Consider the following 144,179-nt stretch of genomic DNA (forward strand, 5'->3'; position numbering starts at 1 on the left):
GGAGCTCTGTTGTTCACAATAACAGAAACTCCTCCTGATGCCCTGTCAACATTTGGAGAGCAGGTGTTAAACAGGGAGTAGTTTTTAAATGTGATATTGTCTGTATCTTTCAAGAAGGTTTCTTGAAGGCATAGTACCGCAGGATCATGTTCGTTTAAAAGCAGGAGAATATCATTGTAATTTGCTTTAAGTCCTCGACAATTCCATTGTATGATAGTGTTTTTCATTATAAATTTAAATTAAAGATTGTGGAGCTAGGTTAGACCTTTCGCAGACGGAATTTGTTTTGTTATTTCTCTGGAGGAAGTACGGGGGTGAATTTTTTGTTTGTAGGTCTGGAGTTCCCTTGTGCGCATGGAGCAGATTCTTCTGCATCCATGCTCTCGATGTCTCCAAACCTGTTATAAAGTTTGATGGGGTCATCTGACCCCTTTTGTTGCCTGTTTCCGTGAGATTTTTTATTCTTTGGTGATTTAGGTTGTTGGGTATTATTAAATGTAGTCTGAGTAGATGCCGTGTTTTTCTGTGCTTGGTAATGGGGGGTGTTTGAATTTGGTGTTGAATCGGGTGCTTCTGTTTGTGTTTGAGCGTCCTTCGTTGTTTTAGGATTGCTCTTCACTACAGTGGAGAAGGATGGGCCAGGATGGGCTGTTTTTGCCTGTACAATTTTTCTGGCTTCTGGATAGGGAATATTATTTGTGTATTTTACCCTCTGAATTTCCTTCTCCTGTTTCCAGGTATCGCAATCCTTGGAATTTGCGTGGTGCTCTTTTCCGCAGTTGACACAATGCGGAGTTGCTCTACAATCAGATTCCTGATGAGCATTGTCTCCGCATCGGCCACATATTTGGCTCTTGGAGCAGCGGTCTTCGTGATGGCCGTATTTTTGACACTTATAACACCGAAGGGGGTTGGGAATGTAAATCTCTACTTTTACTTGCAAAAAGCCAACTTTCACCACTTTGGGTACAGTTGGCCTGTTGAAGGTGAGTACAATGGTGTTGGTGTCCTGCAGATTGTTATTACGTTTAATACGTATTCGTCGGACTGCAGTGACACCTTCATCTTTCATTCCTTCGATGATGTCAGCGTCGGTGACTCCAGCCAAATCACGGCAGCGAATCACGCCTTTGGACGTATTCAGTGTGGTGTGAGCGAATGAGGTTACTGGGATATCAAAGAACGTTTTCATTTTCCTGATATTGTCTGATTGACCTCGTCGCTCACACTCAATAAGAAGACAACCCGATTTCAACTTTTTAACACTTTTAGGTGTGCCAATCGATCCTGTGATAGTCTTTTCAATGACAAATGGAGATAGTGCGGCAAGCGGTTTCGTGGCATCTTTTGACTGTATGACCATGAAGCGTGGAAATGACTCCACACTACATGGTTCATCGTCAGACTCTGATAAGGGTTTCGATCTTTTATTTTGATTTTTTTTGGAATTATCCATGATGGCTAGATTAAAAATTCAGCACCCGTGCTCCCCACCCACCAAGGAGCCCAACAAGGGGACACTTTTCAAGTGTCAGGGATACACAGATGCCATACTCAGTTGATAAAATTACCTTTGAATGACCCTGAAGTCGCCAATTTCTAAGGTCGGTAAAATTACCCCCCGATTGACCCGTTAAGCCACCGCCTTCTAAGACTTGGAAAAGGGAAATATAAAGGAAAAGAATATAGGGGCAACGGTGGTATCAAGAGAGATACAAGGAGAGAGAGAAAGAAGGTGAGAAAGTTAATAAAGACCTCCTAGGGCTCGGCGTGACCAGCCGATTTGTCGGAACCGGGCCCATCCCGACCACCCGTCTAAGAGAAGTAGAGGCCAAAGTAGTGTATTGCAGGGAACTGCTCAACTACCAGGATCCTTTCCTCCCCCGACACGGGACGCAACCCACGGCAAACAGGTTGCCTCTACTTAGTCGCCTTTTACGACACGTAGTGAGGCACGTCGGGCCAATTCTACAACCCCGGACCCGCAGGGGGATTTGGTGATTTAGGTTGTTGGGTATTGCTGAATGTAGTTTGTGTAGATGCCGTGTTTCTCTGTGATTGGTAATGAGGGGTGTTTGAGCTTGGTGTTGAATCGGGTGCTTCTGTTTGTGTTTGAGCGTCCTTCGTTGTTTTAGGATTGCTCTTCACTACAGTGGAGAAGGATGGGCCAGGATGGGCTGTTTTCGCCTGTACAAGTTTTCTGGCTTCTGGATAGGGAATATTATTTGTGTATTTTACCCTCTGAATTTCCTTCTCCTGTTTCCAGGTATCGCAATCCTTGGAATTTGCGTGGTACTCTTTTCCACAGTTGACACAATGCGGAGTTGCTCTACAGTCAGCTTCCTGATGAGAATTTTCTCCGCATCGGCCACATATTTGAGTTTTAGAGCAGCGGTCTTCGTGATGGCCGTATTTTTGACATTTGTAACATCGAAGGGGGTTTGGAATGTAGACGTCAACCTTCACTTGCAAGAAGCCAACTTTGACCACTTTGGGTACAGTTGGCTTGTTGAAGGTGAGTACAATGGTGTTGGTGTCCTGCAGGTTATTATTACGTTTGATACGTATTCGACGGACTGCAGTGACACCTTCATTTTTCATTCCTTCGATGATATCCGCGTCGGTAACTCCAGCCAAGTCACGACAGCGAATCACGCCTTTGGACGTATTCAGTGTGGTGTGAGCGAATGAGGTCACTGGAATATCGAAGAAAGGTTTTATTTTCCCGATATTGTCTGACTGACCTCGTCGCTCACATTCCACGAGAAGGCAACCCGATTTCATTTTTTTGACGCTCTTTGGCGTACCAATCAAAGCTGTAATTGTTTTCTCAATCACAAACGGAGAGAGTGAAGCAAGGGATTTTGCGGCATCTTTAGATTGTATTACCATGAAGCGTGGAAATGTGTCCACACTACATGGTTCGTCGTCCGAGTCAGATAAAGTTTTGGTACGTTTATTTTGATTTTTTTTGGAAATATCCATTTTGACTAGATTAAAAATTCAGCACCCGTGCTCCCCACCCACCAAGGAGCCCAACAAGGGGACACTTTTCAAGTGTCAGGGATACACAGATGCCATACTATGTTGATAAAATTACCTTTGATTGACCCTGAAGTCGCCAATTTCTAAGGTCGGTAAAATTACCCCCCGATTGACCCGTTAAGCCACCGCCTTCTAGGAAGTCTTCTAAGACTTGGAAAAGGGAAAGATAAAGGAAGAGAATTTAGGGGCAACGGTGGTATCAAGAGAGATACAAGGAGACAGATAAAGAAGGTGAGAGAGTAAATAAAGACTTCCTAGGGCTCGGCGTGACCAGCCGATTTGTCGGAACCGGGCCCATTCCGACCACCCGTCTAAGAGAAGTAGAGGCCAAAGTAGTGTGTTGCAGGGAAAGCCTCTGCTCAACTACCAGGATCCTTTCCTCCTCCGACACGGGACGCAACCCACGGCAAACAGGTTGCCTCTACTTAGTCGCCTTTTACGACACGTTTGGTTTGAAACGCCAATAATTTTACAGAGTTAGGGACCTCCTGGTGACAATCTGATTATAAACTGATAAATACTATTAATACTTTTTTTTTCCTTTTAGCCACACTTTTTTGTTATTAAAGTCGGTAAATTACTTTACAAACGGTAGTGCTTGCGAAGTGTTATTGCCACAGCCCAAAGACACATAAACACAATGCATAATCATGTGGAATGCCACGTCTATCTTGCTTTGTTCGTCCTTGTTATACTTCTAGTGAATTATTTACACGTGGTGATTATATCATTTGCGTATTATTTGCTGCACTTTTTTCATTGTGTGCGGTAGTTCATACTCAGCAGTTGTTTCGTCATTAGATTTTGTAGTTCTTACTTGATTATATGCGGTGGTTTTGTCATCTGATGCATTAGAGTGGCTATTATTTGTGGTGATTTTCTTAATATAGGCAGTGCTTTCTTAATTATATTTGGTACATGTTCCCCTATATTCTGTACATCTTATTTTATGTCTTTATATGCGGTATCTGCATCTCTGCCTTCTGTGGTTTGATTAGTATATGTTCAGTTTGTCATACGGTTTTCAAATGACGATGATGATGGTCGGAAACATCGTGAATCAACCGAATGTTATCGATATAAGATCATCTCATACGGCTCATAGAATTTCGACAGATTCAGTCGCTTGGGCGCTTCAGTTCTATTTGAAGATTTGTAAGAAATCCAAAAGCGTAGACTCTAAATGTGTGTGCCACAACAAGTATTACAAGAGCAACGCAAACGTTAGGCCTTGGGCCGCTCCAGGAACTATTTTTAAAGCAACGAATTCTTGGTATATTGTTCTTAGACTAATACCGCATTAGCTAGTGCAGGGGACTAAGCATCTAAATTCATTAGATTATAGCATTTTATTTCAAACTGTCTGATGGTCTAAAACATATGTGTCAAACTCAAGGCCCGCGGGCCACATCAGGCCCGGCGTACAATTATATCAGGCCCGACAGGTCTTGACCGGCGTACAATTATATCCGGCCCGAGAGAGAATTTTAGGCAAAAATATTTTTTAATGGCCCTGCGATATAAAGTGCAAATCAAATTCCCTAATTAGCAGCCTTACCGAACGATAGGCTACCTGAGAGCGTTCTCGTTTCGATCAGAATAAGCGAAAATAAAAGTTGTGTAGTGAGTGGATGTTCGTCGTTACAGTAACCTAGCAACGTTCAGTTGCTTGTTTTGGATTGGCGCATAAGAAATGAAAGTAGTGTAGTGCCCGGATATTACATCACCTTTTCCCGCTACGGCTAACGTGATATCAATCAAGTGTCTGTCGGTAGATGCACAATCTTTTTTTAAAATCAAAGCTAGCCTTAAAATGGCCAAGAGAAAAGTTGATTCTGAAAACAGAGCCTTTCAAAGCCGCTGGGAGGCTGAATATATGTTTACTGATATTGGCGGTAAACCTGTGTGTCTAATTTGTGGAGATAATGTGGCTGTGATCAAGGAACATAATCTGAGACGGCACTACGAGACTAAACATCAAGGCATGTTAAAAAGCCTGAATTCAGAGCAGAAGCTACAGAAGGTAGAAGAAATGAAGAGGAATCTAACATCACAGCAGACGTTTTTCACCAAAGCAAAATCACAAACTGAAGCTGCTGTGAAAGCAAGTTTTATTGTGGCGGAGGAGATCGCAAAATCAGGCCGACCATTTACATAAGGAGAGTTTCTGAAGCGCTGCATGATGAAAGTGCGTGACGTCTTGTGTTCAGACAAAAAGCAGATGTTTGTAAATGTAAGCCTTAGCAGAAATACGGTTGCTGGTCGGGTTTGTGAGATGGCCACTGATGTGAAAACACAGCTGATCGAAAAAGGCAAAGACTTTGTTGCATTCTCCCTTGCTGTCGATGAAAGAAATGACGCGACTGACACTGCACAGCTCGCCATCTTCATCCGTGGAGTGGACTCCAGTTTGAATGTTACAGAAGAAATATTGGACATGAAATCCATGCATGGGACAACGACAGGAAAAGACATTTTTGACAACGTATGTCAAAGTTTAACCAACATGAACCTGCCTTGGGACAAACTTGTTGGACTTACAACAGATGGAGCACCGGCGATGTGCGGCGAAAAAGGTGGACTAGTTGGAAGGATGCGGTTAAAGATGCAGGAGAACTGTACTGGTGAATTGATAGGATATCACTGCATCATACACCAAGGATCGCTGTGTGGTAAAGTCCTCAACATGGAAGGTGTAATGAGCACTGTAACACAAACCGTCAACTTTATCAGAGCCAAAGGTTTAAATCACCGCCAATTTCAGTCTTTTTTGTAGGAAATAGACTCAGAGTTCGGCGACATGCCTTATCATACAGAGGTGCGGTGGCTAAGTCGGGGAAAAGTTCTTAGTAGATTTTTCCAGCTGATCGAGGAAATCTGTCAATTCACGGACAGCAAAGGAAAAGACTCCACAGTTTTTCGGGATAAAAAGTGGAAATGTGAGTTGGCGTTTCTGTCTGACATAACCACTCATCTCAACGACTTGAACCTGCAGCTCCAGGGACGGGACCACTTGATCACTGATATGCATGATGCAGTGAAGGCATTTCAAGTGAAGCTGCGCTTATGGGAGACACAAATGCACCAATGCAACTTGTCTCAATTTTCTTGTTGCCAAGCAATGTTGAACCAAGTCAACGCTATGGTGTTTCCCAATGCACACTTTGCTGAAAAACTTCGCTTACTTCGCGCCGAGTTCGCACGGCGCTTTAGTGACTCTGAAGCACAGAAAAGTAATTTCGAGCTGTTTCGTAACCCATTTGCCATAGACGTGGAAACTGCACCTGTAAATTTGCAGATGGAGCTAATAGAGCTGCAGTGTAATGGGACACTAAAGGCAAAGTAGGACACTGTGGGGCCTGCACAGTTCACTCGTTTCATTCCTGAAGAGATGCCCCAGCTTCGTCTACATGCGGATCGAACCTTGAGCATGTTTGGTAGCACATATCTGTGTGAGCAGCTCTTTTCTGTGATGAAGATTAACAAAACATCACACAGGAGTCGTCTCACTGATGAACACTTGCAGTCCATCATGAGAATCTCAATGACACAGAACATTACTCCCAACATAAACGAACTTGTAGCCAAGAAAAGATGCCAAACATCCAGCTCTGACAAATTGGCATAAGAGCGAAAATGGGTATGCCAATGATTTTTTTATTATTAAAACTTTTTTCTGTTTTAATTTATATTAATGTTTAAAAAAAGGGTTTAATTTTCCGCTTATTGAATGTTTATCCTGTTCGGCCCGCAACCTTACGTGTGATTTGAGTTTTGGCCCGCTGAGCGATTGAGTTTGACACCCCTGGTCTAAAACAAGTGAATTTAGATTCTTACGTTAGAACTCAAGTGGATAAAAGCTTTAATAAAAATTTGAAACAATACGCTACCGAAAGGATTTTTGTGATGAGGGGTGAATGGGTCTTGTTGGGCACTGGAAATGAAGCAATATTGACCATCAGGGGCCATCCAAACCCAGGAATAGGGATCACGTGACTTGTTTAACCACTGGAAGATAGTTTTAAGGTGTACGAATATACGGGTAGTATATTTAGCTAGCATAATTTTTACATTTTTCTTCTTTTTTCCTTCCGGTCCTTTGAATTGTTCCCGTTTCGTTGCACTATTATTCCTCATAATTGTAAGGATCATTTTCTTGCTCGCACCCTGGAAAGAAAACGTTGAAATGAATTTTCTTTTGTACATAACGATCGTCTAAATTTGAAAAGACAATGACAAAAGCATTTATTATGGATCATTCTCTTTGTAACTGGTTCGATACGGATCTTAGACTAGTTCCGTCTTTTAACGTAACGAAGTTTGTAATGTAAACATGAAGGTCATCGGAGGGCGCACAATCGACAAGTTTATGCGCCAAAACATGAACGAAGTACGCTTAAGAAGCCACGATATTGTAATTCTCCAACTTAGGGACAACTATGTAAACGTAGATATATCACCAGAGGCAACTGCACATAAGATGGTCGCATTGGCTACGCTTTCACATAAGAAATATTAGGTTCAACAGATTGTTCTGTCAGCTTTTGCCTAGATTCCGGGCAACATCAAGTTGGGGTCGCGGTAATACTAAACCATAATGAAGCAACCGATAAAAACTATAAAGATATATGTACTGTCACTTAGCAAAGGAGGTCAATAATATTTTGCGATCTGATGTGTCTGCTTGTCCCAAATTAATAGCTAATTTGCCTTTGATAGGCCTTAGGTCAGGGGGAAATTTCGGTCAGATGGCATTCATTTGTCCCCTAAAGGACAGTGGCTCCTTTATAAGTCACTTAGGGGAGCTCTTCTCAATTCATGTTTGAAAGAACGCCCACAAATGGAGATATCAGGCCATGTCCCGTACTTGATCCTTTTGTGACTTGTTTCTGGCAAGCCACTCTGGTCTACATAATATGGGTTCCCCGTAATAGTTTGGTGTCATCCCCCAACAACTTTAATGATCATATACCAAGATATCATTTTTCTAAATTATTACTTATTTCACAGTGAGTATTTTATGACTGGCTTCCCGAAAGATGTTCCAATGTCTTATCTGCTCACTTTGGGAGATAATCGGCCTGGGACCGTACCTGTTCTAGTTTTCATTTCCACTTTTGTATCAGCCTGTTGGCCTGATAACAGGTCCGGTTGCATACCAGACCGCCACCTTCTATACATATGCCATTTTGCTAAGATGGATTAGATCAGTTGATCACCAAAATCAGCAGCATGGAGCTGGAGCAACACATGCATATAGAGTTGACCAAGCTACCGTTGACCGGATAACAACAGGTGGTACAGCAGATTACGCCAGTCATCACCGCTCAAGTGGACAGAAAGCTGGACCACATGTTGGAGATGCTGCATGAGACCACTCGTACCATGTCGCAGGAAATGAAGCAATCTGCCTCCTCCAGCGCCCTAACAGAAAGCAATGTTGAACAGTCAGTCGGGGGAAGCATTGCACAGGCTATCTCAGCTTTAACTGGACTCTCTCATACAGGTATAGGTACTCTGCGTGATTTATTAACACCTATTATTACTTTAGATACACACAGTCAATCCACCTACGTAAGCACTTCAATTTATATAACTGCCTCTATAACTGATAACATTAATCAGCAGATTTGGACTGGGACGTACATATATTTCGCAAACTCTCCTTTCGACATCCATGGACAATACATATATATTACAGTGCAATATCACATCAAACGTCTGAATTTAACCTAGTCCCCATAGCCAAGAAGTCCCCGCTCTCGATCAGTCAGTGATTGACAGGATGAAACAGATATGCTACAATAATATGCATGAAATCCCCCAGGTTGAGCACAGTGCTATCTCACCACATGGTAATCGTCATGAAGTTGTCCGAGCGCAGAGCTCATTGGAGCAGTTTCGTCGCATAATAGAGAGGGGAGAGACAAAGTGGCATTCCACCCACCTTGAACTTTACAATGCGATCTGTTATGGACAGTATTGGTGACAGGACGGCCACCAGCACTGCCCCATTACCATCCTCAGTCTCAAAATCGAATCCCCTCGAAAGGGGCCTGCTTTAACCACAGGGGGTCGCAGTGTTCTGCAGGGCTAGCATGTATTTCCAACATAATTGTTTCAATTGCTTGGAAGCTCATCCCTTCACCAAATGCAAACTGCCCATTCAAATTGTTGCAAAATATATCCCCCAAAACAAGCTAGTCCTGACAGCGTGCAGTCCTTTCGTGGTGGCTACAAACCTATTCAGTCCCAAGGACCTACAGCAAACTCTCTACAAAACAGCCAGCAAGGGAAAGGGGTCCTGCTAAAACAGGAAGCGTCCTACTGCTATAAATGAAACGGTACTACAATGCCAAGATACGAATTTCGATACATGGATTTACATTTAGATTGAATGTGGGGCACGATGGTTCACTGTCCCATATTCGAACGCATAATCTTAAATCCGCCATACAAAATCCACAGATTATGCAAGACAAACTAGACAAAGAACTTGATGCTGGCAGGTTTGCGGGGACTTTCAAGAACCACCCTTTCTCACTATTTCAAATATCACCCCTTTGCTTGGTTCCAAAGAAAACACCTGCTACGTTTCGCATGATTCACCCGGGACATGAATATAACGCGATATACAAATCTATATGTAATGTAGGTATGAATGATGTACCTGATATTTATCCAGATTATGATGAAAAATGACTTGAAGGTGGAGTTATAAAAGTGTAACTAAGAACTCCCGATATCCCTTTGTGTGCTAACGTAATTGAAAACCGCAAGAAATGGTAATGACGTTCTGAACATCTAATAGCATCCGATTTCCATCGCCCTAACTGACGAATCTATCAGACAAGCCCTGCGCCGCAGCTGCTCCGATTCTAAAGCCACGACTCTTAAAGCATTTTGGATCAAATCTGCAGAACTGCATAGAAAGTTTGAGCTGTGCATTGAATTCTGCCAGAGTTATAGGTGTGTTTGAAAGATACATAAATATTGGGCCTGCATCCGTGCCTCGCCTATGCAAGTATAACTATCTCAAAGGGACCAGAATTAGTGGATTATCATCAGACTTGCATGCTAGACGTTGTTAGTGTTGTTCTTTTAGGGCTGAACCCCATTTTTCAGCACAAGAGGGTCTATACATGGCGGCCAGATTGATTGATTGATTGTTTTTTTTTTAACGGCGCATCAGCACTCTTAGGCTATTTAGCGCCAAACAAAGTGTTACTTGTATAATCTTTTAAAACTTATAAAAGGTTCTACATCGACCAGCGATATAAAAGAACAAATGGTTGAAATTAAAAACGGTAAGATGGTAACGGTGCAAAATAAAGCTTCCCGATCAACGGGAGATGTAAAAAAGATGAATATGTATTAAAATGGGACGGAATGTATATTGCATAAAACTGCACAAGGTGATAGCATAAAAGTCAGAGTTTAGAGTAAATATTTACGGCTTTCAAGAACTCGATAATACGAGTTATGTTTATATTATCAAAAAGTTCTTTCATATCATGCACAACGTAATAACGATCGCGCGTAGGTTGTAGGTCAAAGCACTCTATCATAAAGTGCTTGACAGTGAATGGTTCATTGCAAGAAACGCACTCTGGTGGGTCTTCACCTTTTAGTATGTGGGTGTGGGCGATATAAGTATGACCAATTCGGATTCTTGCAATGACTACCTCCTCCCTACGAATGGTTCTGTAGGAAGGAGTCCATTCTCCTAGAGTTGGTTTGATTGCATGAAGTTTGTTATTTACAGCATCATTCCATGATGCCTGCCACTTCTGACGTAAGAACTTTCTGATACAAGGTTTAAAATCTGTATATGGTATTTTAAAATCAGATGGTTCTTGAGAAAGGGCCATTTTAGCAGCGCGATCTGCTTTTTCGTTACCTTTAATACCAATGTGGCTAGGTAACCAACAGTATATTATATTGTGGGAGACACTCAGCTCGGTATTTTTTACGAGTATGTTTTTCAATAATGGGTTCTCCAGTTTTCTATTGTGTAGTGACTGAAGTACTGATAGCGAGTCGGAGAAGATGATACAGTTTGAAATACGATTCTTTTCTATATGTTGCAGAGCAAGGTCTATTGCTCTGATTTCGGCTGTAAAAATTGATGCTCCATTTGGTAAGCGAACTTGCGTTGTGTGATTTCCACAAACAAAGGCTGCAGCAGCCTTTTCCTCATCCTTTGATCCATCAGTGTAAATTCTCGTGTAGTTTTTAAATTCGGTGAGAAGTTCATGGCAAGAGTTGTGGAAGATAGAAGGGTTTGTTTCGGATTTTTTTCCATCGTGTAGCGTAAAACGTACTTTTGGTTGTTTAATTAGCCAGGGTGGTGTTTCGGAGATGGATGTTTTCTGAATTTTTGAAAGATCTATATTTGTAGTGTCAAGGCTGGATGATATTCTAATGCCAAAGGAAGGTATGGCGTTTGGTTTATTTTCGTATAAAGTTTTGTATTTGGGTTGAAAAACAGCCGAAAAAGCAGGATTCAGAGGGTTTGATTTTAATTTGAGAGCATACTGTGCTGAAAGCATTTCTCTACGATGCGATAACGGTGGTTCATTCGCCTCAGCTAGAAGGCTTTCACACGGGGATGTTTTAAATGCTCCCAGAGCCAGTCTTATTCCCTGATGATGAATTGGATCAAGCATTTTAAGATACGATTTTCTGGCAGAACCATACACAACGCAACCATAGTCTAGTTTGGAGCGAATAAACGTTCTATATAAATTCAGGATGACTTTTCTATCAGCACCCCAGTCAGTGTGTGCTACTACTTTAAGTAGGTCAAGTGCTTTTAAGCATTTGGCTTTCAAGTTTTTTAGGTATGGAATAAAGGTCAGTTTTCTGTCAAAGATAATACCCAAAAATTTTGTTTCCTCAACAACTGGAATAGGTGTTCCGTCCAGCGTGAGTTTAGGTTCATCGTGGTGTCGTCGTAATTGACAGAAATGCATACATACCGTTTTTGATTTCGAGAATTTGAAACCGTTCGTACTAGCCCAATTTTGAATCTTGTTGATATTTTGCTGTAGTTGTCTTTCAATTGTATGCATGTGCTTTGACCGATAACATATGAGAAAATCATCAACATATAGTGAGCAATCCACACCAGGAGTCAAACACTTGGTGATGTTATTAATTTTGATATTGAAAAGTGTCACAGATAAAATACTGCCCTGGGGCACACCCGTCTCTTGCTCGTGCAAATCTGAGAGAGTAGAGCCCACTCGTACCTTGAATTCTCTGTCGGAGAGGAAGTTGGATATGAAAGAGGGCAGACGGCCTTTTAGACCTAGATCGTGCAGGTCTTTTAGTATCCCGTACTTCCATGTTGTGTCATAGGCCTTTTCTAAATCAAAGAAAACCGCTACTAAATGTTCTTTCTTGATAAATGCATCACGAATGAATGTTTCTAGTCTAACCAGATGATCGTTGGTGCTCCGTCCATAACGAAAGCCACTTTGGAAAGGAGATATTAAATTGTTAGTTTCCAGGTACCATACAAGCCGAGAATTGATCATTCGTTCCATTGTTTTGCACATGCAGCTTGTGAGTGCAATAGGTCGATAGTTGGTAGGATCTTCACTATCTTTACCGGGTTTGGGAACTGGTATTACTGTTGCTTCTTTCCATATTTTAGGTAGGTTACCAGTAATCCATAAATCATTGAAGAGTTTTAAAAGAGATGTTAAAGATGATTCTGGAAGATGTTTTAAAAACTGGTAATGTATTTTGTCAGGCCCAGCGGAAGTATCATGGGCCTTGTCTAAAGCCTCCATAAGTTCTGATAGTGAAAACAGCTGGTTGTAGCTTTCCGAGTTGTTGGATGTGAATTTTAAACGTGACTTTTCTTTTTGAGTTTTCAATTTTTGGAAGGCTTCGGAATAATTAGATGATGACGAATTTTTAGAGAATGTATCAGCAAGAACATTTGCTATGTCACGTTTTGAGCTAAGATTGTTATTGTTCACTTTTAGATGTCGGAAAGAATTGTGTTTTCTCTTTCCGTTTATTTTTCGGATCGTGTCCCAAACTTTCTTAATTGAGGAACGAGAGTTTAAAGAGTAAACATATTTCATCCATGATGCTCGTTTACTTTCTTTGATTGTGCGGCGAGCTTTGGCCCGGAGAATACGATATTTACTTAAATTCTCGGGCGTCGGATGATTGTTAAATTTTTTCAAGGCTTCTCGGCGTTGCCGTATGGCTTCCTTACATTCCTTAGTGAGCCAAGGTTTTAGGGTTCTTTTACAGTTTGCTGAGGACTTGGGGATAGATTCTTCTGCAATGTCGGTTAAAATAGATGTAAAATGCTGAATGGGGTCGTTAACATTGAAAACTGTATCCTCATTCAGCCTGGTTTTACAGAGTGTTTCGAATTTGGCCCAGTCGGCCTTCTTTAAATTCCATTGTGGAATTACTTCATCAATTGTAGAGTTATGATTTACAAGGGAGACTGGGAAGTGATCGCTGCTGTGAAGGTCATCAGCGACCTTCCATTCATAGTCCAAAAGCAGCGAAGGAGAACAAATTGTCAAATCGATGCATGTGTATGTACCCGTGCCTGGGTGTAAATATGTAGGTGTTTTGGAGTTATATAAACACAGATCATGTCTAGAAATAAAGTCTTCAACTTTGTGACCCCTGTCACTTATATGATTTGATCCCCATAAAATGTTATGGGCATTAAAATCCCCGAGTAAAACAAAGGGTGCGGGAAGCTGTTGAACAAGATTGTCGAGTTCGTTTGGTATTAGGTTAGTGTTTGGTGGTAAGTAAATAGAGCAAAATGTAATCACTCGATGTAGGGTGACGCTTACAGCAATGGCTTCTTGTTGTTGTTGTTGTTTTGAGGCTTAACGCCATTTTTCAGCACACGATAGGCTATACATGGCGGCCAGTATTAATGGTGGAGGAAGAACCCGGGAAAACCCCGGAAAGAACCACCGACCCACGAGAAGCTACTGGCAAGCTTTCTCACATACCCAGATTGGCTGAATCCTAGACTCGAACCGCCGCAGACAGAGGTGAGATGGCAGTGATCCGTAACGGAGAGCGCTTTAGACCACTGGGCCACTAGCAATGGCTTGTAAACTGGTGTTTAAATGAATGAAGCTATGAGGCGCTCTGTTGTTCACAATAACAGAGACTCCTCCTGAGGCTCTATCAACATTTGGAGAGTAGTTGTTAAAGAGGGAGTAGTTTTTAAGTGTGATGTTATCCGTATTTTTTAAAAATGTTTCTTGAATGCGTAGTACCGCAGGATCATGTTCGTTTAAAACGTTTAAAAGCAGGAGAATATCATTGTAATTTGCTTTAAGTCCTCGACAATTCCATTGTATGATAGTGTTTTTCATTATAAATTTAAATTAAAGCTTGAAAAGCTAGGTTAGACATTTCGCAGAGGAAATTTGTTTGGTTATTTGTCTGGAGGAAGTACGGGGGTGAATTTTTTGTTGTTAGGTCTGGAGCTACCTTGAGGACATGGAGCAGATTCTTTAGCATGCAAGTCCTCCAAGTCTCCAAACCTGGTATAGAGTTTGATGGGGTCATCTGACCCATTTTGTTGTCTGTTTCCGTGAAACTTTTTTTGACTTTTCGGTGATTGGATATTGAATGTAGTTTGTGTAGATGCCGTGTTTTTCTATGATTGGTAATGAGGGATGTTTGAGCTTCGTGTTGAATCGGGCGTTTCTGATTGTGTTTGAGCGTCCTTCGTTGTTCTAGGATTGTTTTTCACTACGGTGGAGAAGGATGGGCCAGAATGGGCTGTTTTTGCCTGTGCAAGTTTTCTGGCTTCTGGATAGGGAATATTATTTGTGTATTTTACCCTCTGAATTTCTTTCTCCTGTTTCCAGGTATCGCAATCCTTAGAATTTGCGTGGTGCTCTTTTCCACAGTTGACACAATGCGGAGTAGCTTTACAATCAGATTCCTGATGAGCATTGTCTCCGCATCGAACACATATTTGGCTCTTGGAGCAGCGGTCTTCATGGTGGCCGTATTTTTGACACTTATAACACCGAAGGGGGTTGGGAATGTAAACCTCTACCTTTACTTGCAAAAAGCCAACTTTTACCACGATGGGTACAGTTGGCCTGTTGAAGGTGAGTACAATGGTGTTGGTGTCCTGCAGATTGTTATTACGTTTAATACGTATTCGTCGGACTGCAGTGACACCTTCACCTTTCATTCCTTCGATGATATCAGCGTCGGTGACTCCAGCCAAGTCACGACAGCGAATCACGCCTTTGGACGTATTCAGTGTGGTGTGAGCGAATGAGGTCACTGGAATATCGAAGAAAGATTTTATTTTCTTGATATTGTCCGTCTGACCTCGTCGCTCACATTCCACGAGAAAGCAACCCGATTTCATTTTTTTGACGCTCTTTGGCGCACCAATCAATCCTGTAATTGTTTTCTCTATCACAAACGGAGAGAGTGAAGCAAGGGATTTTGCGGCATCTTTAGATTGTATTACCATGAGGCGTGGAAATGAGTCTACACTACATGGATCGTCGTCCGAGTCAGATAAAGTTTTCGTACATTTATTTTGATTTTTTTTGGAAATATCCATTTTGGCTAGATTAAAAATTCAGCACCCGTGCTCCTCGCCCACCAAGGGGACACTTCAAGTGTCAGGGATACACAGATGCCATACTCAGTTGATAAAATTACCTTTGATTGACCCTGAAGTCGCCAATTTCTAAGGTCGGTAAAATTACCGCCCGATTGACCCGTTAAGCCACCTCCTTCTAGGAAGTCTTCTAAGACTTGTTAAAGGGAAAGATAAAGGAATAGAATATAGGAGCAACGGTAGTATCAAGAGAGATACAAGGAGACATATAAAGAAGGTGAGAGAGTAAATAAAGACTTCCTAGGGCTCGGCGTGACCAGCCGATTTGTCGGAACCGGGCCCATCCCGACCACCCGTCTAAGAGAAGTAGAGGCCAAAGTAGTGTATTGCATGGAAAGCCTCTGCTCAACTACCAGGATCCTTTCCTCCCCCGACACGGTACGCAACCCACGGCAAACAGGTTGCCTCTACTTAGTCGCCTTTTACGACACGTAGAGAGGCACGTCGGGCCAATTCTACAACCCCGGACCCGCAGGGGGAGTTTTCAGTAAGAACAATAGTACGAACAATATCACGGAAAAGAACACTGAATGCCATTACACCGGTTATCCGTGTCTAAAAGGTTATTTTTAGAAACTGACATCACTGCGTGAGGTTTCACAACGGTAAAAGGTACAAGCGCCATTGCCGACCAGGTATCAGTAACTCATATGGGACACCAAAACCACTCCTTCATAAAATCACTATCAAATAACGATAATTCAGTCGGCTTTCGAGTCCCGCAAATGGCTGTAGATGCCAATAAGAGACCCAAATCCAAACTCGGATTTTATTCTACCCGCATTAGGTCTCTGTCGAACTCTCTAAGAAAACGGAGAGAGAAGAAAGAAAAAAAACTAGCATCATTTACAAAACGCTGATCGAGTTGTATGAAAAGTGTTAATATCGTCCCATTGCTGAAGTGGCAGTTTAATCGGTATGGACCGAAATGATTGAGCTGCTATAGCGCCTTTATTTTCAGATTGTACTTTATATCCCCATAGATTATATCCCAGATAATTCGTGCTTCTCCAATGTAAACCCACTCTACGTCCGTCTAACAACCACAAATAATGTAATAATTTACGATTCTTACAGAAAGGTGTTTACATTATGAAACTACCCACCATAATTTTGTAAAGCTTTGCTACAAGTATAACCGACAGAGCTCGAACCGCATAGTCTTGATTTTAACGATTTAACAGACATGACAGGTATGAAAACAAACCCAAGATATATATATATATATATATATATATATATATATATATATATATATATATATATATATATATATATATGTTGTTGTTGTAGGGTTTAACGCCATTTTTCAGCACACGATAGGCTATACATGGCGGCCAGTATTACTGGTGGAGGAAGAACCCGGGAAAACCCCAGAAAGAACCACCGACCCACGAGAAGCTACTGGCAAGCTTTCTCACATACCCACATTGAGTGAATCTCTAAATCTCTAAATACTGGCAAGCTTTCACACATACCCACATTGGCTGAATCCCTGAATCTCTAAATGAACCGTAAATAACTACAATAGAGATAACCTGCAGTTTTCCACTTACTTCATTACATGTAAAATTTCCATTTTCTTAAGTTCTGCTTTTAAGGCATTACGAAGAGCAAATGGGATTTTTTTGCATGCTTCAACAGCTGTTTCTGCTTGCTCTCTGAGCTAGATATTAAAAATACTTGGTAAACCTCCAGGACCTTGAAACAAACTTAATATTCTTAAAACGGAAAAGTAAATTTCAATTAAATTTCGAACATTTCCTCCACGGTAAGTACCAGTTATACTTATTTCATTACTTCCACAGATAGTCTGACATAACTGTTCATTAGAATAAATTTTGGTTATATACGAGAAGTCATGGCCTCTTAGTTGACCTCTTACAGAGATTTACATTGAATCGTATGATTTTATTTTAATGTTGCTTCATTGTAATCTCGGTCCAGTTAACAAAAGGATATCAGTTCAATAAGAAAGCATCATGTCAAAGTGAGCAATTTAAGGAAAGTTGAGAAAGAAATAGTACGATAAAAATTTCAGTAGTCATCTTTAAAATGAATATACATTCAAAATATGTTCATGAATATATTTAGCAATTTTATTACAACAATGTATTAACCTGAATTGAAAAGAAATGCAACAGGCATGCAATAAATATTTGACACGAGTTATTATGGACCTTCCCATTAAATAATTAAATAGTCCATCAGGCAAGAAAAGGAATATATTTTTACAAATATGTTGCACGAAGAAAATTATAGTTTCAGAGGAATGAAATCAACATGATGTGGAAAAATGTACCTTTATCGTTGTGCTTCTACGTAGAATACAATATTTACATTCAACTCTCCACTCAGTTTTTCTGTAATCCTTTTGTATAATTCCTAAAGAAAATATTTTAATCAGATTTGAAAGGCGTATGTTACGACTACATAGTCTGAAACTAAGTTACATAAAGAAATAAGCCCAACAAATTTTGTAAAACATAAAAACAAATTGAATTATCTAAGTTATAAACTGAATTATTAACAGAAGCTTAACAATATTATGAAATAAATCCAAAATAACTCAAACAATGCTATATCACAAGTCCAAAAGAATAGAGTGTTCCGAATTAATTACAGGTTTTGGCGGTGATAATATATATCATTTAATATGATGAAATGTTTACAGGCTTGATGTATCACACTGGCATTAGCCAATACTGCTTTAAATGAAATTCACAATAATCCCAAATGTTGCTTTAGCCCAGTCCGCCTATGAACACTTTGTAATTCCAATAAAAAATCCAAACAACGTCCTTGCTGCATGTCGTAGGGCGGCGAAGGAGTAGAGGCACCCGTGGGTAGCGAACCGTGACGCAGAATAAAAGGGATAGAACACACTATTTCCGCCTGTACTTCTTCGAGACGGGTGGTTGGGTGGGCCCGGTCTCGATAAATCGGCTGAACACATCGAGTCCTTGGAGGTTTTACTTTACCTTTCACTTTGTCTCTATATTTTGTTCTTTGTTTATCTCTTCACACCACCTCTGCTCCAACAATGTATTTATTTTGTTTTCATTTTCCTTCTCTCAAAAGACTTCTTAGAAGGCGCTGGCTGAACGGGTCTACGGATAGGTATCTTTACCTAATTTATATACCAACTGTGTATCTTTAACACGAAAAAGTGTCCCTTTTTAGGACTCCGTGGTGGGTGAGCATGTGTCATTAATAAACAATAAAAGATAATGGAGAATTTAAAAAGTGCACTGAAGAGAGCCAAACCTAATCGGATTCTCAAGACAACTTAGCGTGGAGTCGTTTCCACACTTCAAGGACATTGCATCAAACGACACTGCAAGACCGCTTGCCACAGTATCACCGTTTATAGTCGAAAAGGCTATACTTGGTCTAGTCGGCACAACGAAGAGTGTAAAAAAAAAAAAAAAAATAAAGGAGACCAGAAACCAATGGAAATGTAGAATAATAATAAAAGTACTATAGCAGAAAACCTTATTCTAAAGTATCATCTGCGACCGTAATGCCAATATTTAAATATTGGCCTATCTTCTAGGAGCTGAATTTCCGTGACCTCGTATGCAAAATTTCCGCGCCTATTCGGTTACTTTCGGGATGTGACGTCATAGTAGCGACTCCAGCAGCACAAGTGGAAGTTGCCAGAGTAAAAGACAATACCGTTTTGCGTTGCTTACGTGTGTAATAGAACATTAAGCAAAGCATGTGGACATAAAATAAAAAATAAAATCTTTTCCGAAAGATAAAGGAATAATGAAAGAATGGGTACATTATTACAAACGAGTCGATTTCAAAGCAACACCATATAGCACTATGTGCTTGTTACATTTCTCAAACGAATGTTACGAGAGGGATCATGAAAAAATGGCAGCTCAAAGATACGCAAATGCTAGGCCTAGACTAAAAGTTGGCGCTGTTCCAGACATACCTTAGGACATTTTAAATCCTGGGAAAAGTGTTAAACCTGTGAGTTACGAAAATAGGCAGAAGGACGAGTAAGTGACCACAAAATGCAACAATCAGTCCACATATCTTTTATCTAAAACAGCAGTGATAAAAACAAATCTGATAGCCCGAAACCCTGGGCCCCTTCTGGTTCTAGTTCCGGCTCATCCTGTATTCAAAGTGAGATGCCCGTCAGGCTTGTCGAAACAAAAATTGTTTGTCTGAGGAAACTTTGATCGCGCTGGTGAAATGAGTAAATGTATTTTCAAGATGTTGACACACATGCCTTAACACGGCACAATCTAAATCAAATCACCACTGTCTAGGTGAAATTTAGATTTGATTTTAATCAAATGGAAGGTTTGCTAAAAAATAAGATTCTAAACCTGTTGTGTTTAGAGAAAACACAATTTTCAGTAATCTTATAAAAACAATTTTTTTATTAAAAAAAATGCATTGTATACATGTAGTATGCATACACGGTAATCTGTAATAATTGGAACTGATATAAAACTATTCCTTTGGCAGTTTAAAAAGCAGCGATTAAAAGAAAAGAGGTCAAAGTTTCACATTAACTGTCTGACAATAGAACTGGGGGGACTATTGACATACACACACCCTTGCCCCAATCTGCGACCGCCCATTTGACGTGCCTTTTCTCCCTGTGATACGCCTTATTATTCCCCCATGACAAGCCCCTTTTGCATTTTCTGGTCAGTTCTGGCTAAATTGCAAAATAGCTAAAGTTTTGATTTAAGTACCCAAACAATAAAGCCGTTGTGACTAATTAACATAATCCTTATCCTTGCATTGATCTAGTGAAAAGGACTGCCCTTCGGACATACTTCAACGTAACTATGTTCGACAGTGTGTATATGTGTAAGCAGCAGCAGTTGATTACCAAATAAACAATGCCTATTTTGTTGTTACTTACGATACCGTGGACTTCATTTTAACAGTTCAAATCTGCAGTCACAAGTTACCGTACATGTGGCAACTGTTTTTCTCAAGTCTTATGCCCCACCTTATTTCCTTAGGTTTAAGTCTTAATGCATGTAACACTGTTTGCTGAATAAAATATTTATTCAGAATTAGTTCTTTAGGGCCACATATACTGCGTGGTATATTTTGTTTTATTCCTTGCAATCTAATCATGGTAATTAAACTTTTCATATACGGTAGAGGAATGTCAGGTGTTAACTGGCCGAGTTTCTTTGGCGGAATCCCCCTGCGGGTCCGGGGTTGTAGAATTGGCCCGACGTGCCTCGCTACGTGTCGTAAAAGGCGACTAAGTAGAGGCAACCTGTTTGCCGTGGGTTGCGTCCCGTGTCGGAGGAGGAAAGGATCCTGGTAGTTGAGCAGAGGCTTTCCATGCAATACACTACTTTGACCTCTGCTTCTCTTAGACGGGTGGTCGGGATGGGCCCGGTTCCGACAAATCGGCTGGTCACGCCGAGCCCTAGGAAGTCTTTATTTACTCTCTCACCTTCTTTATCTGTCTCCTTGTGTCTCTCTTGATACCACCGTTGCCCCTATATTCTATTCCTTTATCTTTCCCTTTTCCAAGTCTTAGAAGGCTTCCTAGAAGGCGGTGGCTTAACGGGTCAATGGGGGGGGGGGGGTAATTTTACCGACCTTAGAAATTGGCGACTTCAGGGTCAGTTAAAGGTAATTTTATCAACATAGTATGGCATCTGTGTATCCCTGGCACTTGAAAAGTGTCCCCTTGTTGGACTCCTTGGTGGGTGGGGAGCACGGGTGCTGAAGTTTTATTCAAGCCAAGATGGAGAATCAAAAAAATCAAAACAAACGAACCAAAACTGGAACTGATTCAGATGATGAACCATGTTGTGTGGAATTCTTTCCTCGCTTCATGGTCATCCAAGCAAAAGACGAAACGAAATCCCTAGCCGCACTATCGCCATTTATAGTCGAAAAGACTATACTTGGATTAGTCGGCAAACCCAAAAGCGTTAAAAAGCTAAGATCAGGTGGTCTGCTTGTGGAGTGCGAACGTAAAGCACATACTGAGAACATCCAAAAAATTAAGATAATTCATGATATTCCAGTAACTTGTTTCGCACACACATCACTTAATACATCAAAAGGCGTCATTCGTTGCCATGACCTAGCTGGAGTCGGCGACAAAGAAATCGTCGAGGGCATGAAAAATGAAGGTGTCATTGCAGTCCGTAGAATTCGTATCAAACGAAACAACAATCTGCAGGACACCAACACCATTATTCTCACCTTTAACAAACCAACGGTACCTAAAGTTGTCAAAGTTGGCTTCCTACAAGTTAAGGTTGAGATATACATACCCAATACCCTCCGATGCTACAAATGTCAAAAATACGGTTATCATGAAGACCGATGCTCCAGAAGCCAAATATGTGGCCGATGTGGAGACCCCTCTCACCGGGAATCCGAGTGTAAAACCAGTCCACATTGCGTAAACTGCGGCAAGGAACACCATGCTAATTCAAAAGAATGTGACACATGGAAACAGGAGAAGGAAATCCAGAGGGTTAAATACACGTCCAACATCCCCTATCCAGAGGCTAGGAAGCTTGTACAAACTAGAAAATCACTTCCAGGCCCATCCTTCTCAACAGTAGTGAAAAGCAGCCAAAAAGCAACCAAAGACGCCCAAACTCAAACAAACCAACCTGAATATCATTCCGACTCAAACATCCCGCACTACAAACCCCAGAAAAATTCAACATCGACGCAAACAACATTCGAAAATACTCCACCATCAAGATCACCAAACAGTTAGAAAAGGTTGCAAACAAATAGGCAGCAAAAGGGGTCTGATGACCCCATAAAGCTGCACAATAGGTTTGGAGACTTAGAGGATATGGATGCAGAAGAATCTGCTCCATGTCCTCAAGGTGGCTCCAGACCTAACAACAAAAAATACACCCCCGTACTTACTCCAGAGAAATAACCAAACAGATTGCCTCCGCGAAAGATCTAACTTAGCTCCAGAATCTTTAACATAAAGTTGTAATGAAGAACACCATCTTACAATGGAACTGTAGAGGACTTAAAGCCAACTACCATGATATTCTTCTGCTTTTAAACGAACATGATCCTGCTGTACTGTGTCTTCAGGAAACATTTTTAAAAAATACGGATAACATCACACTTAAAAACTACTCCCTGTTTAACAACTACTCAAATAATGTTGACAGGGCCTCAGGAGGAGTCTCTGTTATTGTGAACAACAGATCCCTCATAGCGTCATCCCTCTAAACACAAATTTACAAGCCATTGCTGTGAGCGTCACTCTGCATCGGGTAATTACCTTTTGTTCTATCTACATACCTGCAAACACCAACCTAGTAACAAATGAATTAGACAACCTTGTTCAACAACTCTCAGCACCCTTTGTTCTACTCGGGGATTTTAATGCCCATAACATTTTATGGGGTTCAAATCACATAAGTGACAGAGGTCACAAAATAGACGACTTCATTTCCAGACACGATTTGTGTCTATATAATACCAAATCACCGACATATTTACACCCAGGAACAGGTACATGCACGTGTATTGATTTGACAATTTGTACCCCATCGCTGCTTTTGGACTATGAATGGAAGGTCGCTGATGACCTTCACAGCAGTGATCACTTTCCAATCTCTCTTAACAATACCAACGTTACAATTGACGAAGCAGTTCCACATTGGAATTTAAAGAAGGCCGACTGGGCCAAATTTGAAACACTTTGTACAACTAGACTTAACAGGGATACTGTCTTAATCGACATTGCAGAAGAATCCATTCCCAAGTCCTCACCAAAGGGTAAAAAACTCTCAAAACCATGGTTCACAAAAGAATGTAAAGAGGCCATTAGACAACGCCGAGAAGCACTGAAAAATTTTAATAATCGTCCAACGCCCGAAAATTTAACTAAGTACCGTATTGTTCGGGCCAATGCCCGCCGCACGATTAAATAAAGTAAAAGAACGTCATGGAAAAAATATGTTTCAACTCTAAACTCTCGTTCCTCTATAAAGAAAGTTTGGGACACGATCCGCAAAATAAATGGAAATAGGAAATACAATTCCTTTCGACATCTCAAAGTAAACAACAAGACAATCAATTCCAAACATGACATTGTTAACATACTTGCTGATAGCTTCTCAAAAAATTCCTCGCCCTCTAATTACTCAGAAGCATTCAGAAGATTAAAAACTCACAAAGAAAAGACACGGTTGAAATTCACATCGAATAACTCAGAAAGTTATAATCAACCGTTTACACTGTATGAGCTGAAGGAATCTCTGAATAAGGCCCACGATGCATCCACTGGGCCTGACGAAATACATTACCAGTTTTTGAAACACCTCCCAGAACCTTCATTAACAGCTCTTCTGGAAATTTTCAACAATTTATGGATTATTGGTAATGTACCTAAAATCTGGAAAGAGGCAACAGTAATACCAGTTCCCAAACCCGGTAAAGATAGCGCAGATCCTAACAGCTATCAACCAATTGCACTCACAAGTTGCGTGTGCAAAACAATGGAACTAATGATCAATTCTCGGCTTGTCTGGTACTTGGAAACTAATAATTTAATATCTCCTTTCCAAAGTGGCTTTCGATATGGCCGGAGCACCAACAATCATCTGATTAGACTATAAACATTTATTCGAGATGCATTTATCAAGAAAGAACACTTAGTAGCGGTTTTCTTTGATTTAGAAAAGGTCTATGACACGACATGGAAGTACGGGATACTAAATGACCTGCACGATCTAGGTCTAAAAGGCCGTCTGCCCTCTTTCATGTCCAACTTTCTCTCAGACAGAGAATTCAAGGTACGAGTGGGCTCTACTCTCTCAGATCTGCACGAGCAAGAGATGGGTGTGCCCCAGGGCAGTATTTTATCTGGTACACTTTTCAATATCAAAATTAATAGCATCACCAAGTGCTTGACTCCTGGTGTGGATTGCTCGCTATATGTTGATGATTTTCTCATATGTTATCGATTGAAGCACATGCATACAATTGAAAGACAACTTCAGCAAAATATAAACAAGATTCAAAATTGGGCCAGTGCAAACGGTTTCAAATTCTCGAAGTCCAAAACAGTATTGCATGCATTTCTGTCAGTTACGAAGACATCACGATGAACCTCACCTCACGCTGGACAGAACACCTATTCCAGTTGTTGAGGAAGCAAAATTTTTAGGCATTATCTTTGACAGAAAACTGACTTTTATTCCACACCTAAAGAACTTGAAAGCTAAATGCTCAAAAGCATTTGACCTACTTAAAGTAGTAGCGCACACTGACTGGGGTGCTGATAGAAAAGTCATACTCAATTTATATAGAACGTTTATACGGTCGAAACTGGACTATGGTTGCGTTGTGTATGGTTCAGCCAGAAAATCATATTGAAAATGCTTGATCCAATTCATCATCAGGGAATAAGACTGGCTCTGGGAGCATTTAAAACATCCCCTTGTGAAAGCCTACTAGCTGAAGCGAACGAACCACCATTATCGCACCGTAGAGAAATGCTTTCCGTACAGTATGCTCTCAAATTAAAATCAAACCCTCTGAATCCTGCTTTTTCGGCTGTTTTTCAACCCAAATACAAAACCTTGTACGAAAATAAACCAAATGGCATACCCTCCTTTGGCATTAGAATATCATCCAGCCTTGACAGTACAAAAATTGATCTTTCTAACATCCAGAAAACGTCCATCTCTGAAACACCACCCTGGCTACTTAAACAACCAAAAGTACTTTTTACGCTACACGATGGAAAAAAATCGGAGACAAACCCTTCCGTCTTCCACAGCTGTTATCAAGAACTCCTCACCGAATTTAAAAGCTATACCAGAATTTACACTGATGGATCAAAGGATGAGGAAAAGGCTGCTGCAGCCTTTGTTTATGGAAATCACACAACGCAAGTTCGCTTACCAAATGGAACATCGATTTTTTCAGCCGAAATCAGAGCAATAGACCTTGCTCTGCAACATATAACAAGCAAACGTATTTTAAAAAGTATTATCTTCTTTGACTCACTATCAGTACTTCAGTCACTACAAAATAGAAAACTGGAGAATCCATTATTGGAAAACATACTCGTCAAAAATACCGAGATGAGTGTCTCCCACGATATAATATATTGCTGGTTACCTAGCCATATTGGTATTAAAGGTAACGAAAAAGCAGATCGCGCTGCTAAAATGGCCCTTACTCAAGAACCATCTGATTTTAAAATACCGTATACTGATTTTAAACCTTGTATCAGAAAGTTCTTTCGTCAGAAGTGGCAGGCATCATGGAATGATGCTGTAAATAACAAACTTCATGCAATCAAGCCAACTCTAGGAGAATGGACTCCTTCCTACAGAATCATTCGTAGGGAGGAGATAGTCATTGCAAGAATCCGAACTTGTCATACTTACATCACCCACTCCCACATACTAAAAGGTGAAGACTCACCAGAGTGCGTTTCTTGCAATGAACCATTCACATTCAAACAATTTATGATAGAGTGTTTTGACCTGCAACCTACGCGCGATCGTTATTACATTGTGCATGACATGAAAGAACTTTTTAATACTATAAACATCACTCGTATTTTAGATTTCCTTATAGCAGTAAATATTTACTCAAAACTCTGACTTTTATGCTATCACCTTGTGCAGTTTTATGCAATATATGTGCCGTCCCATTTTAATACCTTTTCATCCTTTTTCATTAACATGGAACATTTACATCTCCCGTTGATCGGGAAGCTTTATTTTGCACCGTTACCATCTTACCGTTTTTAATTTCAACCAATTCTTCTTTGATATCGCTGGTCGATATAGGACATTTATAATTTTTTAAAAAGTATACAAATTACATTTTGTTTGGCGCTAAATAACCTAACAGTGCTGATGCGCCGTTAAAAAATCAATCAATCAATCAATCAATCAATCAATCTTTGGCGGAAATGGAGATGCAGAGAAAATTTAAAAGTGATCATTCATTTAACCTAATTGGTAACAATTTTATTCTTTTAATTATTTTTTTTTACTTAGGTCACCAGCCCGGGGCATGTGCCTAACAAATTTCTTTTAGCACTTACCAGTCCAGTACATAAACTATTATATCAGACTGCAGATTTAACTTTTGAATGTGCAACCCAAATGTAGTCGCCTCCTGTCTGCCTCGCTCGCCAATGTTTATGTTTGTATTCGAGTACTGGCTTGAATAGCGTCACGGTACCACGTGATCTGTCGCTCATCAAAACTCGGAAAAACTCGGCATTTTACGGAATCTTGGTATCTTCCACGCAATATAATCACTACCCGCTTACAATATTTAATTTATAAACATTGCAGTCGAATTAAAATCTGTAGAGAATTACATACGTAAAAAGAAAATTTTCATTTCTAGTCTCCTTTAAAATCGGTAGCTTGCTTGTGGAATCTACACAAAGAGGGCAGACTGATAACACTGAAACAACTCAAGATGTTCTCTGATGATCTAGTAACCTCGTTTGCACCCACATCACTAAATTTGTCAGTGTTATTCGTTGTCGTGACTTGGTTGGGGTCTGCAACACAGAAATAGTCAAAGGGATGAAAAAAGCAAGGTATCACTGCCGTCCGAAGGACTCGCATAAAACGTAACTGCAATTTACAGGACTCCAACACCATTATAATCACTTTAAACACGCCAACAATACCTAATTATTATATACTCATTTTTTTCCCTGTTAACTTTACATTGTCAGATACGTTCAATATTCCCCGATACTGAACGCGCGCTACAATACACATCTAGCATTCACGTGAATAAAGGAACTACTTTCTATCGTAAACAAACAACGACGCAGACGCCAGCAGTTTTGATTTGTAAACAAATCATATACACTCGCGTAAGAGGCTCTTTACGTTGTGGTTGTTTAAATTTGTTTCTGAATGAACTAAAACATATTTCGTGGGATGCAAAAAAAACCCCAGCTGTTCTGGCACATTCAGCATTGATACAATGTTACGGATTTAGGCTAGCTACATTATACAAAAGACAGAAGATTAGGTCCTTACAAATAACATACAAGTGACAAGGCATATACTGTCTTCTGTATCTAGTGATAAGAATGGCAAAATAAAATATACTTACAGTTTTACATCTTGAATTTCCTCAAAATGTTTTTTCTTAATTCTGCAATCCGAATTACATGAGCCATGTCATAGGTTTTCAATCTGGATTACACATTTCGAAAGTGTGATGTAATTTCGATGATAAGTGCAATTGCATCCTCCTTACTGCACTCAAAATGAAATAAGCATTAAGTTCCATAGCGTCTTTTTGATAATTGTAATTGAAAGACTTCAAATTTTCCCACATTATGATTTCAAACATTCAATGACAGAGACAGAAACACATTTGCAGACGTAAAGACGCTTCTCCCGCGACACTTCAATCCAATGTATTTCATGTATAATTTGCACAGATGAATCCAGTCCAAAATCACAAACTTTCGTCGAATCGAAACAAAATACCAAAATATATTCATTCCAGATCAAATGGAACAGTTGTTGCAATGCGCATTCATTCACAATATGACAGCAAATTTCAATTTTAACTAGACACGCTATTTTCTTTCGAAAGATATGTCGAGCGCGCGACTAAGTTCATATTTATCTGGGCTGGGCCCCGAGTGGCCGAGTGGTCTAAAGCGCTCTCCGTTACGGATCACTGCCATCTCACCTCTGTCTGCGTGGGTTTGAGTCTCGGATTCGGCCAATGTGGGTATGGGACAAAGCTTGCCAGTAGCTTCTCGAGGGTCGGTGGTTCTTTCTGGGAATTTCCCAGGATCTTCCTCTACCATTAATACTGGCCGCCATGTATAGCCTATCGTGTGCTGAAAAATGGCGTTAAACAACAACAACAACAACATTTATCTGGGCGGAGTTATATGCGCATTAATAATGATGTCATTGTGTAATGACAAATCTGCGATTGTGTATTTAGTTTGGAATACGGCATTCATTCATTTACGTTGTTTGTTGTAGTGGATTTTGTTCACATAATTAAACCTTAGGTAGAATTTTAAAAAAAATGAGCATATAATTAAAAGGTTGCTGCATTTGTATGGGAAAATATGAACTCGTTTTGTCGGAAGGATATATTGCGCTCACAAGTTCGTGCAGTATTCCATCCCAAAACTCGTTCATACTTTCCCATACAAATGCAGTAACCTTCAAAAATTGTTACAAGTTAAGGTGTTCAATGTTTCAAATGTCAGAGGTACGGACATCGTGAAGTCGGAAGCTCCAAAACCTAGCCGATGCTGATACCTTCCTCATGAGGAATCCCAATGAAAGCAACTCCATACTGCGTCAACTGCAGAAAGGAGCTCCACGCCAGTTCCAATGACTGAAACATTTAAACTGGAGAAGGAAATAAAAAGGGTAATATACAGATCCAATATCCCCTTTCCAAAGGCTATAGAGATTGTTAAAGCTATAACCTCTTTACCTGACCCAGCCTTCTGAACTGTAGAGTAGACCAGTATGAAAACAACGAAAGACGCATAAGTACGTCTGATCCAGCCTTCTGAACTGTAGATTAGACCAGTACGAAAACAACGAAAGACGCACGAATATGCCTGATCCAGCCGCAAGCTCAAACACTAACACACCACACTATAAGCCAAGAAAAACACTGTCTCCACAACTACATCTTGCAATAATCACCAGATACCAAATCACCAAACAAAACGAAACAGAACTCAACGGGCAGAACAAAGGACCCGATGACCCTGTCAAGGTGCATAATTAGTTTTGGCGACTTTGATGACATGGATTCAGCAGAAACTGGTCCATGTAATCAATGCGGCTCCAGACCTACGAACAAAAAATCTATCCCCGTATTTCCTTCTGATAAATAAGCATATACATTTCCTCCACGAAAGGTCTAATCTAATTACCACACCATCACTACTTTTATTTCATAATGAAGAAACCCGTCATACAATGGAATTACTGAGGACTTGAAACTAACTACAATGAAATTCTTCTGCTTTTACGTGAACATGATTTTGCAGTGGTATGTCTGCAGGAAACCTTTCTAATGGTTACTGACAATATCACACTGAAAAACTACCCCTTTCTAACACATACTCGAAAAATGTTGGCAGGGCTTGAGGAGGAGCTTCCGATGTTGTGAACAATAGGGTTCCTCGGAATGTCATTCCTTTACAAACCATTGATGTAAGCTTCAATATAGATCGAGTGATTACTTTTTTTTCCATCTATATTCCATCAAATACTAACTTGCTATCACATAAATTAGGCAACCTCGTTCAACAGCTGCCCGCCCCATTTGTTTTACTCGGAGATTTCAATGCCGATGGGGATCAAACTACATAAGCGACATGTTAGTAGAGTCTGCATGAAGCAACAACTGCGCTCATGAAACTGCCACAAACAGTGAACGATAATGCATTCATTTTTAGCACACTGTATATCAGGAGTTGTCTTTCTTGATTTTGGTATCATGATAAAAATGATTTTTATCCATAAAAATAAGACCATTTTCATTGTATTCTCTTAAAATAAAGTGTTTTGATGACTAATTAGTGCCACTCTATAGCACTTAGTGCCTCTTAGCGGTATATACCAGGATCGCTGAAACAGTGAACACACGAAGGAAGAAAATAAAAAAGCGTTTGAGTACCCTCTAATATTATCCATGAGAATAATTTCAGCATGGCGGCTATGGAAGAAATGTTCGGAAGCGATGCTGAAAGCGACGGTAAATAAGTTGTAAACGAAGGTTTGATTTCCTGTATGAAGAACAATTATCTTTGTATCCGTTCATTTGCATTAAGGTTCATTTTAAAGCTACATATATATGATTGTTCTTAAAGCTGGGACAAGTTCATTGTGTCATGTGTTTTCGCGGCTCGTGTGCGATACATGCCTTTATTTTTAAGTTGTTCTATATGGTGTTTAACAGTTTGGCAGTAATATGCAAGTCATACAGGTCGTGTAGACGTGTGATACTGGCTATTTCAGCTACATGTCTCCTTTTGAGTGCACATAACTAAGTTTAAATGGCATGTATCTAGACCAATATGTAGTCCTACATGGTAAGATGTATCGTATTTGTTTTGGTAGCACCACAGGGGCTCGTTACAAAGAAAATCAAGGAATAGGGGTTCTAACCTGTAATACGTTTTCTTTGTAACGAGCGCCTGTGGGTAGCACCAAGACATAAATAACATAAAATAGTCATGCATTGTAAAACTAGACCAACAAATAGTTCTCCACCTTTTTTCCCTCACATGCTGGTGATGGAGACCAGCAATACCTTGACACTATTTGTGCTGCAGTTTTTAGAAGCTCATTCAAGGTTTTTGCACATGATATAAGGACACGTCAAAATGCAGTGCTGAAAGAAGAAAAAATTTGAGTCACAGGGCCAGGGCTGGTGACTTAAAAACAATGACAAGCCCAGACTGAAATTCTACAAGCCTGGACTCCAATGTCCATATGTCCAAATTTTCCCCTTTTAATACAATTTGTCACAGAAACAGTGCAATTGCTACAATTCAAATATAAATTTGATAGGGGGTTTGAAGGCAGTGCAGGTATCATTAGTGTTCATCATTTCACTCACTATGAGACTGGATGGTCCTGGTGTTCAAATGTCTCGGCTGGATTCTTCAAGTTGAACGAATCCTGGTCAGAACCAATTAGACGCATGTCAGTATGTTGTTTGCAGTATGTGCAATTAATTAATTGCTTCTCCCCGACCTTATTTTTTTTAGTTTTGTTCATGAAGTAAAACTCTGTTGACCAGTTCTGAAATTTATTTTTGTTGGGCTTGGATGATACTGTTGATAGCTAATTACCACATAAATCAACTTAAAAAATGAATCACACTTGAACACTGTTCTGACAGTTGAAATGACCATGCTTTGTATTTCATATGTGTAGTAAAATCCAACTTAAAGAAACATTGCTCCTGTTCAAAAACTTCTCCAAAACCTATAATACATATGGCTTAAACATTTTCGTTCAAAGCAATTATACATAATGACTTGTTTGCCTACACACATCTAGCATATCCTTGATTGACCTCTGTTGGGCTGTTCAATGTCTTGTGCTTACCTGTGTAAGTAGCACAATGGATTCACCCACCGCAGTCTTCAGACACTTCTCATTTGCTATTGTCAGTGAATTAAGTAATATATGAAATGGTTGTTTATACCTTTTAAATACATGTACTGCTATTTCAACTTCCCAAAGGATAGTTTTACATCAGCTGCAATTATGACTGTTTACCAATTATATATTTTACATGTAACGGGCATATAATGTTGTTCATGCTGTTGTGGGGTTTAACACCATTTATCAGCACACAATAGGCTATGCATGGCGGCCAGTATTAATGGTGGAGGAAGAACCCGGGAAGAACCAACGACCCACGAGAAGCTACTGACAAGCTTTTTCACATACCCACATTGGCCGAATCATAGACTCGAACCCACGCATACAGAGGTGAGATGGCAGTGATCCGTAATGGAGAGTGTTTTAGACCACTCGGCCACTCAGGGCCCCGTCATATAATGAAAGTGGTGGTGTTTTTTTTTTCTTTCTTTGAAGATTACTGAAAATTGTTTTTTCAAAGCATGACCATCTCTAGGGGTTTGGGAGTACAAAATTCATGTTTTCTAGCATGACATGCTGTGTTACAATTTGATTAACATTAGATCTATCTCCATTTCATGTAGGACAGTTGTGATCTGATTTTAACCAGATTGCACCATGTTTGGCCAGTATGTCAACATCTTGAAAATACATTTCTCTATTAAATCAGACAAATTTGATTATTTTTATTTTTGACAAGCCTGATGAACATCTCTTTTAGAATAATCTGAAATTGAACCCTGGACATCGGGTTATTAGACTTTTTGCACTGAAATGAAACAGTTGGGTCTAAAGGTGTAGAAATTAGACATTCCTTCTATCTCTTTATTATTATTATTATTATTATCATTATTATTATTATTATTATTATTATTATTATTTGAATATGTAATATATTGAACCGAACATACATTAAATATATTTAAATTTTTTCAATCTTTTTATTAATTTAGCATATTTAAAGATCTTTTTACAAGTTTTTTGTTCAGTCTTATTTATAAGAAAGATCTCTCTTTTTCTTCTAAATAAAAAGACAGTGAATAATTTCATACTGTATAGTTTTCCGTGGATTTATTTTTTTAAACATGATATAGGAGGTTTATGTCATAGTAACCATGTTTTTATATTGCCTTTGCCATCTCAAAGATCTCATTTTTGTCCATTTCCTGCTTTTTGAATGGTAACAAAAACCAATATGTGGACTGCAGACCTGGCTTGAACGGCTAACAATCACTCCAGGCCCATAAACTTGAGGCAAATATGGTTCCATAAATTGGACATTTTCATTGTGTTTTCTTTTATTTGAATTGTTATCTGTATTTAAATTATATTTTGTTGAGAGGCACCAAGTGGTCAAAGGCGCTTGTCTTATCCAAACACAGGGATGGTCCTGGCTTTTAAAAAGCTGTCGCCAAAAAAAACGCCAACCTCAATATTTTGTCGCCAATTTTCAAAACGTGTTGCCAAAACAAGTAGTGTACATTTTATCAAGTGTTAATTTAGTCTATTAATGTAGCAGGCAATGAAAATTACAAAAGATGGGTTAGTTAATACTCTAATTACAACAAGCATTAACAAAATGTTACAAAGTGTTACATGAAGATCCGTCGCTATTTTAGGGCTGCCCACTTGTTGAATGTAGTTTCAAAGTCTAATTTTTCACATTTGTACATGCTGATTCTCATTAAATTCTCGAGAGATGAGATGCAGAGTTTATTTCTGATGTCAGTTTTATGAGGTTCATCTTACTGAATCCACGTTCACAGTCTACAGTGCTGACAGGTGACACCAGTAGTCTCTCAGCAGCCCCCACCCCCCATGGCTAGCTTCACAAAGCTTGTAGTGAATTGCGTCCTAAATCCCAAGAATGATCACTGAATGCTGTATAAATTTTCTCGACAAGCAAAATTGGATCTCCATTCCCACGAATGAAACTTACACGAGTCAACACCTGGCAATATTGGACCGTATATATAAGCATAAATTCACACCAAATTTAGGGATTCTTTCACTTCTGTATTTTGAGAAATAAATAATTATTATTAATTATGCAAAACTGTTTTTTTTTTTTTTTTTTTGCTATTTCTTGTTGCGGAGTTTAAGTCTCTGCAGCCGTAACACAGAGTGATGGCAAAAGGAAAAGATCAATGAGTAAAATGCTGCACTGGCGACAGATATAATTGTGATTGAAATTTTTTCCATTTGCTTTGTATTTATACGCAGTAGTCGGTACTTCAAAGGTTATCAGTTTTCTATGAAGGTTCAGCAAAACTATTGTATTGGTATACGTAAAAAAAAAAACAAAAAAAAAAAAAAACAACAGAAGGATTAGCCATTCAATTAATTGTATCTGTTCTATTCGCATCTTCAGAAGTCTGTCAGTTGTAGGTATAGTTCGGTAGCATGATTGACTGTATCACAGCATACAGTACTCAGCCCAGATGTCAGCATAAGCAGATTATGATGTAACAATGCACTGTAAAGATGGGGTTGTCAATACGAACAAAGGATCGTTTGTGTAACAGATTGATTCCAATGCATTGCTTAGTCAAGTTTGTGGCTTCCTTTCATTCTCCCTTTTAATTTATCCAGTCCAAATCCATGATTGTATGTACAAATTAAATAACCAAAAAGTCTGTCGCCAAAAAAATCGCCAGATGGGGTATTTTTGTCGCCAATAAGGAAAAAAAATCACAATTTGCGACATTGGCGAAGCCAAGGACGATCCCTGCAAACAGTATATCTCCTTATCTGCTTGACTTCAGGTTTCTGCTTGACCAGTATGGGTAAGTGAAAAAGTTTCATGTTGGTCTTTGCTTCTTCTGACGTCATCCTGGGTTCCTCTTACACCAAATTATGCTGTTTAACAAATTATACTGTGCTGAAAAATAGTGTTGAACCCCATAAAACCTAACCAAAAACCAAATCTCATTTTGTCAAAAAAATGTTTTAATTAGTACTTAGAGTCACTGTCAGTGAACACTGGTGATCCAGTTGATAGCGTCATGGTATCAAAGATGGGCATGAAGTTAGGAAGATCAAAGATGCGTACTAAATGTACCCGTCTGAATTCCCTAGGAAAGAGACTTGTCTAGTAACTAGATGCCAGTCAATAATCTTGTAATACTTGGATCTTCATTATTAATGTGTGATAGGTCCAGTCTTTTCCAGTTTAAAGAGTGATGATAAATAGGCTTAGCACTTGGACTTCATGAAGTGCATCATCGATTTTGTAGTACTAGGATAGTCTCTCTTAATGTGCCATAGGCCATAGGTCCAGTTATCTTCAGTTTAAAGAGTGCTTAATACCTCAGGCCTATGGGACTTGGAAATTCATCAAAGCTATATAGTGCTTAATGCCTCGGGCCTATGGGACTTGGAAATTTATCAAAGCTATATAGTGCTTAATACCTTGGGCCTATGGGACCGAAATTCATCAAAGCTTTATAGTGCTTAATACCTCAGGCCTGTGGGACTTGGAAATTCATCAAAGCTATATAGTGCTTAATACCTTGGGCCTATGGGACCGAAATTCATCAAAGCTTTATAGTGCTTAATGCCTCGGGCCTATGGGACTTGGAAATTCATCAAAGCTTTATAGTGCTTAATACCTCAGGCCTGTGGGACTTGGAAATTCATCAAAGCTATATAGTGCTTAATGCCTCGGGCCTATGGGACTTGGAAATTTATCAAAGCTATTTAGTGCTTAATACCTTGGGCCTATGGGACCGAAATTCATCAAAGCTTTATAGTGCTTAATACCTCAGGCCTGTGGGACTTGGAAATTCATCAAAGCTATATAGTGCTTAATACCTTGGGCCTATGGGACTGAAATTCATCAAAGCTTTATAGTGCTTAATGCCTCGGGCCTATGGGACTTGGAAATTCATCAAAGCTATATAGTGCTTAATACCTTGGGCCTATGGGACCGAAATTCATCAAAAGCTTTATAGTGCTTAATACCTCAGGCCTGTGGGACTTGGAAATTCATCAAAGCTATATAGTGCTTAATACCTTGGGCCTATGGGACCGAAATTCATCAAAGCTTTATAGTGCTTAATACCTCGGGCCTATGGGACTTGGAAATTCATCAGAGCTATATAGTGCTTAATACCTCGGGCCTATGGGACTTGGAAATTCATCAGAGCTATATAGTGCTTAATGCCTCGGGCCTGTGTCACTTTGAAATTCATCAAAGCTATATTATAATAGTGCTTAATACCTCAGGTCTATATGACTTTGAAATTCATCAGATCTGTATAGTGCTCATGTGAAAAACTACACGTTCAGCTATAATTAACAGTCCTTGTGCTGACTTGCCACTTTTTAATTCTCATCTGTATGGCAAGAAAGTAAAATAAACAGTTGCATTGCAAGTTGTAAGGCAGAAGTAGTGGATGAATGCTGACTAATTGAATGCTGCCTTTAAGGCAGAAGTTGTGAATAAATGCTGAATATGCAAACTAATTGTACTGCAACTGTTTTAAAGGTGCAGAATTTTCAGGACAATAAATTGTACTTTTCTACCTTTTGTTTTCACCATCCTTCATATGCCATTTTCATTTTACTATATATATTAATGTTATCCAATTTTTTGTCTGACTACTAAAGGTGAGTATGTTCTGTTGTTTCAAAGCTATTTGTACCAAATCAGTATCAGAATTTCTTGCCAGAACTTTGTTTCTTAATTTACAGATAAGGAGGAAGGTGAAGATGGGTCAGAAGGAGAAGCTCAAAGTAACAGAGGATCAGGTAATGAAGCTGTTGGTTTTGATGTTATGTAGGTTTCAAATGTTTTAGATGCTATCAAATCTCATGCATCCTGTGACCATCCATTTTGATCTAAGAATATGGGCTACTGAACCACTTAGACATGATATTTTAATGATACTGAACCACTTAGATGATATTTTAGAGCTATTGAACCACTTAGATATTTTAGAACTGTTGAACCACTTAGATGATATTTTAGGGCTACTGAACCACTTAGATGATATTTTAGGGCTACTGAACCACTTAAATGATAATTTAGGGCTACTGAACCACAAAGATATTTTAGAGCTACTGAACCACATAGATAGTTTAGAGCTATTGAACCACTTAGATGATATTTTAGGGCTACTGAACCACATAGATGATATTTTAGGGCTGCTGAACCACTTAGGTGATATTTTAGGGCTGCTGAACCACTTAGATGATATTTTAGGGCTGCTGAACCACTTAGATGATATTTTAGGGCTACTGAACCACTTAGATGATATTTTACAGCTATTGAACCACTTAGATGATATTTTAGGGCTACTGAGCCACTTAGATGATATTTTAGTGCTACTGAACCACTTATTTTTAGAGCTGTTGAACCACTTTGATATTTTAGAGCTACTGAACCACATAGTTTAGAGCTGTTGAACCACTTAGATGATATTTTAGGGCTACTGAACCACTTAGATGATATTTTAGGGCTACTGAGCCACTTAGATGATATTTTAGGGCTACTGAACCACTTAGATGATATTTTAGTGCTGCTAAACCACTTAGATATTTTAGAGCTATTGAACCACTTTAGATATTTTAGAGCTATTGAACCACTTAGATATTTTAGAGCTATTGAACCACTTAGATATTTTAGTGCTACTGAACCACTTAGATGATATTTTAGGGCTACTGAACCACTTAGATGATATTTTAGGGCTACTGAACCACTTAGATGATATTTTAGGAATACTGAACCAGTTAGATGATATTTTAGAGCTATTGAACCACTTATATAGTTTAGAGCTATTGAACCACTTAGATATTTTAGAGCTGTTGAACGACTTAGATGATATTTTAGGGCTACTGAACCTCTTAGATGATATTTTAGAGCTATTGAACCACTTAGATACTTTAGAACTATTGAACCACTTAAATAGTTTAGAGCTGTTAAACCACTTAGATGATATTTTAGGGCTACTGAACCACTTAGATGATATTTTAGGGCTTCTGAACCACTTAGATATTTTAGAGCTATTGAACCACTTAGATAGTTTAGAGCTGTTGAACCACTTAGATGATATTTTAGGGCTACTGAACCACTTAGATGATATTTTAGGGCTACTGAACCACTTAGATATTTTAGAGCTATTGAACCACTTAGATATTATAGAACTATTGAACCAGTTAGATGATATTTTAGGGCTACTGAACCACTTAGATGATATTATAGGGCTACTGAACCACTTAAATGATATTTAGGGCCATTGAACCACTTAGATATTTTAGAGCTATTGAACCACTTAGATGATATTTTAGGGCTTTCTGTTTTCAGTAGGATTTTAACAATTTATTTTCAGAATGTCAAAACTTCTTATTGCAAATCAAGAAATTGTCTGGATTGGTCAATAAGTTTGAAATGTATCCTTGATAATAGTGAATTATGACAACGCAAATAGATCAGATTAATGGGTTCTTGTACAATCAAATATCCACGAGGTACTTGCAGTGTAAATGTATATAAAAAATATCCTTGCTGGGCCTAACTGGATTTTTCAAGATCTATTTGATAGCTGCCATTGATAACACGACATACAAGATTGACTGCAATCATTGATGTTATATTAACAATACCTGGTGAAATATGACGACCTCCACCATATGCGTCATTCCTTACTTGAGAATAATTGCTGGTGTGGCTATTTTTCTCCATACATCAAAGATTTTAGTAAAGTTTTCATTGATAAGATCAATGACTGTTTTCTTTAGTTTTTTGCTGTTAAATACAGGTAGTATAAAATTTGGTAAATGTATTTCAGTTATTCTATAATGTTTGATAAACAGTTGTTTTGATGTTATCAGTTTAGAGTATCAAATACCTAATGGACCTATATGACTAATATTTTCATCACCACTAGCGACTACTATTTCAATAATAATTTTTTTAATAGATTTGAGATCTGGTTCAACTTGGTTTAGATGTTTCGTCATTATAATACTGAGATTGAAAAGAAAACAGATTTTGTAGATCTCTAAGTTATTTAGATTGTTTAAACTTAATACTTCTGGGAAAAGTTCTGTCAATATATCTTTCGTCGATGATAGATTTTTTTCCTTCATCATCAAAGTTATATACAGTCCTTCTTAATTTAGGAAGTCTCATGCCATCAGACGCAATAAAATAGTCCTCCTCACTATGAGATTTCCAAAGATAATTTTGATATTCTGGAAGTTTTATGAATATTTTTTTGTTCATGGAGAATTCATTGCGTTGTGGTTCTAATGGTTCTTGATATTCTGGCGGAATTTCTGGCCATCCTAATACGGTTCTTGTTGATGATTGATATATATCTATAGCATAATCGAAAGAGTTTATTTCTGTCATGGCTGATAATGTTGGTTCGTGAACCGTAATATCGATTTTGGATTCTTTTCCCGTGACAAATTTATATCTGCACTGAAATTCGTTATTGATTTGTTCAATTTGATAATTACCTGTGGGAATACAACAACTTGCCAATCAGGGGTTCCATCTGGTTTATTTTTATTTGCAAATGCCAATGAATTATTTGCTTGCAACCCAATGAATGAATTTTATCTAATATTTGGCCAACTGTGATATACTCGTAATTGTGCTAGTGCTATTTCTTTCACTTGAATTGCAGTTGGAAAGTTAACACTAAATTCAGGATTGGTTGAGCTTGCTGATATCATCATTTTTTAAGAGGTGTATTAGCAACGATCTGTTGTAGTAATTCGTTTGATGTTGACATTATTTATAACCCCTGATTTTAAATCCCGATTTTCTAAATCGGACTTAGATTCTGACATAGTTATTGCCTTGTAAATCTTAATCATTTCAGTATCTGATATTATTCCATCACTAAGTCCTGATGATATCAATGAAGATAATTTAGAGTATGCTGCTGTTGCTGTGTGCAACTTTATTGTATACTCGTGCAATTTTTTATTTGTACATGTAGATTTTTTTTCTCTCGATGATATTAAGAACACCAGCAATTGACCTATCGCCAGTTGTCAATCATTTTGCTCGATTGACCAATCAGCGAGCGCTATTATACACACCTCCAGGCACTGTTTACGCCCACCATTTTCCTCTGACAAGTTGCTTCTGTCGATATCAACTCAGCTATTGTATATCAATAGTTTTTTTCAGTTCTTCATTTGAATACTTCCAGATAATAAATATATCATCAAAAAATCTGAACCAAAGAGATGGATTAAACATTTTGTTTTGAATAGGATCCTTTTCTAATTCCCCCATGAAAGGAGCCATATTAATACCCATTATCTGTATGTAATTCTTATTATTAAATTGAAAATAATTATTTTCCAAGATAAGTTTTTATTATTTTACAAATATCTTCACTAGATAATGTGCTATTATTAGGATTGTAATCAAGAAAATATTTGCACGCTTCAATACCATCTGCATGCGGAATGTTGGTATATAGTGATGTTACATCTAATGATATCAGAATTGAAATTATCAGATAGATGTGGAATAGACTTCGACTTTTTAATAAAAGTAGTTGTATCTTTAATGTATGAAGGAAGTGATTTTGTTAAAGGTTGTAAAACACTATCAATAAGTTTGGATAGGTTTTCAGTATATGAATTACAACCTGATATAATAGGTTGTCCTGGAAAATTTAAAGGTAAATTATGGTCAGGATTTTTATGAGTTTTGGGTAATATGTAGAACTGATTTTACGTATGTTAAGAGGGATAGTATCAAATTCCTCATATATTGAATTATTATTTTTGAGGTGTACGTATGTTAAGAGGGAAATTATCAAATTCCTCACATTCAGAATTATCATTTTTAGCGATCTCATTAATACATGTTGAATTTTTTAATTTAATTTCTAATTGACATTCAACTTCTTTAACATAATCATCTTGATTCACAATAATAATAGTGTTTGACTTATCCTTTTTAATCACTATATTGTCATCACTCATTAGATTATATACCGACTTAATTTCGTACTTATAAATATTACTATGATATTGTTTTAATTTAGTTAAAATTTCTATTGTGATCGCGTATATAATATATATATATATATATATATATATATATATATATATATATATATATATATATATATATATATATATATATATATATATATATATATATATATATGAATCATGTAAAAGATGACTTAATTCTGTTATAAAAAAGTTATTTGGGTGACAAGTTTTGGGATGACTTCTCCAACCACTCTGGGACGACTTCTCCAGATACGTGGGGGCGAGATCTCTGCATACTGATGTAACTTTGAGAAGTGCAAGCGATGGATGAATACTCTCTCTTTCTGTTTCTGTCTCAGTGTTGTTTCATATGGCAAATATTTCTCACCAATATTGTCTGGTATATCTTTTAATGTTGTCATGCCCGCCATTTTCGTAGAATGTTTGTCAGAGGTTAAGAGGTTGTCAGGTCACGTGTTCGGTAGGCGGAGCGATCTACCTTCTGGCGTACGGTCAAATGTTGTTGCAGCTGAAACATAAATTGTTATAATTAATGGTGATGTTATTGTTGATCGCAATACACCGGTTTCAGTGACAACAGCAGATGCCGAATACACAATTATGTCAACGACAACTGCATGTCTGAGATATTTATTTACTTTTACTGTATACTTGTCAACAACATTTTTCAGCTTGGTTTGACAATCAAATGCTTACCATATATACTCTTGTAAAAGACAAATAATTTAGGAAATATTAAAGGCCTGGAAGGAGGACATCAGCTTATCCGAGGGTCAGTGTCTAATGTGTAAACTTGACAGTTTTTAGATCCTTTTATTGACTACTGTAACAGCTGTAAATCTTGGGACAAGAAACAGTAATTTTTTCCGTGTCCTAAGACATAGGCATGTAAAAAAATAACTTTCGGTAACCCGACATTTATTAAACTTTTATAAAGTACTATGATTGGTTTTGTTATCATGTTGCCAGTGCATATTTTCTTATTTCTCCAAGACGAAATTAAAAGGTATATACAGACTTCATAATTCGCGGACCGGTTGGGTTTACATTAGAGACCAGGCTGAACTCTAATGTACAGTACTTACACTGTGCAAAGTGTGCATAGCATCACTTAAATCCTTATTTATTCCCAAACATATTAGATGCAGATTTTGCTTTATTCATTGTTTCGACCGAACTGCATTCTTCCAGATAACATTTCAGCTAGTCTTTAATAGCTGTTTCATTTACGAGTTACTCATTTTCAATGACATTAGCGATCCTACAAATTGAGGTAATATTTTTAAAAAGAGTTTGCATGTTTAATTGTACAAGGCACATAATCAGCAGAGATTATGTGAGGAAGCACATCATTTGAAAAAAACATGTAGAGGTTGAGAAAATTAAGAATTCACAGATTTCAGCTCTGGAATATTTTAAGCCATTGGTGGAAGACCTGCAAGCTACCAATGCTGAAGCATTATTTGTGAGTTTTCTTGTTGAACACAATTTACCTTTATCAGCTGGAGACCATGCTAAACATTTGTTCCAACAAATATTCCTGGACTCAAAGATCACTTCCAAATTTTCCTGTGGAAGAACGAAAAGTGCTGCAACTCCTGTGCATTCCTCACAGCAAAGTGACAGTGAAAAGTATATTTTCTCTAGTGAGGAAAAATAAGACATACTTTAGGGCCTCCTCAGGTGCAGAAAATTTGTCAGCAATTTTAGTCACCAAGATCGACCAGCAGGCAAGAAGCCTGAACGATCAAGGAATTGAGGAAGTTCAAGTCTGCTACAGGATCATGTCTAGATAAATAACCACAAGAACAAGTGAATTTTATGGATACCATAATAAATAGAAATGCAGATATATTTCTGCATATATATAATGTTTTTGTTTGACATTGCGATCTTGATATAGTGTAGTATTGACGATCAGAGTGGATGGAGTTATATTGTCATTGTATTTTTCACTAATGTCCAATTCACTAATTTGTATCCCTATTTTCACTAATTGCGAGCCTGGACAGTTGGATGCTATATAAAATTACTGGCATCCACAATGAAATTTTTGTCATTTCCATGAAGTGCCATTGTTGCAGGATCATCAACTACTTCAGCATGCCAGATAGCATCATCATCCGTGGATTTTCTTAAGAGAACAACTGCATGTTTTGCCCCCAAGATAACCTTTCTAACATTTCTGCAGGAACCAAAGATGTGACAGTGAATACACCTAAATCTTCCCTGAGCATCAATTTTGATTTTAACATGTTGCGAATCCCATAATAAAATTTGCATTTACCAAGAATAAACTTTCAACATTAGCATTGTCGGCCATAGCAGTAACCTTTTTGAGGTGCTGAAAAGTAAAGCTGTACCGATGTCACTTTTTGCAGATTATGCCAATACCTCATATAGCCGATTATTAAAATTGCCGATACCTCATATAGCCGATTATTAAAATTGCCAATACTGATTATGAGACCGATTATTTCAAGAAGCCGCCTGTTCTGCAGTTAGTGAAAGCACTAGCATTTGATTGACAAGTAAACCATGCCCTATTTTTGTTATAACTAACAATGTCTAAAATGGGTGCAGATTTATGTTAATAGTTAAAATGTGGTCTCAAGCTACCATACATGTGATAACTATTTCCCACATTTTATATCCCACCTTATTTCTTATTGTTAACTCATATATGCAAATAAAACTCTTTACTAAATAACATATTTTTTCCTTTCCGAATTAGTTTTTTTGGGGGGGCACATATGCTCTGTGATATGTTTCTTCATTCCTTCTCTTAATTTAATGATGGTAATCAATGCTTATATATGCGGTACAGTAATGCCAGGTCAAGTTTACTCATGTAAGTTTCATTGGTGGGAATGGAGATCATAATTTGCTTGTCAAGAAAAAAATTACAGCATTCAGTGATCATTCCTGGGATTTAGGAAGTAGTTTTCATTGCCTATTACATTAATAGTCTTGGAAAAATATTCACTACTTATTCTGGCGATATTTTTTGAAAATTGGCAACAAAATATTGAGATTGGCAAATTTTTTGGCGACTACTTTTTAAAAGCCAGTACCATCCCTGTAATATGTATGCTGGAACTTCAATGGCCACACAAGACCTCAGTGGCTGGTTTGCTGCTGTGATTGTAATGAGTGCATGCATGGTATTGATAATTTGTTGTGAGCAGACAATCAGCGGTAGTTTACAGCAAGCGTGTTAAAAAGTAATTACTTTTAGGAATATACTGTCTTTCAATTAAACCCAAAATCAGATGTTTATTCCTTAATTTCCACTATTTAATTCTGATTTAAAATTCAAGCCATGTCAAGATCAATGTTATGATTAAATATATATTTTGGAAATTTGTTTACATCGGCACCGATACCGATTATACTGATTGTTCCAATAATTGGTCCGATTAGGAGTATGGCTGATTAATTCGGTTGTTGTTGTGGGGTTTAACGCCATTTTTCAGCACACGGTAGGCCATATATGGCGGCCAGTATTAATGGTGGAGGAAGAAACCGGGAAAACCCCGGAAAGAACCACCGACCCACGAGAAGCTACTGGCATGCTTTCTCACATATCTACATTGGCTGAATCTGAGACTCGAACCGGCGCAGACAGAGGTGAGATGGCAGTGATCCGTAACGGCGAACGCTTTAGACCACTCGGTAATTTGGTACAGCTTTACTGAAAAGTTTACGGTCTGCCATCAGCGTGATCAACAGTATCTTTTGCAAACATCATTGACAGACCAGTAGACCATAAATAATCATCACTGTATTGGAATAACCCCAATATCATTGCAACATCAACATCATAATGACAATCCTCAATTTCCTGACCATCAATAATATATCATGCACTGTTAAATAATGCCATAATTCTGTTATCAACAAACCCACCCTGCACATCACCATATGAATGACCATCTGTTTTTACAAGTCTACCCTGAACTTTCCTCAGCGGGTAAGAAATATCTGCTTGTATCCTGAACTTCAAGTTCGATTCTTCCACGCTGATTTGGCTCTCATGCATCTTAAGAATAATATTGATAATCGTGCATAAACTCATCTTTGAGAACTGGCGCATCTGTCAAATGCTGGATCAGATATAGGTTTGAACATTCTATTATAATTGATATAGTCTAACACGAAGATCACATCCTGCTATTAAACTTGCAGTTATATATTTTTCTTTTTCTGATAGTGGGACACCAACCAACTCTGCTAGTTTTTTATTTGCAGCTTGATTTATTATTTTACTAACATTTGCAGGCATCACTTCAGTGCTGGGTAATTTTACTGGCTGCGGTTTTTATCGTATTAATCATGCTAGTCTATCCTTGATTGCTGAGAATGCTTTACCTGCAACATCACCAACAGCACCAATACATTTATCATGAACAACGTCAATAGCTTTCATTCCCAGTTGCTTTGCAATTGGTATTGCTTTTGGGGCTATCCTTCTGAATAGACCCTGAACAACATCACCAAGTCCATCTCCATAGATTGCTTCATATGTTGGTAATCGTGAATTTATCACCCTGACCATGATCGGTCCATGTTGAGTATTATGTATGGTCATCTTATTTTCTTGTCATTGTACTTAATTGCATACCCTCAATTACTGTGATTATCATCAACGATTTCATCAATGAGGGACCGATAAACATTAATGTCCATTGTACCACCTGTAAATAATCATTGACAAGTATCAGCTGCTTCATTATTGATTTCTGGGGAATTATTACTGGCTTGTTTTCCGGCAATCAGAATTTCTAGTCTTTCAACATCTGCAAGGATGTTATTTAGACATGGAGTAAAAGACCACTTCCTCCAGTAACAAGACCACTCCCAGTGGCACTGGGGCCAGGCAGTATTTCTCTTCTTTCTCCCATAACCCTCATCGCATCTTCCATTACTTCTAATTCTTCTTCTTCCTCACTTGTTATTTTGACTGCTTTTTTCTTACCTGTTTTTGAAGCTTTTTGCTCTTGCTTTTTCAAATTGCTGCTTCATTTCTTCTTCTCTTTGTCTCCTTTCTTGTTTTGTTTGTTCAGTATTTTCATTTACTGCCTGGCTAAAAATGTTAAACCATCTAAAATCTTCATCAGATTTGATTTGTCGAATATCAGTAGCAATACGATATATATCCCTAACCCAGTCGCCATATTTCAGAGTATCAGCATAGTCAGATTTTACATACTTATCTCTGGTAAGATATCCAAATGTGGCAATATTAATTAATTGGGTTTGGTCCTTGATAGCAGCAGTACTTTTAGGCGTAACTTTATTATATTGGTTCTGGTTTTTGGCGGTTTGGGTTGTGGTTGAACTTCAGGTTTTGGTTGAGGAGGTTGTTGGGGTGGTGGTTGAGCTGCTTGAAGATGGCCAACAATATCAACAGGTAATGTCTCCAGAGCTTTTTGAGCCACCTCAGTAGCTGTAACAATTTTCGTTGTTGGTTCAACAATTAGTTTAAATACCTGTTCTGTACCTTCTGCAAATTCCACCTCAGACTACTGACACACTTGTAATTTTTGTCTGACAGAATCACGGACTGGAATATATTTTTTTATTGTCTCTAATTGCTCTTGAGCTAGTCTGTGCAAGATTGTCACGGAATTGTGTACGAGTTTTATCAATATGTATATGTGATCAAAAATGTACTCGTGTTTCGTTGCCGCATACAGTGTCACCCGAGGGTGGTATATTTTTTTGGCTCTAGTTATTTTGAAATACTGAGTGAAACTCAACCCATGCTGCATGTGCAAATTGCCTGCAGCGAAAACCTAAGTACCTAGCTGCGCATATCTGTCACAGCTAGTATACATATAGAGCAAATTCTCTATAAACGAATTACATTACGACGAGTCTTGTCAGGAAGCTTACCTCTTTACAGGAGCAAATCTCCAGCTGTAGAGGTAATGAAATTTAAGTATTCTTTATTACTATTTGTTTTATATGACAGAATTGTTTCATACTTTAGATGTTTTAGAATTTATTCTAAATTCTACAGAGAATCAATACCTAGGTTATACAACGCCATATTAGAAATACTATAGTCTGGTTCGAGTTAGCTATTTGTTGTAACTGAACAGACAAATTGAATTTAATTATATGCTGCATGCATTGAACGATTAATGTAATGGATAACGAATTCATGTGCGTGCATGGGCAACATATATCAATGCAGAAGTACTTAACCGTGTCATATGAACTACACGGTTTAGTTGTTATAATTTTAGCTGACTTATATATGGTTTGGTGATGTGGAGTCACAAAACTCTGTGTGGTTTCTTGTGACGTGTACGCTGTGTCTAGTGACATTGGTTCGGAAGAGTGTACTGATGTTCTCGATGCGAGGGACCAAGGCTTCGTGACCATTGGGTCTGTGTTAAATGTGAGGGCTGTCAAGGGATCCTTCAACAGACTGAGAGGGGCGGACCATGCGTGGGCACTTCTCTGACCACTGACTAGAGCGAGTGGAACCGGAAATACATCTTGGACATCAAGTGGACGCCACAATAGTTATATTTATTGTATTCCATGTTGTTATTTTCACTATTGCTGTCTGAGCAAATTTACATGCATTCCCATTTCAATATCGTTATATGAAAGATAAATTCATAATTATATGCATTCCCATTTCAATATCGTTATATGAGCGATAGATTCATAAATTTATACATATCCCTATATCCCTTGGTGTTTAATAAGACCTTGTTTATATTGGGGTGTAGATCATATACCTTTATTTTGTTGATTGGTGATAGGACTTAATTCACGTTTGTAAGAAATTCCATTCGTTAAATTCATGTTTGAGTTTTCTAGTTGAGTTACTTGTTGTTGATAGTTCTGTTAGGAACTTTATAATTTTCCTTATCTTTTTTGTTATAATGGTGTCAGATTTGTTAATATTTAATTTGCATTTATAAATAAACATCTTATTAACGCAGTTGCTTTGGGTGTATTCACTAATCCAGTCCCAACCCGGCTTCATCTTGTGACATAGATTCCATTATTGATATAATAAGGATTTAATTACACACATACTACAGCGGCAGAGAGGGTGCGACCAAACATGAGCGTCCAAAAGGTAAACAAAACACACATACAAATTTGAAAACACAAGCGACAAAGATAAAGTAACAAAATGAGCTAACCCAATTGGAGAAAATCTCAGTTGGTTAGAGGCTTTGGTTTGATGCTATTGACCTTGTATTTTCTTTTTTTTGTGTGAAGTTTTATTTTCAAAGAAGACTTGCTCCAAAATTGGTCTGTTCACCCTCTGTGCTGCTACATCACAGTGACAGTTTTATGACAAGTACAGATTGTGTTTTCTGTCTAAAACTCTTGGCATATGGAATTTAATTCACAGTGTAAACTCTTAGACCAAACAAAATGTGTGTGTTTCCTATTACACTGGTTTTAAAATTAGGGTAGGTAGGTAGGTTTTTTAACTTTTCGTAACATTGATTATATTCTAATGATTAGAATATATATTGTGCTAAGCACTTCAAGTACTGGACAAAACCGGCTCAATTAGATGCTCAAATCAGTTATGGGAATTTGTTTGAAAACAAATTTTAAAAATTTTACTTTAGGGAAAAAAGTTCTTGTGTTGGCTTTAAAAAAAACAGGGATGATTGGCTGACCAGAAAGACACATTCCATTTGCCTTATCAGTTGTGAGACAGCTGGTTCATTACATTAAGTGGCCAACTTTACACATCTGGATCACAGCCTATTAGAATACTCTTAGTGATTGGTTAGCTGGTCTTATCTGCACTTTTAACACAGTACTGTTTATATCATGTAGAGGAAAGATGAGCTGGTGCCTTTCTCAAGGATATACTTAGCTGACAAGGGTTGACTGTAACCTGTGAATTATGAGTCAGACCTTGGCTAGCCTTTTAATTACTGACTTGCATAAGATCAGTGACCAGTCTAATAATGACATGGGCAGTTAACCTCTGATGTTACAGATCTGGAAACAATATGGAAAAATTGCCATTGGCATTAGTATTACCGTATGTATTCACTTATATGTCGAGTCAAACTACAGACAACAAAGATTCTAATCTGCCATTATTATGTTGTTTGTTCTACTGATTACTCTTAACAAGCTGCATAGAATCAGATATGCCAACACATTATGCGACAGCAGATCTGGGTCTGTACATTTTGCAGTTGGACTTGACTTAAAAGTGAGTATATAAGGTCCTTGTCAGTCAAAATACCTTAAACACCTATGTGGTTATGGTTTTATTAATATTGCTATCATGAGAGAAAAATGAAGGAAATACCCTATATCAGTGATATTGCGGCCAGGCATTATGTGAAATTGAGATCAGGCAGTAGAAGACAGATGGTTTAGAAACTTAGCCTAACTTTGGAACAGATGATAACTGTTGACAGTTTTATCAGATTTTTTCTTTTTCTTTTTGATAACTATGCTTTAATTTGCCTATACTAAAATTTTTTACTATTTATCGTCTTCCACCATTTTCCCTCCATGCAGTTGATTTCTGATGTAAGTACCTATGGCAACCAAAATAATAGGGCTCTGCAGCCTATAATTCAAGTAGGTTGCCTTTTGGCTACTAAAGTTTGAAAGATACTTGTATTGTTGTTCTGAACTTGAGTCTTTTTTCAGCCAATTTTTGATGACAGAGTTTATTTAACCCTACATGATTGGACTTTAAACTGATATCTGGCACTCAAATGCTATCCCTCATTTCATGAAAAAAAGACAAAAGAAACCCCTTCATTGAACAAATTTTTTGTTGTTTTGGGTTTTAAGGCCATTTCTCAGCACAAGATAGGCTACACATAACAACCAGTATAACTAGTGGTGGTAGAACCCAGGTAAAACCCATTGACCTCCAGGAAGCTACTGGCAAGCTTTCTCACCTATCCTATTGGTCGAGCCAGAGGCTTAACCCAGGTGGACAGGCGATAGTGATTGGTAAAGGTGAGCCGTGCAGCTACCCTGGGCCCCAAATACCAATGGTGTCACATTCACTGAGCATTTGCATTAGTCCTTTGTATTTATGTGCTTTGTTTGGTCCCAGCTCTTAGATCTTGTTTCAGTCTGAGTGCATTAAAGAGTCTTAATGGATCTTTAGTATGCACTAAAATTGTTTGGCAAGGGGAATAATAATAATAATAATAATGAGGACTTTGTATAGTGCCTAATTGTTAGAAGCTCTAAGCGCTTTACAACATTAGACAACACCTATAAGATAAAAAACATAATGATATGATTACAAAAACAAACACCATGAAATTAGAAAACATTAAAAAACATGCTGAGAATATTTAAGGTAGGAAACATTATTCAGTCTTTAAGTTTGTTCTTGCAGTCAAAATAAGTGAGTTTTGAGAGCCCTCTTGAATGTGATCACTGTGTCTTTGTGTCTAAGTTCAGTGGGCAATTCATTCCACGTTGTTGGGACCTGTTATGCAAAAAGAACGCTGTCCATATGACTTTGTTTTCATAGTGGGAATAATGAGTATACGATTGTCAGAAGTGGAGCGTAAGTATCTGGTTGGTGTGTACACATGGGGGAGGTCGAATAGGTATGTTGGACTAGAGTCCGACAGTGAAACGTAGCACATAGGACAAATTTTGTGTTTGATTCTGGATCGAATGGATAGCCAGTGTAGGTTACAGAGCAGCGGGAGGTGTGCTCTGATCGTGGTACTCTAAGTATAATCCAAGCAGCTGTGTTTTGAACTTTTTGAAGTTTCTTGAGTTGATATTGAGATGAACCAGACATATATACCATATATACTCACTTATACACTAACTACAGGCAGATATAGATTCAGCTCTGCTATAACATAATGCACTGGCAGATCTTGGTCAGTGCAGTTTTTTAGGTGGAATCAATAAAACAAATGACATAGACCCTTATCTGCTATTACATTTTGCAGTGTATATTGTTTACTGTTGGATTCAACTTATTGTTGTTGTTATGGTGTTTAACACCATTTTTCAGCACAAGATAGGCTATGCATAGCGGCCAGTATAAATGGTGGAGGAAGAACCTGGGAAAACCCCGGAAAGAACCACCTACCAACAAGAAGCTACTGGCAAGCTTTCTCACATACCCACATTGGCTTAGCCTTAGACTCAAACCCATGAAGGGGTGAGATGGCAGCGATCTGTAACAGTGAGTGCTTTAGACCACTTGGCCACTTGGGGCTTCCTATCCGACTTGTAGGTGAGTACATACAGTATCTGTCATATGGAATCAAATGGATGCACTCCGTGCAAATATCTTGGACCTCAGGTTAGAAATAGAATAATCAACACGCTAATCACTGAAAGCAGAGTTTTGTTTTTTTTTAATCTTCCTCTAATTTATTTGTAGTTGTACTCAAATGTCTTCATTTCTTTGTTTCAAAATTGCAGCCATTCTCCAGATTTTGATAGTAGCACAACTAATAAAAAATGTCCTTCACATTGATTGTTGTGGTTGTTCATTTTGTTGCAACATATCCTGTGGAAAAATATTTAGAATGTTTTTTTAAAGACGTTATCAAAGCTAAAATTTCAGATGTTAACCATTGACAGCTTGATAATTTCACTTGTTTCCTGTTTTCAGATGAAGAGGGTGAGGGTTCAGCTCACAGTAGATCTGGAAGCCCTGTGGGCAGAAGTGGCTCTGGCAGTCCACAAAGTGGCTCCCCTGGCTCTGCCCATAGTGGTAGTGGGTCTCGGAGTCGATCAGGTAGTCCAGCTGGGAGTGCTGGCAGTAGGTCTCATTCAGAAAGTCCAGTTAGTAGAAGAAGCAGGTAAACATATTAAAGTGTGTTTGAATGGTCAGAATATGATGTAAATATTTGAGACTAACGCAGCCTAAGGCTGGCATATTGGTGCAGAAATTGTCAGATTTACCTCTTATGAGTAGCCACATAATGGTTTCATTTCTGGCAATTATTGCCATCAGTTTTTATCATAATAACACAAACGGTCTGCTCAAAAGCACAGTATTGTTCAGCTCAAGTTGTTGTGACATACAGATGCCAGATTGTAAAATGGTATGTTAGCCACTGTGGTTTCTGTCTCTCAGATTAAAAACGTAGATAGGCTACCAGACTAATTAAATAAAAAGGTTGATCATGTGGCGTATTTACTTCCTTTGTAAACAGTGAGAATCTTGTGTAGTAACTTGACAAATTACCAGTAAAGAAATAAGTTGTTGCAGAAGTACAAAATGTTCTCAGATAATTTCAGTTTCGATCAAAATGTGAAACAGTTGAACTAAATGAAAGAAGGAGAGTCTCTTGGTGCCTACTGAGAAATTTATTGTCAGAAAGATTCAAATAAACATTATGCATTCAACTGCAGTCTGGGAAAACAAAATCAGCAAAGAATCTGATTTTACTGACAAGGTAGTTTTGCACCATGATTGATTATTATTAATAGTTAATTGAATAACATTGATATTTTTTATCTCATTAAGTTCATGAACTTATAATATTCGATTTGATTTTTAAATGAAAATATTAAATATTTTAAAAATTGGTTACATCTTTCATACTTTAAAATTAATGTAGTTATTATTCACAATTGTGTGAACCTGCTCTAGAAAGGCCACCCTTCTGATAAGGCCACTTTCCTACTTCAGAAGGGGTGAACCACTGTATCAAGATTCAGTGTTTCTAGTCCAGTTAGTGGGAGAAGCAGTCAAATAGTCAAAGTTTAATATAACATAGAGTCCATTACAAAACATTTTTGAGAGACTATTTTGACCACCAAACAATACCATGGTTTAAGGTCTTAAGAATTAGTCTGTTTTATTAGACTTGTGTGTGTGTATGCATATGTGTGTCTGCATTTCATGTCAGCTGAGAAAAATGTCTAATGTGTCTTCACATCAATAACACAAATTTTGTATGTCCATTTTGTAGCCATAAACCTGCTCTTGTTTTGACCACCTAATCAGTGCAATCCAGTGTCAGGTGCATAGTCTTCACTGATTTAGGATTCAGAGTGAATTAACAGAGCAAGAAATTGACTTTACTTGCAGTAGTTTGAATGTTTTCATATGGAAATTAAAAACCTTAAAATGTGTATGAAATTATTATTAAGGTTACATTGTTTAATTCTCGGAAGGTGTTTTTTTTGTTCATGTCCCATAATGAGTCTTATTGTTTTTGTTTTACATTTTATAGAATGCTGTGTCTCAAATAAATTTTTATTTCATATGTGAGGTGACAGAGAAACCCTGTTGGTAGCATTGCTTCTTTTTCAACACTATCTACAGAGTTGATCTTAGATCAGTTAAATCTGTATTACATTCAGAAATGTCTTGGAATATTCAGTTTCTGATGTTTTGCAGGTCTGGCAGTCCAGTAGGCAGTGAAGCTGGTTCCCCAGCCAGTCCAGCAGGGAGTGATGGTAGTAGGCACAAATCCCCAACTCCCACTCGAAGCAGGTCCCCAACTCCCACTCGAAGCAGGTCCCCAACTCCTGCTAGAAGCAGGTCTGTAGATACTATTTAATAGCTAGGCGAACAAGTTCATTCAGAGTAATCGGAAAAATTTACAGTATGCTTGAAGTGTATTGACCACTTTCCATATAATCCCATGTGCTTGCCAGTGATTTACACTTTACTACATTGTACTATTCAGGTGATACAGGTGGTATCAGGTCCAAATAAATCACTGGGACTGATTGTTTCATGACCCTTTTATGTTCTTTAGGGTTATAATTAAATATACAGTAAAATAACCCATAAGGGATCATGAAAATCCAACTTATATCTGTGTGGTGGAGTGTAACTTACACTTGGTGAGTGTTGTAAATCCAGAGTCTGAACATTACACAGCAGATATCACTTCATTACACTCAGTTCATCACTTTACAGTTTTTAGCTCAGACCAGAAAAGCATATGCTTGTCCATCTATCTGTTAGCACAAGTTTGTTATTTCTACTCCTAAACTACCTGTGGAATTGTCAGGAAACTTTACACTGTACACATTCATCCCATGGTCTAGTTTTTCCCTGCCTGCCTGCTATGTTCCCCCCCCCATAGGTGGCATTCTAGAGTTTCATATTTCGCATAGTGTTAGATTTTGAAGAAGAACAGTTTCCCCATATTTCCTCCCTGTTTATACTGGCTGTTTAAAATACACCTTGTATATCTTGAGTTTTGCTTTTAAAAAAACCTTTTAATTCGCTTTACTTTGGTGTAAGGGACCCTGAGTGGCTGAGTGGTCTAAAGCATTCTCCATTACGGCTCACTGCCATCTCACCTCTGTCCGCATGGGCTTGAGTCTTGGATTTGGCCAATGTGTGTATGTGAGAAAGGTTGCCAGTAACTTCTAGTGGGTTGTTTTTTTTTTCTGGGGTTTTCCCAGCTTCTTTTTCCACCATTAATACTGGCCGCCATATATAGCCTATCGTGTGCTAAAAAATGGCATTAAACCCTACAACAACAACAACAACAACTTTGGTGTATGATTGATGGGTGTAATGTAGGTTTTAGAGTATACAGTTTGCCTTACTTCAAATGTGCATCTGTAAACAAAATGCTCGTTCTGATTGGTCATTTTCATTTCCTGGACTTCAGAGGTAAATTATAAAAGAAAGACTGATATCATTTTTTTTACATTTGTTATATTTGATAAATCATTAATTTCGCTTTTGGAAGCTGATATTGTCTACTCTAGAAAAATTAGCTTTCCCTATTTTAGTAACTGCTAAAGACAGTACTTTTGACTAATTCAGGCTGATATTTTAAGCACATGGGAGCAGTCCTTTTGGTTAGATAGGTGCCTAGATCATGTACAGTTTCCACAAGTTGTTGTTCTTGTCGGGTTTAATGCCATTTTTCAGGACATGATAGACTTTGCATGGCGGCCATTATTAATGGTGGAGGAAGAACCCGGGAAGAACCACCGACCCATGAGAAGCTACTGGCAAGCTTTCATTTCCACAAGTACAGTATCCAAAAGTATTTTGGCCACAGTACATGAAAGTAACATAGAGATTTTCTGTTGTGAATCTTTGCTCTTAAACAAAAGCAACAGAAAAGAGTGAAGACAACAAGCTTTGTAAAATTTAACAAATAATTTATTTCCCTAAAATACTAAGTGAAAAATAAGAAGATAACGTACAGTATTGCGAATTGAGCCCATAAATAATCCAAGAATTAAAAAATACAAGTCCTATCAATGAAAAGTTCTAAGTGAATCACAGCTCAAATCCTGATGAAATCCAATAGGGAAGGTGATGTCTGTAATATCTCAGCATTGTACTGATATGTCAACAGTCTCTTGTTGAATCACAGAAAATATTATTCTAGTTTTATAATTCGGTATAATTTCCAGAGAATGTCTTTGTCCAAGAATTATCAGAGCACTTTTGTATTTTCATTTAAAATAACCACTTGAAATTCAATAATTTGAAGAAAATAAAATCCCAGCCCAAACTGGACACAACATAAAACAACTTGACATCTCAAGTGTTATGGCACAACTGATAGAATTCTTATTATAACATAAATTATAAGACTAACTACAACACAAAACAGATTTCCGGATGGGGGGGTCAAGAGTTCATCCTTCCAAAAGGAACAGAAGTTTGTTTATAAATTAACACATGCTTGATGTCACATAGACCAGCTGTGACCTTGACTCAACTTAGTGATTCTTGCTCTGAGAAAGAATTTTAAAAAATAAGTTATTTACCAAAACTGTCACTGATTTTGGAACAATGTTTCATTTATTAGTTGTTTATGTCGAAAATAATAAAAAAATTTGAAGTCAGAACTGAACTCTTGTGAACAATAACAAATCCAGTAAGCAATATTACATTACAATAGCATGTAATGGAATTTTAAAAAATTAAAATCTAACAGAGTTAAATTAAATAAACATAACAATCTGCAAACATTCTCTCCATTGCGCATATTCATAGCTGCCAACCCTCATGAATTTGGCATGAATTTCACAACTTTTTCAGCGATTCACGGACTCGCGCCGCAAGCCAAAAATTCACAAATTCTCAAATTCTCAATTATTTTAAATCTTTAATAAAATGACAGATTTCCCGTGAAGTGCTAGTTGTGATATTGGCAGTTGCCGAAACGGTCCGGTACTGCTGGTCGCGATATTAGTAGAACTACGGCCAATTAGTATAGTTGGCCCGGTAGCAAGCATTTTAGCCTATATTTATCTATATGTATAAGACTAGTTTTACCAACGCTTTTGAGAGAAACTGGGGCCTAACCGGAATTTTGCTCCATGCATGCGTCGCCAACACTGATTTGAGTTACCGTTCACATCGCATGTAATATCTTGAAAATGTCTTCACCACCAAGTAAAAAGAAATGTATTGCTCAAAAAGTGAAGTTTGATTTGGAATATATCAAAAATTGGTCGTGAACAGAAGGTCACACCAACATGGGGTTTTATCTAAAAGACTTTTATCATGTCTGATTGGCCTGAAATAAAAATGGTGCCACTTAGTATGACTAACAGTGGCTATTATGAAATCTTGTTATTGCTAATCTTCCTGAATGAGAGGAGGTTTTCACACAAATATATCCTATGATGTCTGCTAGGTCCTAAAGGAAAATGGTACTGATCTGACATCCGTTATAATCACCATGGCAGCCATCTTGAAAATCTTGTTGTTGCTACTACTCCTGAAAGGAAAGTAATACCAACATGGGGTTTCATGGGAAGACTTTTTATGATATTTAATTGGTCTCAAATGAATATTATGACAAACTGATCTCTGGTATGATAGACACAGTGGCCATCTTGAAAAATGTATTTTAACTACTTGTCCTGGATGGATGGTTATAATGAAATTGGGTTTTCACCAAACACTTTTTTTGCTGTCAGAAATGGTCCTCGATGTAAATTAGCCAATCTGAAAGCCAACATGACTACCATAGTTGGCCATTTTGAAAATCTTTTTATTGCTACTCCTTCTGAATGTTTGGTCGTATTCACATGGGGTTTCACACAAAAAAATAGTCTTGTGATGAATTGCTGGAAATTAATTTTGGTCAGTAGAGCACAAGTTCCTTCCTGGGACTCTTGTCTTTATAGGCAGGAAAGAAGAATATTTTTTACTGTATGACTTACCGTAAAAATTAAAAAAAATTAATTTAAGTACAGTTCCAAAGATGGTGCCTCTCATTTTGGACTTATTGATGTTTTATATAATATTTGTCCGGGGCCCCGAGTGGCCGAGTGGTCTAAAGCGCTCTCCGTTATGGATCATTGCCATCTCACCAGTCTGCTTGGGTTCGAGTCTCGGATTCAGCCAATGTGGGTATGTGAGAAAGCTTGCCAGTAGCTTCTCGTGGGTTGGTGGTTCTTTCCGGGGTTTTCCAGGGTTCTTCCTCCACCATTAATACTGGCCGCCATATATAGCCTATCTTGTTCTGAAAAATGGCGTTAAACCCAACAATAACAACATATAATATTGGTCCTCCTAGTTTTGAAGAACTTTAGCTGTATCAAAATAAAAAATTAAAGTGTGAAAAAAAGTACTGAGCTTTCGATCTCTACATCTTTGTAGAATTTGACTCTGTATTATAAATTTTTTGCTGTTGAATCTTGTCTTAAAACCAAAACACCCCTACTCTTTTACTCACTGTTTGTGCAGAGGTAAAGCACCATTCATTTCTTTGTGTTAGTACCAGTGGTGTTTATGTGTTAAGATTATATCTCATGGAAGACGAGGAACATTGGAGATTGATTGATTGTGATTTAGTTTGCAGCCACAGTTTCATTGTCTGGAAAGCTCTGTACTAAAATCACAAGACTGTTGCTGTAGTAATTAAATATTGAGAATCAGTAACTTATAACTCCAGAATTGGTCAGTCCCAATGAAAATCCTGGGAGTCCCCAACCAGATCACTGAGTGATAGCCCCATTATAAGAATTATGTTCTGAGATATACCGGATGCAATACATATGTTCAGCATATTGTTTTACATTTTTAGTATAAAATAAAGACAATATCAGCTTTAAAACTTTAATGCTGTTTTGTAGGGGGGGTTTGTACCCGAATTGTAACAGCACAGAAAGGTTCAAAGAAGACTGATTAGTATTCGTGGCATTTGTGAACAGAATCACTTTTTTGCAAAAGAAATATGCTTTGATTACATATGTTTGCATGCTGTGTGGAGAAAGAAAAATGAGAGAGAGTTAAAGATACATGGATAGTATTTAGTATTTTAAATGTGTGAATTGTGATTTATACAAACATCCTTTCATCCTTATCATCTTTTGTTTCAAGTAGAATCCATAACGTTGCCTTCTCCTCCCCAGCAATCCTCATTGCCACTGCATGTTCATGAGCCATGTTTGTTGGATAAATGCAGAAAATTGCAAGTGACTAATTCCATGAACAAAAAGGTCATCTTTTTCATCTTTCTACACTTCACACATCAGGAACAAACAGCACTTTTATCTCAAATATTGTTGTCTTTTATTCTTAGCAAGTAAAGCTTCTCTACCCAATCTGACTGCCATTGTCTTTTCTTTGACCTCTGACCAGCATTTATCTTATTGACCATGTTCTGAGTTGCATCTGAGACTTCAATCTGATCTCGGTTGAGCTGGTTACTTGATATTTTTTGCAAATTTTTGGGTGAAAAAAGTGGACTTTTGATGATAATTGAAAGTAATCCTCTTCCAAATAATCAGGAACATGCACCACTGTGTAACTGAAATTAACTGATTATTATTGGTTGATCACTTGCACACAATTCTCTTAGACCTAATGCCAGTAAGTTTAATTTATGATCTAAACACGGCTCATTGGACAATTAAATAAAGAGCAAATCTGCAACTCTGTTGCATTGGGGGAATGTATTTTGGCATAGACCGAGTAGGAAAATATTGCAACGTAGAACCTTAGGATGAAGTTATTTATAACACTTGTTATCTTGTGAACCTCATCAAGGTATATATATATATATGTATGTATATATATATATATATATATATATATATATATATATATATATATATATATATATATATATATATATATATATCCCATGTTATGTTATGAACTGCATTGTGATATTCATGGAATGCAAGGAATGAATTCTTGCGAGATTGATTTTGGTTATTAACATTGATAGAAGGCATATAAACCAGCTTGTACTAGTACCTAGTTTTGAGGGCAAAATATTAATACAGTGTTTTAAATTTATGTGTGTAGGCATGGTAACAAGTTTTAATCCTAGGGGAGATAATCTTTTCTAGTTTTGCCCCTTCCCAGATCTCTGTTTTCAGACAAGAGGTTGATGTGCATTTTGGTTTTTTATAGAAATTTTGGTTCAGAAGTTTGCAAAGACAAGTCTTGCAGAATGATTACAAACTGTTTTTATAACGTAAATGATAACCACATGTAATTGATTTTATAAGATGAAAGTGTAAGAGAGTCTGAGAGTGACAAAGTACAGCACGGATTCAATGATAACTTCATATGTTAGACAAGAGAAACAGAATGTCTTGTTTGTCTGAACTGCAAGCCTTTTCTTCTGGCATGGTCATTCACAATTTTTTATTTATTGAAGATCTGGCAGTCCAGTGGGAAGTAAAAGCCCAACAGGAAATAGAAGTAAGCCAGGAAGCCCTGCTGGAAGTAGAAGTAGGTCAGGTAGCCCTGCAGGAAGTAGTAGATCAGTAAGCCCAGCAGGAAGTAGAAGTAGGTCAGGAAGCCCTGCAGGAAGTAGAAGTAGGTCAGGAAGCCCTGCAGGAAGTAGAAGCAGAAGCAGGTCTGGAAGTCCCACAGGAAGTAGAAGCAGAAGTAGATCAGGTAAATAGTAGGGGTGAAATGATACACCTGTGCCACCTATCAACAAATCACAATGCACAGCCTGTGATATGATACTTATCGATACACATATGAACTTGATAGTCTTTCCATTTTTGAAGGTAGTAGGTGCCCCTTTATATATGTTGACATGCTTGTTGTATTTCCAGCATGCAATTTACAAATGGAGATATATTTATCATATATTTATATGCAATTCTCTTCAATGACAAGAAAACAAAAATACTTTCACTCATACTGCCTGTTGGTTGTCAGCCAGTTTTATTCAGTGTTTTAGGCCATTTAATGGCACCAGGCACCGTTGTTTTGCACGGCATGAATGCTTTGAAAACATTAAATTACCAATTCACGTCTCACTTAAACTTGGAAGACATTACAATATTATCTTCAAAACAGAAGAAATAAAGCTTCCTATTGCAAAGAAAATTTTATCTAAAACATATCTGGGCATGGGAATGAGAATGAATACCAACAAAATCTATCATATTGAACTTTCTGCAGATGTAAAAGACTGCTGCAGCTATAGGTACTTGTATTTGTTAGTGAAGAAGGATAACTATTCTTTAAAGGAGACCAGAAACCAATGGAAATATAGAATAATAATAAAATTACTATAGCAGAAAACCTTATTCTGAAGTATCATCTGCGACTGTAATGCCAGTATTTAAATATTGGCCTATCTTCTAGGAGCTGAATTTCCGTGACTTCGTATGCAAAATTTCCACGCCTATTCGGTTACTTTCGGGATGTGACATCATAGTAGCGACTCCAGCAGCCCAAGTGGGAGTTGCCAGAGTAAAAGACAATACCGTTTTGCGTTGCTTACGGGTGTAATAGAACATTAAGAAAAGCCTGTGGACAACATTTTTTTCTTTTTCTTTTCCGAAAGATAAAGGCGTAATGAAAGAATGGATACATTATTACAAACGAGTCGATTTCAAAGCAACACCATACAGCACTTTGTGCTCGTTACATTTCTCAAAGGAATGTTACTAGAGGGATCATGAAAAAATGGCAGCTCAAGGATACACAAATGCTAGGCCTAGACTAAAAGTTGGCGCTGTTCCAGACATACCTTTGGACATTTTAAATCCTGGGAAAAGTGTTAAACGTGTGAGTTACGAAAATAGGCAGAAGGCCGAGTAAGCGACCACAAAATGCAAGAATAAATTCACAGATCTTTTATCTACACCAGCAGTGCTAAAAACAAATCTGATAGCCCAACACCCAGGGCCCATCTGGTTTTAGTTCCGGCCCATCCTGTATTCAAAGTGAGGTGCCCGTCAGGCTTGTCGAAACAAAAATTGTTTGCTTGAGGAAACTTTGATCGCGCTGGTGAAATGAGTAAATGTATTTTCAAGATGTTTACATACATGCCTTAACACGGAACAATCTAAATCAAATCACCACTGTCCTAGGTGAAATTTAGATTTAATTTTAATCAAATGGAAGCTTTGCTAAAAATAAGATTCTAAACCTGTCGTTTTTCGAGAAATTCAGTAATCTTATAAAAATTATTTTAAAAAATTAATTGTATACATGTAGTATGTATAAACGGTAATCTGTAATGATTGGAACTGATATAAAATTATTCCTTGGGCAGTTTAAATAGCAGCGATTAAAAGAAAAGAGGTCAAAGTTTCATATTAACTGGCTTACAATAGAAACGGGGGGGGGAGACTATTGACCCAGATCCCCCTTGCCCCAATATACGAGCACCCATGGGACGTGCCTTTTCTTCCTGTGATACGCCTTATTATTCCCCCAGGACAAACCCCTTTTGCATATTCTGGTCAGCTCTGGCTAAATTGCAAAATAGCTAAAGTTTTGATTTAAGTAAGCAAACAATAAAGCCGGTGTGACTAATGAACATAATCCTTATCCTTGCATTGATCTTGTGAAAAGGACTGCCTTTCGGACATACTTCAAAGAAACCATGTTTGACAGTGTGTATGTTTAAGTTCCAGCAATTGTTACCAAATAAACGATGCCTATTTTGTTGTTACTTACGATGCCATGGTCTTCATTTTAGCAGTTCATATCTGCAGTCACAAGTTACTGTACATGTGACAACTGTTTTTCTCACGTTTTATGCCCCACCTTATTTCCTTAGGTTTAAGTCTTAATGCATGTAACACTGTTTGCTGAATAAAATATTTATTCAGAATTAGTTCTTTAGGGCCACATATACTGCATGGTAAATTTTGTTTTATTCCTTGTAATCTAATCATGGTAATTAAACTTTACATATACGGTAGAGGAATGTCAGGTGTTAACTGGCCGAGTTTCTTTGGTGGAAATGGAGATGCGATTTTGTTTGCAGAGAAAATTTCACAGTGATCATTCATTTAAGCTAATTGGTGACAATTTTATTCTTTTAATTTTATTTTACTATAGTACTGTTGTAGTTGTTTAAAAACATCTGAAATTTACTTCAATAATGTTTAATCTTCACGTTCTATTTACTGAAGAACAAAAAATAATAAAAAAACTGTTGTGTGATATTAATTATTTCGTCCAGTGCCGGATTTAGACGTGTGTGTGTGTGATTTGACTTTTTAACGTAGCTTTAACAATTTTTCAGTCATATCGCTACGATGTCTGCAGTGTGGCAGTTTAGACTGGATTGCATACATTATATCTATTTATAAATGGTTTGGGGTTGGGGTTTTTTCTTCTGACAAATGAAAATTTACAGACATAATGTAATAATCGGGACTTCGCTGCGAAAAATTGAGAGATATTATGAGATCGGGAGGTAGATGAGGAAATGCCCCCAAAATCGGGAGGTTTTTCTCCTGGCTTGAGAGTTGCCAGGTATGAACTGTCCGGGCTTGTGGAATTTCAGTCAGGGCTTGAGTTTATTTAAGTCACCAACCTGGGGCCTGTGCCTAAAAAAATTATTTTAGCACTGACCAGTACAGTACATAAACTATTATATCAGACTGCAGATTCAACTTTTGAATGAGCAACCCAAATGTGGTTTCCTCCTGTCTGCCTCACTCGCCAATGTTTATGTTTGTATTCGAGGACTGGCTAGTATTGCATCACGGTACCACGTGATCTGTCGTCTCGGAAAAACTTGGAAAAACTTGGCAATTTACGGAATCGTGGTATCTTCCACGCAATATGATCACTACCCGCTTACGATATTTAATTTATAAACATTGCAGTTGAATTGCAATCTGTAGAGAATTACATACGTAAAAGGAAAAGTTTGATTTCTAGTCTCCTTTAAGTGTTTTAAAAGTTTTACACAAGGTGATGAACAGTTTGAAAACTGCCCCGTTGTTGATTCTGTGCTACACAAAAATCCATTCGCACCTTCATTCACTGGTTAAAATTCTCTGCATAAAAAGAGAAATTCCAAATTTGTTCCCCATATACAATTTAAGGAGAGATGCTGCCAGAATTTCATCTTAAAGGGGACTTCACCCTGTCACAGAAAGAAGGGGAGAATAGAAAAAGAGGGGGAGGAAAAACTGGTCATAGTTCAGTATTTACTTAACACTTCAATATCTGTATCTCTTTCTTCCTGTTCCACATTTTTAGGGCTCTACTGAAATCAAAATCTTTAAAAGACTTTATTTATTTCTGTTATTTATTTCTGAGTGTACTCTGTTCCTTATCTGTGTATAAATATTTTTTCTGTGCTTCCTTCTGAAGGGGCATATGCATAGCTAGCTTTGTCAGCTTGAGTTGGGGAACTGATCTTTGTGGCTGTTATTTACAATTTTACAGAGCTCACAGATATTATTTTTGGATACATCAGCTCCAAAATAGAATTTTTCACTAACATAAACTTACTTTCTTGAATCAGTAGTTTACTGACTACCATAACAGATATCTTATCTGTTCCATATTACAGTATTAGTGTTTTTAGTCCATCAGTTCCATATTCTGCTTTTCAGACAGAGGTATTCATAAAAATATCTTTGGTTCTTAATTTCTATGTATTCATCCTTATTGAGTTATCCTAACCCCGATATGGATAGATGGTTTTGTAGCTTATGATCTGCAAGGATCAGTTGATTGATAAAAAAATAAAAATTGCATTCAACTTTTAAATTCTCTTTGTTATAATTAGGCTCAGTATTCTGCCATTTCAACATGTAATTTCAAAATATTGCTGACAGGGAGATTGATTGTCATGTTATCTATTTTGGTCTATCCAACATGTCCATCTGACTCAATCTTAACACCATTTTTGGGTTTAAGATCATGCACTGGTATCTCCATTAACAATTTCCCAGCTCAGTAATCCAATATATCTTTATAACTTTAAAAATTATTGTCATCATCACTATCACCAGCCAGTATTTGCCAAACGAAAACATAATGAACCACACCAGGAATCAGAAATTTTGTTTTTTCTTGGTAGCCTGTATTTTAAATGTGCATTTGTAAAATTTTCTTCATGGAAGGTTCAAACTATGTCATAATGCTTATTCCAGGGCACAGTTTGCCAATCACATGTTGTGACAAGAATGGTTATATAAAAATTGTATTCTTCAACGAGCACATTTTCATATGCGGGACTGTCAGCTAATTTATGGGAGTTCTTGTTCATCACTGTTCTTCAATTGTGTGAATTTGTACAAATTTTGGATGATTCATGCAATCATACACCTTTACACCATTGCTATTTAAGTACTTTACATATCAATGACTATTGCACAAGGTTTCTCTGTTGCTTTGCTAGTTTTTCCTGTTTGTCACACAAGGAATTAGCTACACTGATTACTTTTCGGTAGTTATTATTTAATCTGGACTGGAACAAACAGTAACCAACAATAGATTTCAGTGTAACATATTTCACCTTGTGACACACCATTAGTGTAGCTTTCAAATCGATCAAAGTAGATAAGATAAAATTCAGCATAGAAACTTTGCGTACAAGTGGTTATTAAATGATGAGTAAAGTACTTCATTATACATATGGCACACATTTGGAATGTATCCTCTCTGATGAACATGCCGATGGGTTAAGATAATTTGCATGGAATCTATGGGGGGGGGGGCAGATTACAAACTATGTCAATCTACAGATGGTGAGCAAGTATTCTTAATAGTCTTTTTCATTTTTACTAATACAAATGAGTGCCTAAGACTGCAAATGCTATTTCAGATGAATTCTATATTTAAAGAATAACAAAGCAAACTAACAATATATATTCATGACTGCTGAAAACTAAAATAACTAAGATATGATAAGTATCATTTTGTATCGATTCTCTTTGTCTTGTATCGTTATGTGTATCATTACAGCAAAAGTATTGATATATCAATGAATTGTTGCACCCCACCCCCCCATGTAAATAGTGATTTTACCTATTGTTGACCTTGAATAATGTAAAGGAAAAACTTACATTGATAAAAGTAGAGGAAGTACAGTATGAGTACTTCCACACATATACAGATACTGAATTGACAAAATTACATTGGTGCTGGTTTTTAGTATTCCATAGTGTACTTTAGTGACATGTGGTGAAATTGTGGTACTGAATTACACTACACTCTACATCGTCACAGACTCAAACTGTCGTCTACATGGCCAGTGTAAGGATGGTCTTGTATCTTTGATTAATTCTGGTGGATTCACAGCTGGTAAGAGCTCAGCCAGCACAGTGTAGTATTGGTCTCACGGCACCAGCAGCACTTCTGTTATATTCCGAATGAGTGCAAACCCTGAAATAGATCATTTTACCATGGAAATAAAAATAGAATTTAGACTGAATCCAATGACATGATGAATGTATTTTTATGTGTTGCTTGTGAAGAGCATACTAACATTATCATCAACTAACAAAACAAGCTTGAAAACAGAGCAACACAAAGGATGATGAATAACACACGGCAAGGAAGTGCACATGGAATGTAGAAATAATGCATACAAAATGCAGACTGAATTCAGATGTCTTGATGAATATGTTTTAAAGAAAATGGTAAAATAAAGCACAATGAATAGCATATGAAAAATGGAATGAAACACAAGTGTATTTCATGAATGGATTTGAAAATTGATTCTTTTCAAGCTGCCACCAAATTTCCTTGGTCAGAAATCCTTTCTGAATGATAAATCAGGATCAGATTCTTTACACTGACACCCCATGCAATCTTTGAGATCATTTGTCAAAACAGAATAGTAGGTACTGATGTAATGATACTATCAATAATAGTTATTTTATTTTGTGTAATCTTTTTTTGATTAAAACGTAATTACAAAATATCTAACAAATATTGTACTATTTATTTACATAATTGTTGTGGTTACATTTTATTTTAAATTCTGTTTTCTTATGTATTTTATGCATTTGCAATTGCATTAAACCACACTTTTAATAAGACAATATATACCTTTCTTACACACACACACAGACACAGACACACAGACATCAGAATTTTAAAACTTTGTCTGCACTAAGACAACAATGTTCACAAAAATCTCTGATAGCATAATGCATAAAATAACCTTAATGATGCCACTTAATAAAAAGACATCCTAATTTTCCTACTGGCATATTAAAATTTCATAGCCAAAATTTAATTTAGTCACCTTGAGTTACTGTTATTAAGAAGACCACTCATTTTTCTACTGGCATATTAAAATTTCGTAGCCAAAATTTAATTTAGTCACCTTGAGTTACTGTTATTAAGAAGACCGCTCAGGTGACCTAGTGGTTAGTGCATCCACCTCAAATGCGGGAAGTTGTGGGTTCAAACCCTGGCTCATTCATACCAGAGACTTATAAAGATGGTACTTAACAGCTGCCTCGCTAATCGCTCAGCATTAAGAGGTTAGTGTTAGGACTGGTCGGCATGGTATCAGGATAATGTGACTGGGTGGGACATCATGCTACATGTCTGCGGCATGATTGCCCAGTGCTATACATCACTATAAACTGCCACAATACAGAGATCGTAGCAATTTGGCTGAATATTTGTTAAAGCTACATCAAAAATTCAAATCACACACACTCACTGTTTTTAAGAAAGTATTTATTCTGTGAGCTGTATCTTTTCAGAAAGTCCTGCCAGCAGAAGCGGCAAGAAATCTGGCAGTGCATCCCCAGCTAGTGGCCACAGCAGCCCTGCAAGCGGCAAGAAATCTGGCAGTGCATCCCCAGCTAGTGGCCGCAGTAGCCCTGCAAGTGGCAAGAAATCTGGCAGTGCATCCCCAGCTAGTGGCCGCAGTAGCCCCGCAAGTGGAAAGAGATCCAGATCAGGTTAGCTGTAGAGGATTTAAAAATTTATTGTAACAATTGTTACCTGAATTATTACACTTGTATCATGCTTACTCATTTACAGAACCTGAAACATATATGGTCCCCTTTGAAATGTAGAATGAATGGACAATGTAGGATGAATGAATGCAGAATGCTAAGTGATGAATCAAAAATGCCAGTCAACCACAGACAATAAACTGTAAACCAAGTTGAATGATAAACAATAATGAGGAATGATAAAGCATAAACGAGGAATGAAATTAATGAGAACGCTAAACAAAGGAAATCTTTTCTTTAGGTTATTCTGTCATTTATCGCAACAAAGTAAGTTGTTGTTTGTAATTCTAAATAGAAATGAATATGAACAAACTTGTTTTGTGCATGAAAGAAATTGTTTTCCTGTGATGCAACAGGAAGTTTTTATGAAGATGGCATTTCTTTTCTTGTTTAATTTTGTATATTAATCTTTGTTTCTGTAATGCTACAACTGTCAAACTTTACACAATTCGTTGTTATCTATATATGCTCTTTAATTTAAGACTAAATTTGCCGTATCATTTAGTTACTAAAAGATGACCTGGATACCAAATGAACAGAAAATAAAAGATAAAAGTAGCTGTCACAAAAATGATATTCCTGTTGTTTCCAGTTCTAAATATTTTCAGATTAAATTGCATTTGATGTTAAGAAGGAGAGATTAGAGGAAGACGATGCTGTGTGTTGTACATCACTTATGACAATTCAATGTTTACGCTTCATTCATGAAATATTTCATTATTTCTACTTAAAAAAAAAACTTAGATATCCACAATTTAATGCACCCACCACAAGGTTTGAGTGTTATCATATAATTATCATATAAAATTCTATATTAAAGATCAGAACTAAACTTGCATGTGAACATTTTTCAAAAAGATCGAACATCAAGGTTACAATAATTGCAGTTGTGACCACTCCAGTGCCCTAGTGGTTAGAGCATCCACCTCGGATGCAGGAGGTCATGGATTCGATCCCTCGCTGAGTCATAGCAAAGACTTATAAAACAATGGTACTAATAGCTGCCTTGCTTGGTGCTCAGCATTAAGAGGTTAGTGTTAGGACTGGTCGGCCTGGTGTCAGGATAATGTGACTGGGTGGGACATCATACTACATGTCTGTAGCATGATGCCCCAGAGCAGCAGGGAGGGTGAACCCTACAAATTTTAGAAGGTTCCAATGCCGAAATAAAGTCTCCACAAGGAGGGGTTTCAACCAAAAATAATGTCAACCACGTTTCAAGAGGAACTCTCGGAGAGATAAGCCTCTTTGGGAGGTCCTCCTGAGTTGGTCCAAATGTGGTTTCTGGTTGAAAAACCCATTAATGGCGCTTCGATTACAAAAAATGAACCAATTCATTGTCGTCGCCCTCCCTGCTGCTATGAATTAAAAATTTATGTTGTTGATAATGGCAAATATTGGAGAAGCATATACCACTAGATTATCTCGAGAGCGACTAGAAGCAATCAAAACATTTCATTCCGTGAGAGATTCTGTGAGACAAAAATTACAAGCGTGGCAGGAAGCACAAGTTGAATATGCTACAGGCACAGAAGAATTATTTAAACCCGTTACAACAGCTACTGAAAAAGCTGCGGCGGTCACTGAAAGAGCTTTATTGGGAGATATTAAGGATGAGGAGGATAGAAAAAAGTGTATTCTTCCAATATTAAAACAGACCGCTGAGTGAGTTGAAAAAATAGCAGCTCAACCTTCACCCGTCGGCAAAGAAATACTTAAAGGTATTGGACAAATTAGTACTGAAGTTGCCGACGTGAAAAAAGAACTTGCGTCTAAACCAATAAAGGAAAATATTGGACTGATTGCAAAATTTAGGGAGGATTTTGTCGAAGATATTAGAAATATTGAAAGAGAAAAATTAACCGAAAAAATATTAATTAGTATATTTAATAAATCTAGTATCTTAAAACCCGGTTCTGAAAAAGTAACTGATGATAATCTTATTAAATGGATATATCGCATATATAGAAACAAAAAAACAAGCCAGAGATGATGATTTAGAATACAGAGGTCTTTTTGGAGAAATACAGAGACTTTATAAAGAGAGTGTGAAACAAATAGAACAACAATAACTCTCCCAGCAGGAACCATCATATCAACTTCCTCCACCTCTGCAACAGATAGAACAACAAGTCTTCTTCACCGCAGCAGGGGTTGATGTCAGAACTTAAAAGGTCTGAGGAGCTACTTAAAAAAGCAAAAGAAGAAAGATCACCCTTAAGACTATTTAAGGGAAGCACGAGAACAACAGAAAAAGGAGCTACTGGCAGTGGTCTGGGAAGTGGTTTTATTCCCTGTCCTAACAGTATCTTCAATGATGCGCAATGGCTAGAAGTTCTCATAGGAGGAAAGCGAGCTGGAAGTAACCAGAAATAATTAATGAAGCAGCTGATATCTGTCGGCAATTATTTCAAGGTGGTATCATGGATATCGATATCTATCGAGAGTTTATTAATGAGCTCGTTGATGACTACCACAGTGACTAGTTGTTAGATAAATAAATAATTAAATAAAATGATCGTACACAGTTCTTATAATAGGCCAGTTATGGTCAGGGTGGTAAATTCACGATTGCCGATATACAGGATGACTTTGGAAATGCATTCAGTGATGTTGTTCGGGGTTTATTTGTGAGGATGGCCCCTAAAGTAATACCGATCGCAAAACAATTAGCAATGAAAGCTATTGACGTTATTCGTGATAAAGCTCCTGGTGCCAGTAAAGCTCTCTTGGCAAGCAAGGACAGACTAACACGATTAATACGCAGGCCGAAAGCGGTCCAGCCACCACTGGTGAAATTACCAAGCACCGAAGTGATGCCTGCAGATGTTAGTGAAGTAATAAATGAAGCCGCAAATCAAAAACTAGCAGCGCTGATAAATCAAGGGGCTGAACAAATAAATACAAGTCTAATATCAGGAAGTGGTCTTCGTTTTAGAAAATAACAAATTATAATAAAATGTTTAAATGCGAATCCAACACAGTGTTCGACATAGACGAACTGGTTCTTAAAAATGAATCAGTGCGTGATTTTCAATATTATTCTTATGGCGTACAACATCCAAATCAACAAGGACAAATTGAATTACAGGTTCAAGACACAAGTAGATATTTCTTGCCCGCTGAAGCGTTTATCGAAGTAGAAGGTGAAATTTTAAAAACAGATAATACAGAATATGACGCGGGTTTTAAAGTCGGTTTTGTCAATAACGAAATTATGGCCTTGTTTGAAAGTGCTGCGTATCTCATTGACGGAAAAAAAATTGAGTCAGTTGAGAATAATGTTGACGTGGCTACAACAATAATTGGTTTGGCAAGATACTCTGATGATTGTGCAAGATCAGCTGGTCCATCGATGATGTTTGTTAAGGTCAATTCTGATCATCCTAATCCAGATCCTATGGCTATGGCTATGGTTAATGTGAGAAACGCAAATGGTGACGCGCCGACACCGGCAGTAAGAGGACCAAATCTAAATTACAATTTAGTTTTTTTTACACGTAAACAAATGTTGGTAGGGAATCATAAAAGATTTTCTTGTGCCATTCCGCTGTTGCATATATTTGGATTTTGCAGAGATGTCCGAAAGGTAATTTATGGAGCAAAACATACGGTTGTGCTTTTTAGAAAAAATGGTGACAATGATGCCTTATGGCGAGAAGGTGATGCTGCTAGTGCTGGTAAAGTAATACTAACAAAACTTTCGTTGTGGATGCCAGTAATGACTCCGTCAATTGCTGAAGAACTGCGACTACTTTCTTTTATGGATCAAGGTGGTAAAACTTTGTTATCATGGCTTACAGTAACCATAGATAGCGTTCAGAGTACCACTAATGGTTTATTTACATGGCATGTAGCATCACAGCAGGGGGTTTCTGCACCGCGACATATTTTCATTGCTCTTCAAGATATTGCACAAATAAACTCACAAACATGGAGTCATATGATATTTGATCCCCTCGGTGTTACTGACGTTTCTTTAAAAATAAACAGGCATCAAGAACCATCTGAAAATATACAATTAAATTTTACTACTAATCATGTTGCACGTGTGTATTATCACTTGATGAAATATCTATCGCATGATCTAGATATTGATACTGGTTTGTAGATATCACAATTGGATTTTAGGACACATTATCCAATCTATTACTTTTCAGTAGAGCATCTTGATTTAACTAGACAGTCTGTCGTTGATGTGCATTTCAGAGCTCAACTGGCAAAAGGGTTATAGCTGAGTACAGAGCAATCACAGTCATACTCAGCGACAAGACAGTTTTACTTGAAAGTGTTGGTGGCCGAATGAGAGTCGTTGATGCACCAGTAGAAAACATGTAGACAATTAGATCAATCGCGTTTATTATAACAATGTCATACAATCACGTTAATGTCACTCTGACTTCTGGTCAGGCGAAAAAATTACAATAAAAAAACGCAAAGGCATGTGGGACGACGATAACACTAAAAAATGATCAAATTGCTAATGGTGGCCCAAGCAAGTTATCGCTAACTAAAACCCAATTAAAACATTTCAATAAAGCAAAGCAAGCAAAAACAGGAGTTCAACTTAATTTCGCTCCAAAAGCCATCAGCAACATGGTTAAAACCGGTGGTATATTTCCACTTCTCGCAGCAATACCAGCATTAATTGCTGCTGCTGCCCCAACTGTTGCAAAAGCAGCCGCGTTAGGAGCTGTTGGAACCGCTGCTGGAATGACATTAAAGAAAGCAACTGGAAAAGGATACAAAAAAAAAGGAGTGGGTCTAAGACTTCCAGGAACTCCGCCCTCATGGTACAGAAAGGGTCTAAGACTTCCAGGTACTCCGCCCTCATGGTATCCCAAACGTTGCTGAAAACACAGAATGTTTTACCGATATCAGATTTTGATTTGCTCGATGCCACTAAACAACTTAAAATAAAAAATTTCAGAGGTGTTTTTATGAGAGATCAGTCACCGAGACAACCGAATAATCCAGAAACTGGAATTATTAATCTCGATAACAGTGATGGTTCAGGAACTCATTGGGTTGCTTACGCAATCGATCCACATGGAATTATCTATTTTGATTCATGTGGGTTAGCACTGCCAGTTGAATTTCTAAAATACGCACGAAGCACTCCAGCTCCCATTCCAGTCTGGTACTCAACACTACCAACACAAACACTAACCGATCCACCAATATGCGGCCATGAAGTAATTAATGTGCTTGACGCATTATCAAAATCAACCAAACCACCTCACAAAGTCGTGCACGAGTATACCGCGGGCCAATTTAACATTTTAAACAATCCCTAAAGAATAATGGTTGATATTTACGGAAGATCTCTCAGCACAAGGGATAAAAAAACGGATATAGATTTATCAAAATATGCAACCAAAGATGAAATTGACAATCTTCTAACGTTATCTGGGATAGACCCGGATGAGGTTGTTATTTTTCAGGACCGACATGGCAAGCTAAAAACCAGCAATATCAAATGGAATGACATAGTTCACAGGGTTCTTGGAGCTACCGCGGATAACATCCCCGTGTTTACTGACAGTGGAAAAATCAGGGATTCAAGTTTATCGTTTACAACTATCAGGAATGAAATTGCAAAAAGCATTGCTAATCACCTAAAAAATACCGGTGACACAATGACAGGTGAACTCAGCATGAACGGGAACAAAATAGTTGTTTTAAGAGATCCAACATCCCACGAAGATGCTGCAATGGAAAAATATGTTGAAGTTAACTACAGCGTCGTTGACTATAAAATATCCATGTTGCAGAACGAGTATGACATTCACATAAACGCGTTTGCAAGTCTTCGTGGAAACTTTAGAAAAATTAATGAAACCGTGAGCGAGTTCTTTGGTGATCCACTCAATGTCGACATGAAACTTTCTGATATCAAGACCAACATTGACACGATCAAAGAAACACAGCAAGATATCGTAAGTGGGATTCCTGAGAACGTTAATAAAACCAGTTTGATTAAAATCACACCTGGAGTTACCCCCGGGCATATCACCAACATAGTATACACGGTATCATCTGGATTCGCAACATTTTCAAAACAAAATAATACTATCAAATACACCACAACAGTCACAGGAATGTACAGGCTGTCTGTGTTCAGTGCTGCAAAATTTGAGATTTTCACAACATATCCCTGGCAACATTCCACTGACAAGTTTTCCGGGGTTGTTACTATCATATTAAACAAGGGAACTGAAGAAGAGTTTATACTGGAAGCAACCGATAAGACATTAAATGCAACATCTTACTGGTGGTGTTTGGAATTCGTAGCTGAAACACCTCAGTTGGTTACTGAGTAAAATAATAAATGACCCCCTTAACAGAGTTAAGGACAACGAAGTCAATGACAGCATTAATGACAACATTAGATGTGCAGCAATATAGATACGATCAAGTACACGAATGGCAGTCAGAGTTAAAAACCCTCATCGACATATACACAACAAAAGTAAAAAAATATAAACGACAAGCAGTCATCCTGGATGCTATAGTATACTCAGTATCCGCATTAGTTGCATCCACCGGAGTAGTATTATCAGCGCTAATGCCAGCAACAACTGCAATCGCAGTAACAATATGCGTTTCATCATCAGCGGCCGCGGCTGGTGTTTTTAATATAATCACGAAAAAATATCCTCATGCATGAGCACAAAATTGCACGATTATATCATACAACTAAACACAGCAACAGCAGCATACTCAAAATTATCATCGCTGATATCATCAAGCCTCAACAACGAAACAATATCAGATTCCGAATTCACGCTAATGGTTAAGATATATGAAGACTGCACCCACCATTTAAAAACAACAAAGATAAATAATGATGGAATTACGTCAACAGATAGCCGAAAAGACAAGCCCCAAAAGAACTTTGATGATAACAGTAAGCTCGACCAACCCAGAATTTAGTATTAATTTTCCAACTGCAATTCCCGTGAATGAAATAGCACTAGCACAATTACGAGTATACTACAGTTGGCCCAATATCAGATCAAAATCATTTGGTGGATTACCAGCGAATAATTCGTTTGTGTTTGCACATAAAAATAAACAAGATGGCACTCCCGACTGGAACATCATTGGGATACCAACCGGGTCTTATCAAATCGAAGAAATCAGTGAGGAATTACAACGTCGAATAAAAAATATCACAGGAAAAGAATCCAAGATAGAAATAACTGTTCATGAACCAACATTGTCTTCTGCAATTGAGATAAACTCTCCCGACTACGCCATGGATATATATCAGAGTTCGATCAGATCAGTGTTAGGATGGCCTGAAATACCACCTGAAGCACCACCAATACCACCAGAACCGAAAAAGTCTGATTATGTCATGGATAAGACTTCATATCACAAAATTGCCTCATCGTATAAAGATAATATAGATGAACTAAAAAGAGCAAAATTGGATGATTCTTTTACATTTTACGAGAAGGATAATATGAGATGGAATTTTACTTCTGAGAAATATTCCACAGGAGAAGGAAGTATTGCGACTAATTTAAGTCAGAACATTGAATATTTTAAAATTATTAATCAAGAACACAAAACACAACTACAACAACTATGGCAAAGTTTCCAAGAACATCTTTTTGATATAACAAGTTCTTGAAGCGAAATCATTAAACATGTAGAAGTATTAAATCAGCTTGTATCTCTAAAGAACGATTTTTAGTCGCATACAAGCTGACAGAATCTACATTGCCAGATTTTAAATTTCCCGGGTATAAAGCAGACGAACTAAACAATCCACCACCAAAATCATTGATAAGTTCTTTCCTGATATACTCACAGAATGGAGAAAAACACTACCACCGGCAACTATTCTCCGGCACAACAATGACCCAGCGGGGCAAGGGCGACATGTATCCCCAGAAATTGTAAATATAACCCCTGTGGTCGCAGTCAGTCTTGTGTGTGATGTCATTGATGGCAGCTACAGTACGGACACAACAGTATCAAATCAAGCCCAGCAAGGATTTATTCTTTATTCATTCACCCTGAAAGAACCACCTGGATATCTGATTGTGCAAGAGCCGATCAATCCGGTTTATCTTCAGTGTCATAATCCGCTGTTATCAAGAATAAATTTCAAACTAACAGACCAATCTGGCCACCTTCTGGATTTGAGGAATGAAATAGTTAATATTAATTTACTTGTGAAATCCTAAGGATTTTGTCTTAAGACTTTTATCCTAAGGATCTCATTCAAGAAAACAATAAAAAAAATAATTCTCCTGACAGTCAAGGTGGTTATTTTTTTTACTGTCACTCAGAATTATAAGAAATTTATTTTTTACTGACAGACCCTGATTTCTAATTAATCAAGCGAGTATTATATAATGTACCAGCATGTGAAGGTCTTTATACACAACAAGCAAGTACTTGAAAACTACATCAAAAAAATATTTACACAGTTTCTAGTCGGCCCAGTTGATCTGGTTATTGATGTATATAGTAACGAGGATTTTTTATTGACACAATCGCAGCGTGATAAACTACAATGAGAACGTATTTATATGGTCACGTGTGATAAAGATCAGATTCTAAATTATGCGCATTCTTGCATTAAATCTGATCGACTAAGGGAAATATTATCTAACTCATCAGATTGATGCAGGTCAGATTGATACAAGTAAAAAAAAATATTATCTAACTCATCAGATTGATACAAGTAAAAAAAATATTATCAAACTCATCAGATTGATACAGGTAAAAAATATTTTTTTTACTTTCGATTTCATTTCCATGTACTTGACTTCATTTCCAAGTATCCTTGATGAAATCACCTTGATAAAATCACCTAACTTTCAATCGTTTCACAATCTGACATAATTTTTTTCAACTGTCTTATACGAGTATGAATTGCCTTCCTGGCTTCTTATTCTTGAGATAATGCTGATATAATTTTTTCAATTGCACGAGACAACAAAACAAATTCATTTATTTGTGCTTCTTCTACCGTAGCTAGCAAATGATACATAGACGTTTGAATTTTTTTTATAAATCTGTACTGAACCGGCAAAATATACTGCCCTTCGCATTTAGCCTCATACAGTGTTTCAAAATCAGACTTGATATTTTCAGGATTTAAGTCATCAGATATATTAATTTTCTTCTAATATTTAATAGCAACAATTACATCATTGATATTTTCGTAATTCATTATATGATAATTGTATATTTAAAAGAAAAATATTTTAAACCAAAAAAAAACAGTAGCCATGATGAGCGGTTATCAGTCATGGGCCCTTGCGCACTGGCCTATGTGCCTCCACGAGGTCCTTGCAGACTTTGTCCTGAGACTTTGTCTTACAGAGACCTTTCTTATGGCTTCTCGGCATCCTCATGATTGTTTCTTCCTTGACTCTGTCAAGGGCCGCATTCTTTCTGAATGTTTTGTTTTTGTGGGGGCCATGTGACTTAGAGCTTTATGCATCCACAGCTACTGTTTATTTTGGGGGCATGCCACAAACATACCTCCAGCAAATTCTCTAAGCGAAAGTAAAAAGAAATGTTAGAGTATTCAGAAGGCTGTCTGTGTATTGCATTTGTGTACATACCGCCCCCCCGATCAAATCCCAGGGGTGAAACCCCCCCCCAACAACTTGACGTGGGAGAGAGATGTCCATGAACGGCTTCGGCTGCCGCTTCCATTTATAAAACCATATTAATTGGCACCGTCAACAATATGCCCGTTACGAGACTCGAACCACTGGCATTGACAGAGTCGGGGACGAGAGTCAGCCGAACTACTACTGCACCATAGTCTAATCTAATGATATAGGATTTAAAAATTATCATATAGATAACTATTGACAGACAGTTAACAGTTTGCAGCTGAATTTAAGTTCTGAACTGGATTTTAATTCTAAACATTACCGTGAAAAACACCTACCTGTACTGACAATTTTTGATTTTATCAAACGCGGAAGTGTTAATGCGGAAATAGACTGTGGCGCAGTGTGTATACAATAAGATGGTTACGCCACGAACTGTATTGGCTGTAAAAAAAAAATAACTGTATACAGTTCTGCCATGCTGGATAATATATTACCTGTAAAGGTAATGATATGTGGTGTGCAATCTCCTTGATGAAATCAAGGGGAGGGAACTAATTGCTTGACATGTGCTTAACGGAGTTATCTCCCTTAAATAATGCTAAATTTACATAAAAAACCTCAGATTTTAGCAAATACAAACAAAAAAGTTAAATAGAACACATCTAACAATAATGAAAGGTAATCATTTGATTATATTTTTTAGAGAGTGTGGATTTGGTTATATTTTTCACCACGGAGTTTATTCAGAATCTGTGAATATCAAAATATCTGCCAGCTGTGCTCATCGATTGAAATAATTTTTTTTCGTTTGGCTTTAGATTTATGGATACAATTGCCTTGGCTGTCTTATTGTGACAGCCAGTTTTTCCAAGTTTACAATTCTCGTTCCGCATGACAGCTCTCAGATTGGATAAAGAATTATCGGTTTTTATACGGCTGATGTGATCGATCACAAGACCATCCTTGATCACCCCATGAAAAACCTTGAACACGAAATGATGTCAGAGATATTTTTTCTTCCCAACACAAAACCTTAGATAACCAAAATTATCAACTGTACCAACTGGTTTTTTCAACCTACAGTGTCTAATTTCACCATTACGATTCGCTTCGTAATTCTTGATGATAGGATGTGGGGCAAATTCTTGATTCATTTATAAATAATAATGTCATTTGTCTAATTTATAATTTGTCTGAGAACTTAGTTATATAATCGCACTCACATTTCAGCGCATCATTATTTATTTTTTTATCATAATATTGCTTAAGTTCACGATATCTTTTTCTGCCGCAACTTGCGCACAGCTGTGTTTTACCCCTGACTCCAGTACCACATCGCAGACACGATATTGGTCCTAAACACCCCCTTTGAATGCTTTGTGAATGTTCCCCGCAGAATTCTTTTCTGCAGGATTTGTTACAAGGAGTTACAGATCCCACTTTAAGCCACTTGCACAGATTGGTTTGAGGCATTATATATATATTTCTTGTTTAAATGTTTGTCTTAAATATAATATGGAGGAGTTTGAGAGATTATCTGCAATCAAGCCCTGGAAAACTTCTAGATTCGATCGTGACAGACTAACCCCTGACTGGCAGAGGCGAGCTCTGACTGATTTGATTGATATTATCAGAGATGCCAAAAAAGAATTTCGTAGTGATGGAGCATCTCACGTGTGGTCTACATTCAAAATTATACACGACGACGATGTCAAGGACGCTACAATGAGTGATGCACGAGCGAAAACGTTTATCGATTACCTCTTTGATATTCATCAGTGATCAAAAATATTTTTTCAGAGTAAAATTTATTGTGCTAGCAGAAACAGATAATTGGATTATCCGCGACAAACATGACCCTGTCCTTGCTAATGGAAAAACTGTCATACTGAGTAAAAATTCCAAACCAGGAGCGCTCACTGGGATTGACAGACCATATTACGCTCGATCGTATCCTGTGACCGCGGTCATTTATGGAATCTATCCAATAAAAAAACCCAACATTAATGATCTTGCCCCAATGAAATTTTCATCACTGAATTGTGTAGCTGAACGAGTAACGGAACATTTTACAAATGTGATGTGCGGAAACGGTCTAACGGCGTTACGATGTGAAAAAATAAACAAATGGGCTGAACGGGTTAAGGATATCGGAGCTATAATAAACAATGTTGCCAAGTTAGAAAAAACACTAAGATTCCCCATAACCGTAGCAACGATAACAGGGGAAGTGTTATACGAATCGAAATATAATTGGAACAGAGCTCCAATAAATATCATTGATCATAACGCTCACGCTTGGACCAGTACAGTCACAATATTCCCACGAGATCGAACTGTAAGATTTTACCCATCCTCGGAAAATTCCGAAGGGGGGAACTCTGAGAGAAACATGTTGATTTTATTAAACAGATAGGTAAAAACGATCCTGTATCAGTGTGGTTATTTTCGAGTTCAGATAATGAAAAATATGGTCAATTTGTGTGCGTTAACAGTGAAATATACCGTAAAGAATCTCTTCATGAAACAATGAGAAAACTGAGAGATATTCAAAAGATACTGACTGATTACTAATTGTTTCACTGTTCCATCAGTTGCAGCCCATGCTGCCAGAGAAAAAAATTCGTGGAAGCCAACCCAAAGTGAGTTTCTCGAAGATGTACAATTAAGTTGTTATGAATACGGACAAGGCGGATTGTGGAATACCAAGTATAATTACAAGGAAATGATATCAGTTGATATAGTTGCGTGTTATCCAGGAAGCTTTCTTGGGATGGGAGAATGCTCTGGATACTTTAAAAGATTTGGATACCCCACAAACTTGATGACGCGAGTGGCCATTAATGGACCATTACCCGACTTTGACCTAACAGGATTCGCTCATGTAGTGTCATTTGAATTCGCTAAGGGTCTTCATGTTATTTGTTATGTTTAGTTTGGTCAGCACTTTTGTGAAAAGCGCTGGGCACCAATAGTGTTGTTACGATATATGCTTGATTGTAAAATACTGGTATTATTGACGGTCAGTGAGGCAATTATATCATATTGGGCACAGACTGAAGTTTGGTTACCAACACCTGAACTGGTTGATTACGATACATTAATCACCAACCTCAAAGAGAAAAGAGATGCGAAGGATCTTGGTAGGAGAATAGTTGGCAAGTTTACTCAAGGCGGTGCATATGATCATAAACGACATTATGCATGACTAATTATGGACGATGCTGAATATGATTTTATAATCGTTGATGCAACTGCGAAAGATATATTTGTAAGTCAAGAAAATGCTTATTTATCTGACGGAACTCGGCTGGGTACAATTGTAAGTTACACTGATGGCAAGTCACCTCAATATACTCATTTAAGATCTTCAGTGCTAGCTTATGTTTCTATTAATTTGCTATCGATGATAAATAGATTCCCTGACACTGCAGTTAGAGTTGCAACGGATTTGTTTTACATCAACAAGAAATACCTGAATTCGGTAACTCGTTTTACAACTGATGATGAATCATGGGGTTTGTGGAGAATAAAAGAAGAAAATGGTATATGGTTATTGTGAGTCCGCAGATGTTGAGATCAAAGACAGTTATTATAAATCAGAATTATTAGAAATGTCGAGTGCACCATTTGTGTATGATTCAGTATCCAGACACAAGACTGTTTATCTCAATGGACTCGAGCGATTGAATTATTTCGGAATTCAGATATGATTGTGTTAACACCTACAAACAGACTCACGCGAGAGATGATGAAACAACAAGGGGTTAACTCATGCACTTATCACAGCTTTTTCAGATACAAGGGCGACACATGGACCCCTGATCGAATGGGAGAGAAATATATTCCAAGGATTATAATTTGGGATGAAGTATGTACGGTACCGTTAGAAACATTAGAAACATTTCTCGATTGGCTATTAACAAAAAATACTGCTGTGATAATATGTGGCAATCACGGTCAACCACCACCTTTTGTTGGACCATCTCCACATTTGTGGTTAAAAGATTTTGTTGATTATTACGAGGAGATAACTGATGATTATAGAGCGCTTGATGCAGAATTAAATAAGTTTAAGAAATTAATCAGACTACAACCGAATAAAATTCAACGTGAAATAGTGTGTAAAATAATTTCAGAGACTTCAATGAGCGACTTTCTGCAAACGTGGAGACCAAACGACTTGATAGTGGCAAGTAGAAAGATAGTCAGAGACACACTTAAACAGCGGTTGTTTCAGTTACAACAGGAGAAGTTTCCGACATTGCCAGTGCTGTTGTGTTATCAACCAGCTGATACGCGAAGGCAGAGTATTGACGTTGATATACCAGGACAGACCAAAAAACAAAATCTCGTATTAAATGATGTTGTTGCAGTTGATATCAATGTTGTTGAAGATGCACTGCGAGCTGATAAGTCCCTGTGGATGCTAGGATACGCAGTGACGATTCATTCATCTCAAGGACTGACTATCTCTGATACAGTTGTTTGGATCGTTGATGATTGTATCGAGTGGTCAAGCTTAGTTTACTTAGCTGAAACAACGGCAGAATAATCACTGTGCAAACTGTAATTGTGTAATGTTGTGGCAGTATTCGAGTAAACATCCAAGACAATTTACTGTAGACAGAAAAGATAACAGTCAAGGTCATACACGAGAAAATGTGACGCTGACCAGTCTTGAGTGTAATCGGTGTAGGGGTGCTAGTTAAGTGATCTGGGCGGTAATTGTGTGTCCTTGGGAATTACTTGTAATTGTTCACATGTGAATCCACGTTGAGGAGCAGTCGAATCCAGCCTGTAGATTGCTGGTCTACCAGTAGATCTAGTTATACCAGATATCTTGTGTGTGGTAATACTCCAAATAGGATCAGTTGCTCTTGTTTTACCACCTTCAAGTTCACCTGGTTCATATAAATATATCACATTGACATCGCCCAGTATTGGTTGTGCTGAAAAATCACGTCGTTGTAGTATATGTTTTTTGGTAATTGTGTTAATAGGTTTCATGTTGGTTGTTCGAGTTATTTCATTATTTAATGCAGCTATCACACCTGGTAATCTTGCAACCCATTTGCATGATCTCCAGTCCTGAATGAATTTCTTCGCATATTGATATCCAGATAACCGCTCAGCAAGTGTTCGTTTAAATCGCTCAACAATTGCCTGATGACGGTGAATTTCAGTATGTCCTAGTAGGATGCTGACATTATATTGCTTCATCGGCGATTTAACTGCACCCTGAAAATCTTTGCCATGATTAACTTGTAACAACTGTGGCCATTGTAGAGGTCCTCATTGATAAATTCATTCAAAAGCAGAAGCAACCTCAGCAGCTGTCTTTGTTGACAACGGTTCTGCATCTTTGTATCTACTTGCAACATCAACTACAGTTAACGCGTATTTATATGTTATTTGACGTCTTCGGATTTTAATAGTATCATGTGGCAGAAATAATATATCAGCTTGATGAACTTCATTAGGAACACTGACATTGAAATGTGCAAAATGAATTTGCTTATGTGGTGGTTGGTAAATTTGCCATATTGTCTGTTTGGATAACCACGTTTTAGCAGTAACGCGTGTAACTATTGCTGCTTCAGCAAGTTTACTAATTGCTGTGCTACCCTTCCAGTATCCTCTTGGGGAATAATAAATCGACTCCATTTATAATTAATTACCCAGCACCTAGCGCTAATTTACCTTTCTATGCGGATTTTATTAACCAAATAGCTAACCTCTCCTTGAAAGATTTATCAGTGATGGAATTTAGCGCATGAATTAATTTCACATCCGCGAGATGCCTGTCTTGTAGATTTTTACTTTTATAAGCTACATCATGAGCATGACATGCCTTATCAATAGCGATTATTGGTTCCTCGCCTGGTTTTGGTTGATCTTGGTCATCAAGTCTGATATCAAGTCTGGTTCCAGGGCCACAGTAATTATATCCTGGGAGGTGTTTTTTTCCTGGGTATTTAGCCCACGGAGTCCCAGGTAGTTTTGTTAATTTTGCTGCGATGTCACCTCCGTGTTGCTTTTTTTTTTACCTGACTTTGGCTTTGGTTTTGACTTTGGTTTTGGTTTTGGCTTTTGCTTTGGTTTTTCACCTGATTTGGGAATAAATTTAAATTTCTTTGTACCGCATCGTTCACACTTGCCCGTAACTGCAGATCTGTTATTTTTTGTTGTAATGGTTGTTAGATCACCTGTTGGGGTACGCTTCCTGCATTTCACACAATATAAATCCATATTATTTTATATATTTTCTGTATGGAAATCACTGACTTTTCTGCTACAAGGAAACAAGAACCAGTTAAGCATCATGCTGCGCTACCAAATTCTGTTCGTATGATTATTATAGGCCCATCTGGAAGCGGTAAGACGCAGTTGTTACTTAATTTAATAATGAAGTGGATGAAATGGGACAAGTTGTATTTGCTAGCACCTTCAGTTGATGATCAATGTGTTAAAAGATTTTAATGAAAGTGTAAAATCGTTTAATGAGAGTGGAGATGATGTTGTTGAATTTATTACTAGTATTGATGAATTACCGTCTGTGGATGATCTTGACGGGTCAGTTAACAATTTAGTCATGTACGATGATGTAAAGTTGGATAAACAATCAAATCAAAGCTAGGATATTTTCCAGAGGTAGACATAAAAACACAGAATGTGATTTATGTTACTCAAAAATTAACACAAATACCGCCAGTAATTAGAGAAAATTGTAATATTCTTGCTGTGTTTAATGGAGCTGGTGTACACACGCTATGATATATTCATCAGAATTGGTGTGATGGTGATATGGATATAAATAAGTTTAGAAATTTCTTTTCACGAGCGAAAGCTACTCCATACGGATTTATAACAATAAATTTACATTATCCCAAAACAAAATATCGTGTGGGTCTTGATAAAATTTTTAATTCATAGCAACAGGGAGGGCGACGACAATGAATTGGTTCATTTTTTGTAATCGTAGCACCATTAGTGGGTTTTTCAACCAGAAACCACATTTGGACTAACTCAGGAGGACCTCCCAAAGAGGCTTATCTTTCCGAGAGTTCCTCTTGAAACATAGTCGACGTTATTTCTGGTTGAAACCCCTCCTTGTGGAGATCTTATTTCAGCATTTGGAACCTTCTAAAGTTTGTAGGGTTCACCCTCCATGCTGCTCCCAGTGCTAGACATCTCTATAAACTGCCACACTGCAGACATTGTAGTGCTATGATTGAAAAATTGTTAAAGCTACATAAAAAATCCAAATCACACACACACACATAATTGCAGTTGCATTAGTTGACAAGTGAAGGGAAGATTTCTATTGGTCAGAACATAATCCTGTGATAAGACTCAGTTGCGTTTATTTCTGTATAAACTGTAAGGAGAACTACTTTATACTAACTTCTGTAAATAGACTTACATGCAAAGTAACTAAAATAAATGCTGAACTGGAAGGCACACACATTCAGATTTTGAAATCTGAAAGTTAAAGATCATTTGCTCATTATGTTTCAGTTGAAGATTATTTACCTTGACCAAAGGTCAAGATCATTAAGATCATTTGGTCACTAATCTCCAGAGTCAACTGTACCCCAGCTGTTGCTTACATAGAGGAATATTAAGGGTTGGCATAGACAGTAAGCTCGATTATGCATATTCGACTTACCAACGTCTCTCATTATGTGAATTAATATTTACACCCAAACAGAAAAATACACTTCAAGATGCACATCATTTATGTATATAAATAAACCTGCAGCATTGGTTCCCAAGCATGACCTGTAATAATTTGATGTGTTCTGCTGGGATGAAGATTGGCTCCCCACTGATGGACGAATTTGAGTCACTCAATTTTGGCATATGTGAGAGTTCTTCAGATGCAATATATAAATTGGAGGTTACTGTAATGTAATGTTAACAGTACTCTTTTTTTTATCATTATGCACTAAATTTGAATTTCTGATGGAATAGCTTGATGTACAGTCTATTAAAGCCATAAATGTCATTCAAGTGCATCTTCTTATCATTTCTTTGCAGATAAGTAATCTGCACAGCTTATAATATGTCTGCTATAAATATTGATACATACAGGATAAAATCTCTTTTCATGAAAAAATTTAGGCCATTAACAAATCCCAAATGTATGATTTTTGACCTAGTACTGTTCATGTTTTTTTTGTGTACTTAAAGTTTATTGCAGAAAATACATAGACTGCTCCAGTGGCCAAAGTGGTTAGAGCATCTGCCTTGGATGGGGGAGGTCTCAGGTTCAAACCCCAGCCGAGTCATACCAAAGACTGGTAAAAAATGTTACTTGTAGCTGCCTTGCTTGGCACTCAGCATTTAGAGGTTAGAGGTAGGACTGGTTGGCCTTTTGTCAGGACAATGTGACTGGGTGGGACATGATGCCACATGTCTGTGGTATGATGCTTCAGTGCTAGACATTTTTATAAACTATCACATTGTAGCAATATGACTGAAAAATTGTTAAAGCAATGTTAAAAATCCAAATCACACATAACAGAACATACATATAAAAAACTAATGCTTTGATGGCAGGGTAACATGCTCTTTGTGGTACTCTTGTTCTGTGTAGCTGGGGCACTGCTTTTCTTTAATGTTTATTTTTACTTCTTGCTTGATTGTGTTTCAGGCTCACCAGCAGGAGGGGGATCTGACTCAGAAGACTCTGTCATTGGACGCAAGAAGAAAAAGAAAGTGGCCAGTGATGATGAGGGCTCAGATGACAATAAAGTTGACGGTAGGTGAAAACTTCTTGGAATTGGTATCCAATACATTTTTAGATAACAGAATGCAATTTGCTTTATTGATTGCTCACTTGAGTCAAATTCATACCTTGGTCAAATCCAAGTCACCAGTCTGCCAAAGATATAAGAAAGATATCTGTTGTTTTAAGAGTAGCCTTTTTTTGTTTCCTTTTGATCTAAATGTGTAAATTTAATTTAGTTTACATTGATGGTACATAAAGTTTGAATACATTTTACAACATATTCTAGCTGTATGAAATGGTCTTTGAGGTGAAGCAAAATGCCCTTCTTGGATGGGTGGACACACACAGCAAGTACATTATTATTAAATTTCCTTCATATTTGTTATAGGGAGTGAGTGCAGTTAATTGGTTAGTGTGTTGGAATCTTGGGCCAAAGGTTGTGGGTTTGAATCTTCTCCAGGTTGGCTGTTGTGTGTCAGAGCAAGGCATTTTATTCCCAATACCTTAGCACTATAGTCTTTCATGTGTTTATGTGCCATTAAGCACTAATATTCTGTCTAAAATTACATCATTGGTAATGATGTCAGCATGCTGCCATCAGGCCGATTTAATGAGATGTAATAATGAATCAGTTCACAGTTGATTTGTCATTTGTCCCCAAGATATACCACATTCTTGTCTGATATTCAGTCTGTAATTCTTTCAATGCAGCTACTGTAGGAGACCTGTTTGGTGATGCTGATGACATCAGTACAGATGAAGAGGGCAAAGAAAAGGGTCATGCTGAAGATGTGGAGAAAGGAGAAGGAGAGGAAGGAGATGAAACAAGGGTAAAAATTTGACATGTTTACCTTTTTAGCTTTTTGAAACAAATTTTAGTGGCAAAGTTTACAATATTTGCATTCCTTAATGTGACAAAGCTTTCTTTATCTATATCAGCACTAATGATTACCAGAATTTTCCAAAAGATGATTCATTTCAAACAAAACAACAAATTTGGTGATTGGATATTTTGGGGACAAAGTTTTAATGGGTGAAGCCTAAAGTTTAGTAAGAGCAAAACTAACAGAATTTGGTGATTACCTGGAAGATTCTAATTCTACCCTAGCTTCATTTTACCTTGATAAGGGATCATTGCTTCTTTCATTCTGTATTCCTTTTTGTATATGGAAAAGTACCTCAAGTAATATTTCCTCCTTCCCAAAATTTCTTTAACAAGTTCCTGGTCCTTCAGAACATATACTGGTTCTCCAGATTTGCTTGTTATGCTTTTAGCCTGCAACAAGGACTAACTGTTTTGGTTCTTTTGTAAACCTGAACAAGACATTATTGGCATCAGAGCTAATCTCAAGTTGGGATTACATTTTATTTTATGCAGATTGTACAGCAAGTTTAACAGCCGGTACCGAGTACTTGAAATATTAAAATGACGTTCATATAAAGTGGTCTTACAGTTGGAGGAAACCTTGAAAGCTGAAGTAAACCATTATCGTGTAATAGGTTGCCAATCTTTGACAAATAACCCTATTGCCCATACATGAACCAGAACTTGGTTTTGAACCTTGGACTGTAAAGATGCCAAATGAATGCATCACCAAATTCATATTCAGGCCAAATATCAGTTTGAAGATATTGCATATTAGACACATGGACTTCAAACAAACAGACTTATGTAATGTCCCTGTTTTATCTGCCCACTTTCAAAGAAAACTGGGGATTATGTTTTCTCATATTGCCATGTATGTATGATTGTGTTTTCTAGTATAGAACAATAATAGAGAATATCTCATTCATGATGTGACCACTGTCTATCATGACAACTTCACCTGTCATCATGGTGCACACAAACTGGTACAAAAACACCCTGATTTGGATTATTACTCTTAACAAGATATTCATTGGTTGAAGTTAGTGTCCTGCACCTGATTTCAGGCAGATGGATTTAAGCAGCATGCTGTGCTGTATCCTTTATTAATGGTATATTTGAGGTCTAGAAATTTGTCTTTGAATTTCACTTCAGTAGAAGCATACAAGCCCTTTGTGGTGTCCTGTAAAATTATATTGTAATGCAAGCTCTTGTGGTTTCATGCAAAATAAAATCAGTAATCAATTTGGATTTGGGGAATGATAATCCATACGTACTGGAAATTAGTGAAATCCTCACCCTATAACCATATAAAATGCACTTACTGGGCATGAAATTACTATTTATATATGCAGCTCATACTGGTCCATCCATCCATATTATCTGGGTCATACTTAGAACTTTCATGATCCACATCCTAAGACAGTATTACCTACTTGGCCTCTAAAGATAGACTCATATATGCACAAATATTGGCCACTCTCTCTATTCTTACCAGCTGGGACTAGACCCTAGGGTGACAGAGTTTGTTAGATGGTTGGGACAAACCTGGGGAATGTGAGAATATGTATTTTGCAAGCACTATTGTTCAGAGTGTGTTGCTGAATTTCCATAATGCTAACTTGCAATTTCTAATCATTGGCAATTATTTATATGCAGAAAGTGAAGGTCTCAGTAAAAGTAGAATGTAAGAAGCACAGGACATAAATTGTTTTTAAAATATAGTCTGATGTGATGTGTTTAGTTCATGGTAGCCTGCTGTGATGTGTTCCATCCAGTGTAGCTCACTAAGACGTGTTCACTTCAGTGTAACCTGCTATAATGTGTTCCATTTAGTGTTGCCCACTATGATTTTGTTCATTCTATGTAGCCCGCTATGATGTGTTCCAGTCATTGTAACATATCATGTGTTCCCTTCAGTTTAGCATGCTATATTGTGTCCCATTTAATGCAGCCTGTGCTATCATGTTTCATTCAATGTTTCATAGCTTTGCTATGATGTGTTCAGTTTAGTGAGGCATTCTTTTATCTGTTAAATTAAGTTTGACTTCTTATAATTTGTTTGGTTCACTGTGGCAAACTGTGATGTATTCCGTTGAGTGTAGCCCACTGTGATGTGTTCTATTGAGTGTAGCCCACTGTGATGTATTCCGTAGAGTGTAGCCCACTGTGATGTATTCCGTTGAGTGTAGCCCACTGTGATGTGTTCCATTGAGTGTATGTAGCCCACTGTGATGTATTCCACTGAGTGTAGCCCACTGTGAGGTGTTCTATTGAGTGTAGCCCACTCTGATTATTCCATTGAGTGTAGCCCACTATGTGTTCCATTGAGTGTAGCCCACTATGATGTGTTCCATTGAGTATAGCCCACTGTGATGTATTCCGTTGAGTGTAGCCCACTGTGATGTGTTCGATTGAGTGTATGTAGCCCACTGTGATGTATTCCACTGAGTGTAGCCCACTATGATGTGTTCCATTGAGTGTAGCCCACTGTGATGTGTTCCATTGAATGTAGCCCACTGTGATGAATTCCGTTGAGTGTAGCCCACATTGATGTGTTCCATTGAGTGTAGCCCACAGTGATGTGTTCTTTTTTTATCTAGGATGCTTTTATGTTTTCGATTGAGTGTAGTCCACTGTGATGTGTTCCATTGAGTGTAACCCACTGTGATGTGTTACACTGAGTGTAGCCAACTGTGATGTGATCCATTGAGTGTATGTAGCCCACTGTGATGTGTTCCATTGAGTGTAGCCCACTGTGCTGTGTTCCATTCAATCTAGCCTGCTATGATGTGTTCATTTTAGAGTAGCCTTCTATGATGTGTTCCATTCAGTATATGTAGCCCACTGTGATGTGTTACATTGAGTGTAGCCAACTGTGTTGTGTTCCATTGAGTGTAGCCCACTGTGTTGTGTTCCATTGAGTGTATGTAGCCCACTATGATGTGTTCCATTGAGTGTAGCCCACTGTGTTGTGTTCCATTGAGTGTAGCCCACTGTGTTGTGTTCCATTGAGTGTAGCCCACTGTGATGTGTTCCATTGAGTGTAGCCCACTGTGTTGTGTTCCATTGAGTGTAGCCCACTGTGATGTGTTCCATTGAGTGTAGCCCACTGTGTTGTGTTCCATTCAATCTAGCCTGCTATGATATGTTCATTTTAGAGTAGCCTTCTATGATGTGTTCCATTCAGTGTATCCTGCAATAATATGTTTAGTGTAGCCTGCTATATGTTCAGTTCAGTGTGATTTACTTCATGTTTGTTTCAGTGCAGCCTTCTGTGATTGTTCAGTTCAGTGTAGCCCACAACCTTGTATCCATTTCATTGTAGCCGACCATGGTGTGCTCAGTTCAGAGTAACTCACTGAATATGCTTCATTCAGCAGAGCCTACTGTGATGTGTTCAGATGAAATATTTTGTATAATACAGTCCTACCCGTTTATGTCAACGTCCTCGGGCCCGAGGAAATATTTTCGACATAGGCAGATGTCGAGATAAATCTTGGGGGCGGGCGGGTCTGAGAAAAAAAAATACAAGTTAAATTCGTCAGTAAGGGGTGCCCTGTCGTCAGTGAGTAGCACTTGCACTTTGAGAAAACAAACAATGGAAATATTGAGTACATAAAGACAAAACCAGTATGAAACACACTTGTATATTGACAAATTACATTTTGGTTACCTTTTTGTAATAAAATCCACAATAAAATATTGCATCTGTCACATCCTGATATGAAAAACATTCACTATGATATTCAAAGTTGATATTCAACATTGGTATCAGCACATGGTTGTATAGTTGTTATTTACACGCTTCAAGTACATGTACTTAAATTGTCCTAGATTTTGGTCAGTCTGTTCCCATCTTATTGAGGCTACCAGGGGGATGGGGCTATTCACAGGTAAATGAAAACATGTCAGCAAGTTGGTTTAAACAGTACATGTATTTAGTTACGGATGTCGTCATGAAAAGTACATAAAAGCGAACAAGAGATGTGGCTGATATGATTAATGAAGGCATAATATTCTATTCATTGACACATACTAAGTAAAGTTAAAAACGAAACTGTCACAGCACAATAAACTTGTTTTGATCATCGATCACTTTGGAAAATGCAAGAATCAATCAGATTTAATTGCTTTTATTTAAGTCGCCGTGAGAGGCCAACTTTATAGGACCAAACAAAAGCCTATTTTTTTTCTCAAACCGCGACATTAAAGTTTGATGGCAAGATCAACTAATTGTTGAATAAAGTACAGGTCGGAGATGGTCGCTTGCCGACATAAATGATTAGGTGGGAAAATTGAAGCCTGTCGACAAGATCAACTAATTGTTGAACAAAGTATCGGTCGGAACTAGCAGCCTGTCAACATAAACGATTAGAAAACAGGATTTTTTCAAGCTGGGACCAATGGCTTTTGTCGACATATACGTTTTTTTTATATCTCAATGTCGACATAAGCATGACAGTTTTAGTAGTAATAGAAGTCCAATGGACTGGGACTTTGCTTTTTTGTTGAAATAGGCAGCTTGTCGACATAAGTGATGTCGATATACGTGGGTAGGGCTGTAATAGTAAAAAGTGAAAATTCCAGTTTTCTCAAGGAAAATAATTAAAGTTGTCGCAGATCTTTTTTTTAAATGATATTTTGAATTATAATTGTGATATGGCTGTCAATTGACAAATCACAGCTTAAATAGTACCCAAAATTCCTATAATTGCAGTTTCATTTCATTATACTTTCATTTTAAGTTTTAGCATAGTTTTAAAGTCCTTATTCAGTGTTTGAATACTAGTTTAGTTAAATTTAATTCTTCCTAAAGTTTACCATGGTTGCATCATTTTCACTGATTTTGCTGTTTCCCCAAATCACAGAAAATGAAATATCCAGCAAAACATTAGCCACATGATGAAGAAGCCCCCCCCCCATTATGTTACTAAAACATCCCAATGATCAACAAATCTGTTTGATAAATAATTTTCATTCCTGTAATCTGTTAATTGTAATCCCTTACAGAAAGAAAGTATCCAGGATCTGTAATTTCCACTCACTAAATTAATATGTTGTGATATAAGTAAAGATAGAGAGAAATGAAGAAAAAGAATAAGGTATTAGAACACTAGATGTTGACAAATTAAAATCTTCAGTAAGCACATCTCACACTCGTGCTTGCTAATTCGTATGTGGGGCGGCCGAGTGGTCTAAAGCACTCTCCATTATGAATCACTGCCATCTTACCTCTGTCTGCGTGGGTTCGAGTCTCAGATTCAGCCAATGTGGGTATTTGTGAGAAAGCTTGCCAGTAGCTTCTCGTGGGTCAGTGGTTCTTTATGTGGGTTTTCCAGGGTTCTTCCTCCACCATTAATACTGACCACCATGTATAGCCTATTGTGTGCTGAAAAATGGTGTTAAACCCTACAACAACAACAACTAATCCATATGAATGACAAGACCATAGAAAAATAAATCTTGTACTGGGAGAATGATTACTAATGAAACACTAGATATGTATAATAACTACAGCAGAGTTTAGATGTTCACTCTTTGCTAATTTTTGGGAAAAAAACACTGAATCAACATCATCTCAATCAAGTCTGGTGGTAAATACAGATGTTTCTCGGGTAAATAATCTTGATGTTGCTGAAGTCAGGTTTCTTGAAACTTTGGATAATTAGGTCTGATTGTTAATTAGGTCTGATTGTTAATTTGGTCTGATCATTAACTAGGTCTGATCATTAAATAGGTCTGAACGATGATTGTTAATTAGGTCTGATTGTCAATTAGGTCTGATTGTTGATCATTAATTAGGTCTGATCATTAATTAGGTCTGATTGTTGATCGTTAATTAGGTCTGATTATTGATTGTTAATTAGGTCTGATCATTAATTAGTTCTGATTCTTGATTGTTAATTAGGTCTGATCATTATTAGTTCTGATCGTTGATCGTTAATTAGGTCTGATCATTAATTAGCTCTGATTGTGGATCGTTAATTAGGTCTGATCATTAATTAGGTCTGATCGTTGATCGTTAATTAGGTCTGATTGTTAATTAGGTCTGATCGTTCACGTTTTGCATGAGCTGCAATTGACCATTCAGCATGAATCTACGTTATTGGTGAAGTCTACAGGTCCACTAAGCATGTTCATCAGATAGTATTGATGGTGCAGCTTTATGGACAGTGTTTTAAGTAAGAGATTGTGCAGATGTGCTTTAATAACTTATTAGCATCTGCTTCTTTTTTATGTTGAGCACTTAGGTGGAATATGGTGCGGGTCTTGACATGTGTTCGATTTGTGTATATGCAGGTGATAGTTTTGTTTCAACCATTGAAGCAGCCAACATTGGTTGTTGGCATGGTTGTGTTCATTTGTATTCTTTAGTTTGGGTATTTTGTAGAGGTTCATCTGCACAATTAAGTTTCTACAAATATGCCAACTTTGACAGGCAAATCCATAAATTTATATACACCCGAAAATATATTGTTTGAAAATCAATCATATCAAAGTAATTATGTAGAAATACAAGCTGCTTTTCTTATCACCTTGTTATATTCTGACCAAGGGAAATCCTGTTATATTTACTAACTAATGAAATTTCTTATTTATCAGCAAGTTTGCCATATTTGCTACATTGAGCCCATCAGTCAGTTAACTTGTTATATTGGGTATGGTAAAAGGGATTGTTATACAACCAACCTTTGACAAATGTTTTCTTTTTGTTCAGCGGGCACCAGTTATAGAGGATGGAGATGAGGAGGGGGAGCAGGAGCCAGAAGAACCTCCAGAAACAAGGATTGAGGTTGAAATTCCTCGCATCATCACAAATCTTGGCAAGGCACTACATTATGTCAAACTGCCAAACTTCTTGAGTGTGGAAACAAGGTAGATAGCGGATACTTTTTAAGTATGGAAGCAAGGTAGTTTGAATATACTAAATAAATGTGGAAATAATAAGATAGAGCATACTTCTTGAGTGTGGAAACAAGGTAGAGTATACTTCCTGACTGTAGAAAATGTGTATTTCAAGAATACCTCCTGTGAAAATAAGGTAGTTCCAGTATACTTCGTGACTGTGGAAACAAGGTAATTAATATAATTCTTGAGTGTGGAACATGGCAGAGAATACTTCCTGCATGTAGAAATAAGGTTGTTAGTGTATACTTCCAGGCTGTGAAAACAAGGTAATTATTATAATTCTTGAGTGTGGAAACATGGTAGAATGTAGAAATAAGATTGTTAGAGTATACTTCCTGACTGTAGAAAACGGGTAATTAAAGAATACCTCCTGTGAAAACAAGGTTGTTCAAGTATACTTCCTGACTGTGGAAACAAGGTAATTAATATAAATCTTGAGTCTGGAAACATGTTAGAGAATACTTCCTGCATGTAGAAAAGATTGTTAGAGTATACTTCCTAACTGTAGAGAAAGAGTAATTAGAGAATACTTTCTGTGAAAACAAGGTATTTAAGTATACTTCCTGACTGTGGAAACAAGCTTGTTGTTGTTGTTGTAGGGTTTAACGTCATTTTTCAGCACACGAAAGGCTATACATGGCGGCCAGTATTAATGGTGGAGGAAGAACCCGGGAAATCCCGGAAAGAACCTCCTACCGTCGAGAAGCTACTGGCAAGCTTTCTCACATATCCACATTGTGGAAACAAGGTAATTCAATTCTTGTGTGTGGAAACATGTTAGAGAATACTTCCTGCATGTAGAAATAAGGCTGTTAGAGTATACTTCCAAACTGTAGAAAAAGGGTAATTAGAGAATACTTTCTGTGAAAACAAGGTATTCAAATATACTTCCTGACTGTGGAAACAAGGTAATTAATATAATTCTTGAGTGTGGAAACAAGGTAGAGTATACTTCCTGCATGTAGAAATAAGATTGATAGAGTATACTTCCTGACTGTGGTAATTAGAAAATAATTCTTGAGTGTGGAAACACAGCTGAGAATATTTCCTTTGTGTGGAAACAAGGTAGTTAAAAGTATACTTCGGACTGGAAATGAGGTAGTTGAGCATATTTCCTGAGTGTGAAAACAAGGTAGTTAGACCATACTGCTTGAATATAGAAGTAAGGTCATTTGAATGCACTTTGTGATTGTGGAAACAAGTTATAGTTTACTTCCTGGATAAAAGCTTATTCAAGTATGTACTTGTGTTTATATGTCTGTATGCAACTGGTATATCAGACCTGCCAACTCTTATGATTTTGCCATAAGTCTTACGAAAATTACTCTTAAAATATGGACTTACGACATACTAGCAAAAGCTACGGAAAATGATCATTGCCGAAAAATCTGGATAATTGGTTTATCCATGTTTTATTTGGATCCAGGTTTCCTCTTAGAATTAGTGAAATTATTCAGGGAACTAGACTAACTTTACAGCAGCACCCAGATGCTTTAAACTGCACCCATTTGTTCATGCAAATCATCTGCATGATCGAACTGTTGATTATATAAAAAAATTTAATGGCGTCGAGAAAGCGAATCATGTTTAAGATGAAATGGAAAATAAGCTTCTAGAAATGTGTTAATAAACAACACAGAAGAATAAAAAGGTGTATTCAGATTCTTGTGAATAAAAGCTGGAAAGGACACAGTTACATTTATTGGACATTACATGCCAATTTGAGTATGTCTCATGGCGGGAGATACAACTACTGTCGTAATGTGAAATGGAAAAGAATGTAAAAGAATTATGTCAAGTTGAGAGACAGCAACAAGCCATTGAGCTGCATTGGGTTTGGAACTAGAGTTTGTGCAACTGTACTTGTGGTAAATAAAGTTTATGTGTACTTTACAAAATTTTCAGTTGAACATAAAGTTTATCGTCTATGCGTCGAACTCTAAATGACTTTTTCCAGCTTTACAATAGCAGTTATTGATATTTTGTTACATCTTACCGAAAACTGGTCATTCTTACGGAAAAAATCAACTGCCTTACTGAGACGGACTCGTCAGGGTTGGCAGGTCTGGTATATATAAATAATACATGAATGAAATAGTACTGACAGAATATACATCTTATGCTAAAAGCAGGCGAAATTAACAAAGTACAAGATAAATGGTAAATTACCTTTTGGAACATGCACATATTGGCCATTACATAAAACTCATTTTTATGCCGAATTTTATGTCTTTCTGATTTTTTTATTTGGAAGGGGGTTTTGTGCATTATCTTACAAATGCTTTCGCTCTTATTGATCACTACAATCTCACCTCTGTCTGTATGGTTCAAATATCTCACTTGGCCAGTGTAGATATGTGGGGAAAACTGCCAGTAGCTTCCAATGGATTTGTGGTTCTTTCTGCTTTTCTCATGTTCTTCCTCTGCTTGTTATACTGGCTGCTCTCTGTAGCCTACCTCCACTTGTTATACTGGCTGCTAGCTATAGCCGATCTCCACTTGTTATACTGGCTGCTCTCTGTAGCCTACCTCCACTTGTTATACTGGCTGCTAGCTATAGCCTATCTCCACTTGTTATACTGGCTGTTCTCTGTAGCCTACCTCCACTTGTTATACTGGCTGCTAGCTATAGCCTATCTCCACTTGTTATACTGGCTACTCTCTGTAGCCAACCTCCACTTGTTATACTGGCTGCTAGCTATAGCCTATCTCCACTTGTTATACTGGCTGCTCTCTGTAGCATACCTCCACTTGTTATACTAGCTGCCAGCTATAGCCTATCTCCACTTGTTATACTGGCTGCTCTCTGTAGCCTACCTCCACTTGTTATACTGGCTGCTCTCTGTAGCCTATCTCCACTTGTTATACTGGCTGCTCTCTGTAGCCTACCTCCACTTGTTATACTGGCTGCTCTCTGTAGCCTACCTCCACTTGTTATACTGGCTGCTAGCTATAGCCTATCTCCACTTATTATACTGGTTGCTCTCTGTAGCTTATCTCCACTTGTTATACTAGCTGCTCTCAGTAGCCTACCTCCACTTGTTATACTAGCTGCCAGCTATAGCCTATCTCCACTTGTTATACTGGCTGCTCTCTGTAACCTATCTCCACTTATTATACTAGCTGCTAGCTATAGCCTATTTCCACTTGTTATACTGGCTGCTCTCTATCTTGCACTAAGAATTAGCATTAAACCAAACAACAACAGCAAAATTCGTCATTTATGAGATTCTTATTCTTCAATATATAGCCATGATTGTGCCATTATGCCATATACATACATACGTGCATGCATATACACATACACACAAGAAATAGGTTTTACTGTTATTTACTTGAGTCTTGCTTTTATATTTGGTATGCATAGGAGTACATGTTTTGGTACACACACATACACACACAAGAAATTGGTTTTGCTGTTATTTACTTGGGTCACGCTTTTATATTTGGGATGCATAGGAGTACATGTTTTGGTGTACACACACACACACAAGACATTGATTGTACTGTTATTTATTTGAGTCTTGCTTTTATATTTGGGATGCATATAAGTACATGTTTTGGTACAAACACATACACACACAAGAAATTGGTTTTGCTGTTATTTACTTGGGTCACGCTTTTATATTTGGGATGCATATGAGTACATGTTTTGGTACACACACATACACACACAAGAAATTGGTTTTGCTGTTATTTACTTGGGTCACGCTTTTATATTTGGGATGCATAGGAGTACATGTTTTTGTGTACACACACACACACAAGACATTGATTGTACTGTTATTTATTTGAGTCTTGCTTTTATATTTGGGATGCATAGGAGTACATGTTTTGGTGTACACACACACACACAAGAAATTGATTGTACTGTTATTTATTTGAGTCTTGCTTTTATATTTGGGATGCATAGGAGTACATGTTTTGGTGTACACACACACACACAAGAAATTGATTGTACTGTTATTTATTTGAGTCTTGCTTTTATATTTGGGATGCATAGGAGTACATGTTTTGGTGTACACACACACACACAAGAAATTGATTGTACTGTTATTTATTTGAGTCTTGCTTTTATATTTGGGATGCATAGGAGTACATGTTTTGGTGTACACACACACACACAAGAAATTGATTGTACTGTTATTTATTTGAGTCTTGCTTTTATATTTGGGATGCATAGGAGTACATGTTCTGGTACACACACATACACACACACACACACACAAGAAATTGATTGTACTGTTATTTATTTGAGTCTTGCTTTTATATTTGGGATGCATATGAGTACATATTTTGGTGTACACACACACACACACAAGAAATTGATTGTACTGTTATTTATTTGAGTCTTGCTTTTATATTTGGGATGCATAGGAGTACATGTTTTGGTGTACACACACACACACAAGAAATTGATTGTACTGTTATTTATTTGAGTCTTGCTTTTATATTTGGGATGCATAGGAGTACATGTTTTGGTGTACACACACACACACACACACACACAAGAAATTGATTGTACTGTTATTTATTTGAGTCTTGCTTTTATATTTGGTATGCATATGAGTACATGTTTTGGTGTACACACACACACACACAAAAAATTGTTTTTACTGTTATTTACTTTAGTCTTGCTTTTATATTTGGGATGCATAGGAGAACATGTTTTGGTGTACACATACACACACACACACACACACACACAAGAAATTGATTGTACTGTTATTTATTTGAGTCTTGCTTTTATATTTGGGATGCATAGGAGTACACATTTTGGTACACACACACACAAGAAATTGGTTTACTGTTATTTATTTGAGTCTTGCTTTTATATTTGGAATGCATAGGAGTACATGTTTTGGTACAAACACACACAACAAATTGGTTTACTGTTATTTATTTGAGTCTTGCTTTTATATTTGGGATGCATAGGAGTACATGTTTTGGTGTACACACACACACACACACACACACAAAGAAATTGTTTTTACTGTTATTTACTTTAGTCTTGCTTTTATATTTGGGATGCATAGGAGTACACTCCATATCTCCTTAAGCAAGGAAATTATCTTTAATCTTACAAGTTTCCCAAGCTATCATTATTTACTGACAATTGAACTTTTTTATAAGTAGATAATTGTCTAAACCTTAGGAGTCACAATGCAAATTTCTGTAACTCGATGTCATTATTATTGTCATTAAATGTAAAAAATATCTCTCCTTATTCTTACTAGCTCATGTCAGAAGGAATCAAAATCAGAATTACTTTGATATGTTGTTTATGGGAATTTGGGGAAAATGTTACCTATTGTGGCAAAGGAGAATTCATATGCATCTGTCTCATTTATGCAAGGTACACTGGTTTGTAAAGTGATTGTTTATGCTTTTTTTACAATTTACATTGAAAAAATAATAGTATAGTAAATGAGCTACCTTTCAACATATGATATAAAGTTATGGGCTTTGTGTTAATTACACACTTGTAAAATGCACTGTAGCCAAAAAAAATTTGTTGAGATGTTAAAATGTCACTCATTATAGTCCATTTTTAGACCCAATGTAATGGTGGTATTTTCATGGTTGCCAGTAAGTCAGCTGGTGCATATGTCATATGAAGCATACAGTGTTAATGTTTTCCTGTTTTCAATAGCATTGGAACCAATTTTATTATCTGAAAAATAATAACATCAATGGATTTTTGTAACCAATGGTCTGCAAAACATGAATTTTATATATATTCCCCTAACTGGTGGAAGGGCTGTTCCAATAAAACATACTTGGGAGCCAGAGAAGGTAATTTTAAAGTGGAGTAGCACTACTTTAATAGCTTTGAATTTTTTTAAAACTATTTTTGTTTTCTTGTTTTTTTCTGTACATAATAGGCTATACATGGTGGCCAATATAACTGGCAGAGGTTGAATTGGGGAAAACCCAGATAAGAACCATGGGAAGCTACTGGGAATCTTTCTCAAGCAAGCACTTTAGACCACTTGGCCATTGTCGCTTCCCTGATACTTACTTGTTAAATTATTACTGTTTTATACATCCTTGGATAGCAGTTTTTATGCCAGAGTATTTGAAGGAATGTTGGTACTTTTCATTATTTAACTCAGATAGCACAATATTGGTTTTAGAATTCTTTGTAAAAATGTATGTTTTGACAGGCCATTTGACAGAGACACATATGAAGATGAGATTGATGAGGATGAAGTATTAGATGAAGAGGGCAGAGCCAGGTGTAAATTAAAGGTGAATTTCAGGCAGTCTTTTAATTTTCATATTAGGAACACAATAGTGTTTTTTTTTTTAATGAAGCTGATGTAACTGTATTTGCATTTTACTCATAGTGAATCAGTATGTACCAAGAATGATACTTGTTATTATTAAGTTATTTGATCTTCTTATCTTATAATTAAATTGGATTTAAATATGATTCCTTTTTTTCCAAAGAGCAGGAATACAGTACACAAATGCCTTATGCTTTTACAATATGATCATGTTAGCTCTACTGGTCATTGACCAGAAGATATTATGGGATGGCCTGTCTTATGGGATAGCCTGTTTGATATCTATTGTCCATCTGTCATCTCTCCATTTAGTTTGTTATTGTAACTTAACTACATGGAGGATTGCCATGATCTTTACACTCATATTCATTCCCAGGTCTAGTTGGTCCTAAATGAAAATGGTGCTACTCAGACATCCAGACTCTGGTCACCACAGCAGACATCTTTAAAATCTTGTTATCACTACTCCTCATGAATGGTTTGTCATCTCAACATGGTGTTTTCGCTAAATGTCTAGTTGGTCCAAAAATGAAAATGGTAATGATATTGCGTTTTCATGGGAAGACTTTTTATGATGAATTGTTGATACCTAATGAAAATGTTGCTAATCTTACATTCAGTATCACCACCATGGCTGCCATCTTCAAAATCTTATCGTTGCTACTCCTCATGAATGAAAAGTTGTGTTGACATGGGGTTTTTACTGGAAGGCTAATGGGATTTTCAATAAAGGCTAATTATGATATCATGTTGGTCCTGAATGAAATTTATGCCAGTCCAAGTTTAAATGTGGCTGCCAAAATGAAAATCTTGCACTTTCAGTAATGTAAAGAAGGCTATCAAATCGTGGCTCAGAAGGTCATGGTCAGTGTGACTGAAAAAAAAAAAAATAGTTTATTCGCAATCGAATTAGTTGTACATCACAGACATGGGCGAGGCTTTGTCAACAACTTGTACTTGGGTTCAGGAAGAAGCCTATCACCTTCATAGTTTTAAAAAAAAAAGATTTTGCAGAATAATATTTGTTTTGCTGTAATTTCCATGACCCAGCTTTGTGGATGACTTGGACATTGGGATAGACTGCTCCGGTGACCTAGTGGTTAGAGCATCCACCTTGGATGAGGGAGGTCGCAGGCTCAAACCCCAGCAGAGTCATACCAAAGACTTATAAAAATGGTACTTGCAGCTGTTTCACTTGGCGCTGAGCATTAAGAGTTAGTGCTAGGACTGGCTGGCCTGGTGTCAGGATAATGTGATTGGGTGGGACATGATGTTACATGTCTGCGGCATGATGCCCCAGTTCTAAACATCACTATCAACTGTATCAATATAACTGAATTTTTTTAAAAGCTATGTTGAAAATCCAAAACACACACACACATGCACTGGGTAATAAAGAAACCTATGAATCCTGGGGTGTAAAGGTCAGAGGTTATGGTCTTGGTAAAAGTAACATAAGAAAATAACGGTTTCTATATTATATGAAAATAATAGTTTTGCACAATAAGTCTAGTTCAAGACAACATACCTTGATCAGCAGTTCACTTCATTAAAACTGTTTGGACTATAATTTCCAAAAAGTCATACTGTAAGTATATATTTTGTTATGAACACATGGTGAGTCAATCATTTTATCAGTGCAATTATAATGCAAGGAATGAATGTTAAAGACTTGTTATCAGCTAATCGGTATGCATTCACTGTAACAAAATAGGTACACAAGCTGCTTTTCTTGCAGGTGGAGAACACAATGCGGTGGAGAACTGTGAAGGATGAGGAAGGCAACGAACTAAAAGACGAATTTGACAAGCCAGTAAGAGAAAGCAATGCAAAAATTGTCCGATGGTCAGATGGCAGGTTAGATTTTCCTGATATGTGTGTGCATTTGTTTTCTCAGGAATTCTGTATTATTTTATGTCAATGTAAATTTGTTTTCTGGACCCTTGATTAAAATAATGTCAATGTTTTATGTGTTCATGCTTTTAAATAATGTAAATTTGTTGTTAAATGATGATCCTTTGTGAAATGTTGAAGTATGTAAGTTCTACACAAATTGGTATGTGTACATTGCTAAGGGTTGAAATAATCCAGTCACTTGCAGTTTTATAGGTTTATGTGTAAGTATTAGAAAAAGCACCGCAAATTGTCCCAAAAACTATAGCGCTTTCAGTATTTAAAACTTTATCCAGTTTACACTGTGAAAATCATAGGCTCTTCTTGTCAAATACACACAGAAAAGTGCATGTCTTTAAGTAAGCATTTTCTATATGATAGTTATGAGGATCATTTCATTTGTCTGTAAGAGAAATCCTGCATGGCTGATTTATGTTGGTCATAAATTACTAACAGTTCACTTGAGGTCTTGTATACTTTTCTTTGACTTTACTTTCAAATGAGGATTGGAATTTGCATCAGACACAAGGCTGTGCTAAGTTTCTGATGCAAAATTTTGATCGCAAGGATGGATTTTTCCTTACCAACACCAATACATAATGAAGGATTCTTTTTCTCACATTCTTGATTACAGAGGATAGGTTGCCTAGTGGTTAGAGCATCCACCTCAGATGTGGGAGGTCATGGGTTCAATCCCTGGCCAAGTCATACCAAAGATTTACAAAAATTGTATTAACAGCTGCCTTGCTTGGCATTCTGCATTAAGAGGTTAGTGTTAGGACTGGTCAGCCTGGTGTCAGGATAATGTGACTGGGTGGGACATGATACTACATGTCTGTGGCATGATGCCCCAGTGCTAGACATCACTATAAACTGCCACACTGCAGACATTGTAGCGATATGACGGATTTTTTTTTAAAGCTACGTTAAAATGTCCAAATCACACACACTCATTTTTGGCTTTAACCAATCATCACCATTAAATTTATGTTTTATTTTTTAAATAAAAGATTTTTTTTTTGCTGATTAACACCTGTTTATTAACACCCCCACCCTCAGTATTTTTTAAGCAATGACTCCTTATGAGATCAATATTTCCACATATGTGAGATTGGAGAAAACACAAAACAGACACAGGGTTGAGGTTGGCAATTCAAATAACCTTGGATGTTTCCGACCTATTTCATCATTTCCATTTAGTATGGTGGCCTAGTGGTTAGAGCATCCGCCTCGGAAGTGGGAGGTTATGGGTTCAATCCCCGGCCGAGTCATACCAAAGACTTACAAAAATGGTACTAACAGCTGCCTCGCTAGACGCTCAGCATTAAGAGGTTAGTGTTAGGACTGGTCGGCCTGGTGTCAGGATAATGTGACTGGGTGGGACATCATGCTGTATGTCTGTGGCATGATGCCCCAGTGCTAGACATCACTATAAACTGTCACACTGCAGACATTGTAGTGTTATGACTGAAAATTTGTTAAAGCTACATTAAAAATCCATATCACACACACACCATTTAGTATGGTACATAATCTACCCTAATAAAAAGTGTGTTTAAAAGGCCATGAGCAGTGTTAATAAAATGTATGTATTATTAATTGAGAAAAAAATCCTCTAATTGTTAACAGTTTTACTGAATTGAATATTTTTATGTTTTTTAACCAAAATTCTTACTAGTATTAATGTCCGGAAAATGGACGCTGAAAAAATTCTTGTTATTTTTTAAAAATAAAAGCCAAAAACACAGAACAGAAAATGGTGTCCAGTTGGTACAGATAAATCACAGACAGGGTGAAATATACATGAAATTGTTTCCATTCTTTTATAGCACATACAGTGTTTTGTTCAGGCCAAATTTTTAAAATGTAAATATCAAAATAAAGTTACAATGCAAATAGATAACTACTGAAATTAAAAGATAGAATAATAGCCAACAATCATGATGTCATGTATATGATGACGTCAAGCGAATAAGACAAAATGGTGGTCAAAATACTATTTTAAAGAGATAATTTCCATTGATGTCCATACTGGAAAACTCAATCATATATGTGTGGAAATGTGAGAAAATGTTTTCTCACCCATGCTACAGAGAAATCTAGCTGTTTTGCTAACCTTTTCATATCTCAGTCTAGTCATCTCTGACCAGTCGTCTCAGTCCAGGTGTCCACGTGCTCAGAACTACTTTTTTAAAAAAAGAAACCCTTGTTGTCTTCTGCAGTGCCTGACGTAGTTGTTTAAATATCAAACAACAACAGCAACAAATATATAGCAAAAACATAGTAACTTAAGGTAAATCCATCTTTGAGAACACACCATACAAAAACATTTCGAGAGAGACAAAGATGCACACGCATACGATTTCAAGCTTTTTGGTATTATGCTATTTCACCTAGCTCAGTACATTTTCAGGTCAGCATCATTAAATGTAGCTAAAGCTATGTAACTAGTTTTAAATACTTTGAAACAAATTATATACTGTTAGCTACATTTAATGATGCTGACCTGAAAAATGCTACAGATAGGAGAAAATTCTCAATGCTGTGTGAAATGAACTATGACAGAAAACACTGATCTGTGCTCTTAGACTATAGAACTATACACTTCATAGCCTCCCAACTCTCTTAACAACTACAGAAAACTTAGTAACAGCCAGAAATGTGTTATGTCAAACATGCTTTATTCTAATTTTGTTAAGCATCTCCATTGTGCCCCAGTTGAATAAAAAATATACCTATAATATTTAATGACAAATAATGCACTTACCAGCCAGAAGGAATAATTTATCTGTCAACACAATCCAAGAGCAAATTTCACGGTAGCACTTGCCATATTTCCAATACAGAAAATAAATTGTCAAAGAATCCGTGAACTTGAAAGTTCAGCACATGGTTATCCGCTAGGGTCCGTATTTGGAGGGTCTTTTATGCACGGGGGTTATTTTACAATTAATATTAAGGACAACACAAGTATGTCACAAACAGTTGCCCCTCCTCCAAAGAAAAGGAGAGTTATATGCGATAGTGACACAGATCACTAATTACCCATGAATTACCCAAGCACGGACATTCATGCTACATGTAACTTACAACAGAGGACCCAGATTTGTTTCATTTTTTACAATATAATTTTCTAAATTGGAACTGATGAAAATGAAACATTTTCTTGTAATAAATATTAACTATTTATTGTTGATTTCATATAACATCCATATATTAAATGTGATAATACCTCAGTACTATGCAACGTTTTATGTTGTTATTTGTTTGGGCTCACACATAAAAACTGTGTACTTCTGATGACGATGTCACACCACAGTCCTCATTAACATGTTTGTATTAATGCACCGCATGTAAACATTGACACGTGAACTATATTGCACAAATGAGAAGTTATTTTTTACTTTAAAGGAAATTATTGGGTGAGAAAAAGAATCTGCGTTGGGGTTTGGACCAAGACAAGGAAATCCCAGTCACGGGGTTACAGTATGTCTCTCCCCTTGGCAGGCCTCGTGGGGAGACAAATGATGTAATCCCTTGACTGGGATTTCCTTGTCTTGGTCCAAACCTCAACATAGATTCTATATGTCTATTTGAAGAACCAGAGGAATAATAATAAATTGCCCCACATCTTAAACTAAGGACAGTTGATAAAGGGTGGACAGCAACTTCAAATAGTTCAGCTAAAAAGTTAGAATTCAACCTCAGCTGTAATGTCACCCGTTAAGTAACCTCACTATGATAGATACGGCATGTAATATTTTATTACCTTCTCATAATTTTATTTCTTCTTTCCAGTATGTCTCTACATCTGGGGGATGAAATATTTGATGTTCATGCAATGCCCATTCAAGGGGATTTCAACCATCTGTTTGTACGGCAAGGCACAGGCTTGCAAGGACAGTCCGTCTTCAAAACCAAATTGACTTTCAGGTATGTCATAAATATAATGCTTCTGACTCCTCACACAGAGCCAAAGCTTGCTAAAACGGGTTGAAATCAACTTTGCCTTTGTACAGAATCCTTATATTAATGAAATAGAGCAAATCCTGATGTCCGTGTTTTTCTCATTTTCTCATTTTCATTGATATCAGGCTTTTTTACGAAGGCAAATTTTATTTAAACACTTTTTAGAAAATCCTGATGTCGTACCACTCTGTCTAAGTGTGTAGAGCATCTGCATCAGATACAGGAGGTCGTGGGTTCAAATCCTGGCCATGTCATACCAAAGACTTATAAAAATAGCAGCATCCTCACTTGGTGCTCAGCATTAAGAGGTTAGTGACAGGACTGGTCGGCCTGGTGTTTAATAATAATGTGACTGGATGGGACATCATCCTACATATCTGTGGCATAGCGATATGAATGAAAATTGTTTGAAGCTACATTAAAAATCCAAATCACACACACACACACCTGATGTCAGTGTCAATGTCTGGAATACCAAGATGAGTTCGGTGATAAGGATTCAATGTCCTGCATGTTGAATGTCGATACACAGGTTTTGTCAAGATTTGTAATTACACATACAGCATAAGACGTAATTTTAGAATATAAACAGTTCATTCATTGGAGTCATTATCCATTTGCTTGCCATTACTATGTTAGACAAAATGCAGCAATGAATTTCTGTCATTTGATTGTGGAATCAAAAGAGATTAGTAGCAAGTTTAAAAACAGTGCACCAGGTTCTCTAATTCACTCCACCAAAGAGACATCTCATGCACACATTTGAGATGTTGAAGGTATTATTTGTAAATATGAGAAATTGTCATACGTTCAAGGTAAATGTATAAAATGTATACATGTACTTTTACAAAGAAATGGCTGACTTAAAACATTTTTCTAATCGTTGATTTTCACTGCAGCAAGTTCTTGATCATCCTTGAGAGCTGTTTTGTTATCTAATATTGATGAGGAGTTAAAATTCTTTCCTTTTCTCTAGACCTCACTCAACAGAGTCCTTCACACACAGAAAGATGACATTGTCCTTGGCAGACAGATCAACAAAGACACAAAAGGTCAAGGTCCTTCCAATATCTGGTCGTGACCCTGATGCTCACCGAACAGAAATGATTAAGGTAAGATTGAAAACACTTTTTCCTTTTCTTTTTCTTATTCTCTTCTCATTTCCCACATTAATATTGGTATATATTGCCGTTGTAGATAGGTGTGTGCCATTCAGTGATAACAATAAGAATACTTTATTCAGTAATTTAGGCCACTTGCCCATATTACAAAATACAATACAAGTAAATATAATGTGTGCCATGGTTTAAAGAAGTTAAATATGATGTTCATCATAAGTATAGATTAATAATTTCCATTAATCGGTGCATTATTTTATAAAGATGTTACTTCCTCTAATTATATTATTCAGCATTCGGTTGAATTATCAAAGATTTTCTTAGACAGAAAGCTAAATTGATGTAGTAAGAAAGATTTCTTATAATTAATATATTGCTATGACTCATTAGGGATAAAACAAAATCTTCTACAGACAGAAAGAGATGATAAATTTCATTGAAATATTTCTTTCTTATATGGTCATAAGCTGGACAAATACAAACAAAATGGAATTCATCTTCTACCAAATAAACATTATTTTTCCGGCATTATTTAGAATACTAATTATTTCTCTCAATCCTGCTATGCCTACCTGTCTCTATTTTCAGCGTATGCACTGAGCATGTAAATTTATCAAGTAATTTCTTAAGAAAATATGATAATCCACACGAGAGCAATTTTTCGGGTCCTAATTCAGTTTTATACATGCCATAATACCCACATTTATGTGAATTGTTATGGTCACGTTGCCAGTTTTGTAGTGTTGAATCCTTAATTCTTTGCCAGAATTGTGCGAAAACTAGGTTTTTGTGTCCAACATACTGATTTAGCCAAACATACCCAAACCAAAACAAAATAACGTCTTTAACTTTGGTAACCCAGGTGACATGGTTATATTCATCTAATTTTTTCAACATTAAATAACATTGGTGTGGGTAAAGAGTTGAAGGCATTCTTATGATCTTCAACCAGTATTTAATGCAACGTAAAAAAATACGAGGTAAAAAAAATGGGTATCTTCCGCACTCCCCTAACAAAATCGCATTATTGGTAGATTTAGGAACACCTAAATACTGTTTGTAAAGATCGTATTGCACAGTTTCAGTATCTGTACAAAATTCATATCCCCAAATTCCTGACTCATAGCAAGCAATTGGTTTTATTACTGAATCAAAAATTTTAAATGCATCCTCTACACTAAAGCAGCCAAATCAGTTTTGATAATTCAAAATCTTTGAAGTTGCTTTTATTGCTTGAGCTGCTAGTATCTGTTGTTTTCATCCAGACCAACTTTGGGGTGAAAAATAAACCCATGTACTTGTATAAAGGCACACATTCAATACAACTTTCTTTGAAAAGCCATACCTCCTATTGTTGAGATATTCCCCATTTCTGAAAACAATGATTTTACTTTTATTGAGAGTGACCATCATACCAGTTTTATCACAGAAATGTTTAATAACATTTATTTGGTTCTGAAGTTGCTTTAATGTATCGGCACAATTAGCAACATCATCTGCGTGAAGTATTGCAAAAATGTCATTATCTTCTGAGACAAATACAACTGTGTTGCATTCGAGCTTCAGCTGTGTAATCAAATCATCGATAAAAAGGGAAAACGTGATAGGGCTTAAAACACAGCCTTGCTTTGTACCTAATGTACATTCGAAATAAGTAGTTAAACCTTTCAGTGTTAGGACACAGGTTTTTAGATGTCTTCAGATATCTATTAAAATGTTTACACTTTACCATTCATGACCTTAGGTATTATTGACGACCATAATACATCATTTTGTACTTTACCAAAAGCTCTTTTAAAATGTACAAAAGGACACCAAAATCTACCTTTTCTTTTGAATATATATTTCTGAGCTAAAGCCCGAGTAATAAAAATGTTGTCACATGCGGAGTATTTATTCCTAAAGCCTGCCTGTGCTTAAAACACCATCGTCTTATGCCCATGTGTATATACAAGTATTCAGTATATCAGTAAAGACTTTGCATGGAGTATCAATAAGAGAAATACCTCTGCAATTGTTTGGATCGTTCTTGTCACCACTTATATATAGTACAGATAATACTCTCCTCCTTCTGTTATGGAAAATAATCTGATTCAAAGATTTTATTGAATAGAGCATTACAGTATGGTAAGATCGTTGCCTTCTTGCACTGATAAAAATGAGTAAGTATCACATCAGGTCCAGGGGTTTTGTTTTCGATTTTAAGTAAACTTTTCATAATTTCATCATTTGTTATTGGAGTATTTAAGTCATGAACCTGTACGTGAGGTAGTTCTTCACTAACAATATTATCAGAGTCATCTGACTCATACAAAGGCTTCTTCAATAAAGATTTAAAGTAATCATACCAGTTTTGGGGGGAGATATATTCTACTTCTTGTTGAGAATAATGCGTTTCGGTTTTCAAAATATGCCAAAATTATTTTCTCGCTTGAGTTAATTTGTTCATCTGGAATTCTCTAGTGTATCTTTTCTTGAATGCAGTTATTGGTTTAAAAGCTGTTTTATACACTCAATACAACTTAAGGTCAGCTTCAATATTTGAGAATCTAAAGTGTCTTAACCAGTAATTTTTATTGTATTTTGCCGTAATGCATTCTTTATCCCGCCAAAGTGGTTGCTTCATTATCATGTTAGGTGCTGTACCTCTGGTCTGCAAAATTGAACCTATATTCTGATATAACTGAATTAATATTCCTTATCAGCTTCAAGATACCTGAATGGATAATTCTTTATGTATTCAAAGGCTGTGCTAAACATTCTTACAAATGACTGTATATTGTCTTCAGTAAGATGAAAATATTCCCATTTAATAAAGGTACAGTATCAGTATTAATGTTCTCTACATCACAGTAAGTTTGATGATCATTAACATTCACATTCTGGGAAATGATACCTTCATTTCTCACACGTTGAGACAGACCTGCCAACCCTTACGATTTTGCCTTAAGTCTTACGAAAATTACCTTTAAAATACAGACTATCAGCATAAAAGCAAAAACTGCAAAAAATTATCATTGCCAAAAAATCTGGAAAATTTGTTCATCTGTGTCTGATTTGGATCTGGGTTTCATATTAGAATTAGTGAAATTAGGTAACCAGACTAACTTTACAGCATCACCTTGGACGCCTTAAACTACACCTGTTTGTTCATGCGAAGCGTCTGCATGATCAAAATGTTGATTATAGAATTTGTTAAAATTGGCATCCAGCCAGATATGAATGTTTAAGGTGAAAGGGAGAATAAGCCCCTTGAAAAATGTTAATAATCAACACCGAAGAATAAAAAGATAACTAAAAAAATTATTATTTATTATTAATTAGAAAACAGTTTTATTTGTCACAAATTAGTTACAAACTTTACAAATATAATTATATTTGTGATCATTTAATTGCATGTTTGACACATGTCACATGGTAGACAAATATGTTGTGAAAAATATTTGGGCGAAATCCAACTTTAGGAAAAATTTGGGATTAAAAAATGTCATTGTTTTAGTTCTTTGCTAGCATATGTTAATGCGTTAATTACACATATTCCTTTGTAAGACTTTGTTTCATCCTACAATCTTTTGCTTTCTGTTTAAGGTTAATGCAATTTCTCAAAGTCTAGTAATATTTTCTCCTCGCCGAGTGTGTTTTATGTTTAGTGGTCCCCCTTGATAAATATCTTGCCTGGGTGTTGGCCTCAAAGTTTCCCTGATTATTATGTCCATAGTATAGCTAGTAAATTGTCGATTTCAGTGCAACACTTCCCATCTTTGTAGCAAGCTTTCTAATGTCAGCACAATGAGTTTCGCTGTGTGTCAGCTATAATGTAAGTTGAATCACCCCACTTTAGTAACATTATTTTGATTACAATATATGCAAGAGTTAACATACACATAGCAAATTCATCTACTGTAAGTTACTGATGACCATTTAATTTTTGTGGGGGGTGATGGTGCCTGCAAGTTTTATGAGCTGATATGTTTTCCTTCTTTTATCACAAGATATTTTTTACAAATTTCAAATAGTATAATGGATATAATATGGTATTATTTTGCTGTAAATTAAAGCAAGAAATTTCCGGCTGTTGACAGACAGAATATTACATTGTTGGTCCCTAATATAATTAAGCGTGTGTGTGTGATTAGGATTTTTAATGTAGCTTTAACAATTTTCAGTCATATCGCTACGATGTTTGCACTATGGCAGTTTATAATGATGTCTAGCACTGGGGCATCATGCCGCAGACATGTAGCATGATGTCCCACCCAGTCACATTATTCTGATACCAGGCCGACCAGTCCTAACACTAACCTCTTAATGCTGTGCGCCTAGCAAGGCAGCTGTTAGTACCATTTTTGTAAGTCTTTGGCATGACTCGGCCGGGGATTGAACCCATGACCTTTTGCTTCCAAGGTGGACGCTCTAATTACTATAATATAATTGAAACCACTCCAGTGGTTTAGTGGTTAGAATGTGTGTGTCAAATGCGGGAGGTCGCAGTACTGGAGAGCTTATACTATATTCTTATTGTTGTTGGCATCATCTATACAAAGTAGTGGAGAGCTTATACTAAAACCCTATTGTTGTTGGCATCATCTATACAAAGTAGTGGAGAGCTTATACTATATCCCTATTGTTGTTGGCATCATCTATATAAAGTACTGGAGAGCTTATACTAAAACCCTATTGTTGTTGGCATCATCTGTACAAAGTACTGGAAAACTTGTATTATACTCCTACTCCTATGAATACAAGTGAGACATCAGATTCTTATTAACACTGTTGCTCATCAATTTTCAGAAAGAAGAGGAGAGGTTACGTGCCTCAATCCGCCGTGAATCCCAGCAGCGAAGAGTGCGGGAGAAGACCCATGCACGTGGAGTTAGTGCCGGTTATTTGGAGGGAGGCTATGATGATGAAGAAGATGATGAGGAGGTGTCCATTGCAGCCATCAAGAAACAGTTTAAACCAGGCGCACGGAAAGGTATTATTACATGCTGAGGAATTTTTAATTAATTTATTAAGAGAATTCAATATCTATTTTGGAGAAAAATTAACAGAATTAAATTTATTTGTAAATGCTTTTTGAAATTTCATGTTAAATATGTTACTGAATACATCAACTCCACATATAATTCCAAATATACAAATTTTACAAAAAGACCTATATTAGAGGTCTATGTGATTCAGTTGTTTCCATATTCACTGTTAATAGAACCTAATTAAACAAGAACCCCTGTAAAGCAGTCATTGGTAATTACATGAAAGTGGATTAAGCTCCATCCATAATTGATTTAATTGGAATTATTTATGCCCATGCTATATTAAGTGGATTTAATTATGCCTATGCCTGTCCTTCATGTTATATCATGTCCATAATGAAGTTTGTTTCCTTTCAGATGCTTTTAAAGACTGCTTAGATTAAAACAAAATTTTATAAGGTTTTATATTTTTGTTTGACTTAAAACTTTGCCCTTGCATATTGAACCCAGCTTTCTTCATCTTCACAATACCTGCAGAGCTTCAATGTTGTACAGACACTTTTCTGGGTTTTTTTTATATGCCCAACTTTTAGTAGAGGGTATAATATCTGTCTGTGTGTCTTCTGTCTGTTAAGTTTTATTTTTCTGACGACTTAAACAGCACGTACCTTCGCCAGATGTTGTGGATAGCATGCACTTTGGGTCAGAAGAAAGTCTGTCAACTTCAGGGTCATAGATTATGATCACTGTGACTGAAAGATGAAAAAGTTTACATTCTGCAAAATCACAAGGCAAGATACTTCACACAAAAGACTTAGACCAGACTTATTGGATTGCTTGCACTTAGGGTGAGGAATAAGCCTTTTGAGTTTGGGGTCAAAAGATGTAAGATCAAGGTCACTGTGACTGAAAGAAGAAACATTTCCACACCATAACATTTTCTGTATCACAGACCTAGACCAGACTTTCTAGATAGCTTGCATTTTGGGTAAGAAAGCAGCTGATCAGTTTGGAAGTTCAAAGGTCAGGGTCACAGTTTGGAAGTTCAAAAGGTCAAGGTCACTGACTGAAACATTGAAAAATGGTTTCCACACATTTTAGTTTTTGAGCATGTATCTTCACCAAAATATGTAGTTGAGTTCAATCACGAGTAAGAAAGTAGCCTTTTATTTTTGGGGTCAAAATATCAAAGTCAAGGTCTCTGACTGAAAGAAGAAATACTTAATGCATAACTTATTGTAGACAGTGTTCCTTGACCATAGTTTACAGAAATCTTGCACTTAATGTATGGAAGAGGCATACTGATTTTGGGGTCAAAAGGACAAGATCGTGTTCACTCAAAGAAAATTAGCTTTGCTGATAGTTTTTAGAGTAAGATTCTTATCAAATTTTTTGGATGGTGCAAATTTAGGGTATTAATGAAATCTGTTTTGGGGTCTAGACAATGATGTATTTTACACAGAAACTTTAGCTCAAGACTGCATGTCTTGGCCAAAGGTTTAGGGCGTTTAAATGTCTGGTCGTTAATCTCCAATGTCAACCATTCCATATCATGGCCTACACAGAGGACAATTCAACACAGGGTGGATATATAATGTGCCATTCACAATAATTTTATTCCATAAATTGCACTGCAGATTCCACCACCTTGAATGACTCTCAAAGAATTGGGAGTTGATTGATGATGGGCTGCTTGTGGTTAAGTTCTTTTGTATATTCTGGACATTGATTACACTTGGGATAGCAGTTGTGCATAAAAGAGCCTGTACTTAATGATCCACTTATCCACAGTTCAAATGACTCCTGCTCTCTCTCTCTCTCTCTCTCTCTCTCTCTCTCTCTCTCCTGTACAATGAATATTTATTTTGTTTGCTCTAGTTTTTAATTTCATTGATATCTACATTTTGGTATATGCCTTGCACAGAAACAACATTTTAGGATTGTGAAATGATGGAGTATTTAACTGAGGAATTTTGCTTTTTTTATAATCTAGGCATATCCCCTTTCATTTTGCATATATAGATGTAATATTTTTCTAAAAGAAAACAAAAATTAAAAGGCTGTTTGTATATTCAATCTCTGCTTGTCCAAGGATGTAAATTCAGTCGCCCACTGTAACTTAAACCAGTGATGAAATGTTTCTGTACTGTACTTCTTGCTTCCTATCCAGACTGCATTTTTGAGGGGTAAAGTTAAGATTCAGTCCTGAAATCCTCACAAAATTAAATTACAAAAATTTATATTGTTAAGTATGTAAGGGTCCAACTAGTTCAAAATCAACATAAACACTTGAAGATTGTTATGCATTTTTTGGCATTATGTTTGTGTGAATGATATGGATTTTTAACCTCGCTTTAAAAATTTTCTTTTATTTCACTACCGTGTCTACAGAGTGGCAGTTTATAATGATGTCTTCCACTGGGGCATCCTGTCCCACCTAGTCACGTTATCCTCACACCAGGCCGACCAGTCCTAACACTAACCTCTTAATGCTGAGTGTCTAGCAAGGCAGTTGCCTGTACCATTTTTATGAGTCTGGTGGTATGACTCGGCAGGGGTTCAAACCTACAACCTCCAGCTGCCTAGGCCAACAGAGTGCTCTCTTGCATAATACGTAATTGAACATCTTTACATTGAAAAGTGTAATAAATATATACTTTGTCACTTATTGTCTGTCAAAACATTGCTCTTTATTTAAAAACTCTTCAAGTTTTTTGTACCAAGTTGAAGACCCTATGCCCCATATTGATTGCACAACAAAGGCTACATTTGTCTGTGAATTGTTTCAATATGACAGTTATTCAGTTTTCTGCAACATCAAACCTGAGCAGCTGATTTACCACAGGTCAGAAATTGTGAACAATTTCCAAGGTCATGTACTCTTTACTTTACTAATCACTAGCTCGATGGTCAAAGGTAAAGTGAGCCCTGTTTCTGTTGTACACCATGTACTTGTCTAGTTTAATTTTTTGAATCAGTTCTTAGAAATCACTTGGCCATTATCTGCCAGACTTGACCTAAATTGTGTATGGGTGGCTTTTACATATTTTAGTTTAGGAAGTCATCCTGATCTACCATCAAATATGAATAGAATAAATTTTAAACAACTTTTCAAAATTGCAAAACATTTAAGAAAATATTGGTACTCATGAATACAATTGAATTCACTGTATAATATGGGTAATTACATGCACAGAAATTATCAGCTTGGTTGAATTTGTTGTAAATAGATGAGTAATTGTTGTTTTATTTTTTGTCTTGCAGAGATACCCAACATCTATTCATCAGACAGTGATGATGCCTATGATTCAGATAAGGAGGAGAAAGGTGCCAAGAGACTGCTGAAAGCCAAGAAACTGGACAGTGATGAGGAGGTAATACTGTAAATCAAACAAGCATGTAATATTCACACATTTAGTGAAAGTGTTAATTTACAATTTAAAGCTATTCAAAATTTTTTTCAATGAGCAAATGAAAAAGATAGTGTGATGTGAAGTTCATTATGCTAATGGCATGTCGTCTGAAAGATTTTTGTGCAGTTGCACAAGTGAGAAATCATTAAGTTTATTACTGGATTTCATTGCCAGATTACCAAGTAGGCACCAGCCTATGGGCCCCTTGCCTTTTTTTAAGGGTCCCGCAAAATAATATTGATAAAACATTTTAGGAGATAATTTGTGAGGGAAGCCCCAAGATTTCCATTGCCTAAGGGCCTCCAAAGGGTTTATTCTGGTACTACTGGATTTACAGTTATACATCATGGAGACAGTACTGAATACCCCCAAACCCTGTTAACTAGTAAAAACAACTCAGATAGAATCTCATATTTACAGGTAATTTTATGTTTTTGATTAATTTCCTATGATCAACAAGCAAAATTAAATTTCATGCACAGACTAATATGAACAGTCATGCAAAACTGCGCGTTTTTAAAAGTGTTCTTCTGTGTTTAATTTACCTTTTATTTATTTGCCTGTGAGAGAGTAAAATATTGCCGTCTTAAAATACCTTGTTGGACTCGTTATTAGCTTCATGCATAATTGGCAGAGATTTGTTATTAGCTTAATGCATAATTGGCAGAGACTTCTACTTCAGTACAACATTGATATCCTTCATTATTTATTTCCATGCAATACCAGGATGAGGGCTCAGACTCAGGCCCAAAGAAGAAGAAGCCTAAAGTTGTTGAAAGTGATGATGAAGAGGAAGCTGGAGGAGCTGAGGGTGCAGCTAGTGATGAGGAAACAGGAGGAGGTGGAGCATCAGAGAATGATGGGGGAGGAGCTAGTGGCACTGGAGGTGGAAGTGATTCTGATTAATATTTTTAAAAATGGGCAAATGTTGTTCAAAGTTTGAAATGCAGTTATATGTGAAATGTTTGATCCCTACTTGTTTCATTTAAAAATAATTACATTATTACATTTGGAGAACCATATATAACTTGAGAAAAAAAGAGTGCATTCCGAAGGGTTTGGTTACAACAGCTGTCATAATTAGCTTTCCATGACAGTTGTTGATAATATAGATGAAAGAACATGTTTTTATCTCTTTTTCTGACAATAAATATAAAGTAGAGTCTAAGAAATATGGGTATATGTTCCAATTAATAATCTATTTATTTGACTATCTGTCACTTTTATTGAAACAACCAATTTATCAATTATAATTTCTGTGATTAATATTGGTCAAAATTCAGTTATACTCCATTCCTGCTTTCTATTTGAAACATAACTTCAGTTTTGAAAGATTAATAAATTTATAGTAAACTTAAGTTTACCTAACTGCCAACACTACAATTAAAGTCTGTGATTGTCACTGCTTGTTTATCATATGTATTGCCTTCATAAAAAGAAAATAAATACTTCCAAGTAACTGTGGTGTTAATAAAGCTTTAGCGGGATAAAGACAAGTTGAAGGTGTTGTGTTAATAAAGCTTTAGTGGGATAAAGACAAGTTGAAGGTGTGGTGTTAATAAAGCTTTAGTGGGATAAAGACAAGATGAAGGTGTGGTGTTAATAAAGCTTTAGTGGGATAAAGACAAGTTGAAGGTGTGGTGTTAATAAAGCTTTAGTGGGATAAAGACAAGTTGAAGGTGTGGTGTTAATAAAGCTTTAGTGGGATAAAGACAAGTTGAAGGTGTGGTGTTAATAAAGCTTTAGTGGGATAAAGACAAGTTGAAGGTGTGGTGTTAATAAAGCTTTAGTGGGATAAAGACAAGTTGAAGGTGTGGTGTTAATAAAGCTTTAGTGGGATAAAGACAAGTTGAAGGTGTGGTGTTAATAAAGCTTTAGTGGGATAAAGGCAAGTTGAAGGCAGTGCAACATCATATTTTGGCTACATCTTTTTATTACCTACAAGTCACTTAATTGTACGTATGACAACAATTTCACTGACCATTGATATTATGTCCAAAGTCAAACATGTAATTGTATTCTCTGTAATGCATGAAATGAGTCAGTTCACATTTCAGTTATTAATACTTAAAGATGGGCTCAGGGATGTAAAATAGACCCAATACACACCTTTTGCTTCTGGGATGTACAATGGGCCCAATACACACCTTTGGCTTCCGGGATGTAAAATGGGCCCAAAGTACCATCAGCATGTTGCAAGAAGTGACAAATAGAGGCAGGAGCCACAGTACCTTAGTGGCTAGTATGCTGGACTTGCAACCAAAAGGTACTGGGTTCAAAACCTAGCATTGGATCAGCCTGGGTAGGTCACCATGGTGTTTCCTTGGGCAAATAATTTTACTTCAATTGCCTTGGCACTAAATAACTTCTATTGCTGTGCCATAAAGCATCATACCAATCAAGAATTTGGCATTCCTTGGAAAATATAGATGTATATAACAAAAAATTAAAACATGGTACATTAAAGACATATTTTTAATTAGAAGTTGTAAATTTATAAATTAACTTACTCAAAATCATCATGTTAAGCATGAATGAAACAGGTAAAAAATGTTATCATTAAAGATGTGTACATAATGTGTAAATGGTGATGATATTTCCATTTTGATTTGCAGAAATATGTATCATTTTTAATACTTCTAGTTCAGTTTCACATGTCCATGCAGTCTACATTATGCTAGCTACAAAGAAATAGCAGGGCGCCCTGCCCCGCTCCTCAATGCCTTCTGCTCTTCTCCCACTGTAAGCCCCTCAGTCTTCTTGAATTGCAGAATTTGCATCTTTATAAAAGGTTATTGTCCACATGCCTTATTAGTAAAACTGGTTGTTTTCATGAACTGATTACAGAATAGAACATCAAATAATAAGTGTATGTCTCCATCTCAACTCATCTTAAAGATTGAAGGTTGTTTGCAAGGAATTTGACTTTGATAAGTTTAACTCTTTAAAGTTAACTAACCCAAAGAAAACTTCACTTGTTATTTCTGTGACTGTAAATAATAACTGATAAAAATTTGGACTAAAGTTCCAGGATTGAATGGTGTTCGTATGTTTATTTATAATGTATTGTGCGACCATGCATTGGACCGTTTCATTCCTGTTGATCTGGTCCAAGGTATGGTGGGTCTTCAGACTGATAACAGTATTTATGACTTGGTCATGCAAGGGGAAATAAGCCACTGTTATGACTAATTGACTTTAAACCTTCTTTTGCAAAACCCCAATGCACTGTTGGTTTTATTTATGATTTTGTACATACACCTCTTCCATGACAGTTGGGCACCCAGATATCTTGTTCACTTGCCAGCTGATAACCTTTTAATGTTTAAATTTTGAATATGGGTTTTGTTAATTGATGCAGTAATGTGGTTAATTTATGTATTGCAAAATGTTGATTATCTTGGAGTGTCTTAAAAATTAAAATATTCAATTTATTTGATCAAGTCTTCAGTTTGTTATTCATCTTTTTGAAACCAGAATGGATAAAAGCGATAATTCTGTTAAAATGATTAGTCTATTAAAGGGATTGTTCTGGTAAAATAAAAATCAGTTTGTATATTAATGGGATCATTCTTTTGTCTAATAGAATTTAAAAAAGTAACGATGAGAGTGTCAAAGACAGCTGTATTTGTGCATATACTTGTATGTATAGTGGGTGCCTATGATTCATTCATTCATTCATTGTAAATAAAGATTCATTTTCACATATATGAGTTATTTTCTGGTGTTTTTTTTAGAGCTTTCTTAATATTTTCTTGGACAGGTGCGAAGCTTGGGGTGATCTTATAAAGTACAGGAGGGTAATTAACAATAAATAGCAACAATAATAGGCACGTTTTTCACAAACATGAATATAGGTAACGTATTTGTAACATAAATGTACAGTAGACTTCATGTAAGCGATATGACTGAAATTGTTTTACAGCTACATTAAAAAATCACACACTTCACATAAATGAATAATGACACATAAGAAGCATATTTTGATTCTCAGGGAAAATCACTTCCTTTTTACATTTATATGCCGTGGTTTATGATGCAAGGTGTATTATGTTTTGATGTCAATCTGTCTGTTACCAGTTTGATTTCTAAACAATAACCTTACTTGTCCATCAGCTTCAGTTACCAAACTTTGTTGATGGCTTACACTTATTGTAAGAACCAAATTCATTCTGGCATCAAAAGGTCAATGGTCACAGTCATCTTGTGACTGAAAGAGGGGACTGCTCCGGTGGCCTAGTGGTAAGAGTGTCCACCTCGGTTGCAATAGGTTGTGGGTTTGAGCCCTGGCCGAGTCATACTAAAGATATATAAAAATGGTACTAACAGCTGCCTTGCTAGGTATTCAGCATTATGAAGTTAGTGTCAGGACTGGTTGGCATGGTATCAGGATAATTTGACTGGGTAGGACATGATGCTACATGTCGTATGCATGATGCCACAGTGCTTGACATCACTATATAACTGCCACATTGCAGACATCATAACAATATAACTGAAAAATTGCTGAAGCTATGTTAAAAAGTCACACACTGAAAGAGGGAAAAAGACTTTCTTTTACAATTACAATAATTTCACATGACATACCTCAACCAAACTTTTGTGAAGGGCTTGTACTTAAAAGTATAGAAGAAGGCTATTAATTTTGGGCTTTAAAGGTCAAAGGTTATGGACACTAACTGAAAGCAGACAAGTTGTATGAGCATAATAACGTTAGTTCTATGTGACAAACCTGATTCAAATATTGTGGATGACTTGCACACAGGGTTAGAAAAAAGCAAAAGGGCATGGTTGCTAAAAAAAATAAGAAAAATGGTTTTTGTGCAAAAAATTCAGTTATTTGCAGAGGACATTTAGGTCCAAACCAAATGCAGAGAGATGTCATTTTGGAACTACTACAACAGGCTGCTCTTCAGTATGATGTAAAAAGTCAGCATTCCCGTTGATCATGGGTCTGAAAGAAATATGAATCAAAATCAAGATTTTTCATTCTTCACTGCCTGAAAGGATAAATGGGGCCATTAAGCAAAATTTGCAAATGAAACCCTAGTATAACGATGGAAGAGAGGATTTAGATAAATACCTAGCAGATTTTCAAATTTTGGAGGAGATAAATAAATGGGATTATACCACCAAATCACTTTATCTAGCCAACAGCCTCAAGTGCAGTGCACATGCACTGTAGAATGAATTTAAAACCATGACTACTTCACACTCCTGAATGCAATGAATATCCAGTATGAATCTGTTAAGAATGCAAAAATATCAAGTATGACTTCAAACTCTAGTTCGCTGTAAAGACAACTCTTTGCAAAAATTAGGGTAATCAATAAAAATTTTGATGCAACATACTTATCAGAGTTCCAATTCAGCTATTACAAGTCTTCTTTCAATCAATGACATACCCAAGTCTGACAGAATGCTGAGGTTGCAAGATGGACTGAAGGAAATAAATGAAGTTGAATCATTAATCATTATATTAGAGACTCATAGACTAGAGGATTGCAAGTGAGGAGGCTCTGCCTGACCTGTGGATAAAATTAATATCTCAGATGCTGAGGGTTTATCTAACACAAATTGAGCAATGGTCACTTTTGACAGCATCTGCAGCATGCTTCAGAAACAATTGACTCTTTCAAAGAAGAAATGGGAAAATTAGTCCAAGAATTAAAAAATTGGCAAATACAAACAAATGCAACAATAAATTTAGTTAGGACAAACCAACTCGCAGCGCCCCATTCAAAACTGTGATGATGATTGGGAAAACTGAAGTTGGAAATATTGGAATCAAAATAGCACACAAAATCGACACAGAGATAATAAAGTTCCCGATAGGATTAACAACAATAATCTCAGGGAAACGTTTAAACATCAAACTCGAGGGCCTGTGGTCGACGGATACCAATCGGCAGCTCAACACTGTCAGTTGGCAATTTATTTGTAAATGAAGCAGGTTTATTTGTGAGTGCAAAGTGCAGAATGAATCAATAACCATACTGGTGGATACCGGAGAGAATATTACAATTTTAAACAAAGACTTTGTTGACAAGCTTAAAGAAATTTTGTGCCCCCATGTTGCGCCTGTAAATATAAATCTAGTAATAACCAAGGAAAAAACTTTTCATTTTTGGGTGTGGCTACCATATATATTCATAATAGGGAACATACATTTAAGCATAGGGAATCGATATCCAATAATAAATAAGGAGGGAGTTTGGGAATGGACTTCTTAACATCCAATCTAAGAAAGGGTAATAAAATTCTGTGCTTTTGATACAGCAAAGATGCTAAAAATTACTTGCTGTAGGATAGCGAGCGCTGAGAAGGTTATCATCCCCCCAGAAAACAAACTTTGGTACTGTGGAATGCAATAGGAATCGTGTTTAATAAAAATGGGTTTCATACCACCAGCTTCAAATTTCACATACAAATGTGGTCTCCTTGTCACTAAGGCCCCAGTGAACCCTTCTTGTGGTCATGTGCTATTAGGCTTAGTGCATCTGTGTGACGAACTACACATTATCTACAAAAACACAGCTACCACTATGTTGAATGTGTAGAGTATATGATCGAATCACCTGAGAATGTTAATTCCGTTACATCCAAAGAAGGCAGTAATTTCATACCCAGTGAACTCCCTGTACAATTGACCAAACACTATGATGAGAGTAGCAAGAATCTAAATGGTATAGAGAAGGCTGCAATTAAGTATTTACTTATTTAATATCAAACTATATTTTTCAAGTCACCAGATGTTTTGTGCTGAACAAGTTCAGCCTGCTGATTTGTCAAAAACCATGAATAACAAAGACTGCCAAAAGACCTAATTCTCTATCCCTGGTGAAGACTTACGGTACTTTGCCATCATGGCCTTCAGACTGAACAAAGCACCCAAGACTTTTTAAACGTTGACTTAAAAGCCCTTGTATGGTATCTCAATGATATTACTGTCTTCTTGAAGAATTTTGATGGGAATTTAGAAAACCTGTATCAGGTGTTTCAAAAGATTTGCGAAGTGAACTTTAAACTAAGTTCTCAGAAATGCAAACTTTTTCAGAATGAAGTGTTATTTCTAGGACATAAAGTAAATGAAAACCGGATCCATACAGATCCCACAAAAATACCAGCACTGTAACACTGGCCCATACTAAAAACTTTAAAAGACGTTAGATCATTTTGAGATATGTTTTATTATAGGTGTTTTGTAAACCATTTTTCTCATATAAACCATTAAGTTGGGTCAAATTTCTGATTGGTCCGAAAAGTGCCAAATTGCAATTGAGATCCTAAATATTTTCCAACAAATAATCCAATCCTTTCTTACCCTAAACAGGAAAGTCTATTTATTCTATACACTGACACTAGTAATGATGACACTAGTAATGAAGGTATGTGTACTGTTTTGTCAAAAGAACAAGATGGCTTTTATTGCATGATTAGGCAAGCTTTCAGTCCAGCAGATGGAAGGTATTCTGTAACCAGGCGAGAACGCCTAGCAGTAGCATGTTCCATCAAAGATTTGCATCACTTTTATGGACCCTTTTTCAAGGTCCACGGTGCTTTAAGATGTCTCCTCACTTTAAAAGATCCCCAAAGGACATATAACCCAAAGGACTGAAGTCTTAAAACAGAGGTACATGTACATTCGTACGAAAACCTCTTTAATAAAGCTAAGGAAGTAACTAGTATAAAAGTCAGTATCATTCCAGTCTCATATTCCATTCACGGCTGCTATACACACAAGAGGGCTGAGTCACACTGTTCACAATAAGTAGTGAATAATACCAAATAGTGCCTGTGAATTACAAAGCTGTTTGGACAATTAGATTAACTGTTCATTTATTAAGCCTGCGGGCATCTCAACTCTGTGCCGTTTTTGTTGTTAACCAAATTCACCTCTTATTTCCTTAAACAGGTACTAGGAACTAGATCATACCTGGATTGAATCCACACAAGTTATTTAGCTCTAGAAAAACCTCTGCCTGATTTCCATTTGTAGGGAATAAATCATGGCAAATTAAAAATAATCATTTTAACATCTCTTGCTGTTTATTTACACCCTACTCAATTCAAACATCCATCATAACCAATTTTTTGGCATCATTTCCTGAAACAGGTACTAGGAACCATACTAATATATAGTATATACCTGGACAGAATCCTCACAAGTTATCAAGCTCAGGAAAACCAGTGAGATGCGGGAGGTCGTGGGTTCGATTCCCAGTCAAGTCGTACCAAAGACATACAAAAATGGTACTAACAGCTGCCTCACATGGCGCTCAGAATTAAAAGGTTAGTGTCAGGACTGGTCGGCCTAGAGTCAGGATAATGTGACTGGGTGGGACATCATGCTACATGTCTGCGGCACAATGCCCCAGTGCTAGTCATCATTGTAACTCTCACATTGCAGACATCGTAGCGATATGACTAAAAAATTGTTAAAGCTACGTTAAAAATCCAAATCACAAACACACACACTGTTAAAAAACGACGCCATATTGTTTCAATCAACTACTGATCTTCTAAAACCTCCCTCTCTCATTTACTTACTTTTAACCCACTGATTGACTGTTACTTTTATGGCTCACCAGCACTGGTAGGCTATTTAGCGCCATACAAAAGGTTCTATGTATCATCATTTAAAAATGATACAAGTTTTTATATCGACCAGTGATATCAAAACCAAACAGTTGAAATTAAAACGATAAGATGGTTAAAGATAGCATATAATGCTTCCCAATCAACGCGGAATGTAAATGGTATATGTTAATAAAGAAAAGTTGTTGAAAATAAGAGACGGTATATACATTACATAAAAATGCTCAAGGTTATGGCTTACAAGTTGTAGCTTGTAGCTTAGAGTAAATGTTCACTGTTTCAGGAATTCTATGATACAAGTGATGTTTATTGCATCAAAAAGTTCCTTCATATCATGCACATTGTAATAATGATCGCATGTAGGTTGTAGGTCGAAACACTATCATAAAGTGCTTAACAGTAAATGGTTCATTGCAATAAACGTACTGTTGGGTTTTCGCCTTTTAGTATGTGGTAGTGGGTTAATTTATATGCGTATGACTAATTCAAATTCTTGCAATGACTACCTCCTCCCTACAGATGGTTCTGTAGGAAGGAGTCTATTCTCCTAGGGCTGGTTTGATGGCATGAAGTTTATTATTCACTGCAACATTCCACGATGCCTGAAACTTGTGACATAAAGTCTCTTTGATACCAGGGTTAGAATCAGTATACGGTACTTTAAAATCAGACGGTTCTTGAGTTAGGTCCATTTTTTCATTACCTTTAATACCAATATGGCTGGGTAACCAACAGTATACTATATTGTGGGAGGTACTCAGCTCATCGGTTTTGATGAGAATACTGGTTAATAATTGTTTCTCTATTTTTCTATTGTGTATCCAAATCAAAATTGCAAGCTTGTTTTAAAGCTTGCAGCAAGCTTACAATATTAATGTAACTTATTTATTCATTTAACATTTCTTGGTAACATATTACTGCAAATTGAGAGGATCTCCCCATATCCCACCGATATATGTATGTGATCCATGTATGAATAAGCCATTTGATGAGAAATCTAAAAGTTGTTCCTTAATTTTAATGGGAATATGCTTACTTGACCATCTTACATCTGTGTTTATATTAATTCTGCTTTAAACTGACCCGTACCTGGATTTGGTAATATCAAGTTAAATGAAATAGTACATCAGTCTTAACCTGAATTTCTCTCCATCATACAAATGACTACCTGATAATTTTCAGATGAAAAAGGTAAAAATATGCACAAACGTGTTGATTTGCATTTAAAAAAAAGAGAAAGTTCAATATATGGATTTGATACTTTATTCACCTTAAAGTAACAATGGAGTAAAGTTTTCAAGACCATCAATGTTGATTGATTGATTGATTTTATTTTTAACAGTGCATCAGTACTGTTAGGCTATTTAGCGCCAAACAAAATGTTGATTGATTGATTTATTGATTTATTTTTAATGGCACATCAGCACTGTTAGGCTATTTAGCACCAAACGAAATGTTATTTGTATAATCTTTTGAAAAATTATAAAATGTCCTATATCAACCAGCGATATAAAATAACAGATGGTTGAAATTAAAACGGTAAGATGGTAACGGTGCATAATAAAGCTTCCCGATCAATGGTGGATGTAAATGTTCTATGTTACTGAAAAATGATGAAAAGGTATTAAAATGTGACGGTATATATAATGCATAAAACTGCACAAGTTGATAGCATAAAAGTTAGAGTTTAGAGTAAATATTTACTGATTTCAAGAACTCTATAATACGAGTTATGTTTATAGTATCAAAAAGTTCTTTCATGTCATGCACAATGTAATAACGATTGTGCGTAGGTTGCAGGTCAAAACACTCAATCATAAAGTGCTTAACAGTGAATGGTTCATTGCAAGAAATGCACTCTGGTGGGTCTTCACCTTTTAGTATATGGGAGTGGGTGATATAAGTTTGACCAGTTTGGATTCTTGCAATGACTACCTCCTCCCTATGCACGGTTCTGTAGGAAGGAGTCCATTCTCCTAGAGTTGGCTTGATTGCATGAAGTTTGTTATTCACTGCATCATTCCATGATGCCTGCCACTTCTGACGAAAGGACTTTCTGATACAAGGTTTAAAATCAGTATACGGTATTTTAAAATCAGATGGTTCTTGAGTAAGGGACATTTTAGCTGCGCGATCTGCTTTTTTGTTACCTTTAATACCAATATGGCTAGGTAACCAACAATATATTATATTGTGGAAGACATTCAGTTCAGTATTTTTGACGAGTATGTTTTTCAAAAATGGATTCTCCAGTTTTTTACTGTGTAGTGACTGAAGTACTGATAGTGAGTCGGAAAAGATGATGCTGTTTAAAATATGTTTGTTTTCTATATGTTGCAGAGCAAGGTCCATTGCTCTGATTTCAGCTGAAAAAATTGATGTTCCATTTGGTAAGCGAACTTGCATTGTGTGATTTCCACAAATGAAGGCTGCAGCAGCCTTTTCCTCATCCTTTGATCCATCCGTGTAAATTCTTGTGTAGTTTTTAAGTAGCCAGGGTGGTGTTTCGGCGAAGGACGTTTTCTGAATTTTAGAAAGATCTATTTTTGTACTGTCAAGGCTGGATGACATTCTAATGCCAAAGGAAGGTATGGCGTTTGGTTTATTTTCGTACAAGATTTTGTATTTGGGTTGAAAAACAGCCGAAAAAGCAGGATTCAGAGAGTTTGATTTTAATTTGCGAGCATACTGTGCGGAAAGCATTTCTCTACGATGCGATAATGGTGGTTCGTTCACTTCAGCTAGTAGGCTTTCACAAGGGGATGTTTTAAATGCTCCCAGAGCCAGTCTTATTCCCTGATGATGAATTGAATCAAGCATTTTCAAATATGATTTTCTGGCTGAACCATACAGAACGCAACCATAGTCCAGTTTGGACTGTCTAAACGTTCTATATAAATTGAGTATGACTTTTCTATCAGCACCCCAGTCAGTGTGCAATACTACTTTAAGTAGGTCAAGTGCTTTTAAGCATTTAGCTTTCAAGTTCTTTAGGTGTGGAATAAAAGTCAGTTTTCTGTCAAAGATAATACCTAAAAATTTGGTTTCCTCAACAACTGGAATAGGTGTTCCATCCAGCGTGAGGTGAGGTTCATCGTGATGTCTTCGTAACTGACAGAAATGCATGCATACTGTTTTGGACTTCAAGAATTTGAAACCGTTTGCACTGGCCCAATTTTGAATCTTGTTTATATTTTGCTGAAGTTGTCTTTCAATTGTATGCATGTGCTTCGATCGATAACAAATGAGAAAATCATCAACATATAGCAAGCAATCCACACCAGGAGTCCAACATTTGGTGATGCTATTAATTTTGATATTGAAAAGTGTCACAGATAAAATACTGCCCTGGGGCACACCCATCCCTTGCTCGTGGAGATCTGAGTGAGTAGAGCCCACTTGTACCTTGAATTCTCTGTCTGAGAGAAAGTTGGATATGAAAGAGGGCAGACGGCCTTTTAGACCTATATCGTGCAGGTCATTTAGTCTCCCATACTTCCATGTCATGTCATAGGCCTTTACTAAATCAAAGAAAACCGCTACTAAATGTGCTTTTTTGATAAATGCATCGCGAATGAATGTTTCTAGTCTAACCAGATGATTGTTGGTGCTCTGGCCATATTGAAAGCCAGTTTGGAAAGGAAATATTAAATTGCTAGTTTCCGAGTACCAGACAAGCCGAGAATTGATCATTCGTTCCATCGTTTTGCATACACAGCTTGTGAGTGCAACTGGTCGATAGCTGTTAGGATCTGCTCCATCTTTACCAGGTTTGGGAACTGGTATTACTGTTGCCTCTTTCCAAATTTTTGGTACATTACCAGTAATCCATAAATTTCTGAAAATTTCCAGAAGGACTGTTAATTAAGGTTCTGGGAGGTGTTTCTAAAACTGGTAATGTATTCATCAGGCCCTGTGGATGTATCGTGGGCCTTATTCAGAGATTCCATCAGCTCAAACAGTGTAAATGGTTGATTATAACTTTCTGAGTTATTCGATGTGAATTTCAACCGTGTCTTTTCTTTGTGAATTTTTAATCTTCTGAATGCTTCTGAATAATTAGAGGATGAATTTTTGGAGATGCTATCAGTAAGTATATTAACTATGTCATGTTTGGAATTGATATTCTTGTTGTTTAGTTTGACATGTCGAAACGAATTGTATTTTCCCTTTCCATTTATTTTGCGGATCTTGTCCCAAACTTTCTTTATAGAGGAATGAGAATTTAGAGTGGAAACATTTTTTCCATGATGCTCTTTTACTTTCTTTAATTGTGCGGCGGACATTGGCCTGAACAATACGGTACGTAGTTAAATTTTCGGGCATTGGACGATTACTAAAAGTTTTCAGTGCTTCTCGGCGTTGTCTAATGGCCTCTTTCTTTACATTCTTTTGTGAACCACGATTTTGAGTTTTTTTTACTGTTTGGTGTGGACTTGGGAATGGATTCTTCTGGAATGTCGATTAAAACAGAAGTAAAATATTGAAAAGGGTTATTGTCATTTAAAACAGTATCCCTGTTAAGTCTAGTTGTACAAAGTGTTTCAAATTTGGCCCAGTCAGCTTTTATTAAATTCCAATGTGGAATTGCTTCGTCAATTGTAACATTGGTGTTGTTAAGTGAGATTGGAAAGTGATCACTGCTGTGAAGGTCATCAGCGACCTTCTATTCATAGTCCAAAAGCAGCGAAGGAGAACAAATCGATACATGTGTATGTACCCGTTCCTGGGTGTAAATATGTCGGTGATTTGGTATTATATAGACACAAATCATGTCTGGAAATGAAGTCTTCTATTTTGTGACCTCTGTCACTTATGTGATTTGATCCCCATAAAATATTATGGGCATTAAAATCCCCGAGTAAAACAAAGGGTGCGGGAAGCTGTTGAACAAGATTGTCGAGGTCGAGTTCATTTGGTACTAGGTTAGTGTTTGGTGGTAAATAAATAGAGCAAAATGTAATCACTCGATGTAGAGTGACGCTTACAGCAATGGCTTGTAAATTGGTGTTTAAATGAATGAAGCTATGAGGAGCTCTGTTGTTCACAATAACAGAAACTCCTCCTGATGCCCTATCAACATTTGGAGAGCAGGTGTTAAACAGGGAGTAGTTTTTAAATGTGATATTGTCCGTATCTTTCAAGAATGTTTCTTGAAGGCATAGTACCGCAGGATCATGTTCATTTAAAAGCAGGAGAATATCATTGTAATTTGCTTTAAGTCCTTGACAATTCCATTGTATGATAGTGTTTTTCATTATAAATTTAAATTAAAGATTGTGGAGCTAGGTTAGACCTTTCGCAAAGGGAATTTGTTTGGTTATTTCCCTGGAGGAAGTACGGGGGTGAATTTTTTGTTGTTAGGTCTGGAGCTACCTTGAGCGCATGGAGCAGATTCTTCTGCATCCATGCTCTCAATGTCTCCAAACCTGTCATATAGTTTGATGGGGTCATCTGACCCCTTTTGTTGCCTGTTTCCATGAGATTTGTTTTTGTTTTTTGGCGATTTCGGTTGTTGGTTATTGCTGAAAGTAGTTTGTGTAGATGCCGTGTTTTTCTGTGATTGGTAATGAGTGGTGTTTGAGCATGGTGTTGAATCGGGTGCTTCTGTTTGTGTTTGAGCATCCTCCGTTGTTTTAGGATTGCTCTTCACTACAGTGGAGAAGGATGGGCCAGGATGGGCTGTTTTCGCCTGTACAAGTTTTCTGGCTTCTGGATAGGGAATATTAGTTGTGTATTTTACCCTCTGAATTTCCTTCTCCTGTTTCCAGGTATCGCAATCCTTGGAATTTGCATGGTGCTCTTTTCCACAGTTGACACAATGCGGAGTTGCTCTACAGTCAGCTTCCTGATGAGAATTTTCTCCGCATCGGCCACATATTTGGGTTTTAGAGCAGCTGTCTTCGTGATGGCCGTATTTTTGACACTTATAACATCGAAGGGGGATGGGAATGTAGATGTCAACCTTCACTTGCAAGAAGCCAACTTTGACTACTTTGGGTACTGTTGGCTTGTTGAAGGTGAGAACAATGGTGTTGATGTCCTGTAGGTTGTTATTACGTTTAATGCGTATTCTGCGTACTGCAGTGACACCTTCATTTTTCATCCCTTCAATGATATCAGCATCGGTGACTCCAGCCAAGTCACGACAGCAAATCACACCTTTGGCCGTATTCAGTGTGGTGTGAGCGAATGAGGTCACTGGAATATCGAAGATAGTTTTTATTTTCTTGATATTGTCTGTCTGACCTCGTCATTCACATTCCGCAAGAAGGCAACCCGATTTCATTTTTTTGACGCTTTTTGGTGTTCCAATCAGACCTGTAATTGTTTTCTCGATCACGAACGGAGAGAGTGAGGTAAGCGGTTTCATGGCATCTTTTGACTGTATGACCATGAAGCATGGAAATGACTCCACACCACATGGTTCGTCGTCAGAATCAGATAAAGGTTTAATTCTCTTGTTTTGACTTTTTTTTAATTATCCATGATGGCTAGATTAAAAATTCAGCACCCGTGCTGCCCGCCCACCAAGGGGACACTTTGCAAGTGCCAGGGATACACAGATGCCATACTCAGTTGATAAAATTACCTTTGATTGATCTTGAATTCGCCAATTTCTAAGGTCAGTAAAATTACCCCCCGATTGACCCGTTAAGCCACCACCTTCTAGGAAGTCTTCTAAGACTTGGAAAAGGGAAAGATAAAGGAACAGAATACACGGGCAACGGTGGTATCAAGAGAGATACAAGGAGAAAGATAAAGAAGGTGAGAAAGTAAATAAAGACTTCCTAGGGCTCGGCATGACCAGCCGATTTGTCGGAACCGGGCCCATCCCAACCACCCGTCTAAGAGAAGTAGAGGCCAAAGTAGTGTATTGCATGGAAAGCCTCTGCTCAACTACCAGGATCCTTTCCTCCTCCGACACGGGACGCAACCCATGGCAAACAGGTTGCCTCTACTTAGTCACCTTTTACGACACATAGCGAGGCACGTCGGGCCAATTCTACAACCCCAGACCCGCAGGGGGAGACAGTCCTTTGGAATGTGTACCAAGAACTACACAATGGCATTTAAAAAAGCGATTAAAACTGGAAATGAAAGATTCATCCTCATCATTGACATCAGCCAACGCTTTAGACTCTGACACAGCCAGCATTTTGTTGGGATTTGAAGAATATTCTGCCAGTGCATTGCCACAACCGTAAGAATGTTGTCACTTTATAGTTTTATGTGTACGTTACTGAAATGAGGACTTTGTATAGCGCCTAATCTTTAGAAGCTCAAAGTGCTTTACAACATTAGACAACACCTATAAGATTAAAAACATATAATGATATGATTACAAAAACAAACACCATGAAATTAGAAAACATTAAAAAACATACTGAGAATATTTAAGGTAGGAAACATTATTAGGTCATTAAATTTGTTATTGCAGTCGAACAAAGTGAGTTTTGAGAGCCCTCTTAAATGTGATCACCGTGTCTTTGTGTCTAAGTTCAGTGGGCAATTCATTCCATGTTGCTGGGCCCTGGTATGCAAAAGAACGCTGTCCATATGACTTTGTTTTCATAGTGGGAATAAGGAGTATACGATTGTCAGAAGAGGAGCATAAGTATCTTGTTGGTGTGTACACATGGGTGAGGTCGGATAGGTATGTTGGAGTAGAGTCCGACAGTGAAATGTAGCACAGAGAACAAATTTTGTGTTTTGATTCTGGATCGAATGGATAGCCAGTGTAGGGTACAGAGCGGCGGGGAGGTGTGCTCTGATCTTGGTACTCTAAGTATGTTCCAAGCAGCTGTGTTTTAAACTTTTTGAAAGTTCTGGAGCAGATATTGAGATGAACCAGACAGAATTGAGTTACAATAGTCCAGTCTTGAAAGTACTAATGAACACACAAGTGTTTTAGTGACATCAACTGAAAGATATTTGCGAATTGAGCTGATGCGTCTCAGCTCAAGATATGCAGCCTTGCATATGTTCATGACATGTTGGTGCAATGTGAGAGTACTGTCCAGAGTAACACCTAGGAGAGAGAGATTTATGTAGAGTATATGTATACAGGGACGAATATTTGTAATCAACAAGCTATACATGATATACAAATGATAGTCACGGTTATAAATTGTATAATATAGGGAATCTATTTCTTCTTTTTGTGATGGATACCATTTGAACATTCTTTCTCAGTAAGTGAATTTCATTTAGCTGCAAAGAATTTAGGATGAAACATGTAAATACAATTCTACAAATAGTGATATAAACAGTAGTATATGAATGATATTTAATGAAATCAAACAAATATTAATTGTGATCCCATTGTATACAAATTTTAGCAGCTCTTGCACCATATGACAGTGCATTTTATTTTTGGACAATTATTTTCTTTCATACGAGAAGTTGCACAAGATGTCAAAGGATATATAGATTCAGAGTCAGTTGATGTCTGGTACAATACTGAAACAACAGGACACTGGTATCATAACGATGAACATTCTGTATGGTATGATGCTACAGAAGAACCAGAACTGAGTGACCATCAAGAGCATAAAACAGATAATAATGACTCAAATGACACTCCATATACAAATGGAACAGCCATAGATTGCATGAATTCAGTACTTCTTGGACTTGTGCATCGATTAACAGTTGTGGTTTGATCCAAAGTATTCTTGTCAGTCATTCTCACTTTCCAACCTTGTCTATGCTGCAGATAAAAGATTATCTTTAATCAAACCACCATATTTCATTCACAGACATCCAAGAGACATAAAAGAGCAGTCAAAATACTGGACGGCATCAGAATGCAGAGCCTGGCTTTTCTTTTATCCAGTTCCTGTGCTCTTTGGATTGTTAAAGCAGCAGTTTTTCAACATTTATTGCTTGTTTTAGCTGTATCTATTCTTAATTTAGACTCAATTTCCAATGATGACTTGAAACATTGTGAGGAACTTTTAATCAAATTCAGTTGCATCTTTTCTGTCTTATATGGTAAACAATACGTGTCTGCAAACTTGCATCAAATGCTTCATTTGCACGATACAGTTTATTCTTGCTTTTCCTTTGAAAGTATGAATGACAAGCTTGTTAGCCTATTTCATGGAACTCAAAATTCAATTATTCAGATTGTTAATGCAGTTTCAACAGTGTTGAAATTACCTGCACTTTCACATCAGATTGTTGATGCCACTCCTATAGGACAGTTCTTTAACAAGTTAACCTCAACAAATAATCATTATAAAATCACTGAAACAGTATTTGATGGTGCATATATTATTGGTGGAAAACGTTTAAACAACTGGATAATAAATATATAGTTGCATTAAGTCAATCTGTTAATTTTGCTTTTGGTAATTAATTGCTACATGTTTTATAGAATCTTGCTGAATGGTTTTTTATATCACAGTATGAAATATAATACCTATTCAAGGAATTCATGCACAATTGTTAATAATGTACACGATATTTATTATTGAGGACTAAATTATGTTCTATGTGAAATTATATCCAATTTGTCATTGTGAAGTAACTGCATGCAAATGCGCTGCTGTATTTCTTGCCATTGTACAGAAAATTAGACAAGATAAGAAATGTGCATTTTTACAAGACAACACAGATTTGGTGTATGCAAAGTTAGCACATATTTATACAGGCAAAATAACAAATGAATATATGGCATCTTCAATAGAAGACATAATTGGGCTGGGAATATGTGTAAGCTTTTCTGATGAAAAAATGTGTATATCACTTAGGCCAAATACTGTAGAAAGTGACTGAACATTAACTTAATTGATGCTGTACAAGTTGTAGACGATACAAAATATGCAAAGTAACAATTAATTTCAAGTAAACACAGTTTGTGCATTTGTTCTGAAACTTTGAACTATATTGAGCTAACACATGACTGCCCAGACTTAGTAATATGATATTAAATAATGTATTGACAGTGAAACTTGTTCAATAACTTAAATTAATTTTTTTTGTATTAATGCCACGAGTTGTGGGTAGATTTCATAAAATTCATCAGTGTTTTATTCTTAATATAAAAGTGAACAATGGCATTACAATACAAACAAAAACCATACTAAATTCTAACATTTTCATGATATATTTTTGTTCACTTTAATGTTTTCATTCAAATTATACCACTCTGCTGTCAGAATGTTTTGTTAACTTTACAAATGCAAACTTCCAGATAATAAGTATTCCCACAATTATGACCAGAGTACGTTTTGAAAAGTTGTCAAAGTATTTTCATGTAAATGACATCAGGCAAAATCCTCCAAGACGTAAGATGCCAGCCCGGACATGACAAGTTGTGTCACATAAGACCAGTTTTAGATGAAATTCCAAAACTTGTCTTGAAAATTACACTGGTCATAAAGAGCAGAGTGGATGAAGGGATAATGGCATATAAAGGTAGATTATACTTCAAGTAATATTTGCCTGTGAAGCCAACCAAGTTTGGAATAAAAGTTTGGGAATGGGCAGACCCAAACAATGGTTATGTGCAGGAGTTTCAGGTGTATACAGGAAGAGAAGAGGGCCAGGCTGGATGCACAAAAGAAGAGGGCCTTGGTGCACGTGTGGTAACTGATCTGACGACGAAAATGGATAATTTTTTCTCCAGTCCAGCACTCTTTGAATCACTCAGGAAAGAAAAAATTATTGCCTCGTTACAGTGATAGCAAATAGAAAGGGAATGCCTGAGGAAATAAAATCTGCCAAATTAAAGAACAGAGGCGATAGTGTCCTGATGACAAATTGAAGCCTATGTGCTATAGCTTGGAAGGACAAAAAAATTGTCCATTATTTTTCATAAGCCTTTGGCTTCACATGTATAAATTAGCATTTTCACCTGCTTGAGAGACACTTTTTAAAGAGAAACAAAATCATGTGACATAGTCATATATAAAAAGCTGTTTTTTCCCTCCACGTAATCTTTTCACTTGTGCTAGATGAGAGGTAGCAAGTATATATGCACTGACATTGAAAACAGCTGTGTAGTCTATAATTTATCAAGTGTATTTGAAAATTAAAGTTAATTAAGCAGCCGACCTCGAACGCTGTTCAGGTCAAATTGCCCAAACTTTACAAATTACTAGTTTATGGCTGCCAACATGGACGATGTCCTGTCAATTACCCTGTCTGACTCCGAGATGTCAGACTTTTCGGGGTTTGATATCAATGATATTGGAGCAAATGTTGAAATATCCTCCAAAAGGAAAGGAAAAGGGAAAAAACCAGTGCCAAAAAGGCAATACACATATCTAAGATGAAGTCTGCTGTTGTCAAACTGACAAAAGCATATGTTAAGGGAGATAATTCTTCCAAGAATGTTGTGGAAGGACCGTCCACTAGCAAGGTGAGGAAAGCGACCAAAAAAAGGTCAACAGGGCAGAATTTAGTTGACTTGAGTAAATTAACACCAGAAAATATCACAGCTTTGCGTGAATTATTGGGTGTTAACCCTAACCATGAAGACTGGTGATAATGCTGCTTTCACAGATAATGATATTTGGGACAGGGACGAAAATGTGTTAATTGCTGTCCCCGAGAAATCTTGCACTCCACTGGGAGTTATTTCAAATGTATCCATGGCCGTAAATCTGAATGAAGCCCTCTTTGATACAGGGTATGATGAAAATGTCACTGCTTCTTCTATACATAAAAATGATCAAAATTTAATAGAGAAGGCATGGGAATAGCCTAAACTTAAAGTTCCCCAATGTTGGGGAAAAAATTTCAGTCTCTAGCTCAGCTTATTAATGCTGCTACAACATCACAATGTGTAACTCATCAGATTGTGGACAAATACAAAATTCCTCAAAACTGCAACAAAATGGGTCCCCCCAAAATTAACAGAGATCTGGGGAAAATTGAACAAAAGGGTACAGTCTGCTGCCAAGAATTTTCGAGACACACAGCTTTCGGTCGCAGCCGCCATTATGCCCATGGTTAAACTTGCTGCTCTTGTAAAGGCGCAAATGTCCATTACTCCCGAGATTAAAGACTGCCTTTCAGATGAAATTACACCGCTCCCTCGATAACTCGCGATTCCCTTTAAAACGCAGTGTCTGTCTTGGCTCCCGAGTTTTTCCAGAGAAAATGTATTTAAAATATCTTTAAAATATGCTAAACGTGAAAAAATTACAATAAGATTTGGTGAATTAAACCTTGATACATTCCTCATTTTATCATTGAAAATGGTGATTAATGTCCATAAAAATAGAATCCATATTCTGAAATTTGCAAGTTCTAAATAAGAATTTCAGAGATCTCGAAAACGCTTAATTACGCGTATTTGGATGCGAATTTTTTATCTGGGATGCAGAAAATCACTGAGGCGGGAAGTCCTCTGTACGCATGTAATAGGTGCACAGGAAAATTCAAAGATTAGCCAGTCCTGCTTCATCCACCTTTGTGGGAAAATGTGTTGATCAGTTAGCTGTGCTGATATTTACAATGATAGAATTCAGTGACTGAAAGACTCCTTATAAGAGTACATAAAAAAAGAACATGATGCAATAGCTAGGCAGCTAGTTCAAAGGCTCTGACTGGAGGCCGGGTGAGAAAATATACTGATATTTAGTGATTGAATTCAGAGGCAGAAAGACCCGGGTTTAAAACCTAGCAGGACCTCTGTTTAAAGATATCATTAATTAAATAAGTTTTTATGATAAATAGTTGTCAGTATATACTGTAAATAAACAGTCTGGTGAAATAGCGATCAATGAAAACTTCTTGTAAATGCTAACAGGTGGCAAAAGAGAATGAAATAAACACTAATTAAACCTAATCCTGTGTGAAAGTCACGTTCTAACCTCCTTTAATTCCGTTTCAGTCTAAACATTATAATCACAACATATTCTGTTCATTGAAAACATGAAAAGAGTCAATCGACCGTCACATCGAAACCCGTGAGTACTTCTGTGAGAACCTAATTACATGCTGGCTTTGTTTTTATCAACAACTTGGGGAAGTGTTTGTTGCATTAAAAAATCGATTACAAGAGACCGGTGTTGTTTTATCACTTTGTATATGTCTTTTGTATCAAATCAAGCAAGGGAGGCACAAAGAAAAAATTCAAAGGCATGCAAATCGGAGCATAAGATCTTGTGATCACTACCGTTATCAAAATTCATTCTATTAGACCAATCGAAATGGTTCCACATTTTTATGTACTTAACATCATTAAAGTATATATTACCAATCAGTAATGTGTCTTAATCATTTGTAAATGTGACCATGGAGAGTAAAGGAATCAAACAAAAGGCATACTCAGTGACTGAAAAGCTATACATTATAGATAGGGTTCATAATGGTGAAGCGAGAGCCAAAGTTTGTAATGAACTAAAAATTGCAGAGTCAAAACTTCAAGGTTGGCTTAAAGATGAGCAGAAACTTCAGGATTACATACATGTTGTTGATACAGATGATGGGATAAAACGAAAATGAGCACAGACTGCACAAGATACCGAATTAGATGATGCTGTGTACACGTGGTTCACACAGCAATGTGAACAAGGTGTTCCCATCTCTGGAACAATTCTAAAGGCCCAAGCAGAGAAGATGGCAAAAATTATGGACAATGAATCACATTTTAGGGCAAGCCAAGGACGGCTTTGGAGATTTCAGCGCCGACATGGAATTAAACAGAATTCGTTGTTGGGAGAGATACGCTCAGCGAATCGGGAAGCTGCGTGTAATTATCCAAACCAGCTGAGAGAGATAATCATCAGTGAACAATACACAGAAGATCAAATTTACAACTGTAATGAGGCTGGTCTTTGCTACAGAATGATGCCAGACAAAACTCTTGCTTCCAAGGATGATCCCCACACAAAAAGGAGGGCTTCAAGCTCAACAAAGAGAGATTAACACTTTTGTTTTGTGTGAACAAAACTGGTACACACAAGATGAAACCGTTATGTATTGGCAAATACAAGTCCCCTCGTTGTTTCCATCATATGAACATGGACCATTTTCCATTTGTATACAGAAACAGTGGAAATGCGTGGATGACTGTGATCATTTTTACGGAGTGGTTTTTCAAGATGTTTGTCCCAGCCGTCAGAAACCACAAGCGATCCAGGGGCATAGAGGAGAAAGCTATACTTTTATTGGATAATTGCCCAGCCCACCCCCCTGCTGATTCACTCGTAACAAGCGATGAAAAGATCCGGGTGGAATACCTCCCCAAAAATACATCTATAATCCAGCCACTGGATCAAGGAATTATTAGCACTTTTAAACAGAATTACCATCGGCTGTTAATACAGTCAATGCTGGACAGCGGAAAAGTTGTTACAACCTTTCTCAAAAGTGTGAATTTAAAAGAGGCTATATTCATGGGTGGTCAGGCTTGGAAAGCAATCACTCCTAAGATCTTAGAGGAGTGCTGGATTAAGGGTCTTGGATTGATTGATTGATTGATTGTTTGTTTTTTAACGGCGCATCAGCACTTTTAGGCTATTTAGTGCCAAACAAAGTGTTATTTGTATAATCTTTTAAAACTTACAAAAGGTCCTATATCGACCAGCGATATACAAGAACAAATGGTTGAAATTAAAAATGGTAAGATGGGTAACGGTGCAAAATAAAGCTTCCCGATCAACGGGAGATGTAAAAAAGATGAATAGGTATTAAAATGGGACGGTATATATATTGCATAAAACTGCACAAGGTGATAGCATAAAAGTCAGAGTTTAGAGTAAATATTTACGGCTTTCAAGAACTCTATAATACGAGTGATGTTTATATTATCAGAAAGTTCTTTCATGTCATGCACAATGTAATAACGATCGCGCGTAGGTTGTAGGTCAAAGCACTCTATCATAGTGCTTGACAGTGAATGGTTCATTGCAAGAAACGCACTCTGGTGGGTCTTCACCTTTTAGTATGTGGGTGTGGGTGATATAAGCATGACCAATTCGGATTCTTGCAATGACTACCTCCTCCCTACGAATGGTTCTGTAGGAAGGAGTCCATTCTCCTAGAGTTGGCTTGATTGCATGAAGTTTGTTATTTACAGCATCATTCCATGATGCCTGCCACTTCTGACGTAAGAACTTTCTGATACAAGGTTTAAAATCAGTATACAGTATTTTAAAATCAGATGGTTCTTGAGAAAGGGCCATTTTAGCAGCGCGATCTGCTTTTTCGTTACCTTTAATACCAATGTGGCTAGGTAACCAACAGTATATTATATTGTGGGAGACACTCAGCTCGGTATTTTTTACAAGTATGTTTTTCAATAAAGGGTTCTCCAGTTTTCTATTGTGTAGTGACTGGAGTACTGATAGCGAGTCGGAGAAGATGATACAGTTTGAAATACGGTCCTTTTCTATATGTTGCAGAGCAAGGTCTATTGCTCTGATTTCGGCTGTAAAAATTGATGCTCCATTTGGTAAGCGAACTTGTGTTGTGTGATTTCCACAAACAAAGGCTGCAGCAGCCTTTTCCTCATCCTTTGATCCATCAGTGTAAATTCTGGTGTAGTTTTTCAATTCGGTGAGGAGTTCATGGTAAGAGTTGTGGAAAATAGAAGGGTTTGTTTCGGATTTTTTTCCATCGTGTAGCGTAAAACGTACTTTTGGTTGTTTAATTAGCCAGGGTGGTGTTTCGGAGATGGATGTTTTCTGAATTTTTGAAAGATCTATATTTGTAGTGTCAAGGCTGGATGATATTCTAATGCCAAAGGAAGGTATGGCGTTTGGTTTATTTTCGTATAAAGTTTTGTATTTGTGTTGAAAAACAGCCGAAAAAGCAGGATTCAGAGGGTTTGATTTTAATTTGAGAGCATACTGTGCGGAAAGCATTTCTCTACGATGCGATAACGGTGGTTCATTCGCCTCAGCTAGAAGGCTTTCACACGGGGATGTTTTAAATGCTCCCAGAGCCAGTCTTATTCCCTGATGATGAATTGGATCAAGCATTTTAAGATACGATTTTCTGGCAGAACCATACACAACGCAACCATAGTCTAGTTTGGAGCTAATAAACGTTCTATATAAATTCAGGATGACTTTTCTATCAGCACCCCAGTCAGTGTGCGCTACTACTTTAAGTAGGTCAAGTGCTTTTAAGCATTTGGCTTTCAAGTTTTTTAGGTGTGGAATAAAAGTCAGTTTTCTGTCAAAGATAATACCCAAAAATTTTGTTTCCTCAACAACTGGAATAGGTGTTCCGTCCAGCGTGAGTTTAGGTTCATCGTGGTGTCGTCGTAATTGACAGAAATGCATACATACCGTTTTTGATTTTGAGAATTTGAAACCGTTTGTACTAGCCCAATTTTGAATCTTGTTGATATTTTGCTGTAGTTGTCTTTCAATTGTATGCATGTGCTTTGACCGATAACATACGAGAAAATCATCAACATATAGTGAGCAATCCACACCAGGAGTCAAACACTTGGTGATGTTATTAATTTTGATATTGAAAAGTGTCACAGATAAAATACTGCCCTGGGGCACACCCATCTCTTGCTCGTGCAAATCTGAGAGAGTACAGCCCACTCGTACCTTGAATTCTCTGTCGGAGAGGAAGTTGGATATCAAAGAGGGCAGACGGCCTTTTAGACCTAGATCGTGCAGGTCTTTTAGTATCCCGTACTTCCATGTTGTGTCATAGGCCTTTACTAAATCAAAGAAAACCGCTACTAAATGTTCTTTCTTGATAAATGCATCGCGAATGAATGTTTCTAGTCTAACCAGATGATCGTTGGTGCTCCGTCCATAACGAAAGCCACTTTGGAAAGGAGATATTAAATTGTTAGTTTCCAGGTACCATACAAGCCGACAATTGATCATTCGTTCCATTGTTTTGCACATGCAGCTTGTGAGTGCAATAGGTCGATAGTAGGTAGGATCTTCACTATCTTTACCGGGTTTGGGAACTGGTATTACTGTTGCTTCTTTCCATATTTTAGGTAGGTTACCAGTAATCCATAAATCATTGAAGAGTTTTAAAACAGATGTTAAAGATGATTCTGGAAGATGTTTTAAAAACTGGTAATGTATTTTGTCAGGCCCAGCGGAAGTATCATGGGCCTTGTCTAAAGCCTCCATAAGTTCTGATAGTGAAAACAGCTGGTTGTAGCTTTCCGAGTTGTTGGATGTGAATTTTAAACGTGACTTTTCTTTTTGAGTTTTCAATTTTTGGAAGGCTTCAGAATAATTAGATGATGACGAATTTTTAGAGAATGTATCAGCAAGAACATTTGCTATGTCACGTTTTGAGCTAAGATTGTTATTGTTCACTTTTAGATGTCGGAAAGAATTGTGTTTTCTCTTTCCGTTTATTTTTCGGATCGTGTCCCAAACTTTCTTAATTGAGGAACGAGAGTTTAAAGAGGAAACATATTTCATCCATGATGCTCGTTTACTTTCTTTGATTGTGCAGCAAGCTTTGGCCCGCAGAATACGATATTTACTTAAATTCTCGGGCGTCGGATGATTGTTAAATTTTTTCAAGGCTTCTCGGCGTTGCCGTATGGCTTCCTTACATTCCTTAGTGAGCCAAGGTTTTAGGGTTCTTTTACAGTTTGCTGAGGACTTGGGGATAGATTCTTCTGCAATGTCGGTTAAAATAGATGTAAAATGCTGAATGGGGTCGTTAACATTGAAAACTGTATCCTCATTCAGCCTAGTTTTACAGAGTGTTTCGAACTTGGCCCAGTCGGCCTTCTTTAAATTCCATTGTGGAATTACTTCATCAATTGTAGAGTTATGATTTACAAGGGAGATTGGGAATTGATCGCTGCTGTAAAGGTCATCAGCGACCTTCCATTCATAGTCCAAAAGCAGCGAAGAAGAACAAATTGTCAAATCGATGCATGTGTATGTACCCGTGCCTGGGTGTAAATATGTAGGTGTTTTGGTATTATATAGACACAGATCGTGTCTAGAAATAAAGTCTTCAACTTTGTGACCTCTGTCACTTACATGATTCGATCCCCATAAAATGTTATGGGCATTAAAATCCCCGAGTAAAACAAAGGGTGCGGGAAGCTGTTGAACAAGATTATCGAGTTCGTTTGGTACTAGGTTAGTGTTTGGTGGTAAATAAATAGAGCAAAATGTAATCACTCGATGTAGAGTGATGCTTACAGCAATGGCTTGTAAACTGGTGTTTAAAGGAATGAAACTATGAGGAGCTCTGTTGTTCACAATAACAGAAACTCCTCCTGATACCCTATCAACATCTGGAGAGCAGGTGTTAAACAGGGAGTAGTTTTTAAATGTGATGTTGTCCGTATCTTTCAACAAGGATTCTTGAAGGCATAGTACCGCAGGATCATGTTCGTTTAAAAGCAGGAGAATATCATTGTAATTTGCTTTAAGTCCTCGACAATTCCATTGTATGATAGTGTTTTTCATTATAAATTTAAATTAAAGATTGTGGAGCTAGGTTAGACCTTTCGCAGAGGGAATTTGTTTTGTTATTCCTCTGGAGGAAGTACGGGGGTGAATTTTTTGTTTGTAGGTCTGGAGTTCCCTTGAGCGCATGGAGCAGATTCTTCTGCATCCATGCTCTCGATGTCTCCAAACCTGTTATAAAGTTTGATGGGGTCATCTGACTCCTTTTGTTGCCTGTTTCCATGAGATTTATTTTTGTTTTTTGGTGATTTAGGTTGTTGGGTATTGCTGAATGTAGTTTGTGTAGATGCCGTGTTTCTCTGTGATTGGTAATGAGGGGTGTTTGAGCTTGGTGTTGAATCGGGTGCTTCTGTTTGTGTTTGAGCGTCCTTCGTTGTTTTAGGATTGCTCTTCACTACAGTGGAGAAGGATGGGCCAGGATGGGCTGTTTTCGCCTGTACAAGTTTTCTGGCTTCTGGATAGGGAATATTATTTGTGTATTTTACCCTCTGAATTTCCTTCTCCGGTTTCCAGGTATCGCAATCCTTGGAATTCGCGTGGTGCTCTTTTCCACAGTTGACACAATGCGGAGTTGCTCTACAGTCAGCTTCCTGATGAGAATTTTCTCCGCATCGGCCACATATTTGGGTTTTAGAGCAGCTGTCTTCGTGATGGCCGTATTTTTGACATTTGTAACATCGAAGGGGGTTTGGAATGTAGATGTCAACCTTCACTTGCAAGAAGCCAACTTTGACCACTTTGGGTACAGTTGGCTTGTTGAAGGTGAGTACAATGGTGTTGGTGTCCTGCAGGTTATTATTACGTTTGATACGTATTCGACGGACTGCAGTGACACCTTCACTTTTCATTCCTTCAATGATATCTGCGTCGGTGACTCCAGCCAAGTCACGACTAGCGAATCACGCCTTTGGACGTATTCAGTGTGGTGTGAGCGAATGAGGTCACTGGAATATCGAAGAAAGTTTTTATTTTCCCGATATTGTCTGACTGACCTCGTCGCTCACATTCCACGAGAAGGCAACCCGATTTCATTTTTTTGACGCTCTTTGGCGTACCAATCAATCCTGTAATTGTTTTCTCAATCACAAACGGAGAGAGTGAAGCAAGGGATTTTGCGGCCTCTTTAGATTGTATTACCATGAAGCGTGGAAATGTGTCCACACTACATGGTTCGTCGTCCGAGTCAGATAAAGTTTTGGTACGTTTATTTTGATTTTTTTTCAAAATATCCATTTTGGCTAGATTAAAATTCAGCACCCGTGCTCCCCACCCACCAAGGAGCCCAACAAGGGGACACTTTTCAAGTGTCAGGGATACACAGATGCCATACTCAGTTGATAAAATTACCTTTGATTGACCCTGAAGTTGCCAATTTCTAAGGTCGGTAAAATTACCCCCCGATTGACCCGTTAAGCCACCGCCTTCTAGAAAGTCTTCTAAGACTTGGAAAAGGGAAAGATAAAGGATTAGAATATAGGGGCAACGGTGGTACCAAGAGAGATACAAGGAGAAAGATAAAGGAGGTGAGAGAGTAAATGAAGACTTCCTAGGGCTCGGCGTGACCAGCCGATTTGTCGGAACCGGGCCCATCCCGACCACCCGTCTAAGAGAAGTAGAGGCCAAAGTAGTGTATTGCAGGGAAAGCCTCTGCTCAACTACCAGGTTCCTTTCCTCCTCCGACACGGGACGCAACCCACGGCAAACAGGTTGCCTCTACTTAGTCGCCTTTTACGACACGTAGCGAGGCACGTCGGGCCAATTCTACAACCCCGGACCCGCAGGGGGTAAGGGTCTTGGAGCTGCCTTTGATGTAAAGCAAAACAGTAACAGACAGCGACAATGATAGTGACTTTGAAGGTTTCAGTGAAACTGACGTCATTAATACTGAGGCTGTTTGGGAGAAATTCATACAGACTCATGGTCCTGAGATGGGCGTTTCTCTTGATGATATGGAGGAGTGGATTTGTGCTGACAATGATTGCCCACAGCCGAATACATGTCAGATGAAACAATAATTAATTCTATAACGAACAAATTTGCAGAAGAAGACGATTCTAACTGGAGTACCACAAGTGTTGAAAGTGATGCAGACACAGATGTTGCACCACCTCCCCCCTCTGCACAGGAAGCAATCAAATATTTTGATATTGCCATAAGGTGGCTGGAGACCCAAAATGTTGACTATGTAAAGCTCATGCAGTTGAGAAATCTGAGGGATTTCACTCGGCAGCAGAGAAACCTAGGAGTAACACACAAAAAATTAACTGATTTTTTCAAAAATTGAACTGATATTTGTCAAGCGTGCCACAAATGGCAAGTATTAACTTGTTCTAATTTACGTTGTTTTAAATCTGTAGGCCCATTAATGTCATGTTAGTACTGATTAACCCTTGTTTTTTGTTTTCCATTTTACTTCTATCACAATCAAATCTATCTATTCATCAACACCGTTTCTCAAAAAGAGTCGATCTT

At 37.1% G+C, this 144,179-nt stretch overlaps 1 protein-coding gene and 1 pseudogene across 2 annotated transcripts; both read left to right on the forward strand.

Moving 5' to 3' along the window:
* Nucleotides 1-4,858: 4,858 nt before the first annotated feature.
* On the forward strand, nt 4,859-6,673 carry LOC149793927 (general transcription factor II-I repeat domain-containing protein 2 pseudogene; annotated as a pseudogene).
* A 23,629-nt stretch (nt 6,674-30,302) lies between these two features.
* Nucleotides 30,303-118,431, forward strand: LOC149793928 (uncharacterized). Of its 2 annotated transcripts, none has more exons than XM_089967863.1 (16): nt 30,303-30,448; nt 36,544-36,600; nt 51,464-51,653; nt 53,204-53,347; nt 59,418-59,659; nt 66,703-66,903; nt 85,213-85,320; nt 86,002-86,120; nt 92,877-93,034; nt 99,235-99,319; nt 101,096-101,214; nt 105,049-105,183; nt 106,196-106,331; nt 111,129-111,312; nt 114,575-114,684; nt 115,450-118,431. In XM_089967863.1, the coding sequence occupies exons 1-16, from the start codon at nt 30,403-30,405 to the stop codon at nt 115,627-115,629; spliced, it is 2,214 nt and encodes a 737-aa protein (XP_089823989.1). In that variant the 5' UTR covers nt 30,303-30,402; the 3' UTR covers nt 115,630-118,431. The 2 variants fall into 2 exon arrangements, with proteins under 2 accessions (XP_089823989.1, XP_089823990.1); XM_089967864.1 differs by lacking the exon at nt 30,303-30,448 and adding an exon at nt 34,616-34,634.
* The last annotated feature ends 25,748 nt before the right edge of the window (nt 118,432-144,179 follow it).

Source organism: Sinohyriopsis cumingii, chromosome 8 (genome assembly GCF_028554795.1).
Source record: "Sinohyriopsis cumingii isolate HCF-2022 chromosome 8, ASM2855479v2, whole genome shotgun sequence".
In the NCBI taxonomy this organism is placed as follows: Eukaryota; Metazoa; Mollusca; class Bivalvia; order Unionida; family Unionidae; genus Sinohyriopsis; species Sinohyriopsis cumingii.

Bases quoted from the DNA above. Each gene is read 5' to 3' on its own strand.
- LOC149793928 (XM_089967863.1), top strand. From the start codon at position 30,403: ATGGCGGCTATGGAAGAAATGTTCGGAAGCGATGCTGAAAGCGACG. The intron at 36,601-51,463 runs GTAATGAAGCTG...TCCTGTTTTCAG, and splicing joins TCAAAGTAACAGAGGATCAG to ATGAAGAGGGTGAGGGTTCA. The intron at 85,321-86,001 runs GTAGGTGAAAAC...CTTTCAATGCAG, and splicing joins AGATGACAATAAAGTTGACG to CTACTGTAGGAGACCTGTTT.